The following is a 131,377-nucleotide window of genomic DNA, read 5'->3' on the forward strand; positions in this document are numbered from 1 at the left end:
GTCAAGACCAGCCAGGAGGGGCATGGGTCCAGTATACAAGTGGAGGCACTCACCGCTCCCATGGCCTTGTCCACTTCCTCAGGAGAGACAAGTTGAAACTTGATCCATGAAATGCACTCAAGACCTTCTCCCGGTACCTCGGCTGGTACCGTGCAATTGGAGTCCAGCTGTCTGAATTCGAGTGACTTTATCTGTTAAATACTGAACAAATTCCTCAGCTCTACCTTGTAAAGGGTCATCCGCATCCCTCCCTTTCAAGAGGGAGCGGGTTATTTTAAACAAGGTGGCTGGGCGCGATTCAGCGGATGCAATAAGGGCAGCAAAATGCGCACATTTCGCCACCCGTATTGCCACGAGATAGGCTCTGATAAAGGCTCTCATCAGTGCTCGGTCTGACTCAGATTTACTGGCCCTCCAGCGGCGCTCTAGGCGTCTCTTTTGGCGCTTCATCTCCCGGAGTTCCTCAGTGAACCAAGGGGCCCTCCTGGATCCGCTACCTCGGAGAGGTCGAAAGGCGCAATCCAGTTTAGAGCCCCCGCCACCGCTGTATTCCAGGCAGCGACTAAGGACTCCACCGGACTGTGGACGAGTGTGTCAGGTATTTCTCCAAGCACCATCTGAAATCCCATAGGCTCCATCAGGCGCCTGGGGCGGAACCACCTAATCGGTTCCACCTCCCTACAGTGGGGGAATAAGGAAGATGACATTAGTGAAGATAAGCAGGTCCTTTGCCTAGGAAACAGAGCCTGCATATAGCCCCCAGGGCCATCTTCCTTACCCTCTACATACCTCCTGGCCATAACATTAACATGAAAGCCTTTGAAGTGGCAGATTAACAGTATTTATCCTAATTTGCCATTTAAGCTTCAGTTCAAAATTTAGGAAGCTGGTTGGCCTTGGCTGGGATGAAAGGAAGACTTCAGAATTAGGGAGATGCCTGAATGCATGCAAAGGTTAACATGGCTTCTTCTCTGAACACAAGTCTTTGTATTTGCTTCAAGTTTCACATTTTTACTATGGGAGTTTTCACAAAATGCATATCACTTGATGAGGCTTTCTTGTGAAATTGCTTAGCTTTCTTTTACTAGACATCATTTTATGTGTTCCCACCATTTCAGCCTGCAGCTTTCTTTTCATAAAATAAATCCTGCGGGTGGGGAGGTGGATGTCTTGAGTGAGAGTCAAAAAAGTCAAAATGGCAGCCAATCATGAAATTGAAGCCATGCTCCTTTCTTATCTGCATTACCCTTTCTGGACACTCCAGAACTTTTTAGAAAAAAAAGCCACATGAATGAAAACAATGAATAAGTACCTAACTGCCTGCTCTGCATTTCAGATTCATTAACTTGATCGGACTTTGCGGCACTTCTGAATTGATAGTGGAGGTTAGAGCCGTCTCCTTAAAATTAGCGACACACACTTTTGAATAACTTTATATACAAGAACAGACAGATGTCCTACCAGTTAACATCACCATTGAGTTTAATAATTGCTAACGCTGCAACCTGGAAACACACTCATATTTACTCGGGAGCAAGTACTGCCCTGGAAAATATATATATATATATATTAACCGTTGTATCAATTATCTCATTATATATACGTTGTTTGTATATATATATATCCGTATAATAGACGCCTAGTGGCAAAACGCACAATTCGCGTTGCACAAGAAAAAAGAAAACCGCCAAATTCTTCATACGCTCAAAAGCGGGTTTAATCACAACTTCGCAATAGCCGGAGAGGGAACTGGCGCACGCGCGCCTCTGCACTCGTCTAAACAAATTGAACGACCCCGCCTCCGCCAAGACCCCGGCCAGCCAGCCAGCCAGCCAGCCAGCCAGCCGCGCCTCCCAAAGAGGGCGGAACCTGGAGAGCTTTTGCGCATGCGGATGAGGCCAGGCTTTTGAGCTGGCTCTTGTCCCGTCGCAGGCTGCGGCTTTCTTCAGAGGGGGAGGCGGGGTTAGGCCTCCGGAGCGGCTTTCTGTCTGTCTCTTTCTCTCTCGTGTCCGGGGCCTGAGCGGGAATTCATCGCCGAGGCTTCTTCTTTCGATTCCCGGGCTGCCCCATTTGGAAGAGGGCGCTGGTAAGTTACTCTTCTCCCCGCGCCTCCTTGTCCTTCCTCCGTCTTCAGGGTCCACCTTTCTACTTCCCTGAAAAAAAGTTGTGCCCGGCGGGCGAAGACCTCTCCTCCGGTGCCCATCGTGCTGGGCTGGGCTCGTCCCTTTCTGGTGGCGTGGCCGTATTCGGCGGAAGAAGGGGGGGGGCTCTTGCTTTCTCGCCCCCTTTTTCTAGACTGGCTCTGTCGATCTTTAGCGGGTCGCGCACCTGGCGGCTTCCTCCTCTGCTTTCTTTTGTCCGCACCTGCGGTCTTTTGTTTCCTTTCCGGGGAACTTTCTTTTTTCTTTTTTTTAGGGAGGAAAGCGTACCCGACTCCTTTTATTTGTGCCCAAGTTATGGTTGGCACGCGCAAGACTTTGATTTAAGGGGGGGGGGATTTAAATGATCCAGTGATGATTTATTAGGATTCTTACCGTACATGAACAATGGCTGAGTAGCAGCTGCAAATAGTTCAGGAAACTTTTTCGGATGTCAAATCAAGAAAAAAAAACACTTGTTAGTGCTTTTTGAATATCCCTTCAAAGACTTTTTTGGGGTCGAACTAAGGAGAAATTTCAACTGCATTCTAAGCAACTGCATACCATTTCTTTTAAAGAGCACTGAAGGTGGTCCCAGATTGGCTAATTATGCTGGTGTGAAAATAGGCATAGGAACTTCATTAAAACTGTTTTTTTAAACGTTTTTAAAGTACTGGCAGCTTTGCAACCAATTTTGCTGCCTTTGCTACCTTTGAGTTCCAGTAATTTGAGTCATCTTTTACGCTTTGTTTTAAAAGAAAGAATGAGGGAGCTGAACATTATTTAGTAACATAAATACTGCATTTCTTTCTGCCTTGTTTATAACTCGGGTTAAAAAAAAAAGAGGAAGTCTAGTGTGTGAAATTATTTTGTAACAATATGGTCTTCTAATGTGCTTCCAGTTTGGATTACTATCTGTTATTGTATTGCATTTCTGTGTGTTCAGTATGAATCTTCCCTTCAATTAAGCATAAAGAATGTAAAGAACCTAGCCTCAAAATCTGTTTATTTTTCTTCCCCTCTTCTAAAGTAATTATGGCAATGACGGGTCCAGCACCTTGTTCATCTATGAGTAACCATACTAAGGAGCGAGTTACAATGACAAAAGTGACATTAGAAAACTTCTACAGTAATCTGATTGCCCAGCATGAAGAAAGAGAAATGAGGTAAAATATTGTTAGATGAATATGGGATACTTTCTTAATTTCAAGATTAAAAATTTGAATGCCTCAAGTGCACTGATCTTTTATTAGGCTGAACAGTTTTTGTAACATTTCTTTAAAATGCCCAACAGTAAATATTTCTTGACTACCCTACTAGTCTGGCTTATGAAAATGAGTGGAAATTTTTCCTAAATTAAAAGCTGTTTCTCTTCCCCTAGTTTAATGTTTTCTTTCTTTTGATTTCAGGGTGTCCAGTATAAACATAACTTGTGTTGCGAAATATGCTTGGCTTGATTGAGCATGATAATCAAAACCAGCCTTTCTAAGTACATTTTTTGTCTTTCCTGCAAATCTCACCCTTTAAATCATATATTTTTATTTAAAAAAAACTTTTCTGCTATGGAAGGTCCTTAACCGCTTTCTGTATTTTTTTAGATAGCTGTCAGAAAATACTTTTTTGTAAATGCATTCCAGTACATACACATTTTATTTCATTTGCAGTATTTAATACATATCTCAATATTCAGTTTAGAAGTTATTGCATAAACTAAAGACCATAAAACATTTTTAAAGGGCACTAAGAACAGAAGAGAAGCACAATATTAAATATAGTAGTTGGGAAAGTGAGTATAAACAATGAAAAGCTCCTTGTAGTGTCAATATGATAGCAATCCCCAACCTTTTGAGCTCCAGGGACCAGTTCCATGGAAGGCAGTTTTTGACGTGGCCTTGCACATTGCTTGTATCTTGTGCATGCATGCATGGGACTTCACTTGTTTGCATGGCCTGTTTCCTGGTGGACCACAAACCCATGCCGGTCCATAGCCTGGAGATTGGGATCCCGTGCAGTATGATATTGGATGTGATGTTGTTCATCACTTCCTTTACTTCAAAGATGGGGAGCAAGGCCAATAAAGAATACTTCCTAATGAGGGGGAAATTCTTAAGGTACATGTGTGCCAGGAGTGGTTTCTGGCTGCTGCTACTTCCGGTTCACTCAGGGATATGTTGCATGCATTTTGCGCATACATGCACTTGATGCGCACTATGCACGCATACACTACTAAAAAAAAAGTGCGCAAAAGCCAAAAACAAGACGCCGAGAGAACTGGTTCAGTGGCATGGCAGGCCAAGTTACTACCTATTTGGCTGAACCGAACTAAACTGGTAGGAACACTCATGTGTGTTGAGCTACTTAAATTCGCTCTATAAATTATTAAAATTAAATTTTATTGGAGGAATAAAAGATTAAGTTTTCAGATTGTGGGGGAGTAGAAGAGAGTAATAGTAATTAAGATGCAATGGGTGAGCCTGTTGTCTTATCTCATAAATGGTAATTAAGACCAGGTGAAAAGAAACCAGGAAGAACTATTTTGGATTATTCAGAGCGACTCTGATTTAATTAATCCTCTTGAACTGAGGCTGGAAATTTACAAATTACATTGGATTCTAGAATTCATTTGTAAGTTTGATTAACATAATCAAGAAACGTGATAGAAAGTTAAGATTCTGTGTTTAAAAAATGTAGGTAGCATGCTGTTTATAAAGGAGTTGTAATAAAATGAGATGGCAGTAGAAATACCTATGAAATCACTGAGTGTATAAAATTGTTCTAAATTCCAGGATTTTCAGCTTGTTACTGAAATACTAGACAAAATTATTTTTGCAATGTAATACAAACATTTCCACATTTTGCTCAAATTTGCTGGACTCTGTTCTTTAAAATGACAAATTCTAAACTCTGTTTTTATTATCATGTACTCCCATGTTTCTATGCCCCTCGTGACATAATGCTAGTTTCATAGTTTAAATAACTAAACTGTATTATATTACACAATACATTAACTAAATGTAGTTTAAATAACTACATTTGCTACCTTTTTTATAGTCACTTAGCAGAGCTCAGATTCACATTGGACTAATGTGAATGCTTTTGAAAGACATATTTTACACAAATACAGAGTGTGCTAGATATAATGTACAAAGTAATTGGAATACTCTTAACTGGTTGTAGGTTATATTGCTTATTCCTATATTCTTTCTAGATTATTGCTAAGTATACATGAAGACAATGTTGTATGAACAATTGCATTATAACTCTATATGTCATGTTAGCTAGAAGTTTGGGGAAAGAAGTCCCACACAAAACAAATTTTGACATCTTAAAACAACTATAACTTTCCAAATACCATCTTAGCAGCTGAATACCATGTGTATAAGGTCAATGGAAAGAAAACCATTTCCAGTACATACACATTTTAGTATGCAATAAGCAGACACTTGCACCCTCAGCCCTATTCAGTCTTCACTAGTAGCAAAGGAAGCACAAAATAATTATTTTGCCATCATACTTATTTCTGATATACTTTCTCCATTATGTGTTTTCCATTTCTTCAATTTTATTGTGAGTAAATATTTAATTATTTACCCCACCTTGTTATCCTCAATTTTAAAAGAGGCTGACAAACATTAGTTATAAAGACAATGAGTTAAAGATGTGTATTTGATGTTGAGGTAGCTATATATTAAAAAAGACTTTTTGTTATAGAATGTAGAGATGATCGTGTTCTGTCAGCCCTTTGAAGTAATCTAGACAAGAAGCGCAAACCATACTATATTTATTGTAAGGTGTTACAATGACAGAATCTTGCATGTCTGAAAGCAGTTTACTTTTATTTTCCAGAAAACTAGAGAGATACTTCCCATGCCCCTTTCTTTTGTGGACTAAGATACCTTTTGCATGATCGTTATTTACACTGCAGCTCTTCCTCTTGTCTCCCAATGTTATTCTAATACTACATTACAGGTTCTGAATTCTGGTGTATTTTCACTTAGTTCTCCTCTTGGAGGTTAAAGTGATATTGTGGTTAAGATGTTGGAGTGGAGATCTTTATTCTATTCTATTCTATTCCACATTCAGCTGAAGCTCAGAGGATAACTTTGGGCTGGCCAGTTTCTCCTAATTCCACCTCTATGGTAGAGCTGTTGGGAAAAATTATTGTGTACATTGACTTGAAATCTTGAAAGGAAGATGGAATAGAGACCTAATAAATATGTTCCCATTATGGAAACACTAAAGTTTTATAGCTGTGTCTTAAGCCACAAAACATTTAAGTTGTTTTTGTAATAACTCTTGAGTGGGTACCTTCCTACCCCCCTCCCTCTGCTTCAGTTCAAATGGGTAGGTTGACTCTTTTAAAAAGCAAGTATACCTGTAAATGATACAAATAACTTAGCATTCATCTTGCATTGCTAATAGTCTTCAGTGAATGAAACCTTTAATTTAACAGTCTTTTCTACCTCTTTCCCTCTTTTTCTATTTTGAAGCCAGTAATGAATGAATTAGCTGTTGATCAGGCAGTCTAATATTAGGTTTTTATTGATGGACTAACTTTTGTACCTGAATGCAGTATTAAAAATTTAAGATGCTCTGTTCAGTCCATTAGTATATGGAAAGTAGATAAGCTATTTTGAATAGGAGACTAAAGTAACAGCCTAAATTGAAAAGGAGGGTAGTGCATAACTAAATAATGGAAACATTTAAGCCAACGGTTACACTTATCTTTCAGTTCAGTTATTATGGAATCAGTTTTATTTTGTATGTTATTCACCCAAATAAGTATATTAATAAGATGAATAAACCAGGGTAATGGATCTTTCATTACTTTTTACTAATAATTTGACTTTTCAAGAGTCACCGGGTTGAGTTGAGTGACTGTAAAAACTAATTAAATAAATGAAAAAATGGGGAAAAAAATATCTGTGCACACATACAGGTTGTGAAGGTAGAAAGCCTGCAATTTCTTTGGCAGTTTTCAGAAGTGATTTGTCATTGTCTTCTTGATTTTCTCTCTATGGCTGAGAGAAAAATGATTCACTTGGAGCTTAAAGTGAGGTACCAAGATGCTGTTTTGCCTAAGGCAGGACTAGAATGCCCAATCTCCTGATTTCTAGCTGAATGCCTTAACCGTTATATCAATTATCTCATTATATATTCGTTGTTTTTTAAACATTTTTCTCCCATTAATCCAATTTGTTGGGTCTTCATAATTCTAAAATCAATTTTACAGCTGATTATCAATCAGTCCAATCCTAATGGTAGATGCCAGAGTAATATCCATCCAATTAATTTTGACTGTGATACGATGCAGACAACAGTGGAGGCTATGCTGTTACACACTTTTTCCTTCCATTACATATCTGCTCTCATGGGGCACACTACAGTACATAGTATACATCTGATGCAAAAGGTAAAGTCTTTGGAAACCTATTTCCATGCTCTCATTTTTTCCCCTTAGATACACTGTAGGGAGTGGGCATTAATATGTGAAATAGTTTTCAGTATATACAAGTACAAAATGGTCTTTCTTTGCAAAGAAGATCCCAATGTTTCATGAATGCTGAGGTGTTCTTCGTCACCAGTAAAGAAGCAAGAAAAAGATTTTGGGATTCTGAAGAATAGCTTAATGAAACACAGTGTAGTGTTTTTTTGCTGTGAAGGACATAAAACTGTACAAAGACAATTAGAAGTTCGCGGCTTCTTTTTAATAAATTTTGGAATGGAAAATAACTCATTTCTGAGGGAGATGCTATATTTATATAAAGCTATTTAGTTCATTCATTCTAGTCAGAAATTGAAAATGATAATATCAGTTTTCCCTTTAACCACAGTTGTCTATTTACCCACCCTTTCCTTCCTTTTGCTACTTATTGCTGTAATGGAAGTATTTCCTTGTTAAGAAATTTCATTGGAGCACATAATGGAACAGAATACAAAGCTGTGTTTCTACTAAAGGCCTATTTCCACAGGAGAAGTAAATGTGAGGCTCCTCTACTGGTTTTACTAGGTTTAAAGGACCATGTTAGATCATATTAGTTTTGCATACTGAATAGGCTTTTGGAAGTATTGGTTTGAGTTGGCTGTTCCTTGTCTTTGCAGTTAAACATGATAGATGTAATTGTGATGGCCTCTGATCACTTAAAGAGGAGGGGGGAGTCAGTAATCTTTTCAGTTAAGAAGATCAGTTATGGGGGGAAAGATTTCTTAAAAAGTGGTGGACAATCGTCTTCTGCAGTATATAGTCATGCCATTTGTAAGTTGTGAATTAAAGACCTGTAAAAATTGTATGCAAGAAATAGCACTTAGACTTATATATCGCTTTACAATGCTTTATAGCCCTCTCTAAGCGGTTTTGCAGCAATATGCTTATTTTAATGGGTTTTTTAATACTTTGAATCTATACTGAGATCATTTTTATGATAAGGATAGAACTACCCTGCTTTTTATAGAAAGAAAGGTAATAATATAATACAGGTAGTCCTCAATTTACAACAGTTCATTTACTGACCGGTTGAAGTTACAACACTGAAAAAAGTGACCTATGATAGTTTTTCACACATGACCGTTGTAGCATCCCCATGGTCACGAGATTTACATTCGCATGCTTGACAACTTGACTCACTTTTATGATGGTTGCAGTGTCCTGGAGTCATGCCTTTTGAGACCTGACAAGCAAAATCAATGAGGAAACCAGATTCAATTAACAAGTGTGTTAATAATTTAACAGCTGCAGTGATTCTCTTAATAAATGTGGCAAGAAAAGTCATAAAATGGGACAAAACTCACTTAACAAATTTCTCACTTAACAACATAAAGTTTTGGACTCAATTGTGATTGTAAGTTGAGGACTGCCTGTATGAGAAGTTTGAATACTCTTTCAAATTATACTGCAATTTCTCTTTTGTTTTGTCATACTTACTTTTACTTTTAAAAATTGAGAATTAATGTGGAAGTATATGACATGTGCTTTTCACATTTACTCTGTAGTATGGTGAAATTATTTCGTGCATTGAGGATCAAATATTAGATGGGGTTTGATATGAAGCTTCTACATTTTTCCCTGTTACCTCAACTATTTGTTTTTTTAAATCACAAACCTATATTGATCAAAGTAGTACGATGTTTTATAATTGACTTATATTGGGTTGCATAATATCTAAAACTTGTTTTGCCTGTAATCACATCATTTTTCATACTTTGGTGTGCTATTCTTTAATAAATAAAAAGATAATAATTTAGTTATATATACCAAGCAGAATATTGACAAATTACATATTCTGAATTTAATTTTTTAATTTAATTCTGAAATTACATCAGTTTTAGTCCTAATGAAGGAATGTAGTGAAAGTACAAACTCTACAATAATACATTGTTTCTTGTTTCTTCAAATGACTTTGTTCAATATAGAAATTGTATGCATCTAGACAAAGATAGGGATTTCCTAATCCATGGTATTTTTAATTTTTTTTAGACAAAAGAAGCTGGAAAAAGTGATGGAAGAAGAAGGCTTAAAAGATGAAGAGGTATTATTGCATGTGCTAAAACTTGTTGGTGATTATGTACCAAAGCTATCACTGTGAATGACTATACTCTAATTGTTGTTGTTTCATCCTTTAAAAATATATTAGAAAAGACTAAGAAGATCAGCACATGCCCGAAAGGAGACAGAGTTTCTGCGGCTGAAAAGAACAAGGCTTGGACTAGAGGATTTTGAGTCTTTAAAAGTAATAGGCAGAGGAGCATTTGGGGAGGTACGATTTTGAGACTAATAATTTTAGAGGGACTAATGATTTGAAGTTTTAGCAAATGGCAGAGCCTGTTCTATGTGCTCTGGGCTTGGAAAATAATCAGGCTCATTCCTGGCTAGTACTTCATTGGGGTCTGTACCAGTTCTAAAACCTAAATTGAGAAGCTGAAAAAAATATCCTGAAAGAAGACAATGGCAATTTCTTGTCCAAAAAGCATGCTGATTTACATAAAAAGATACACAGCTTTCGGTACTCTGCTTTTAGTGCATGTGTTATGATTAGCAGTTCTTTGTATATGTCTGTAAAAAGATATCAATAATACAGTATGCCTTCTAAAACAACTGGCAAAAAATCAACTAGGCAGTTGATTTTTAACATTATTCTATTTTTACCAAATTATGTGGAGTTTCATGTTGATCTCCATAATAATCTACTAATTTCTGCATCCTAATATTATATTCTTTTTTTAAAAAAACTTGATTATTTTATTTTAATTAGAAGACAGTAATTGGCTAATTTGAAAATCAGCTAACATCAGTTAACTTCATTTTTTCAACTGTTTAAAAGTTTTAATTTATCAACTAGGGAAGCATATTGCTTGCACCTTAGATTGGATTCATACATCATAATATGTTTCTGTTTGGTATTAACTTAGACTAATGAATCCGTCAGTCATAGTGGTTTATAAACCATGTTTTATATCTTGTTATATTGCTTTATTAAATCATTTTAACCATTTGCTTTCTTAAACCTTTATGCCATGGTTTAGCATAACGAGTGAATGGAGCTGCCTTTTTGTTTCGTTTGAAGTTTCATCATGTTGTTGTAGTCCTGTTACAGATTATTCAGAATCTTTGGTTATCTCTTGGTAATCATGCCCCAATATTATTTTTTGGAGATGATTTTGAAGACGCCTCTGATTGCATCTGTCCTAGGGAGTGAACACATCTTTGCAATGTAACGCTGCCTTCTCATAACTGTTTTTTTTAAAGGAATTGTTTTAAAGTTACAATCATTTTGATAAATGATGTAAACAGCTTCAGGATTTTTACATTGCGAAGTGATACACAAATATTTAAAATAGTATCACCATCCATGTTGGCTAGTGTTCATTATTAGATAGCATTTTTACCGCAATGAAACAGAAGTAGGTAACCCAGTGTCCTAGATTATATTTTGGACATCAAGTCTTATAGGTCCTGGAAGTTTTGATTAGGACTTATGGGAGTGGCAGCTGAAAACATGTGGAGGGTACAAGATTTCCTCCTGTTGATATAGGTGTATATGCTGTTATAAAGAAAGAGGTCAATTTCTGTCACTATTAACCTTAGCAGAGAAAAACTGAAATATCTAAAATGTATTAACACAAAAACAACTGGTGTCTAACTTCTAGGTGCGGCTTGTTCAGAAGAAAGACACAGGGCATGTATATGCAATGAAAATCCTACGAAAAGCTGACATGCTAGAAAAAGAGCAGGTAAACGCAATTTCCAAAAGGTTTATGCCATCTAATTCTTGCTATTGAAGTTTGGGGGAGGAAACATGTTTTTTGATCAAGCCTTTAGACTGGTAATTGGATTTCTTGAATTACCACTTTCAAAATAACTGGAATTTCTGGAAGGTAAGTGATACTTTTCTTGAGGAAACAAAAACAGTCATTTTAGTCACTACATTGACTGAGTATGAATTCTGATATTTTTGGAACTTTACTCTAGCAAAAATGTATGCTTGTAGAGGAGCTCCTCTTGAATTTGTATCCTTTCCATCTTCATTTAGATACTGTTGAATTTTTAACATTCATTTTACAAAAACTATTTACATGGGAGTAAACTCTCATTGAACTTAACTGAACATTTGTAGAAATTGTTCTGAAAGTCATTTTAATTGTGAATAATGAATGAGGGATATATAAGGAACCAGAATTGAATGAATAGTTATTTTATACTAATAGCACTTACACTTACATACTGCTTTACATGCTTTATAGCCCCATCTAAGCTGCTTACAGTGTCAGTATATTGTCCCCAACAATCTGGGTCCTTATTTTACTGACTTCCGAAGGTTGGAAGGCTGAGTCAACCTTGATCAAACTGCTGGCAGTCAGCAGAAGCAGCCTGCAGTACTGCATTCTAAGTAACTACAAGGCAAATTGACCGATTAAGAACAATTTTGTTTATTTCTATGTGTTTATATGTTTCCAGCTAATCATTTCAGCTTTTGATTCTTTAAATAGATACGCCTTTAATGGAAACTACAGTGGGTCACAAATGCAGTAGCCAGGCTTCTGTTGGGTGTCCCTCACTGCACATAACATCAGACCTGGCTCTGCTCCACCAATCACCCATTGTGTTCCAAACCAAATTCAAAAGTGTCTAACATATAAATACCTTTCCTTTATTGTGGGCAGGTCCTAACTATAATGATTCATCATTCTTTAACCAGGAGCTCTGTTTATCTACTAAGGATCTGCTGAAGATGTTGAAGGAGACCCAGCTAGAAGGATATTCTGATCACTTTTAAAATGTAATTTGAAAACCTCCCCCCTTCTGAAAGGACTTACTAATGCAGATTTTCCAACTGCATGTTATTTAAAATATTCTTTGGCTACATCATTAGTATTAATTTTGCAATTTACAGACTACTCTTTGCACAGTGGAAATGCAAGTGATTAACAAAATAAATACTGAAGTAACAATGAAAAGAACATCTGCCAGAAATTATGATTCAAAAGTTAAAAAAAGACTAATGCTAAAGCAGTGGAGGATAGTGCGGCCCTGTATATATTTTTCTTAATAAGCCAGTCAGTATGGCCAACAGTAAATCATTGTTTTTGCTGTAACAGCAATATATGAAGGACCATATGCTTCCCATCTAGTCACCAAAGATTTTAATGTATATTGTACCGAAAAGTATCTGTATTAGACTATGGTTTGTTATTTTCATGATGGCTTATGTGTCCCAAATGGCAGTCATGCTACTGGGTATTCATAAAAATAATTCGTTTTAAAATTATGACAGGTAGAAATGCCTGAATGCCTTTTACAAATATCTGAAAATGGTACCTGTAACTAAACACATTCATTTATATATCCATCTCCAGGTTGGTCATATTCGAGCAGAACGAGACATTCTAGTGGAGGCAGATAGTTTGTGGGTTGTAAAAATGTTTTATAGCTTTCAAGATAAGCTAAACCTCTATCTTATCATGGAGTTTCTACCTGGAGGTAATTATTCATTGTTGTTTGTTTTTGAATTGTTTACTTTTAAGCTGTTTATTTGAAGCAGTTGGGGATATACATTCTGATTTCTGAATTTAGTTCTTGTTAATAGGTGAAAACTCTTTGGAAAAATGAAGTAGTATGTGAGAGTTTTGGCCTGTTGCTTGTGCTGGAATTCCTACTGAAGTAATGATTGTGCTCCATTTTGCATATTTGCTAGGGGAGGAGGGAAACGTAATCAAAGCCTGTCAGCTTATTGCGCAACATCTATCTTTTTAGAGTCTTAGCGAAACTTGCAGTTACTAGTTTTCTTAGCTACAAAATAATATGAAGCTTGTTTTAAAAAGAAATAGTAGGCGTGAAGGAATTAAGAGTATATTCAAAAGTTAATGTTGATATCACAGACAACTATAATTGTAATGGGATGGGTATCAGTAGTAGTGGTATTTTATATATCCTTACTGATAACTTACTTTAAAACAGCATTGATTAGGGTAAAACATCCTGAAATAATTCGTGGCAGGTTTTCAGAATGTGAAAATATTTTTTGCTTGTTTGGAATGATATCTGTTAAACTTCTAGTGGTAAAAAGAGCAGGAGACTGAGTTCAACTTCTGTCTTAGCCACAAAAACCAATGAAGTAACTTTGGACCAGTCATTCTCTCTCTCTCTCTTTCCCCCCACCTCCCCCCTATCTCAAGTTTTTTTTTTAATGTGGGACAAATAGGAAGAGGAAGGTATCTTGGATATATTTGCTACCTTGAGTTATTTGTAAAAATAATAAAGTCAGGATGCAAATAAATAAAAAGGAATAGATGAAATTGTTCTAGAGAAAAAAAAAGATTTGTAAAGAATACAGAGTACTTTTTATAGTATAAACTCAGTTAAATGAAGTGCTGATACTGTGTTTATAAAAGAGGTGAATTAACTTGCCTTCATTTTCCTTTGTGCATGCAGGTGATATGATGACATTATTAATGAAAAAAGATACCCTTACAGAAGAAGAGACTCAATTTTACATAGCAGAGACTGTGTTAGCTATAGATTCAATTCATCAGCTGGGATTTATTCATCGTGACATCAAGCCAGATAATCTTCTCTTGGACAGTAAAGTATGAGTGCTATTTTTTGGCTAGCTTTTCTTTAACATTTCCTATTAGAATGCTAGGTTTTATCATCTTTTAATTATTTAGATTCATTCTAAATAAAATTATCTAGAATAGAGCTAATATTCTAATACAGAATAAAACTATTCTAGGTTTGAAATCTATATACTACTAAAACTCTCATGTCTGTTTGGTTGTTTGTGTAACCTTCAGTTGAGCAAAATGGTGTGTCACAGAGCAACAATTTTTGAATCAATATATCTCAAATGGGTTAACTTAGAGAATGTGTCCAAAATCTGGGAGCCATCAGTCCAATAGGATTGAAATTTGGCAATGTAGCCACTGCTGTGGCACATAATCAACATTTCCAGCACTCCTTGCCAGCTTCCCATAGGGAAAGCCAATGGGGAAACTGGCAGGAAATTGGAAATCATTCCTACTCTGACTTTTTTTTTTTGCCTGCCCATGGTTATTCTGTTTCTCTGTTTAGGTAAAGAAATACCTCTCAAACGATGACAAACGATGACTCAGGGAATCATGTGGACACTGAGAGTCTGTTGTTAGTACCTGTGACTTAGCTCTTATTTGAAATATTGTAATTGGCACTTGAAATACTGTGCAGGGGGCACAATAAATAAGTAAGGAAAAGATGCAGTTCTGTTAGCTAGTATGCTTTCTTTGGCCTTCAAGAAAGAACATATTGAAATGGGGTTGCTTCTTCGGAGCTTTATGTATAGAAGTGGATTCATGACAATGAAATGATTTTGATTGAAAGCAAACTATGCTTTGAAATACTTTTTAAGCATTCTTCCGCAATATCTTAACTAAACACCTGCATTTAGAGAACATGTAACATGCATGTTTGCATTCTGTCATAATGGCCCAAGATGCAAGCCAGTTAAAGGGCATTCTGCAGCCTGGGCAATCCTGATCATTCTAATTTTTCTGAAAATGAAAATATATATGGTTTTTCTCAGGGAAGATTCCCAAACAATAATTGGCTGGCATCTAATAGAACTTTCTTTTTTATTTATTTTTTAAGTGTTCCATTTTTTGCATGGTATACTCTTCTGTGCACTGTAACAGAAAAACGATGGGTGCCTATCGTGGAATGACACAATGTGTCATTGTGTGAATCCTTGCATGATACTATTGATTTGATTAAGGATACCTTGGATGCTTACTTATATTACATTTTATTTTCTTAATGTATTTAAAGAATCCACCTGATTCTGCATATCTGATTATGTGATTAATATACAAAGAGTGTAGTATACAGAAGGTTTTTTTTAATGTAAAAGTTTATCAAAAAAGAACACCAAAAGTGTGATATTTGCTAAGTATTTAGTGTTTGAAGGCTATGCTGTTATTGATTTCTCCTATTTTTGCATTGTTTACTTTCAGGGCCATGTGAAGCTGTCAGACTTTGGTCTTTGCACAGGACTGAAGAAAGCACATAGAACAGAATTCTATAGGAATTTGAGCTATAATCTCCCTAGTGATTTCAGTAAGCCTTTTTATATCATTTAAACAAACTTGTAATCACCCAAATAATAAGTGCTCTCAAATATTCTTTTGTTCTTATCCACTCTGAGTCCACCTGGTGGTCTATATGTTTAGAAGAGTTTGTTTCCTTTGTGGGTGGCTCTCACATGCTTATTTAATTTTAAGTATTTTTATCTTGCTGTTTAGCAGAAAAGTAACTTATATAAAGTAAGTAACATACAAAATGTTTTCTGCTTTCAGGCAGGCTATGTTCAGGCACAATATACAAACATAAAAGAAAGATACTGACTAGAAAAGAAAAAACCATTACTTCATAACCAGTCACTTAATGATTGTTTAAACTTACAACCCATCCCTAAACTTCTTCTGTCTGATCCCCCCCCCCCCCCAGAATTGCATTTGCAATAAAAAAGATTCTGCTCATTTAAAAGTAATGCTTTGTCTGCCGCATAATAGTACTGGTCTCTGTATAAAAAAAAATAAACATGTGCTAGTGTGATTTAAATGTCTTTTATAAAACTTGCTTAGCTTTATCTTATGCCTAAGGATAACCCCATTAAGCTTAGATATTGAAATGCTTTTATCTTGGAATTGTATCTTCAGTTCAGCATGTAGATACCCTTTTAGCAGTAATTGATAAATAAAGCAGGTGAGATGCTGCCTTCCTATAATACTTTTGTGAAGTTTGGTAGCTTGTTCAGAATTTATGTACATGTTTTTGACTTCTTGGTGTTTCTAGCTTCAAAATACCTATAAAATATTTATATATTATATAAATATTTATTAATGCTATTCATTCATATACAGCAACTTTCCTCTAGTTTATTCTTCCATTTTTTGGGAAGAAGAGGGGAGAGAATGTGAGCCATTAGAATTCAGAGCAAATATATAAAAAGACGTTAACCATGTTATAAATATTTATTGTTTTCAGTGTATCAGTATATTAAAACAGTTCAATGTCATTTATCTTTGGTTATTTATCTTCAGCTTTTCAGAATATGAACTCCAAAAGAAAAGCAGAAACTTGGAAAAGAAACAGAAGACAATTGGTAGGTAATGTTCTCTGGATAATTATATTATATTGCTTCATTTGAAGGAATACTCTCTGCTGTTCAACCAAGAAGAAATTCCTTTAGTGGCTCACATAAGATTACAAACAGGACAGTCCTTGGAAATAAGTATGTGATTGTAAATATCACCAAAACAAACAAAAAGGGGATAAGGGAAGAGTGAAGAAAAACAAACTTGGATTCTAGTTCTTAAACCAAATGGAAATAGTTGAAAAGGGAAGTGGAAATGAATGGAACTGGGGGAGGAGACACCCTTTTCTGGTATAATTACTTCTTCTGCAATTATTTCTCTGTTCTGTTAGTGCAGGTTAGATAAAGCTCATATATTTATAGGAAGAGTACAGGTGGTAAGCATTGCTAATGTTTGTAGTAGACCTGATTCAGGAGTCTGAGAAAATCTTTAGCTGCTCGAGGTAAGGAGGGACTTTCATTTAATTTGTACTCTTCTTCTGTGGAGGAACCTTTTACATATGTAGATGATATAATGCCAGAAAGCAGTGTTGTGACTAGTCTAGAAGATCCTACAAACTCCTTGAGGACATTGGAAGTTGAAGTAAAATAACCTGCATTCTAATATTATCATATAAAAATGCTGATATTGATAGAGGACATGGGCCAGTCGCATATTAGATTTTCCTCCATTGGTAAATCATACTGTTCCTCACAAGTATTCAGGTCGAGCTTCAGATGTGATTTTTGAAAGATCTGACAGAAAATGCACAAGTGAAACTTTTTGTTAATTTTTCATGCTATAAAGCAAACACATCTTGTCTCAGGATTATGAAATCCTGGAGAAAGGAACAGCTACTTTAAGGTATTGCAGACAGATGCCAGATATATGTACTTGGGAAAAGCTTTGGGGGATAGAATGCAAACAACAGCACAATCTCAATATTTGTTGACATTACACTTGATATTAAGTATTGCAACTGTTAGCCAAACTGACTTAGCAAATAGAAATGCTATATTTGCATTAATAAATAATTCAGTCTGAAGTAAACTGCTCACCAGAAGTACATTTGTGTTAAATATTGACTTAGAAAGAAAATACCATCCCATCTCCAAGTTTCACATCCCAAGATTGTTTCAGGGAATTATTACAAAAGCAGTATGTCTTGCATAATGTTCTTCGGCTACTCCAATCCTTTATTTACAGATGGAATATTTCTAAAATCATTAAATAAATACTGTTTCATTTCAGGCTTTCTCCACCGTGGGAACGCCAGATTACATTGCTCCAGAGGTCTTCATGCAGACAGGGTACAATAAGCTTTGTGACTGGTGGTCCCTTGGAGTCATAATGTATGAGATGCTAATTGGTAAGGGATAACATAGTAGATCCAAATTAGAGCTATAATATGGTCACAGATCTTAATCTGCTCCTTGATTTCTAAACAGAATGCAACTTGAGGTGTAATGTTATCTTGATTTTTATTTGCAGTTGTAATGTTTAATTTTCAAATGAAATATATGGAGCTAGGAATTGGTAACCTATAGGCTTGCTTCAGTATAGGCTTGCTCACTGATCTAACATTTATAATGTTTTTCTTAGGTTACCCTCCTTTCTGTTCAGAGACGCCTCAAGAAACATACAAGAAAGTAATGAATTGGAAAGAGACTTTAATATTCCCCCCAGAAGTTCCTATTTCTGAGAGAGCCAAAGATCTCATTTTAAGGTACCTAGAACTATAATTGCTAACATTGAAGTCTTGGAGAGTGTTGAAACTGATATTTTGGTTTTCATTGCACAAACTTTAATATCCAGTCTTCAATTATTTGGGTTGTCATTTTCTGAAAGTATAAAATTGTGCTTTATAAACTATCCCAAGCTGGGCACTGATATTCAAGAGTATAAGTAGAGATGTTCAAGAAATGAAAAAATAGCTCCGTTTTGAGCTAGAAACAAGCCATATCATGTTCTAGACATTTTCCTGAACTGTTGGGTAAGCCATGATTTGGCAGAAATTGAATGCAAAATATTTAGGTTGATCCATATTTTCAGAAGAACAAAATCTAGATTGGAAAGCAAATGTGGCCTGCCAGCAGAGCTGGCAGCAGAGTCAGACAGTAAGATGTTGGGGAGGAACATGGGACAGTCCTGGGGGCTGAGGAAAGCTCAGACGAGGGCTTTGCATCAGAGGAAGAGTGGGAGCTAGAAAGCAGTGAGGCAGAGAAACAGCTGGAGCGTTTTCCCAGTGTGTGAATGTGCAGAGCTGCCAGAAGACAAGAACAACTAAAAAAATCTAAAGAAAGCAGGATCAACTTGGGAGTAAAGCCACACCTTGGAGGTGATTGACCCCTCCCATGGGAAACAAAAGAGGAGCGAATGGGGAGTGGGCTTTTGCAGAAAACAATTTGTTCCTTCGGTCATTACAAGAGAGGAAAGTTCTGTTTGTGATTATAAGAGACACTGTGCCAAGTGTTGCCTTGCCCTGTGTTTGGAAACTAGTTATCTGGCAGCTCACCAAGCAAGATAAGGTTCGTGTTGATAAATATTCCTCTGAAAGACTGTTTGCCAAGCCTTGCTGACTGTGAATGAAAGGAATTCATAGTCATGTAAATAAAAGAGGTTTTGCCGGGATCCAGGCTCTGCTTCATGCTTGTTAAGGAAGCCTAGCTCAGAACAGCAAATCTACCATGGTTGATGTGCATAGTCCTCTACCTTGCTTCCAACAGTAATCTGTTGGCCCACCTGCCTTCTTTCTAGCTTCACCATTTCTATCCCTTTCCTCAGCCAATGCTTTCAACCCCTCCTCCCCCCGCCCCAATCTGGTTCAGCTAGCACTTTTCCCTATACTTTGTATTGCATAGAAGCTGGGTGTATTCCAGAACATGCACTCCATTTCCTTCAAACAAGAGAAGTGGTCCATATTCCGCATAAACTGAAAATCCTATATTCAAGAGAGTTGCCTACAATTTGATGCTTTTTAAAATGGTACCTTGCCTTTTCTTTGTTTTTTTACTATGTTCTTTTGTGTTTAATTCTCTCTCTCCCCCCAATGCAATTAACCTATGCAATTAACATTTCATGAATAAATGCATGGAATGTATAGCTAACATGGCTACAATCATTATTGTATGTAATATTCAGTCCAGGAGGTGGCCTGATTCTGAATACTATTACTGAGGAACATGAATGGGTGAATGCTGTTTCACGTGTGTCTCCACTTGTGGGATTCCCTTAGGTATCTGACTGATTATTAAGGAAGGAAATAGAATACTAGTGCTCTTAATACCTTAGCATAGAATTGTGTTGGGCTTAGTCCACCTTCACCATCCAATGAGGGCTTAAACTGTTTCCTATTTTTTTGAAATGCCAATATTACAATGAGAAGATATGCATCCTGATCACATTGAATAAAGTGAGGAGGGGTTGTATTCCTGTATGTATTACTTTCTAGAAATTGAAAGTTTCGAATCTCCAATTGCAAAGGTTGGGGGGGGGGGACAGTGTTTTTCATACAAAAACAGTATTTAATTAGTATGTTGATTTCGTATTTTGATACATCATATCAAAAATGATATTTTCTCGGTATGTTCTCTAGCTCCCTGGAAAGCTGTAAGGTCCTGCACTTTTTCCCCCAATTTGTTTATAGCAGTAGCATTGTATCAGCACTAGTACTCTATTTTTTAGCTTATTCAGGCTTGCCTCAGAAACAGTTGTGCTGTCTTGGAATCAGGGGTGGATTCCAGCAGGCACTACTGTTGGTTCACTCGTGGGCGTGGGCGTTTCATGCAGTGCAATAAAAATTGTTCTGCCCATGTGCAGAAGCAAAAAGCAAGATGGTGGCGCCTATAGTGCTGCATGGAGAACCAGTTCAAGGCATGGCAGGCCTGGGTTGCTGCTGGTTCCAGTGACCCACACCGCCAAACCACTACTGGTTCGGCCGAATCAGTCCGAACCAGTAGGAACCCACCACTGCTTTGAATGAATATATGTATTTGTCCGCTGCAGATACTTTCTTTTCTAGTTAGTAGTTCATATTTAAATACTTCTGAATCCTCCATGGTGTCTTTGTCTCCAGATTTTGCTGTGAATGGGAACATCGAATCGGTGCTCCAGGTGTTGAAGAAATTAAAACAAATCCTTTTTTTGAAGGAGTTGACTGGGAGCATATCAGGTACAGTATGTTCTTCTCAGTTTTTGTTCAGTTTTTTAATTGAATCACACAATAGGGAAAGACTGCGACAACTATGAGCGTGGTCAAGATTGAGTTTCGAAAACACTCATGATGTATATTCGGTTTGCGGTAGAACAGAATATTTTCCCTTGCAAGACCATTTATTTAACCCTGATTCTCTTTCACAGGGAGAGACCTGCGGCAATTTCCATAGAAATCAAAAGTATTGATGACACATCAAACTTTGATGAATTTCCGGAATCTGATATCCTTAAATCTGCAGGTATATTATTAATCTTTTTGCTTTATTTTATTCTTAAGTGAGATGTTAGCTTTCACTGATTCTCTCAAGTAATAGCCTTTTCATAGAAAAAAATCACTGCAAATCCTTAGGCTTCTTCACTTAGGAGCAGGGTGGATCTGTAGTAGAGACTAGAGTCTCTGGGGTGTCATATCTACTCTTAAATTGTATGCAAAGTTTCTCCTCCAGAGACTGAGGATTCTGGGAACATTAGAATGTTCCATTTTTCTTCTGACAAAACAGTAGCTTCATAATACTATTTCCCATTACAGAAGATTTATTTCCAGGAAATGAGACGACCAGTTCTGAAATGTCCAGATTGACATTATCAGAAAGAAAATTAGAATATTGTAGTGAAGGGCTGTCAAACTCCTGGCCTGTGAGCCCATCGCGTCACGTGCTGCCCATGCCCGTTTAGCAAAGGGGGGGAGTCCTGATACCGCCTCCTGCCGATTACCTCCCTCCGACCAATTAGATCGCACAGATTGGGCCTCCTCCGAATTCCATCCGCCAGTCAATGTCGACTGGCGACTACGCGGAAGAGAGCCTTTTCAGTAGCAGCTCCGACCCTGTGGAATGACCTCCCCGTCGAGATTCGCACTCTCACCACCGTCCAGACCTTCCGCACAGCCCTTAAGATCTGGCTATCCCAGCAGGCCTGGGAATAAGTTCATAATTCGCCCTGCCTGAGTGTTGAGTGTTGAATGAAAGTTGTGTTTTACCGTTTATTTTTATTCACATATTGTTATGTTTTATATTGCACCCCCCTTTCCTATGAATGTAAGCCGCCCTGAGTCCCCTCAGGGAAAAGGGCGGCCTATAAATTCCAAATAAATGAAATGAAATGAAACGTCACGTGACACCGCCATGACGACTTGAGTTTGATACCTCTGTTATAGCGTTTCTTAGAATTGTATGTTTTGCATATCCCTGCTGTTAATTTTGCCTTAGCTGATGGCAATACTTAGCTGGCCTTGGCTGATCTCAGAAGCTAAGCAGAGATTATCTGTATTAATGCCTGGTTACAGTAGATGAATCCCAGAAATGGGAGCCAAAAAAGAAAAAGAAACTCTAAATTTAGAGGTGTTGACTGCAGTCCAGTTTTAATATTACAACTAAAAGAAGGCTAGCCAGGGCTGTAGAGTAAACATGATATAAAGCAGCTGGCATCTTTGTGATCTTAAAGTCTTTTTTCACTTCCTTTTTGATATTTTTTATACAAAATGCATTGTCATGAATCTCTTTTTCATACATGATTAAATGCTTGAATGTTTTTAAAAAAATAGTTCTCAGAGTTTAAACACTGATTTAATTTGTCTCCTCATTCTTTGACAGGGTTGATATCGTGCTCTTTGATGATCTTCCTTCCTTCCTTCTTTCTAGATTTTTAATTCTTTATTTATCTTCTGTATAATACATTCAAGCTGAATGACAATATTCTCCCATCTTGCAACTCTAATATTCACAATAAATTTCTGTTCTGTATTAAATGGTTTAATATTCTGAATTTTGTTTTTCAGCAGTGACCACAGGTAACCATCCAGAAACAGACTACAAGAACAAAGACTGGGTCTTTATCAATTATACCTACAAACGTTTTGAAGGCTTGACTGCTCGAGGGGCAATACCATCCTACATGAAATCAGGAAAATAACAGCTCTTTGCTAGATGGTTTACTTTTGTCTCGAAACTTTTTACCCCAGGGGCTGTGAAAGTTTGAAGAATGCAAAATGACATCTTATGCTGTGTTTACATTACAAGTGATGGAACGGGGAAAATTCCACAAATCGCACTTACAGATGCATTTGCAGATTTTAATAATTAAGCTTTGGTCTTTAGGTAATTTTTTTAAGACTGTTACTTCATCAACAAAGGAAAGAGCAGGCTTTTAATTACGAGTATGATGTGTTCTGTCTTACAAGTGCTGTCTGAAAATACAGCTCAGTTCTAAGGGCTAAGGCATTACAGAAGAAGCAGAGCAGTAATTACTATGGTGAGAGAGCTGATTCTCAGTAGTTATTCCATAGGATGGCAAAAAATTTCTTGCTAAATACTGTATAGGGCTATTCATGTTTTTTTGATAGCTTTTCAATCCAGTAATGGCTTCAAAACCTGCGGCACTTTACTGCTGGTACTAAAATTAGTCATCTGGAAGTATTATGCCTTTTAATATATTTCTGGTATGTATAACATTATGTATTCTATAAGCAATGTTATGAGCAATGATGGCAATTTCTATAAAACCTGTTTAAAAGAACATTTTTTTCTATTTGGTAAAAAAAAAAAGCAGATCACTAGTAATAACATTAATACTTTGTAGGCAATATTAAGAAAATGGGAAACAATATGTCATCCTTCCTTCCCTTCTTTCAGATCTTTTACATATCAAAGCCCATTCAGTTATAAAGAGGATGATTCTAAGATTTCGAGCTTCTATAGTTTTGTGATGCAAATTACATGAATTCATATTGTTTAATCAAAGTTTCTATTTGGTTGTAGTAGTTGCATACACTGGGCTCTTTGACACTGTTATGATATCCAGGCAAATCCCAACTCTACACAATGTACATTACTGATCTGTGCCTGTAATTTAATTTTTAAGTATGTAGGATGATTTATTCTCCGTCAAGGCACAATGATTATAAAGAAACATACACATAATGCATTTGGAAACAGAAAAAAGGAAAGAGGATTGACCTGAAAATTATGTCCCAGAATACTTTTAAGTACATTAATTTTTTTTATCAAATATTTGAATACAATTATGAAGCTTTAATATATTCTGGCTCTTTTCTTATAAATTAATAGACAAAGAGAACCTAAAGTATTCTGCTCAAATTCAGGAAGGATATGCAGTTCCAGGATTATCCAAAAGCCTTTGTTCTTTCTGAAAGATCTGAAGCAGCTTGCAATAATATCAGCCGTTTATATTGACCATAAATTGTTTCATTACTGTTCTTACCCACTGGACTTTTAGAAAAACAAACTTTTTTTTAACTGTAGCTATATACCTGCCATAGGGACATACATGTTCTCCCAGAGTGCACCATGTGCCTTTCTACTATATAAAGCAGTAGGTAATGTAAACTCTTTCTCCTCATCCTTATTTACAGTACCACACATTTTGCTCTCTATCCGAAAGCCTGCTACTCTAAGTAGCTTTCTAGATGGGAATCTACATAGAAATGTCAGTGAGGAAGAAGCAAATGAAATATTTGCATTTAACTTAAGAGAAGCCTAAAGGGAAGCAAGGTTTGCTTCTGCTTTTAAGTATCTTATGTGCCTAAGTTTTACAATTACCATGTTGGACGTGTCTCATCTGTAATGAGACTAGGGTTTTGCTTAACTTGCTAGATAATGATGGATTTGAAGTTAAATTCTGGTGCTTGCTAAATATTGAAAACATGTAGCATATATAACTGGTGCTTAATAAGCCTTAAATAAAAAAAAAGCTGTAGAAAACCCTCAGGGTAACCAGATAGCTTAAGAGATGAGTTGACCAGCCAACAACTTTTCAAAGGGAAGAACATTGTGTTGCATTCTGTCTGCATTACAGTAATGTGTTTCTTTTGCATTATGACAATATAGTACATAGTAGTTGTGCAGTGTGATAGATTATGAATGCAAGGATAGTATGCATGTGGGTAAATTGAATTTACAGTGCAAGGTTTAATTCTGCTTGTCTTTTGTAATTAGGAAATACCTTAGAGCGATTGTGGCTTTTTTGTTTTTAGTGAAGTTGAATAAAGAATATTGCTATAAGCAAAAGACTAACTTTGAATTCTGCAATCTGGACAGTGGCCAAGATCTTAGTAGGCTGTCCTGATATTATGTAGGGTGCTTGTGTGCCACACTCACAAACAAGGATAGTATATTAACAAGCTTACGAAAATTAAATTGTTTCATTCCTTTAAAAAAACAAACCACTGCCATTTCCCCTTGCATGGAAGCATTAACATTTAGATTCCAATGGCATGTTTGGGAACACTAAAGCAAGGGTTGTCACAAAATAGATTACATATTTGAATGCATAATGTTGGCACCTAATCCACAGTTTAGAGTGGTCCATATGAATTTGATTCCTTATTTCTTCTCATCTTGACCCCCAGCTCTGTTGGTATTGATCTCAAAGTGAATTAAAAATCCCAGTTAATTAAAATTTAAAAGTATTAAGTTCTAATTTGAAAGGAACCTCATTAAAGCTTAATTGCCATGACTGTCAATGTTATTGTGAACTCATAACCATAACCGGGCTGCACTGAAGCACATAATCCCCATAGGCTGCCACTTTCATATTGCTGGCTCTTGACATCTTGCACAAGCTCATAGTACTGTTTGAAAGTCACTTTTCTAGGATGACACTTCCTTGTTCTAAAGCAATTTTTAGATCTAATTGGTCAAGCAATTATACTAGTAAATGCAAGTTGCTATATTTTACTGAGCTGAATTATTAAATAATCACTGATGTATATTCCACATACCCCCAAAACTGCAAAAGTTTTGGATTTTGGCCTGCCTGGGGTATGGGAGAAAATAAAAATCCTGGCTTAAGGTAAATATAAGCAACACACTGCTGGTTGTGTATGATTCCTAGCAGGTTATACTACACTTAGGTACTGACTAGCCGCTGTGCCTGGGTTCTGCCTTATTTTGGTAGATGACAATTATTTTGTATCTGCATATGGCTGTTCCTAAATGCAATGTACAATTTAGTACACTTTGTATGTGATTTGTTGGTTTTATTTGGAGACCAATTCTATGTGGAACAACCTTTGCATTCTTAAATGTATAAAATTCATTTTCAATAAATGTAGTTTTGCTATTTCTTGTGGTGGTTTTCTGAATTTGAAGTTACTAAAGGTTGCTTCATTGTAACTTAGGATCAGTATGTGACTACATGTATTTGTTCAGCCCATTTTTCAAATGCATTTGATGCACAACTTTATTCCAGTTACTAAATTTATATACTTGCAAAAAATCAACAAGTAGTTTAGGAAAGGGAGACAGGAAGAAAAGAATACATAGCATCAGGATGTTGATTAAAGGAAAACTATAGTTGTCCATATACTGGTAAACCTTTTTTGTTACAATGAGAATGAGGGAATTTTTAGAGGGATACTGTGTAAACCATTTTGATTATAACCAAATCTGGCTCACATGTGATAAAAATTATACTGCAGCATTTAGACTTTGTAACATCAATGGTGGATATATTGTACCTTGTTTCTATGTGCACACCTAGGTGGAGCCTATTAAGTGAGTATAGATACAAATACATGCAATTTCACTGATGCTCCATGGTTGAGAAGGCATAAAAAGAAAAGTCACAGGAAAATAGATTAAAAAGTACTTTAATAAAGTCTATGAAGAAGTATATAAAATAACTTACAAAAAACACTGAAACAGCATGATCTTATAAATGCTAAGCATTGAATTAAATTATAAACTAAATCACAATAATAAAAAAATAAGGTGGTGATTACTCCTGAATTGAAATTTTCCATTTGCTCAAATGCAATGGGAGGGGAAAATAAACGCATCAATTAAGAAATATATTTTTAGAATAAATCTGTGTGAATAACTTTTGAACTGTACTGCCTCTAATGCTCACTCTACTGATCAGAGTGGTTCCACAAGAATGCTGCTGGCCTTTGCATACGAAATAGGTGATTATTCAATTCACTGGGATAAAATGAGCCTAAACTTCACAGACTTGAATTTGTCATTGTTTTAATTTAAAAATTACTTTTTATTTTATCTATTCAGTGAGTTAGATTCAGGTAAGGTCTGTACCCACTGAAACCATGATTTTCCTAACATTGTGATTTGGATCTGGATCAATGGCACAATCATTGCTTTTTATCTGCTACAGCAAATTTTTCTTGGTCCAAAAAAGCTATGGCCTCCAGATGTTGCTGAACCAGATGTTTCTGCACCCTTCACCATTATTCATACTTTCTGGGACAGTTGAACAGCCCATCAACATGTAAATAACACGGAGTACATAAGATATCTTAACCAAATTTGCATTACTCGCATTGGAAAATTGGGAAAAAATGTCAACCAATTTAGAAATTGCCAAATTTGTCTAGATGATTGGCCTCCAAGGAAATATTTAATCTGAGCTAATTGTACTCCATATTCAAACTTAGTTTGCAATGTGGCTTGCATAAGATTTTGCCCTCACTGATCCCAATATTGACTACGGCATCTACTTCTAGGTACCACAGTTTAAAAAAGATTTAGATAAACTGATTCAGAAAGGGAAATTAGAATTAGCAGCAGATTAGAAACCAAGTCTTATTACAAAAGAAGATTTAGGAATTAGGAATGCTTAGCTGTGGAAAAAAAAAAGAAAAGGGGGCAGGGAGGTATGACAATATTCTTGTACCTGAAGGAATACTGTACCTGAATGAAAAGGACAAGACTGGTTCTCCATCATTCCAGAGTGCAAGACGCTCTATAATCATTTCAAATTATAAGAAGGCAAATTATAATTGAACGGAAAGAAAAAAAAACCTTTTCCCCATAATATTAACTTTGGCATTCATTCATAGAAGTGGGGATCTCCTTACTGTTCTGACTAGAGGTGGTATTTAGCCGGTTTGGACTAGTTCGCCCAAACTGGTCGAACTGCCAAAACATCCTATGTAGCCTCATTTTCGACACCGTGCATGCGTGCACACAATGCGCGAGCAAAGTGCATGCTTAGAAGGCTGCATGCATACGTGGAAGGTGCACAGCGTGGGCCTGCATGCTCAGTTGTGAACCAGTGGTAAACATAAGTGAATTCCACGCTTGTTCTGACTATAAATGTAAAGTTTTATCATGGTTTGATTTGATACATGAAATCAATTTTAATCATTAAAAGGTTTTATTATTTATTGCCCAACCAGAATCCCAATGAAATGAGTTGTTAATGGGGGAAGGGGATCACAAAAACTCATCATTTTGGTGAATTGCAGAATACGAATCTGAGGAGCCATGCAATATATAATTTTCTACTGATCCTGCTGATTATGTTTCCCAATCGATTATTTTAAGGGCCAGCCTCAAGCAGCGTAATTGTCCCACAATGCTGAGACAGCTATTGTGTTTCCCCAAAAATAAGACAGGGTCTTATTTTCTTTTGACCCTAGAAATACGTGCTTGGCCTTATTTTCAGGGAAGTCTTATTATTTTTGAGGTGCAGTAGGCGTGGTCACCTCATGGCTGCTGCTGTGTTGCAATATTTCTGGGGAGGGATTATTTTCAGGGTGGGCTTATTTTAGCGCATGCACTCAAAAGCCTGACTGGGCTTATTATCCAGGGAGGTCTTATTTTCGGAAAAACAGGATAGGAAACTTACTCCTGCAATTGATATTAGCCAAAATGCTGAGAAGTGATGACAAAGCTGACATCCTTGCTAGTATCAAAGATCAATATCTTTAGCCAAGAGGACGGATTATATGGAACAACCACAAAGCATTTTCCAGACTCAAGACTCAAATGATAGCTGCTGTAGCGCAGGTTTTCCTGCAAGAGTCACTTCCTTAAAAATGCTGTGGAATACTTCCACAAGGAAGTTTTTTCCATTCAAGAAATGTTGCTTTGCAGCCTTTGCTTTGAGGGGAGGGAATGTTCAGCCATCTTCGTTCCTCCAGTGTTACTGCTTGAATGTTTGAGCCCAAGATTATGCATTGTTTTCTGCAAGTGGTACTTTCTTTTGTATCCCAGTAGCTTATTTCCAGTAAGTAAGCACAACTCAGGCATATATGTAAAGTAGGGCTGGTTCTTTCCTTGTAAATAATTTGAGTGGTTCACTGGGCACCCACAGATTCCAATTTCTCCCTGTTGGTGCTTACCTTGGTAAGTGCGTCTGATCTTCCTTTCTGAGCTGTTATGTCAATATTAGGAAACTGAACAGAAAGCGACAAAAGTGCATGCATCGTAGGTGTGATGTTTTGTCTATAAATATCTACTTCAGCCAGATAATGGAGGATGAAGGGTTACCAAACTCATTGCTATGATACTGATAATGACTGTAATACCACAATGGAATCCTTTATGATATGGTACCTTTTAAAACTGAGTCTGTGTAGATTAATGTTAATGAAGACTTTAAGACATTTTTTATGTTGCATTCCTTCCAATTCAATGGAATATCAAACAGCTCAATGTAGACTTTATCACTTGAGGCACAAACGACCAGAGTCAAACTATGCCACTTCTAATATTTCACACAAAGTCTTTCAAGAAAAAGCTCTAATGCTGGGAAAGCAGGAAGGAAAAGAGAAGAGGAGGGCAACCAGTAGCAAGATGGATGGGCAGTTGCCAGGGGCATTGGGAGTGCACTGTTGGGAGAGTTGAACAAAGAAATTTGGGACAGATCATCATGGAGAAAATCTAAGTGGTAGGAATAGAAAATGACTTGATGTCACATAATCAATCCTTTCAATTCAAGTGAGTTGAAAATAGGTTCCCATTCTTTTAGTTCCAATGCATTTATTTAGCTACAGGGATAAATGTTAGCTCAATCCTCAGGTTTCCAATCCTCCTAAGAGAATGCTTGGGACCCACAAGAAGCAAATTTGTTTTTAAAAAAAGTCCTCTGGGCTTGAAGAGACTATATTTGGAAACCATAGCAACCATGACAAGAAAATTCAGCTCTGAGTTGGGCATTAAGTCCCCACCCAAAAGCTCAGTGAAGTCCATTTGAGAGCCATTTGTGCTGCTTAATTAATCTGCCACTTCATTAGCATCCATTTGAGAGTGTGGTGCATTTAATCGATCAAGCTCGTCTACCTGGGGAGGGTGATGCATCATAACCTCTTGGTCTTCTGCTATGTCTTCACCTGCCATTACAAGGTTTGTTAGAGATTTGCTTCTAACACACTGGAAATCAACATGCCGACTTTTTCCTTCTTCCTTTTCCCAAGACATCTGGATGAATGGACGTTGAACATAGTTGTAGATAACTTCAGAGCGCCCTCCAGGCCTCTTTTTCACTTTCTCCTTACAAGTGGGATAACCTGAAACACAGTTAAAAGGTAAAAGTAAAGGTTCCCCTCTCACATATGTGCTAGTTGTTCCTGACTCTAGGGGGCAGTGCTCATCTCCATTCCTAAGCCGAAGAGTCAGCATTATCTGGAGATGTCTCCATGGTCATGTGGCCGGCATGACTAAATGCCGAATGTACACAGAATGTTGTTACCATCAAGGGTGGTCCCTATTTTTCTACTTGCATTTTTACGTGCTTTTGAACTGCCGAACTTTCTGATTGACAACCTCAGCGTCTTAGCCACTGAGCCACTGCATGCTCTGAAACACAGTTATTCAGGTATAACTATCGTCCCAAACTCCCCGCCCCCGGCCAACTCCAATCCCTATGTGTAAGCTTAATTATTTCTTCAAGTAATAAATATTCCTAAAAGGATAATATCCTAAAAAGGAGGCCATTTGGCCTGCGAGGATTGATCCCAAGACATCTTGAGGCAGAGACTAGACTGAAAAAGACTGACATAAAGAAGAGACTTTCTCAGCACTGAAAATACAAATGGAACTGACTCATGTGTTCAGTACACAAAACTGAACTATATGTCTAGCTTGGCCTTGAGTCAGGTTGCTGCTGCTAATTTCAGAAGGGAGGAGCAGACTTTAAATAACATCCACCCACCCCATCCTCATGGAAAACTTAAGAAATAGGCAAGGAATGTTAAGGGTTTGTCAGGAACTGACTGGGTGGATTATTCCAAAGACCTCAGCAAAATGTATCATTAAGCAATCAACAAAACTACATAGGGCTAACTAATAAAAACAGTAAATTGCTTTCCTTTTTTAACAGTTTGTATTACTTAGGAAACACTTTACATACCTTCAATGCCAATTCTTATGTTTTTGAGGCCACGTTCTTTCAAAACAGTTTTTGCAACATCCCGATTCTCAATGTACTTGAAGAATCTGTAGAGTTTAGAACTATACAGAACTTGGAGGTGAGAAAAAAAAGCCACATTAATTAATGAACATGAGTACAGCAGCTATTATTAAATTTGCTGAGACAAACAATAATTGGGCAACTTTTTTTTCATAAATTTTCAAAAATAGTTGAAAATACAGGTGATTTTCAAAGATCGTATACCAGGGATGGTGAACCTATGGCACACATGCCACAAGTGGCACGTGGAGCCATTTGTCAGGGCATGTGAGGCATGCACGCACTGGCCAGCTGAGTTCAGCCTTTTTTTTAAAGCCATTTTTCTCCCTCCCCAGGCTCCAAATGCTTTAAGGGAGCCTGGGGAGGGCGAAAACAGCCTTCCCCCCACTGGAGGCCCTCTGGAGGCTTCAGGAGCTTCCTTGAAGACTCCGGAGCGCAAAAAACCAGCCCTATGGGCAAACCGGAAGTTCGGGAAAGGACTTCCGATTTGCTCATAGGGTCGGTTTAAGCCCTCCAGAGACCTTCAGGAGGCTTTCCTGAAGGCTCTGGAGGATGCTCATAGGGTCGTTTTTAGTCCTCCGGAGCCTTCAGGGAAGCCTCTTGAAGGTCCCTGAAGGTTGCGGAGGGCCTCCAGGGAGGCGGGGGAGGCTTTTTTCGCCTTCCCCAGGCTCCTATAAAGCCTCTGAAGCCTGGGGAGGGTGAAAAAAAGCATGCAAATAATGGGGGGGGGAGTGCCTGTGATGCGCGCATATGCACTGGGGGTGTGTGCATTGCATTATGGGTGTAGCATGCCCACACACGACCCCACCGCTCCCCCCGCTTATGTCACGCGAGCCAAAAAAGGTTTGCCATTGCTGCCCTATACTAACAAGGAAGACTGGCAGCTTCATAATGTCAAAAGGCTTCCCTCTCAGATACAATTTCTATTTCTTTCCTTGCTCTTATTTCTGTAAAAGCAGAAATGTTTACTTCTTTCCCTTAAATTACGAAGTTCCTGCTTTTCTCAGAAAAGTCTTGCTGTGGTTCAGCAACCGCAATGTGATTTATTTTCCCTGGAGCAAATTCTTGCCTCAACCTCTTTCTGCTCTGCCAAGCAATACTGCCGCCTTGATGAAGCTTCTCTCTCATTCCCTTCCCATTTCGTTGATTTTGCATCTTGCTCATGAAGCTTGTAATAGCCTTTAGTTTGTGAATGTTTTACTTAGAATTTATCTTTTTTTTAAACCCCCCAAAGTAGTTTAAGTATCTTACTTGTCATCTTGTTTTTCAAGCTGCTAGTGTTCTACAGCAACTCTCATCCCTCACTCACGATCCATCATTCAATGGGTTAGTAACTTTCTTCCAAGGTCACATCTGGAAAGGCATCTGAACAGATGCCACCATTATGTCTTTGCCACCCTGCTGTTGGCTTTGCAATGCAATGTAGACACTGTCAGGGTTCCAAGTAACACCCCCCCCCCCAACTTTCAGATTCGGGTTAATGTCAGGGTTCCAAGGAACACCACCAACAAAAGAAGAGTCAGAGGCTTGAGTTTCCTCAAAGTTCCACTTTATTAGAGATGTCATATTGGCACATCTGGGAAAACCCGAATCTGAAAATCCCTGCCCAGCACCCACATGTCCATCACATGATCCAATCAGGCACCATCCAAAACTGCCTCCCAGTCACCTCATTGCAGCTGCACAGGCAAGGTGGCCTTGACTCTCTGAGAAAAGAATGTTATTTTGAATATATATCACCCATACTCTCAATAATCCCCCTTCCCATTTTCCCCACAATAGAAGATGTAGCAGGCCTGAAGGCCCAAATTTAAAAGATGGCTTCCAGGTCTGATAGACATGGCACCATATCCACTAAGAGCCTATGAAGTTTTTCAATGCATTGATTTATATATTCATATTTCTTCATTGCTCCACTCGGGTACGGCTTTTTATTATTTATTTGCATCCTGCCTTCATCCAATAGGCAGGAGGCACCTTCTTCCTCTTTTTTATCCGCAACAACAACCCTGTAACATGGGCTGGACTGAGAGAGAATGACTGGGCCAAAGACATCTAGTTGGCCTTCATGGTTAAGGCAGCACTTGAACTTACAATCTACTTTCTAGCCTGGTGCTTTGTTCGGTTGATTGGTTCATATGCCACGCATCTCCCTGTCTGATTGCAAGGCATTTTATACCCATATCACTTCCATAATCATATTTTACAAAGCATTTAAAATAGCAGTGCAGAAACTTCAGGAAGCACTGCATTTTCCCCATGGAAAAATACTGCTGTTAAAAGAAACATTGTAATATTCCTGTAAGCAAGAAAATTATCTATCACCCAAGCAATTAATAAACTAAAATTGTACATTTATTTCAAGGATTCTATTATGCAATTTATAATAGTTTATGGCAGTGATGGCTAACCTTTTTGGCACAGAGTGCCGAAAGCGTGTGCGTACACGCACACCCATAATGCAATGCGGGTACAACCCTGTGTGCGTACCCACCCCTGTGCATGCATATGCGCCCATGTGCGCCCTGTCCCCACACATGCGCACGTGACTCCCCCCGCACGTGCCCCCGCATGCGCATCCCACCCCCCATGAATACTTGTGCATCTTCTGGGTGTGCCCCAGCTCCCAAGCATGCGCAGCAGACTCAAAAACGCATGCCATAGGTTTGCCATCACTGGTATATGGCCTTAAACATACAATTTTACATTCAGCAGTGTAGTATGTCACAATCAATATGATTTTTATATTCTTAACTGTATATTGGGATGCCCAGATCCTTGGAAATTGATACTTGTACAAGACACCAACAGAGATTTTCTTTATAAAAGCGCAATATTATTTTTACTTTAAAAATTATTTTATGTAACATTTAAAAATATTTAAAACTTACTTTGTGAATATTCTTCCCCCATTGGAGGTGGATAGTCTTCATCCCAGTCCACTATGTCTTCATCCGTTAATACGACAATATGACATTCACGCTCTCCTTTTTTAGCACTACTAACCATTATTGGTAGGATTAACTCTTCCAAATAGCCATCAAACTGCTTATGAGCCCCATCATTGGACAGTTCATGCAATAATGCACCTAAGGAAATAAGATATATGGCTTTCCTGAATATGGCTGAATGTTATACATCTAACTCTATTAGTCGCATATCATATCATCTCAACAGCAAGATCTAGCACAAAACCTAAAAGCATATAAATGTATAGAGAATTGATGCATTTGTCCCTTATGTGAGTGTTCCTTACTTTAAATCTCTCCAAAAGGGACTGGGCCTTAACTTTCAAAATGCTAGCCAGTATGATCAATGGACCATGATGGCTATAAGACTCTAGAGCTGAAGATAGCATATCTGGAGAGCACTTGTGTGCGGAAGGCTGTTATAAATGCTGTTAAAGGTAAAGGTTTCCCTCGCACATACTGTATGTGCTAGTCGTTCCCAACTCTAGGGGATGGTGCTCATCTCTGTTTCAAAGCCAAAGAGCCAGCGCTGTCTGAAGATGTCTCCGTGGTCATGTGGCCGGCATGACTAAACGCCAAAGGCACTTGGAACACTGTTACCTTCCCACCAAAGGTGGTCTCTATTTTTCTACTTGCATTTTTACATGCTTTTGAACTGCCACGTTGGCAGAAGCTGGGACAAGTAACCGGAGCTCACCCCATTACGTGACACTAGGGATTCGAACTGCCGACCTTTCTGATCTACAAGCTCAGCGTCTTAGCCACTGAGCCACCGCGTCCCTTATAAATGCTGTTATACTTACTTAAATCTTGACACTTGATTGTGTTGAAATCAAAATTGATGCAAAGATAGTCACAAGTGTCTCTGAGATCAGGAATAGAAATTCCATCAGGACAGTGAATGATTCCAGTTTTGTAATAATCCTGAAAAGGGATAAAATATTATTATTAATACGTTTCTCCATCAAAAACATTCAAAATAGCATGCACAGGCAATCGATCATCTAATGATAGTTTAGGCATATGGTTATGCTTTACATACAGTTGGTACATAATGACAATTGTTTTCTATATTATTTTTAAAAGCTGACCATTAATAGGGTTATATTCTTCCTTCCTCCTTGAATAATGAATACAGAATAAATCATTTGACAAAAATATGAGATTATATATGTGTGTATGTCTGTGTGTGTGTGTGCACATATCATTTTCAACTTTGACTTTGTGTTTGCTAGGTGAGTTGAATTCTACTCCCAGAATTCCAAGTCTTTTCCTATGTGGATTTGGGATTCAAAGCCCAATATATCTTGGAGAGCAATCCATCTAATGTATTAGAAGCGGACAGATCCAGGTTCAGGTCTGCTCTTAACCACTGTAACTCACCGAGTGATTTTGGCTCGGTCACTCTACCTCAGCCTAACCTACCTAATAGGGTTGATTTTGTGGGAATAAAATGCACCAAGATTCCCTAAGCAACTGTGTGAGCTCTTAGAGGGAAGATAGATATAAATCTAACAAATAAAATGATATGGACTCCCTTAAATGGAGAAAAATGAAAGGGAAAATGAAGTCTAAACAGAATAAAATATACTTATCAGGAAAATCAGAATTCCCTTGAAGTTGAAAGCAAGAATAGGAACTTTACAAATAGGAGAAATAGCTCTGCTTCTGCATCCTCACCAGAACAATCCGAAAAACAGCAGAACTGATGCCTTCTGCAATTTCATATTCGCCCTTTTCATTTGGACGCGTAAAGTTATATTCTCGTCCTGGTCCAAACATTCTACAAAGCAGAAAGAAATTAAGGTAGGTAGATCAAATTAAGACCACTTAAGTAAAGAATAATTTCTATATTAGCAAGCTGTTATTGGGGACTATCATGAAAATTATCTAACTCTTACAAAGTTTTTATTTTTTTGAAGCCTAGAAATTGTGATTGAATTGCTAACACTGAATAGAAAAACTAGATCTAAGCACTTGATATAATTTTACATATACCATTCAGAAACCTGCTTAGTATGGCCATATCTCTATGATAGGAAAGCATGTCAAACAGCTTCTGGAATTCTTAACACCTCGGAGTCACTTACCTTCCCAACATTGTATCAGGATGGGCTATGAAAATTTGTGGGTTTACAACAAATCTTGCTCCATCTACAATAAGAGTGACTTTCTCTGGGGCTTGGAGTTGTGGACTATTGCTCATGTTGTTAGGACTGTTCCCAGACTGTTCTTGTGTACTGTAGTAGCCTGGATTTCGTTTACTCCCTCCTGGGAAGAAAATAATAATATTGACATATTCAAAGCCATTAGAACATAGAGAACTTGCTGGGTGAAAAGCAGATCTGAGCTGTTCTTCTAAAGACACCAGATATGAGCAGCATCTGAATAATTGGATCAATGATTAGATTTTAAAAGTTCACCTATAACTCAAAGTGATTGTTTTATTTGTATCTTATCTTTATTATTTTTATAAATAACAAGGCAGAATGAATACCCAATACACCTTCCTCCTTCTATTTCCCCACAATTACAACTTTGTGAGCTGGGTTAGGCTGAGAGAGAGCTAGAGAGCTGAAAGAGAGTTACCCAGCTGACTTTTATAGCTAAGACAAACTAAAACTCAATCTCTGGCTTTCTAGCCTGATGCCTTAATTACTAGACCAAACTGGTTAATGAGGTTAATTATATTTAATACATGTTTTTTCTTTTAACAACCCTGTTATCCCCTGCATCAGGGTGGAGTTGGAATGACTGAATGGAGATGAGCATTTACTGGCCAGATGCCCTTCCTTATGCCTATGTGAAGCTCACAGTAGATATATTCTCATTATGTCCAGAGACAGAAATATCTCCCACTACCTAGGACTGAAATCACAGCCTCCTGATTTCAGGCACAACTTCATCCATCAAACTATATTTAATACATTGATTATGGGTTAATACAGAAATGCCTCAATGTCATAAGAAAAAGCATCACTGGTTTAGAATACCTATAGGCAGATTCTTCAAGCTGAATTAATATAAAACAATGCAAAATGGTTCCACACTTTTTCTTATGATATAAAAAAGATGGAAGAGTCCAGATGGAGATTGTGAATGGCTCAATCTTTGGTACAGTTCATGTCCTAGGCAGGTTGATTACATAATAAATGTAGTGTTTAAGGATATGTAGTAGTTTGATCAGACAGAAGACTGATTCACACTCTGCATTCATGTGTCTATAATTATATGAATTTTCACACAGCTGGTATGAATGTATCTAGGGATAGAACTGCAATCTCTTTGTTTTCACACTTGGCTCATTTCATTTGATTACAATTTATCTATTTAGGTTTTACCCTATCCAGAAGAGACAAATATAACCTAATGGGTTATGCACACCACAGTGGTTTATTCACAGTATGGTAACAACTGGTTAAAAATTTTGTGGAAATGCGGCCATTAATAACTTGATCCCAAAGAGCTACGCAAGACCACGTTTTGTGGTACATTTTATTTTATTTTTTTAAAAAAACTGATTTTGTCCTTACCATGATTTCTGCACAAAGGAAACATGTTAATGCTGTGACTGCCCTGCTTCACACTGCCTTTGTCCTGATCATGGGTTGAAGAAGCTAAATTCTCAAGCTCTTGATTACTCAATTTCTCCATTCCACCGGCATGACTAATATTCAGCTGGAAAAGCAGTCCTACAGGAAAGGGGGAAAAAAAGGATTTACATCACCACAAAATCTCTCAGTCTATTCTTTCTTTGAGCAACATGCAGGTGCTTAAGGCCATAGGCATCCCTTGGAGGTCCTTCGGCATGCTTTGCTAATACAAAAGAGGTAGAAAATATATGAAGATGCAGTATAAACCCTGGAATTTCATATCACCCATAAAAACAAAGACAAGGTGCCAAAGTCTCTTTTAACTATCATATATGTGTGATATGTTCCTACTCACTTTCTGTGCCTTCATTCCACTATCCAAATTTTAACAATAGCTCATGGCTTCCAACAATAGATGGCAAAATCATCAACTAATAAAACCTGAACAGGAACTTAGACTGTGGTCTCAGCAGCATATTCTTATCTAAGCTTGACTCAATTTGGTGCTCATGAAATATGTTTAGCCTGCACAAGGTACAGCATATGTGGAAACTGGAAGGCAGCAAGCTGGGGAAGCCTCTCTAATCACTTCACCATGCGGACTATTTCATATGACTTTTTTCCTCTTAGAATCTCAATATTTTTCTTTCATACTTGGCCTTTACATTTACCAAAACATTTTACAAAGATCTAGCTCTCTGGAGACAACTCTAATGTTGTGCAAGGGGATAGAAAGAGAAGAAAAGGATGGCCAGCAATAAGGTGGACAGTCTGTGTTACATTGATACTAAGTGCATCATTGGAAGATCTGAAAGATCTTCATAGAAAAAATCTATCCATGTGGTTGCTAGGAGTCAGCAGTGACTTTGTGGCATCTAATCAATCAAACAAGCAGGTACCTATGAACATTGATATCATACAAGATCTTGTTCTACATACAAACATGAATGGGAGAAGAACATCAATGCTCATCATATGTTCAGGTAGTGAAAATATCTATTCTACTAGATGTGTTCTTATTGGAAAGTTTACCAGCAGATTCTCAACAGTTTACACACAGCAAACTAAACAAGAGACATGGACACTAGTATTCAGATTTGCACACCATCCAAAAGAAAGTGACTTTTGTGAAGCAGCCTCATTAATCTTATGTCCCTGGCTGTTTGAAGAAATAGCACATGGGAATAATAAATATCTAAATTAAATAAATGCAAATCAATTCCCTTTTTTGTGATGAATTTATTTATTTATTTATTTATTAGACTTATATACCGCTTCATAGGGCTTTCAGCCCTCTCTAAGCGGTTTACAGATTTTTGGTAAATTGAGCCAGCAAATTGCCCCCACAGTCTGGGTCCTCATTTCACCCACCTCGGAAGGATGGAAGGCTGAGTCAACCTTGAGCCAGTGAGATTTGAACCGCTGAACTGCAGATAACAGTCAGCTGAAGTGGCCTGCAGTACTGCACCCTAACCACTGTACCACCTCGGCTCTTTTCTGTTACATATACTGCTCAAAAAAATAAAGGGAACACAACAATAAGACATCCTAGATCTGAATGAATGAAATATTCTTATTAAATACTTTGTTCATTACATAGTTGAATGTGCTGACAACAAAATCATACAAAAATTATGACTGGAAATCCAATTTAGCAACCCATGGAGGTCTGGATTTGGAGTTACACTCAAAATTAAAGTGGAAAAAAACACTACAGGCTGACCCAACTTTGATGTAATGTCCTTAAAACAAGTCAAAATGAGGCTCAGTAGTGTGTGTGGCCTCCACGTGCCTGTATGACCTCCCTACAACGCCTGGGCATGCTCCTGATGAGGTGGCGGATGGTCTCCTGAGGGATCTCCTCCTACACCTGGACTAAAGCATCCCCCAACTCCTGGACAGTCTGTGGTGCAATGTGGCATTGGTGGATGGAGCGAGTCATGATGTCCCAGATGTGCTCAATTGGATTCAGGTCTGGGGAACAGGCAGGTCAGTCCATAGCATCAATGCCTTCATCTTGCAGGAACTGCTGACACACTCCAGCCACATGAGGTCTAGCATTGTCTTGCATTAGGAGGAAGCCAAGGCCAACTGCACAAGCATATAGTCTCACAAACGGTCTGCAGATCTCATCTCGGTACCTAATGGCAGTCAGGCTACCTCTGGCGAGCACATGGAGGGCTGTGCGGCCCCCTAAGGAAATGCCACCCCACACCATTACTGACCCACTGCCAAACCGGTCATGCTGGAGGATGTTGCAGGCAGCAGAACATTCTCCACGGCATCTCCAGACCCTATCACATCTGTCACATGTGCTCAGTGTGAATCTTTCATCTGTGGAGCACAGGGTGCCAGTGGCGAATTTGCCAATCTTGGTGTTCTCTGGCAAATGCCAAACGTCCTGCACGGTGTTGGGCTGTAAGCACAACCCCCACTGTGGACATCAGGCCCTCATACCACCCTCATGGAGTCTGTTTCTGACCGTTTGAGCAGCCACATGCACATTTGTGGCCTGCTGGAGGTCATTTTGCAGGGCTCTGGCAGTGCTCCTCTTGTCCCTCCTTGCACAAAGGCAGAAGTAGTGGTCCTGACGCTGGGTTGTTGCCCTCCTACGGCCTCCTCCATGTCTCCTGATGTACTGGCCTGTCTCCTGGTAGCGCCTCCATGCTCTGGACACTACGCTGACAGACACAGCAAACCTTCTTGCCACAGCTCGCATTGATGTGCCATCCTGGATAAGCTGCACTACCTGAGCCACTTGTGTGGGTTGTAGACTCCGTCTCATGCTACCACTAGAGTGAAAGCACCGCCAGCATTCAAAAGTGACCAAACCATCAGCCAGAAAGCATAGTAACTGAGTAGTCGTCTGTGGTCACCACCTGCAGAACCACTCTTTTATTGGGGATGTCTTGCTAAGTGCCTATGCTTTCCACCTGTTGTCTATTCCATGTGCACAACAACATGTGAAATTGATTGTCAATCAGTGTTGCTACCTAAGTGGACAGTTTGATTTCACAGAAGTGTGATTGACTTGGAGTTACATTGTGTTGTTTAAGTGTTCCCTTTATTTTTTTGAGCAGTGTATAATGCTGCCTATACCTTCTTAGCCCAAGTTCTTGGCTCTAAGAAATCAAAATGGCAAACAGTGTCTTTTGGGGAGATAGGTGGCTTGAATTAGTTTTGACTCTTAACAAGAGGATTTCAGAAATGACTTGCCATTGCCAACTTCTTAGGGCTGAGAGTGGATGACTGACCCAAGGTCACACAACTGGCTTTGTACTTAAAGCAGGACTATAACTCACAATCAACCAGTTTCTAGCCTGGTGCCTTAATCATCACACTAAACTGACTCTTTTAACTAGAACACCAAATAACATTTAAGTTTCTAAGTTAGCAGGTAAAAAATGTACAATGCTGTTAAACAATATTTAAGATCAATACCGTAAATCTAATGAAATATCTATTTGTTTTTCTAATCCTCCAGTTAACCATTTTTATTAGCAACCTAAAACTGTCCTATTGACATACTCACATTTAAAAGTAAATCCAGTTCTGTAAATAGTATCACGAGACAGTGGCTGACATATGAATGTGTTTAATTTCTCTTCTCAACACAGCACATTTCACTGCATGACTCAGAAACAACATGCAACTTACATAGATTTTGGTCCAGGGATTTGCCTTTCTGGCTCTTCATCTTCCTACTTAAAATCATCATCAAATTACAGTATGGCTTAACTAGCTACAGAAATTGAGAATCAATCAGACCCTAATATTGCTTGATGAAGTTCCAACAAACCCAAAATTTTCATTTTTTTGCAACTTGACTTAAGGAAGATATGTTCTTAATGTATTTTTGAATTCTACATTCAGTCCTTTGTATTATACTATATACCCCTGATGGAGAACCTATGGCACACGTACCAAAGATGGCACACAGAGCCCTCTCTGTGGGCACAGGTGACGTTGCCAGCGGCTCGTCTGGGTTCCATTGCAGGCATGCACACCAGCCAGCTGCTCTCTTCCAGGTTCCGGTCTGCGTATGCATGCCGGCCAACTGGTCTTCGTGCCGGAGCTCCAGAACCCGGAAGAGAGCAGCTGGCCAGTGCACATGCGCACAGCGGCCAGCTGCTCTTCCGGGTTCTGTCATGCACATATATGCCGGACAGCTGTTCTCTTCGGGTTCTGGTGCCCACATGCCCGCGCACACACACACACTCCAGTTTCGGCACTCGGTGCCTAAAAGGTTAACCATCCCTGCTATATACAATAGTGCCGGATTTCATGCTAATGCCAAGCCTTGATCAATTATGGTTTATTGAACCACAATTGCTGTGTTTGAACAACAAGCTGAACCAAAATCACATCAAAGCATGTGGCAACTTAGTTTGAACAATGTGTACAGGAAAATGGTTGCTAGGTCTGTGCGTGCTTCCAAAAATGATATGAAGGAAATGCTTTGGAACATGCAGAGGCCTGAAAAAAAAATGCAGGCATTTCAAGATATCTACTATTAAAATTAATGCAACGGCATTTGGGAGTGGGAGCAGGGAGGCTGCTGCACAGAACTTGGGAAAAAAATCATTCTGCTTTATTTCTAAAGTATATACAGTTCTAAGTTCTATCATAAAAACTGAATGGGATTTGCTTGCCCTCTCACGATATATTTTCTCCCAATATGGAAATATTAAAGGCAGACTCGTGTTTCATTATATATTACATTTCTATCAGGGTATGTTTCTAACCATTACAGAATTGGTTCCAGAGCTCAGTGCTTCTGTTTTGAGTAGTTTTCAGACTGACAAGGATTCAGGAGACAATTTTTTAAAAAAGAATCACCTTCCAGCTTTCCAGACAGAGACTGGCAAGAAAAAAACAACACTAAGTCTGGCATTGTTTTTGCTTCTCTTATTGGGAGAATAAGAGGGTATTATTAGAGAAAATTGGAGAGGGTAATAAATTGATGATGAACCTACATATCCTTAGATATAAGCACTGCTATTGGGACCTATCACTGGTAAAGACAGCTGGCAAGAGGCCACTTACCAGGGAGGACCTTGAAGGTTGGTGGAGATATTCTGGTAATTGACTTTCTAAATAGCCTAAGTAGCACTCGCAATAGCACTTATTTATTGACTCATAGTTCTTTACAGCCCTCTCTAGGTAGTTTACAGAGTCAGCCTATTGCCCCCAACAATTTGGATCCTCATTTTACCAACCCCGGAAAGATGGAAGGCTGAGTCAACCTTCAGCCAACCATCGAAGTCCTGACAGTGGGCAGAGTTAGCCTGCAATACTGCATTCTAACCACTGTGCCACCACAGACACTTCCCACCATAGCAAGTATCTGCAGAAAAACAACCAAAGATGAAATGGAGAAGAAAAAAGCAAAGACCACCAAAAAAATACATTTCTTATGTGTTAAAGATGGTCAATATATACCAGTGATGGCTAATCTTTTTCTAAAGGTGTGCCAAAATTGTGCGTGCGCACGCTGTTGCATGTACATGCATGCCCCCCCACCTGTGCATGTCTGCATGATACCCCCCTGTGCAGGCGTGCACGTGCCCCCGTGGGAGGGGGTTGCCCTCCCTAAGCTCTGATGGCTTTCCTGAAACCTGGGCAGGGCGAAAAATGGCCCAATGGCCCAACCAAAAGTTTGGGAACGAACTTCCGGTTTGTCCATTGGGGCATTTTTCATCCTGCCCAGGCTTTAGGAAAGCCTCCGGAGCCTGGGGAAGGTGAAAAACGGCCTAACTGGAGGCTTTCCTGAAGCCTGGGGAGGGTGAAAATGGCCTCCCCCAGGCCTCTGGAAGGCCAAAAATAAGCTGGGGGCTGAGGGCTGCCGTGCCGGCAAATATAACTGTCCCCCCCGAAAGAGACTTGCCACTATACATCCTTTAGAATTGGGTCTTCTTTGTGCTGCGCTTCCCTTGTGAAACTGCATCTGCCACCCACTCTAGGACCAGGGCAGTGGTGGGTTTCAATTTTTTTTAGAACCTCTTCTGTAGGTGTGGCCTGCTTTGTGGGAGTGGCTTGCTGGCCATGTGACTGAGTGGGAGTGGCTTCAGTCTTGTGACTGGGTGGGCGTGGCCAACTTGTTAAATGTGGTGAAACTCACTTAATAACACTCTTGCTTAGCAACCAAAATGTTGGCTCAGAAACTCTGGCATTTGAAGCACGTAAGTCTTAAAGCTGTCAAGTTACAAAACCCTTGCACCCCTAACCCTTTAGAAAAAAAAAACCTAAGGGTGTTCAAACTTGACAGCTTTAAGACTTTAAGGTTTAGATAGGACTCTTAGAGGCAGGCAGGGCTATTGGTGAACTAGCCAATCAGTGAGCAGCAGGCGGCGCAAGCGTGGTGCGGACGGGTGTGGGGGAGGGAGCTGGAACCCGTTCTAAACAGCACAGTAGATTTGTGGAACCTCTTCTATAGAAGAGGTTAGAACTGGCAGGAACCTACCCCTGGACTAGGGAGGCTCCAATCTTTTTCAACCCAAGAAAGCCATTTACACCTGGTTCTTCCAAGGAGGTCCCTCTAGAACATGGGTGTCGAACTCGTCACCGTCACGTAATGTATCATGACATTTTTCCATTTGCGAAGGAGTAGGCATCGCCTGCATGTGACGCATCCGGCCCATGGGCCGACAGTTTGACACCACTGCGCCTAGAGACCGGGATTGTTTATATTAGAAAAAAGTTTTCTTGGTGCACTAAGATTTCTTTATAATGATTTTATTAAACATTACAACTAAAAAGATAAAAACTAACACAAATTAAAAGAAACCCTGCAAGAATAAAAAGAAAGAAATAGAAATGCAAACTTCACCTAAATATAGAAAGAAAAGTAAGCAATTCAGACCACTGTATAATGGATGGATAATGACTGATCTTTTAGCCTTCTAGCATTACTCATTCTGTAACCACAGAAGCCCAGAAGATGATTCCTTTTGTTCTCCTGGTATTTTCCATACTGTTGATATATAATTAAAAAGAAGAGCGCTACCAAACTAGCAACTCTTCCAGAACAAGATTAATACTTAAACAGCAACAGATATGGACAGGTGAATTAAAAAAAAAAAAACATCTGGAGAAAACTTTTTTTGCTTCAAGCAACTTGTAGCATGGCGAACATATTTCCAGACATGTAATGCTTTTTTCATATTTATTTGGAAGACAAGGTTTGAGGAACAGTCATTTTTCACCAAGGAAGTTTTAATTGTCAGAAAGCAGAAATTATTAACTTCCTCTTTTTCAGAAGACTAGATGGAAATTTTTGAGCATTGAAAATAACTTGGAAAGCGTGAATGTTTCCCCTTCTGCCACATTAATGTATTAGGAGAGGTGTAGCATGCAGCTCCCACTTGATCCTCAAAGATTTACCTATAGGGAATCCATATCACAAAACAGCAAGAAAATGCTTTTATTTGCGAAATGGGAGTGGACTATTAAGTGAATATCTTAAATCTATTTATTGGGATAAATGATCAATTGTTGCAATTTTTAATGTAAATATCACTGCAAGTGGCAATGTTCTCAGCCAAACTAGCATGTGAAATCCAAGTTTGAGGTGGCAGCTGTAAGGGCTTCAAAATCCTCTGTAGTATAGTACTAGAAAATCCTTTACAGACATTATTTATAAATGTAATAACAGCAATTTAGAATTCATTTTTAGAATATGCAAAATCATATGCTAAAAAAGTCTAAAGAGTCATGGAAAAAGAAATGGGAATGTATAGTACATGAATATCAATAGAAGACTATCTTGGCATTTATTTATTATTCATGATTTACATAGACACGGGGGATTTAAAACTACAACTAATGCAACACAAAATATCACTGTATTTAATATGCACTCCCCGGTGTGTCTTTTCCTGGAAGAAACTAATGGGTCCAACTGATGATTAGAGATGTGGTACTCTAGATGCTGATTCATATGTTACAATGACGTGTGATACTGCATTTTCTTTTGGACAGAAAATATTTTACTTAGCAGTGAGACTACATCAGCTCCAAATTCACCAAGAGTGATGTTGGGTCTGCTCTGTTCAAATGTGTAATTAATGACTTGGATGACACGGGGGAGGTAAGATTGTTTTAGGAAAAAGTGTAACATTCTTGAGCTCATCAATACAGAAGACACTGAGGAGAGGATAGGCAATTACGACAGCTTTATGACCTGTGGACTTCAACTCCCAGAATTCCGTAGCCAGTCCTGTTGAGACAGGAATTCTGGGAGTTGAAGTCCTCAGGTTGTAAAGTTGCCTTACCTAGTTGTCCAACCTTGTATTAAGGATTAAATATGTTACCTGTTAACCAGGATCTGAGGCATAGTTCTGCTCAGGTGGCAGAAAGCAGAGTAATGTGCCAAGCATGACATTTTTAATGTTTCCTTTCAATTTTGTTGAATTGAAACTGATTTAGCGTTTTGCTTCTCTGATTTATTTCTCAGATTTCACAGCACCAAGCAATTTGGGAATATGGTACACTTAGTTTATCACAACACAGTAGATTTCGCTACTATTCCTTAGTCCAGTGTTTTTCAACCACTGTGCCGTGGCACACTAGTGTGCCGTGACATAGTGTAAGGTGTGCCGTGGGAAATTACTTTATATATAGTCAATATAGGCACAGAGTTAATTTTTTTTAACATTTTCTAATGGTGGTGTGCCTCGTGATTTTTTTCATGAAAAAAGTGTGCCTTTGCACAAAAAAGGTTGAAAAACACTGCCTTAGTCTGTATTGATAATTAAAAAACAACGGATTACTTTTTATTTTTAAAATGCTTGCTATCTTTTTTGTTTTGCCAGATTAGCTTATGTTCACATAACAGAAAAGACACATATTTTAAAATATCCCCACATAATTTTCATTAATGTAAATTAATTGTTAAAATAGTGTTTGAAAACCTCCGTCTTAAATTATATTTGTTCACTGCTAGAAAAAAAAACAACCTAATATCCAAAGCAGTTTATCTGAATATCGGTTGAATAACACCACCAAATTGATAGATTATTCGCCCTAGAAAAACGAATGAACCCCTTGAATCCGAATATAGTATTTTTCCCCTGCATCTCGGAATTACGTGAGAGTAAATCTCTATGGAGACAACCATGAAAAAAAGAACAATACCAGTAAAGCTGCAATGTACGATATCATTAACCTTGGGAAGGGCTTTCTTTCTTCATGGAGGAGCATCGCCCTGGAAGAAGGAATGCCATTGCTGAGTCCAGACTCTGCCCAACTCCGAGAATCTTTTAAGGAGGGATCGCAAGAAAAACGAACTCAAGATCCTTGCTCGCTTGGAGCTTCTCCTTGAAGCCCCCCGCCCCCTGCAGACCCCTCCCCTTTGCAAGAAATATTGCAAGATAATCCCTCCAACCGAGAACCATGGTCATCCCCCCCCCCCACTATAATTTATTTATTTTTCTTTTTGATGGCCGCTTTCAATCGTCCTGGGGAAATTTCTACCTTGTGATGTTTAGCCTTTCCGCCGATACTTTTTCCATGCCTCAAATACGTAATGCGATCGAGCTTTAAAGAGCAGAAATCTCAAAACGATTTCACACTTTCCGTTTCTTTCAGGCCGCAATTAAATATATGCATGGGGAAGTTTGGTCTGATCGACATTGATTTCTATTCTAGACTATACAGAAAAATGCAGAAAGGCCATTATTTGCATGATCTACTTACCGACATTCACTGAAGGATCCCAGTTAATGAATCAGCGCTGCAGCCTGGAAATCTACTTTTAACAACAATGTCGATAAATCCAAGCGGCGGAAGAGACGATATATCCCCACCCCTTCTAAATCTAAACGATTATTCATGAGCATTCCTTCAAATTAAGAGTCCCTGCCCAGTAAAAGAAGAGAGGATATGTTCATACTGTACGGCAAGCACTTTTGCTCTGGGAATACTGCCCTGCAAAGGATGTGAGTTCAAACTGCATGTCTTAAAAATCGCAATAACCACTGTTGTAGTTATTAATTTTTATTGTTATTTATTAAATTAGTGCATTTTATGCCCCCTATTTCCCTTACAATGAGGATCTTTTTTCTAATTATTCAATATGTTCAATATATTTTAATAATTTATTATTTAATAAATATCTTATTAAATATATTTAACAATTATAAAATATTTTATTCCCTAATCATACATTGCTCTATTAATCCATTATTGCCCCTCTCTAACTGAGGGGTTCCCAATGTTTCTCAGTCTTGACAAGTTTAAGATCAGTGGACTTCAATTCCCAGAATTCCCAAGCTAATATGACATTTTCAGGGAGTAGATTCACTAATGAAGTTACCACTTCTAATTCTGATTCTGGTGTGCCTCTGCAAACCACATACACAGTGAAATAGGTATTTGGAGAACTACAGTAAGAGTCCTTCACTCCTCTGCTTGCAACAGAATGCCTTATGGCAACAGAATACCTTATGAACTGAACCCAGAAGGATATTTCTTCCAACAGTAGCTTCTCTAAAATCTATGTACGGTTGATGAACTTCAATGAGTCTCTGGGACATACTTCTTTTCACATTTCAGCTGTTCTAATATATTCCACGTCAGTTAATACTATCTTAATATCCACATTATAAAAGTTTAATAATTTAATGAAAAATAAGATTTCATTAAAATGTATTTATATGATACCAAACACATATCATAAAATAAACTAAGTGATTTGTTTGGTTTTATGTTAAGGCACTCCACCTATAATGGTCTGTAAACTGAAATTTGTTGAATATGGTGTGAATCCAACTATTTGTGGATTATTAATAAACCATGCTTAAGTCACGGTCTAGCACAATGTGGCTATCTACTAAGGAAGGAAATCTGAAAGTGCTAATTGATTGACTTGTCTTTTTATCTAGCATATTTCTAAGATGATAAAAGCAAAACCTAAGAACAAAAACAACAAAAAATAGCAACAACATTAAAGCATAGAACATGCAATAATAGTTGGAAGTGACCTTTATGAGGTCTTCTAATCCACTCACTGCTCAAGCAGGAGATCCAATATCATTTCAGGCAAATGGTTGTCCAGTTTCTATTGGAAAGCCTCCAGTGATTGCGCATCCACAACTTCTGAAGGCAAGCTATTCCATTGGTTGATTGCTCTCACCATTAGGAAATTTCTCCTTAATTCTAGGTTGCTTCTCTCCTTGGTTAGTTTCCATCCACTGTTTCTTGTCTTGGCTTTTGGTGCTTTGGAAAACAGTTTAACCCCCCCTGATTTGTAGGAGCCTCTTAAATATTGGAACATTGCTCTCATGTCATCCCTAGTTCTTCTTTTCACTAGACTAGACATGCCCAATTCCTGTAACAGTTCTTCGTACGTTTTAGCCTCCAGCCCCCTGATCATTCTTGTTGCTCTTCTCTGTACTCTTTCTAGACTCTCAATGTCTTTTTTATATTTGGTGACTAGAACTGGATGCCATAGTCCAAGTGTGGTCTTACTAAGGCTTGTAAAGTGGCAGTAGAATTTCACATGATCTTGATTCTGTCTGTCCCTCTGTTAATGCAGCCTAGCTATTACCATAAACACATTAAAGAGCCTTAGAGAAGACTATGTAGTGTTTTCAGTTCACAGTTTCATCCCAGCTTGTGTTGTGGTCCGCCGGCAGCCTTCGGAGCTTGCAACAGAGTCAGACAGTGAGGAGGTTGGGGAGGAATATAGGTAAGGTGACCAGATTTTCAGATTGGTAAAGAGGGACACCTTTGACCCGGGGGGGGAGGGGCTTGATTAAAAATTTTATACGGAGCAACAAAAATTTTCATACAATGCAAAAATAGTATTGTAATATTTTTTATTTCAACATAACTACAATTTACAAATATAAATTGCCAAACATCAAAATTTTGATCACATGACCATGAGGATGCTGCAATGGTCGCTAAGTGTGAAAATGGTCACTAAGTGTGAAAAATGGTCATCAGTCACTTTTTTCAATGCCATTGTAACTTTGGTCACTATACCACCTTTCTTGCCACAGTTCTTAAGTGAATAACTGCAACTGATAAGTTAGTAGCATAAGTGAATTTGGTTTCCCCATTTGACTTTGTCAAAAGGTGATTATATGACCCCAGGACACTGAAATCATCATAAATACGAATCTGTTGCCAAACTTCAAAATTTTGATCGCGTGACCATGAGGATGCTGCAATGGTCGCTGTGTGAAAATGGTCGCTAAGTGTGAAAATGGTCATCAGTCACTTTTTTCAATGCCATTGTAACTTTGGTCACTATATCACCTTTCTTGCCACAGTTTTAAGTGAATAACTGCAGCTGGTATTTTGTATAGAATCTTTTTTTAAATAGTCTAAGACAATTTAAAAAAAGAATCCACACAGAATAAATTGAAGTAAAACATTTCAAAGTATTGTGCATAGAATTTATTTTGGATAGAATCTTTTTTTAAATAGTCTAAGACAATTTAAAAAAAGAATCCACACAGAATAAAAATATTTTAAAAAATCCTATGCACGATAAATAAAATATTATTTTAAAATACATTAAAAAAATAAAAGAAAAAAACCCAGTTCACTTACCAGCAGGCACAAGTGAGCATTCCAAGTCAATCCAGAATGATGTAGATGTTTATACAAAGAACTGAGCAACTTAAAATGGTGAAATTAGTCAGGGAAATATTTTTCAAAGAAACTTTGCCACCATTTTGGAGCAGACCTCCAACCTCCGTGCCCCTCCCCTCCGGAAAATCCAGGAAGTAATAGTCGCTTCCCTCTCTAGCCAAGTGTTTCCTGCAGCTCTATGGTACTTGGTCATTTTTTCTTATAAAAGTGAGTAAAAGGGGCACGGGAGGGGTCCGTTTTGTTGCTTTAACGTTTTAATATCTTCAATGAAAGTACTGAGACAGAGAGAGGAATTAGACAGGGTATCTTTTGTCTTGCCCTGGTTTCTTAAGCAAATCCACTGGGCTTTCAACATGAAGCCAGAAAATCGGGACTTTTTAAAAACGCAGCGGGAAATGGGACAAATTGTTATAAAGCGTGACTATCCCACTGAAATCGGGACGTCTGGTCACCTTAAACATAGGTCAATCCTGGAGTTTGGGAAAGGCTCAGACGAGGGCTCTGCATCAGAGGCAGAGAGGAGGCCGGGGGCCATCTGGGAGTTATGTACTGCCACTGGAGCCTCCAGAGTCACACATCAGCAAGGCAGAGGAACAGGGGGAGTCTGTTCCCAGTGTGCGCATGCGCAGAGCTGCCAGAAGGCAAGAGCAGTTAAGACAAAAGGGGTGACTCAGGAATAAGGCTTGGAGATGATTGGTCCCTCCCATAAGACATAAAGGAGAAGCAAAGGCATGTGAGCCTTTGCAGGAGGCAACTTTGTTCATTCAGATCAGTTTAAAGTGAACAGAAAGTGAAAGAAAATAAAAAAGAGACCAGGAAAAGGACATATACATCATTGTACCATGCCTGCCATCTTATAAATGTTGACATACTGTATCCCTATGATCATCATGGAATATTTTTCTCTCCCCCCCACTTGACATTTTTGGGGTTGGTGGGTACATTTTAAATTTATTTTATTTTTTATTTTAGTTATTGAATTTATATGCTGCCCTTCTCACTGTCAAGGGACCCTTATTGAGAAAACGTCTTAAATGTTGGACACATTATTTCCTTTCATCAGATTGTTTTTTTCTTTCCATGGTTCAGAATAGTTTCCTATTTACCATCTTTATTCTGCTACTGTTATGCACATAAAAAAATTAAAGCTGGAATAAGTAAGGCTGTTCCCTTTTGAGATCCTTCATGCTAACATCCACGGCATTATTTTCAGTGGTGCTGGAAAATCCTGTTCCTCTTGATAAATATAGATACTGTACATAGATAATGTAAATTGTTGCCTGTTGTTTGTTGTTGTTGCCGTCTATTTTTCTTGCTTTTTATCCTGGTTTTGCCAGTTAACTCTGTTTGACATTTGCTGGTGTTTAATAAATAAAGATCAGGCTAGATATTTTGCTAGCCAAACTGAGTGGCTTCTGTGCTTGCTCTGATCTGGGTAGAGAGAATGACTGAGAATATGCTGTATACAAAGTAAACTGGAAATTCCCCTCAGTAATTTCCAGCAATAAGTGTGAGCACACCAAACTAGTGAAATTACTTCCTGCTATCCATTCTTCCTCACAAGGTCTTCTCTACTAGCTCAATCTACTTTTATTTTCCAAAGAAAGCCTGGGTTTTAATCACCTACAATATTTATCTTCTGTTTCTGAGAATTATAGTGTGTTTAATAGATTTAGTTTTGTCCTAGCCTCACCTATTTAAAAAGTGAAACGGACTTGGCACACCCCCTCAGGGAGAAAAAGTTGTGCAGGCCTGCCTGCCCTAGACTGAAGAAGACTCTGATCTGGTTGGCTATCATGGAGTTTTGTTTACATAACTTCCAGGGAGAAGTAAAACACAATTCCCCCCACCTCCACTTATAACACTTCTCAGGAATACCGTGATGCACGATTGGTATACAAATTATTTAAATTGATGGTTTCGCCTGTATGACTCTGAACGTAAAGTGGCCGTGCACCGGTTTGTTCAGAGGCACCAGTTGATATTGCAAATGTTCCTTGTTATTAAATACAACAAATATTAGCACGCCGGCTTGGTTTAACTCCGCAATCATAAGCCAACGTTTGGGGCCGGGAGGGAAGGGGAAGCGATTAGCTGTCCCGCAAGAGCGGGGCCCTTTCGTCCCGCAAGGTTTCGCTTGGGCTCTCCTGCCTCGGAGCAGTGAGTGGCGCTAGTTTTGAGGGTGCGAAATCCCAACCCCGCCCTATCGAGCAGGCACACGAGGTCAACCCAACCCCGTCTGGACTGAATTCACGGAGGGAAAAGGCGTCGTCAGAGTGGAGCGCCGGTCTTTGGAAGCGCCGCCAGTCCCGCGGGCAGTTCGCCAAGAGGCGGAATAAGCCAGCACTGGGGCGACACACAGAGAGAGATACTCAGAGGTTGCTCCGAGCGCGGACGGTGGCTGTGTGGCGGGCCAAGCTCCAGCACCTTTCGGAGCCGCCTTTCGTTTTCATTTTCCGGAAGGACAGCGAGCACTGCCTGGGCTGAAAGAAGAAGGCTGGTGGGGAATTGGATTGGCTTCTGGGCGCATCCGGACGATCACCGGCCCCGCGGTTCCCTCCCCTCCCCTCCACTCTCCTTGTAATGCAGGTAAGGAGTTGGGGAGAGGAGTAGGCGCTCTGAGCCCTCGATCTTCCTTGCTCTCCCTGCCCTGTCCCAGCGCCCTCGATTTCCTTCTTTCACGTCCTCTCGCCCACTGCTCATCCATGCCTGCCGAGGTCTGACCCACCGAGGCGGCGTTTTCGCCAGGCGGCTTCCCTGATCACCACATCCCTCTCCTTCATACGGTCTGGAAACACGGGTTGCATAAATTGAGGCGTTTGGAGGAGGGCAGCGTCTCTGAGTACTTCCCTCGCTTCGGAAAGCGTTGGGGTTCTCTGGACTGAATCCACGGAAAGCTTTTCTCTGGTGGTTCAAAAGCAAATCGTTTCAAAATGGACAAAGTCCGGAATTCCCCAGATTTTTCACAAGAAAAGGGAGACGTTAAGCAACCAGCTACGACACTGAGCTTGTCGATCGGCAGTTGGGATCCCTAGCACAGGTTTCCTGCGTGAGAAGGGGGTTGGACTAGATGAGCTCTATGGTCTCTTCCAACTCTTTTACTGTTTGTTGGTCAAAATTAATTCGGGTGTGAGTGAATGAAGCTCTTTCAAATGGGAAAATAGGGGATCGCTTATTCTAAGGCTCGATTCATGCAAGCAATGCTTAAAAGCTTTTCTTTTTTAATCTGGGCTGTATCCTTCCCTTTATCTTTAAACTCTGGGGTAGAAAGTGGAAGGGAGCTATTTTAAGCCTGGAGTCTTGTGCTGCAGTGTGATTCCCATCCAGCATTGCTTCAGGGCATGTTTATTTATTCACTTATTCATTTAACCAATCAATTTCTATAGCTGCCCATCTCAAATAAGTATTCAAGACTTTTAGAAAGGCAGATAGAGTCATGGTCATCCTCAGCTCTGAAAGAAGAGTGATCCAGAGCAGGGGTCTCGAACCTTGGCAACTTTAAGCATGGAGGACTTCAACTCCCCAAAGTTGCCAAGGTTGGAGACCTCTGATTCAGAGGACAGGAGCTATGCCAGAAGGCAAGTCTCTTAGGAATGCTGCAAGCCAGTATTCCTTAACCCATGGGACTCATAGCATGCCATTGTTGGGAAATATGGGTACTGTACTTTAAAACAAGCAATAGTGCCTGATTGGGAAAATTTACTTCCGATAAGGGCGACCTTATTCCCTCCCTGAATTTCCCATTCTTTTCCCATTTAGCCCTCTGCTTTAGACCAGCGTTTTTCAGATTTGGCAACTTTAAGATATGTGGACTTCAACTCCCAGAATTCTGTGGCCAGCAAATGGAGTTGAACCTCTGCACATCGTAAAGTTGCCATGTCTGAAAAACGCTGATCTAGAAGACCATGTGTGTTTTGCATTCCTGTATGAGAAGCTGTAGAAGCCTTATTTTTTGTAAGTTAAAATACATTTCTCCACAATCAGAGAAGGAGGACACCATCTATGGGAACACTTGTTTAAATCATGCATTATTGTTGTGTACACAGACATGGAATGGTACTTTTTCTTTTCAAATAAAGATCTTTGGAAATCATTTACTTATTTACAGGCAGGTTGCATGGATTAATATACTGCTTGGCAGGACGGAGCAATTTTCAGTCAAATTAAAAGTGGGTGCATCTATAAATATAGATATATAAAATATCAAACCAGTAAAAGTGACACCTATTATGCTATACCATTATAATTAAAGTACAGTACTAAAAATATTTTTTAAAAACAAGCTACCAGAACAAAACTGAAATGAAAAGGATGTAGGCATCTTTCACTTTCGTTTTCTTTATCGCCTGGTGTTTAAGAATGAATCTGAAACTTTTTTTGAAGTCAATCTGAATAAGATATGCATGCAATGGTAAAAGAATTGCAGCTGCAAAATCAACAATGGTTTTTGTGATATGATGAAGAATAAACATAATTTGTTTATTATGGAATATACATTCAGGAATTAAGAGTTTGCTTCATCAAATATTTGGTGAACTCTACTCTTAAGCACGGTACCTAAACTTAGGTATTTATTAATTTGTGAATTTTAACAATCTACAGCTGCTTTATTTTCAGATTTCAGGAGTGTCTGCAGAGTGTGGGCAAATAAATTAAGATGGTGTTTTAATGGTGAGATGTGACACAAAAATCAGTGGCGCTTTCATCTCACCATCATAGCCATCTTGCCTTCCCCTCCCTCCCCATGCCCTGCACATGCCTCTGCTAGGTAGGTGTGTGTTTGTGTTTGTTTAACTTCCCAGACTCACTTCATATGCTTAATCTCAGCTCCTAATTTCTACACACACACACAGAGAGAGAGAGAGAGAGAGAGAGAGAGAGAATCTCAATTTACAGCAATGTATAATATATATCATGGGCTTTGTTTAAAAAGATACACATAAACAGTTTAATGTAGACAGGGGTGTCAAACTCGATTTCATTGAAGGCCGCATCAGGTTGTGTTTGACCTTATTGGGCCAGGGTGGGCGTGGCCAGCTCAAAATCACTCGGGAGTGTTGTGAGCACCTGTGGTGGCCTGAGCGTCTGTTTTCGGCTGCGATTGTGTCCTGCAACCCTCTGCCAGTGAAAATGGAGCTCGGGAACCAATTTCACCAGCCAATTTGTCCAGCAGATCTCTCTCCCTCCCTCTCTCTCTTTCGCACCCTTGCCTTCTCCCCTCCCCTTCTCTTTCTCTTTTCTTGCTTGCTATTGTAGTCACCCCAATTGCATATCCCTCCTTGATAAACACAGTTTCACTAAACCACAATCTTCAAAAATGGCTATAGTGATGTCTAACGACTTTTTCTTAATTACTTAATGCTTCTCGCCTTTTATAGGTCTGCAGCTTTTATCTCATCTTTTCTCTATGTATTTGATCCATTTTATCCACATAGCAATTCTGAGATATAGTTTAGCTTTGGAGACAATTGTTGATCCAAGTTTTCCCACAAAGACTAGGGACAATATTTCACCTGGGTCTCTCTCCTGCCTATTCAGCAGACTTTCTGCTGAAGCATATTGGTTTTAGTTACATTATAAACATTTTACTTCATAGATTCTTACTTATCCAGCTTCTAGGCAGTGCAGAGTAACAGAAGAGGCATTGGGGAAATACATCTGAGTTCCTATACAGTTTCAGTGTCTTTCTCCTCCCTTAAGGTTGAAGTGACAGCTGGCTCTTTTACTCCTGTGGCTACATCATCTTTGCCCTTACCATTGCACTCCACTTTGAAGACGTCAGTAAAGTCGCTCTATGATGGACAAATCTGCACATTGCCAGGCCGACTAAGTGAGTAGAAGAGGTCTTATTTAAGGCAGCTTTTCAAAGGTGGTTCCTTAAAGCTTTGGATATATATATTTGTTTTCGTAGATTTTCATGGGTGTAAGTATGCTGGTCTTGTTGTATTCGGGTCTTTTCCTGTGTAAGATTGAGATTTCAATCTACACCTACGAAAACAAACATACATATATACTTATACATATACATACATACATACATACATACATACATACATACATACATACATATTCTTATTGTCTGTATTAAATGAGTTTATTTTTATTTTGATTACACTTAAATTAAACCTAATTTAAATTTTAGCTTGGTGCTCCTACTTTTTGGCGTGCACTCCACTATACCGTTTGTGGTTAAGCAATCTTGGCTTAGAAAGTGTTAGCTGCACCTAATGTAAGGACAACACTGTACAGATTAGTTGTCTTCTGCAACTCCAGTATTCCCCAGCTGTAGTCATAGTCCAGCACATCTTGAGTTGCAGTGTATCAGATCAGGCAAAAAATTGCCTGCAGTTGTTAGGATTCTAGCCTGATACATCTTGTAGACATCTGGTTGAGGAAACAAGGAGTAGATAATCAGTTAGTTGGACCTCGTGGTTCCACCACAAAACCGCGGACGACAAAATCGCGGTCGACGAAAGCGCGTATGTGACGTCATCACAGCGCGACGAAAAAGATCGAAAAATGTAAAAATAAAGTGAAAACCTTACCCTAACCCCCCCAAACCTAACCCTTAACCTAACCCTAAACCTAACCCTTAACCTAATGAAAAACCTAACGCTAACCCTTAACCTAACGCTAAACGTAACGCTAACGCTCTAAACCTAACCCTAACCCTTAACCTAACCCTAACCCTTAACCCTTACCTTTATGTGAATCGGCTTGCTGTAATTTAATTTTTATTTCAATTTTTCGATCTTTTTCGTCACGTTGTGATGACGTCACATACGCGATTGCGTCGACCGCGCTTTTGTGCAACGCGGTTTTGACGGGTCACGGGACCTCATGTAAGATTGCTTCCTATGACAGAGAATATTCTTTTTTTTAAAAAAAATCTCCTTTTGAAAAGTTATTGACCTATCTTTAAAAACTGTGGAGAGTGTTATTTGTTGGAGTGAATGAGTTCTAATAATAATTGCTGAGATGCCCTTTATTTGTTTTTTTGAGACATTTTATGCTTCTTCCAAAAGAAGGGCAAAAAACTGACTGGGTAGATTTGTTAATTTACATGTAATCTGGTTTGATTTCAGGAATCCAACCCTTTCTATGGAGCAAAGATGATGTGATTCATTGGCTAAGATGGGCTGAAAAAGAATATTCACTCAGGAAATCTGATGATAGTAACTTTGAAATGAATGGAAAAGCCCTTTGTATTCTCACCAAGGAAGATTTCAAATTTCGGGCTCCTAATTCAGGTTAGAGGTGTTGCCTCCTTGGTCAAGGCTTTGTGTGTTTGCATTCTTATCTCGGAATTATCCCATGTAGCAAGTATAAATGAGAAATAATTCAAAGACTATGAGATGCATGAAGTCTCTAATGTCCTTTGAAATAGATTTGCCTTCCAAATTGTGTTTTATTATTGACAATAACGTATTGGTTGAACCAAAGCCCATGGATCCAGCAGCTTTACAATGTGATAGATGTCTGATAGAAAGAACCAGGTAGTGGCTGTTTGATCATGCTTATATTAATACATGTTTTTCAAATTGTATTTCCTTGGGGCAGGAGGTAAACTAATTCAAATTGAATGTGCTGAATGCATTGCAAGTTTTAACATAAAATTTCAGATTCCCACAAACGTGTGCAATAAAACTATATTTCTGGTTTGCAAACATTAGAAATTCCCCAAGTTGAAATAGTTGAAATAGTCCTTTTGAAATAAACAGCAAATGGAGGGGGTCAAGGTACTCAAAAATTGCATCATTTTTGTCACCAGTTTGTATTGATACAAATGGAGAGAAATTGGCATTTGTGTTTATTTTCTCATAGGAGATGTATTATATGAATTACTCCAATACATAAAGACCCAGAGAAGAGCTCTTGTGTGTAGCCCTCTCTTTAATATTTCCTTTTGGGATATAGACCATAACCTGACCCAGAGCACTGCAGAAGGTGAGTGCTGTGGAACAGTGGTTATATGCATCATGCTAGATAATCTTTGGCTCACATTTTGGGCCAGTATCTACAGTATACAGGAGGATACACAGGCAAAAATCCATACTGATCCTCCAGAGCAGGGGTCTCCAACCTTGACAATTTTAAGACTTGTGGACTTCAACTCCCAGAGTTCCTCAGCCAGAAAAGCTGTTAGTGTGAAGTCCACAAGTCTTAAAGTTGCCAAGGTTGGAGACCCCTGCTCCAGAGGGTTCCATATAAAGTTTTCAGCACCTCATTTCCTAAATTAGGAATTACCTCTTCCTGAGATATTGCAGTGTTAATGCTCGAGCTTATTGGTTACCATACTGACAGAACAAGTTTAATTAATAATGTGCCATAAAGTCTGTGGCGACCCTTAGTGACCACATAGATTGTCTCCAGGAGGTTCTGTCCCCAAACTGGCCCTTAGTGTCACTGATCACTGATGAAATTCAGTCAGTCCAACTTGCTTCTGGTCATTTCTTCATTTATTTTCTTCTATCTTTTCCAACATTATAAATTTCACAAGGGAACGGATACTTTGCATAATGTACTCAAAATATTATCTGAACCTGGTTGTGCCTCAGGTGGAACTCTGGATTGATGCATTCATTGAGCCATTTGCTTGTATTCTTTATCTAAGTTATTCTCAGGAGTCTTCTCCAACACCACTAGAGCACCTTATGGGAGGTTAACTATAGTTCTGTAAGCAAAGCATTCCTTCACATAACTTTCTAATTTAAAGATATGACTCAAAAGAAAAACAATGGTTGGGGAGTTAAGATGAAAGTCAACTGTGATTTTTATAGCAAAGCCCCAGGAAGTGGCTCCTGCTATACTGTATGTCTTTTCCCTTGATACATCAGTTAGGATGGCATTAGCTTAAGCAAACCAGTATTCTGACTCAGTCAGTTGAAACTATCTGTCTCTCTGCTGCCTGTCTGCCTACAGTAAAGTTTAGGTAAATAAATAATGAATTTGTATGGATCACTATCATAAACATTTACAAAATATTCAAGAATTGGTCTTGGCACAAATAATCTGAGACAGAGTTTTCTTCATATAAAAGAAATATATGACCAAACAGACTTCAAAGATGACCATGTTCATAGCAAAACAACCACAGCTAATGTATCTAACTGCAGTACCTTCTGTTACATCAATTCCAATCCAATTCTAATCCAATTCCAGTGGATTAGGTGTAGACCTACCTTTCCCAACCTGATATTTTTCAGATTGCTACACTGTATTTAGTGAGCTCCAGATTGAAGAGGGCTGGCTTAGAAAATGTCAAAAGCTGTTTTGTATCTGGTCTCCTCTCACAGGTACCAAGTGCAACTTAGAAGATTTCCCAGATAAGGTCCCTGCATTGCCTTTGGAATATCCAACAATCTTCACTAGTCATGCAAGTTACTCTGACTCATCTCAGTCTTCTGCCAAGACACTCTGTACTCCTGGGACACCTCTTGTTTATAGCAACCCAGAGATCAGCCATTGTGGAAACATTTGCTCTTTTCCTGTAAAATCTGCTGCTCCGGTCAGTGGGAAAATATCAGGTAAGGGTAAGGTTACCAAGATGGTATTGTTTTGCTATTCAGTTGACAGGATTGCTTACCTGTTCTTGTACATCAAGGGCATTTGCTCCCCTCCCCTCATTGGTTAACAGCACAGATTTGGAAGCCTGGGAATCCAACTTTATTCACTACTCAGCTATGGTCACTTGCAAATGCATCCTACAGCTGTCTTTAACAGTGGTGCAGTGTAGCAGGGACTAACCCTTGTTATTCTGTCTTGAACAACATTTCTCTCAATGTCACTAATTCCCAGACTGTAGGTTACTTTTGGATTACATCTACCGGCTCCTCTCTGATAGCCAGTATGAATCATTTATCAAGTGGGAAGACAAAGAAACCAAGATCTTTCGGGTTGTAAATCCCAATGGCCTTGCTGGACTCTGGGGTAATCAAAAGGTACTAAATAAGGCAATCCTTCTAAATTCCATAAATAGAGATAAATTTCTGTTCAGATGCACTGATTAGGACTAGCACTCTCAGCCTACCTGGAGGGCACCAATTTGTATATCTTCTATAGTCCCACATGTTCTTTGGAGATAACAATGTTATATTCCCAAGGTGTGGGTAAATGTGCCTCTTCATTTGCCATAACCTTGGTCAGACTTCCTAGACTTCCTAAAAGTGGAGCTGGGGGTAGGGCTATCCTGATCTCATAATGAACTGTTATAATGACAGATTAAATGGGAGCACAGGAGACGATTTGATATAGTCTGGGACAAAGGGAGTACTTGCATGTATTTATTATACAGGATGTCTGCCTTGACTTTCCTATAAGAATTCAAGGCAGCATGCACCGGCATTCCTCATTCAATCGTCAGAACAATTTGGCATAATAAGTTGGGCCAAAATATTACGACTGGCCAGAGTCAGCTAGCGATTGAATGGGGATTTAAATCTGGGTTTCCTAGGTCTTAGTTTGCTGTCTTATCATTGCACCAGTGCTTCCCTTTTACATTCTTTTAATTCTAAATTAATTCATAAAGCTAGTACTTTAACTATATGTAAAACAAGGTATTTATGTTTGGATACACAATTCCCATCCTATCTCCACTGAAAGAGGTTATGCATGCAGGTTTCCTGACAACTCTTTTCTAATTCAAATTAGTAATTAGGCAAGAGAAAGCAAACTCATGTTGTAATCACAATTTTAAACAATTTTCAGAACCGAAGAAATATGACATATGAGAAGATGTCAAGAGCATTGAGGCATTATTATAAACTCAACATCATCAAAAAGGAAACTGGACAGAAATTATTATTCAGGTGAGGTCAGGATGTATCCCTGAGCCTTCCCTGAACATTTCGTCTCCCACAGTCCTTGTTCAGTAGGTGCTTTCTGCAACTTAAGAGAAACAGAGTAAAAATTATTCTCTTAAATGGTTTCTTTAAATGATTGAGATGTGTAAACGGCCAGGTTTCCTGTATGAATGACCCTATTGATACCAGAAATGAGAAGATGATACAAATCTTTTATTATGTAGATTAAGCTTTTGAAACCTATTCAGAATTGAAAACAGTGGCAAAAAAGTAAAAAGAAAGGATAACTCTGGGAAGCTTTAACTCAACAGGAATCTTTCAGGAACAGCCACATGTCCAAAATACAGCGCAACAAAAACACAGCACAAAAATCAGCCCATAAATTAAATCTTAGAAAGGATTCTAAACTGTATCTAGTTCCACATTTCAAAGGATGGCTATTTTCTTTCAATCTCCAACCTTTCTCTGGGTTGAGTTGCCAGTCTGAAGAGATGCTTCTTCTCTGGGAATGTAAAGCAAAAGAACAAAAACACAAAAAAAGGGGGAGGGAACAGGATTTCCCCATTTATTTCTAAAGTTGTTCTGATGGGGAGAACCTTCCTGCTCCTGCTTGGTTGCTCAGAGTTCATCTTTTTCAGGCCTTGCTGATTTTTGCCCAAAGGGTTGAATCAAAGGATTAACAATATCTGTTATCTTGATAGGAAAGATGGGATATGTTTTTATGTTGATATTTTTCCTGGTTGCCATGAGCCGCCTAGGAATACCGGGCAAGATGGGTGGCTAAATAAAATTCATAATTAAATAATCTTGACAGGTTTATATATATATATTCTAATTTTTATGTATTTGGGGGAGGGATGTTTTTCCTCCTTCATTACAACTTTATCCTTTGAATCTTGGAAATTCTGGTCCATAATCCCTTGTCAACAAAATGAATTACAATTGCATTTTAATATGACAAATTTGTTTTGAAGTTCTATGCAAATAGAACTAGAAGCACATTTTTTATTTTAAAGTATCTTTTCATATAAGAAATCAGGGATATTAGCATATCCAATACAACATTGTTTGCCTTCCTGCATAAACATAAATATTTTAATAGATACGATCAATCCCTTTTCGTTCCTAGATTATGTGTTGTTGTGTATATCTCTGTGTGTATTACTGAAAGGAGCCGGGAGGGATAGAATGGATACTGGATTACCAGGGAAAAAAAGTTGATTTTTTTTAATGCTTAATTCCAGATTCCTAAAAGTTCCTGGAGAAATAAAACAATACACAGCCAGTAAATTGGAGTAGCTGAACAATGAAGAGCAGAAAGGAGAGGACTCAATTTTTTTTAACCAGAAATCTCACTGTAGACATTTGCCAATTTTGCCATGTCATAGTGGCATCAAGAGCTTGTATTAATCAGCAGGAAAATATTTGATGTCTATATGAAGACAAAAAACAAAAAAGGCCTTGAGGAATTGTGCATCCTGTAAATGAAATGCAAAGAACTAATCCATTGGACTTCTGCTGTCAAATGTAATAGAAGCAATTGTGCAAAACAACGTTTAAAAACTGAATCAGCAAATCAATTCTTGTTCCTGTCAGTCATGTTGCTATAGAATTACTTAGGTGTTCTCAAAGATGCTCTCCTACCCATATAAAAATACTTCATGGGAAATTAAACAGTTTTTCATCTGGAAAAAAACAACAAAAAGGCTAATATATTTGCAATGATCATTGTTACAGAATGCTTTGAGAATAACAGAGTTGGAAGGGACTTGGGAAGTCTTCCAGTTCCAACTCCCTGCTCTAGCATGAAACCTAGAGCATTTTGGACAAATGCGTGTCTAATCTCTTCTTAAAAACCTCCACTCATGGAGCACCCACAATTTCTGGAGCAAGCCAGTGATTAATTAGTCTAACTGACAGGGAAATTCTCCTTAATGCTAAGTTGGATCTCTCTTAGTTAAGCTTTTATCCATTACTTCTTGCCTTGCCCTCAGGTGCTTTGCAAAATAGGTTGGCCCCCTCTTCTCTGTGACAACTCCTCAAATATTGGAAGACCGCTATCATTCCACCCATAGTTCTACTCTTCATTAGACCAGATATTCCAAATTATCACAACCATTCATTGTATGCTTTAAGTTTCAGTTCCCTAATGATCTTTGTTGCTCTTTGCACTCTTTCTAGCATCTTTTTGTGCAGTGGCTACCAAAACTAGAGGCAGCATTCCAAGTATGGTCTTACAGCAGGGGTAGTCAACCTTTTTATACCTACCGCCCACTTTTGTATCTCTGATAGTAGTAAAATTTTCTAACCGCCCACCGCTTCCACAGTAATGGTGATTTATAAAGTAGGGAAGTAACTTTACTTTATAAAATTTATAAAGCAGTTACAGCAAACCCTTACCGCCCACCATGAAAGCTGGAATGCCCACTAGTGGGCGGTAGAGACCAGGTTGACTACCACTGTCTTACAGTATAAAGTGGTACTAATACCTCATGTGATTTTGGTACTATCCCTCTGTTGATGCAATGCAATAAAGCATTGGCTTTATTGCAACTGTAGCACACTTCTGGCTCATTCTTAAGTGATTGACTCTTAGATCCGTCTTACTTGGAGCACAACAGGTGAGAGGATGCTACAGAATACAAGATCTCTTACTCTGTAGTGGGTTTCCTCAGAAGAAAAGGCTGTGGGAGTGATTTATGGGAGCACATTGTGACCTTTGTTGCCAGCTTCCCCATTGAATTTGCCTATGAGAAGCTGGTAAGAAATGTTGCAAATGGCAATCTCATGACTATGACTTGTTGCCAAGTTTTAAAAATGGAAATAATTTTATTCTTAGAATTAATACAACCTGAAATTTACAAACCTAAGTATTAATTGCTTCCTGTAAGTTTTGCTTGATTCTTCCAGCAACCATTGCTGGCATTTCATTGCTGTTAGCACCACTACTAGTAAAGGGAAGGAAAGCCTGCAACAAAAAAACTCCTTGATTTGTAAAGTAATAAATATGATTTGGGACGGTGTTACCTTTTTTCCCAGGCAGTCCACTCTAGGTCACTGGGAGAAAGAAGGTAAATGAATCAACCACCTATAACAAATAATCTTTTGGTGCTGCTTTCACAGGTAAAAGTTTGCCGTTTCTTACAGATAATGTAAGCTTGATAATCTCATCAAATCGCTGAGTGCTTTTAGAGATCAAAATCAAAGTAATTAATTATATTTAATAAAGTTTTTATCTTGTACTATGAAGTTTCTATTGTTTATGTTTTATAAGAGATAAAAGGGATCTGTAGTAAAATATTTTTATTTATATCCTATGCTGCTGGATTGTTGCTGCAGTCACTAGATCTTCATTTTCTTAATTCCTTGACAATTTTGCAGCCAGTCTTGCAATCCCTCACTCTTCCCCACCTAGCAGCAGCCATTTACTTGCCTGCTGGGAAGGAAGAAGGAACTCCCATGAACCCTTCCTGGTCATGCCACCTCCCACACCTTCCCACGACCTGTGCCCCCCTCCACTTGCCTTCCCTAACCCATGCAACACCTGTTGCATACCCCATGTATCTTCCATGATCCATGAGGCTCATTTTGGGGACCCCAGTGTGCGCCTTCTCAATCCAGACCCCCAAATGCCTTCCCTTGCTCTATAGCACCTTCCCCTTGCCCTGCATACCTTCCCCAACCCTTCCCCTGTGCATGTTCCCTGACCCATGCAGCACCTCTTAGGCATCTCCATTCTGATCCATGCTACTCCCTTGTGCTTTCCCTCACCCTGTAGCACCCCATGCACCCATCCCCAACACACTCTCCGATCCCTGTGATGATTCTTGGCCACTTGCATGCATTTCACAACCTGTGCTGTCCCCATGCACTGTCTCTGACTTGCACAGCACCTCTTGCTCACTCCCAAGAATGTTTCTCAACCATTTCCCCCACAGACCATTGCCAAATGATAAGGTACCTCTCTCACACACAGATCTTCATGCACCTATCTTGACCTACTTTTCCTCCATGTAGCTAACATGACCCTCAGAGCACCTAACATGCCCCCCCCCCAACACCCTTCCTGACCTATGCTACTCACCTATCTGCTCTTCCTAACCTGCATGCCATCTCTGGCAAATTTCCTTCATATCCTTCCCAACACATCCCCATGCAGCAACACCTCTAGCACCCCTCACTTCCTTCCCCACCTCGCAGGACCTGGTGAATAAACTGGTACATTTACTGAAGGTTTTTTTACCCTCAAATGTCCTGCTGTTGTGCAGGACATTTAAGTGGCATTATTAGCATCTGGGGAGGCAAGGGGGCAAATGACATATATATCATGACATCAGCCTGCACATGATGAAATTTAGGTATAAACACATAATAAACACAAAGCTTTTGCTGTGACTCGGCATAACAGATGTAGCGCCCTTACTGACCCTAATGGGGACACTAAAGAGACAGGTCAAGGTAGTTGTGATAATGACGACTCAAATAAGCAGGGGATCATGGTCCAAAATGAAGAACTTACTTCGGAAAGGCAAAATGGGGAACTAGGTATCACACATCAGTTGCCAAGAAGAGCAAGGTATGCAAAAAGAGAAGTCACCTTCTGATTGGTGATTCAATCATAAAGGATGTAAATTTAGGAAAGGATATAGAGGCTTCAAAAGAGGTCAGGTATCTGCCAGGTGCTACTGCCGGCAGAGACAAGAGGCGTATTCTTAAGAGAGCAGAACTATTTAACTCATGTTTTGCATCTGTCTTTACACAAAGGGGTAAAATAGTCCAACCTATCAAAAACAGCACCACAAAAATCAGATTAGGAATACAAGTGGAAATAGGGAAGAAAATGGTAAGTGAGCACCTGTCTACCCTAGACAAGTTCAAATCAACAGGACTGGATGGATTACACCCCAGGGTTCTGAAGGAACTGGCAGACAAGATCTCAGAACCACTGAACTATAACATTCAGAGATCCTGGAGCACCAGGGAACTACCAGAGGACTGGAAAAGAGCTGATATGGTTCCCATCTTCAAAAAAGGGAAAAAACAGATCCAGAAAACTACAGTCCTATCAGCCTGACCTCAATACCAGGAAAGATTCTGGAAAAGATAATCAAGCAACGAATTAGCGAACACCTAGAAGCAAACAAAGTAATAGCCAAAAGCCAACATGGGTTTGTCAAAAACAGATCATGCCAGACTAATCTTATTGCATTCTTTGATAATGTGACAAAATTAGTGGATCAGAGGAATGCCGTTGATATAGTTTACTTGGACTTCAGTAAGGCATTTGATAAGGTAGACCATAACCTACTACTAGATAAAAGTAGAAGAATCTGGGTTGGACAGCATCACCACCAGATGGATTTGTAACTGGTTGACCAACCACACTTAACGTGTAGTCCTCAATGGAACTGCATCTTCTTGGAGGGAAGTATGCAGTAGAGTACCCCAAGGCTCTGTTTTGGGCCCAGTACTCTTCAACATCTTCATCAATGATTTGGATAAGGGAATAAATGGGGAACTCATCAAATTTGCAGATGACACCAAGCTGGCAGGAATAGCCAACACTCCAGAAGATAGGCTAAAGATACAGAAGGATCTTGACAAACTTAAACATTGGGCACTATCTAATAAAATGAAATTCAATGGTAAAAAGAGTTAAGGTTCTACATTTAGGCAACAAAAACTAAATGCACAGGTACAGTATAGGTGGTACCTTGCTCAACAGTAGTAACTGTGAAAGTCATCTTGGAGTCCTAGTGGACAACCATTTAAATATGAGCCAGCAGTGTGCAGCAGCTGCCAAAAAAGCCAGCACAGTTCTGGGCTACATAAATAGAGGAATCAAGATCATGTAAAGTGTTAATACCACTGTATTACCACGGTTCCTTTAAGAATCTTTGGCCTGCCAACCACTTTATAATGCCTTGGTAAGGCCACATTTGATATACTGCATTCAGTTTTGGTCACCGTGATGTAGAAAAGATGTGGAGACTCTAGAAAGAGTGCAGAGAAGAGCAACAAAGATGATTAGGGAACTGAAGACTAAAACATATGAAGAATCGTTGCAGGAACTGGGTGTCTAGTTTAATAGAAAGAAGGACTAGGGGAGACATGATAGCAGTGTTCCAATATCTCAGGGGTTGCCACAAAGAAGAGGGAGTCAAACTATTCTCCAAGGCACCAGAGGGTAGAACAAGAAGCAATGGGTGGAAACTAATCAAGGAGGGAAGCAACTTAGAACTGAGGAGAAATTTCCTGACAGAACAATTAATCAGTGGAACAGCTTGCCTCCAGAAGTTGTGAATGCCCCAACACCGGAAGTCTTTAAGATGTTGGATAGCCATTTGTCTGAAACAGTATAGGATTTCCTGCCTATGCAGGGGGTTGGACTAGAAGACCTCTAAGGTCCCTTCTAACTCTGCTATTGTATTGTATGTATGTGTCAGATGTCATAAGTACATAAGCATCATTTGCATCATAACATGTGCATTATCACCATAGCTGTGGTTGTGCAGTGGTTACAATGCAGTGCTGCAGGCTATTTCTGCTGACTACTGGCTACCAGCAGTTCGAATCTCACCAGCTCCAGGCAAACTCAGCCTTCCATCCTTCCAAGGTTGGTAAAATGAGGACCCAGATTGTGGAGGCAATATGCTGACTCTTAAACCGAGAGGGTTGTAAAGCACTGTGAAACGGTATATGTCTAAGTGTTATTGCTATTATGACATTGCTATAACTTGTTAGACACACTAAGTGCCAAGCTGAATTATGTGCAAGCCCTTCACTTCAAAACCAAATATTTTAAAATTCTAAAATCCAACGGTTAACATTTTTCTTAAAAATGTTATGTAGTATTAAAAATAATTATCTTGATTTTTGAGATACATCAGACTAGGTTGCAAGTTTATAAAATCCTTATAGTATTTTTCAAGCAGTTCGAGATGCAAGTAAAGACAAATTCCATTATAATGGGCTGCTGATAGTAGCAGAAACTAACAGATGAGCTACAGCAGGGGTGTCAAACTCGTTGCGTCATCTCGTGCTGTATCACAATTTTCCCTCCCCGTTGCTAAACTGGGCATGGGCATGGGCAGCCTGTGACACATCTGGCCTGTGGGCCCCGAGTTTGACAGCCCTGAACTACAGTATTGACAATTCCCCCTAAAATACAAGTTTTGATGTACTTGTATTTTAAAAAGAGCAGCTATTATTCTCTCAGAGTAGATGTTACAGATCAACGTGACAGACGTCCAGACAACCTGGCCAATTTGTTACTTAATATCTGCTTAATTATCTAATAACTATGTAATGCATTTCTGGAATACTGTACAGTACCAAATGTCCTGCCATTTTTCTATGTTAAAAGGTTCCATACACTAGTAAACACTCAAGATGTTGAGATCTTGATTGTAATTGTGATTAAGATTAGGAAATGTCCAAAGAATAATGATTCCAGATTAATTTATGCAAATTTCCATGAATTAAATTCAAAACGGGGGGGAAATTGTAAGATATCTTTAAAGCCAAAGTAAATTGTAGTTTAAATTCTAGTATAAGAAAGTTTATGGATCAAAGGATTGAATCAGCAGAGTTCTAGTAAAATGCAAGACAGTTGTTTAATCAGGTAAGAAGGAGTTAACTACTGGACACTTAATGTAATTATGCAGTGAAAACGCATAGCTTTTATAACTTGCTGCTAAGAAAATGTTTCTACAACCTCAAACTTTTAAAGGATATTTCTAGCTGTTCAGAACTGCTGAGTATCCTTGTAATTCCAGATAAACTGTGAATGCAATGAAAGTATACAAGTATAATAAATACAAATACAAATACAAAGTAATCAATAACATATTTTATAAACATTTTATTGGTTTAATAGTGTACACAGTACTTACAGTTGTATCTATTAAAGACAAAATACACTTCAAAATGCAGAATAAAAAATTATAAACTTTTGAACTATATACAAACTTTGCATTACAATTTCACAAATATCAATGCCCCAGCTCCATTCACAACCAGAAAGAAAAAAAAAGTTTTTTACATGCAAAATTTTGGAAAAAGCATTACTTGGAGGTTATCTATTCCCTCCCTAAGTATCAAGCCGCTTTATATGGGCTCAACATTCCAGTGCTTTCTAATTCAAAAGAAGAATTCATACCTTCCTTAAACCCACTATATCTTTATCCTTAAGCCTACTTCCAATTAAGCATGTCATGGTCTCTCTTTTCACTTCTAATTAAGAGTTTGCATTTGGTATTACTTTACTTTTAATTTTTGCTTGAGAACAAAACATTTTGCATCATCTTGTAGTTTGAGATTCCCAAGATTAAAAAATAGTTTGAAATATATTTGTCTTACACACATGAAATCTAAGCCATTGGAATAATAGATTCAATCAGGTAATTTACACCATTACCAAAAAAAACCCTAACTATAGAAATTTTCTAAAGTCTAAAATTAAATAGGTTTCTGTTTCATCTACATACAGATATCACAAAGACCATTTTTATTTCTATTTTTAATAAATGTAAAGGTTGCAATGGCTAGATAGTTTTAAGTTGCAAATGTATTGTTATGTTTTAAATTTACATAAGAATTAGGGGAACCTTGATCCTCTGAATACCCCAATATGCAGTATTAAACTGACATCTGAAAATAGGAATTTATGGGAAGAAAAATCCCTAACCCAAACAATACAGTATCTTCCCCTCACTCAGCATTATTTCAAAATGCATCAGTGCTTTTAATATTTACAGCAATCTTCCAAACCTGATGTTCTACAGATACTTTGGGATCAATCCCAAGAATTCCCAGAAAGCATAGCCTTTGGGAATTGTCAATGGGAATTATAGGAGCAATGGACCTAACACATCCAGAATAATATAAAAGATGTAGGAAGGCCAATATACAGCAATAGTAGAAAATAAAACCCATTCCCCACCCACAAAGCATTCATTGTTCCTTCACTAATACCATCACTTAAATACCAACTAGATATTTGTTATTTAAAACAATGGAGAGAAATGCTACATGCTGAAGCAGCCAGCTGAAAAACAAGACAATAACAAAATACCCATTATACTGAAAATATAAAGATCAGAAAGACTGAAGGAAACACATTTATAAATACACAAGCTACAATGCACACTTAAACAGGACTTTACAGATACCAAATGAAACAAATCCCTTTGCTGCCAAGAGCTTAAGTTAGAGCACTGAACTGCATGTGACCAGCAACAGCTTAAAATTTGGTCCACACCCAACTTCAAGTTGCAATTTGTTAAAACTAATTCCAAAGTTTTACCAGCTTATTAAATATCCGTTATTTGATATTTTTTTGTAACAATAATTTGCATTTACACACTCTCTCTCTTCATCCCTTTTGAACTTGCTTCTATTTCAAGTAAAAAAGGAATTTTGTAAAGGCAGATTTCTCCAAGCTACAACAAAATTTATGTTTTGGGCCAATGTCTACTTTTTCCAGTAAAGAACAACTTCTTCCAAAATCACAAAAATGTATCGGTCAATTACTAGAACGCTTTTTGTATGCAGCTCACTGCTGTTTTTCATAACAGACCAACTCCAGTATTCCTCCATTCTCAGATTTGCTGAGCAACTGAAGGGCTGAACAGAAGCCTATGAACATACAAAAACAGGCCTCTCAGCAGTTACCAGAATAAGTAATGGAAGCGATATGTGCCAGTATGAATCTCAGATTTGATGTCAAAATCTGAATGATAAAGTGAGATTGCAAAAAACAATCATGGTTTTGCAGTTTTATGTAAGAATAAAACATAAAACTTGGTCATTCAGGACCAAGAGAAAGAAAAAGCTCTTCACAAGAGGAAATAATAGATTTTGAATTGTTAGATTTACAAAGTACATTATATATAAAATTTGAAAGGAGAGTTTATATTTGGTTACATGAATGATATGGTCCTTACATATTGTATGATGGTTCACAGTTCAGTATTGCATCTCATCCTTTGATCACAGAAAATCAATGGGCCCAGGCAAAGGACTAGTTTGCATAACTGGAGATATTCACAACCTGCATGACCAGGTTCTAAGGGAGCAAGTTAATGAACTTTAACTGTCAAAAGCACAATTCACCAAAACACTTTCCTAGCCATAAAATCAGATACCCCCACTCCCAATGGCCATTCCCTGAGATGAGATTAATTTTGTTCTAGATAGATATATAATAGACAGTATTTCATGGTCAACCTTCGGCATTTTGTCAAGATTTTATGAGAGATTATGCTTCAACAATAGAAAGTTATGCTGCTAGAAAGTAATAAAAATCCTAATAAAAAGCGGCATCTGTGAGAGACTAAAAAAAAATCACATTGAGAAACAAAACATGTCAGCTCTGGCTGTTTCAAACATTAGTATTTCTGTGTGATTCAAACCCCTTAATTTCCAAATGGTATAGCTGTCCTATAACAAGTCAGTTATTGCTATTGTTATCAAGCTGGGCCATTGTCCTGCCAAAAATGTTAAAGGCCTCCTGAGCCAGACTTTCAGTCCCCGGTCTGAGAAAGGTGAATGGACACTCCATTAGTACCTCAGTTGATTGAATCCACTGTATTTAGGAGCTAAACAAATGACTCACTGCGAGTGTATTATTTGTTCTGATAAAGAACAAGGTTGTAGCAAATTTTCCCCTTCAGAAGTTGATTTGATAGAAAGGAGAGGGAACAATTGCAGAGACACAAGATGTTTGTCCAGATGTTTTGTTATTTAGTTGGTTGTTAAGATACTCTAATCATCTGTGTCATAGCTTCTTCACTTCCCTGGCCAGAATCCTGTATATATATATAAAAAAAGTTTTTGTAATCTCTATTATCTATATCATAGTCTCTAAACATAAACACATTATTAAAAGGCAGACATGTTGCTATAGTACAAATCAGGAGTAACTGCAACTTGCTTCAAGGAGATTATCTGGAGAAGGATTTATTATAGTTTCTACTTGGAATGTGGTACTCATACTAATATAGCTAGATCTTAGCTTACTAGATAGTATATACCATATTTTTCAGAGTAGGAGACACTGCCCCACACAAAAAAGTGTGTGGAAATGTCTGTGCGCCTTATACAGTGAATACAGCGGTGGGGAGGGGGTTGGTGTGGTGCCGATCAGCTATTCTAGGCAGATCACCACAAACAAGTGGTGGCGAATGGGCTGTGGCAAACGGGCCGCAATGGCGAACAGGCATTATACCTGTCCCTTATGTTTTAAGACCATCCAACCTCTCAAAGTTCAGAAAGTGTTTATGATTCCTAATGTAAATTTTACAATATGTAAATAAAAATAAATAAGCAGAATTACTGTGAATAACAGAATGTTTAAACTGTTCTAAAAAGCAAAGCAGATCATTCCCACAATTAAGTAAGATTTCTGTCAAAACCAATTGCTAAATAAATACCAGTGGAACTGTTTTAGAAACTATCTATACTATAATGTACTAACAATATAAACTTCATTTTATTTAACAATTTAAACATATATAAGAAAACACGCTCCCACACACTCACGCTACCTGGATAATGACTGTTTTCTGAGATATATTACTTAAGTGTTCCATAGTTTTTTTAATAACTGAGCTAGATGAAAATGTCAAAGTGATAAAGTTTGCATGCTTTGTAAAGTGAGAAAAAAACCTAACAAGAATACAGAATTTATTTCTGGTTAATGCTAAAGTTGTAATCTGGAAGCACCTATCCAAACTTATACTAACTTAAGTTAGTAAATAAATTTCATTTACCTGCATATTAGGGCTATCTTTTTCTTTTGGAGAAAAGAAGCGTCCCCCTTCTCCTCGTTTCCTTGCCATTGCATGCCGATGTCGGGATTCATGAAGATATTTCTGTATATACAATTACAAAATTGTAGAGATGAAAGCATATCTTGTGTAATGCTAGAATACATATACATATACACATACATACATATGCAGGTTTTGGTGTATTCGGGTCTTTTCCCGTGTAAGATTGAGAGTATGTTGGCGACATTTCGACGAGGTCCCACTCATCTTCAGGCTGGTGTCTTTGGCCTTGTGTCTGGCGAGCATGAGGCCGAAGACACCAGCCTGAAGATGACAAGTGGGACCTCGTCGAAACATTGCCAACATACTCTCAATCATACATGGGAAAAGACTCGAATACACCAAAACCTGCATACCTGTACCCGTGAAAATCTAGGAAAATATATATATTCACACATACACATATACATACATATACATATATCCATCCATCCATCCATCCATCCATCCATCCATCCATCCATTTTCATTAAGTAAAGATCAGGAACAGAAAAGGTTGAAATAATGCTAAGGCTAAAAATGAAGAGAAAAATCCTCAGTATCATCTAGTCTGAAAGAAGAAATTCCCTCCAAATCTAATGTTGAGGCCTCACAGATCTAAACAACATGAATTGTAATTAACTTATTCCAGTAACTTTAAGTAGCATTTTTTACAACTAGGCAGGATTTATGTCAAGAGGTAAAAACAAAAGCCCATTTGGTCTTTGCATCTACTATCCAACATTGCCTTTTCAGTAAGGAAACCTCAGATGCTTCATAAAGGAAAACACTATGTTTAGGGATCAAATGTACATTTGATCAAATGAAGAACCATCAAAATATATCAACATTTCTATTTTTTGATCAAACAACTGAATTCTGCTTTAAAATAAAAGTGACTTGTTACAGATTTCTTATGGCTACTGCTTTTTCCCTCCCAGCTCTCACAATAATAAAAGAAGGAATATCTGAGAACTGCCATCTTTCTAACAAATGTGCACTAATTCCCCACACAAATCATCGAACAGGAAAGTTGGGGCCTAAAGACTTATATTGGCTGCCTGTAGAAGTAGATACTCGCGAGATCTTGGGCCTGGAATCTAGCTGGAGTAAGTGCTAAATATTACTTCAACCAAGAATAAGACAATATTTGGAGTGACCTGCAAGTTAACCTGGAGTGCATCAAAGTGAAAAAGGAAATGTGGGCATGTCTGTAGACCTTCTTCACTTCTTTCAATATTTGACTACTGAGGTATTTTATCTAATTCTAACCCCTGGGCATCCCTTGGAGAAAGAATAAAAATGAGGACTGCTCAAAGATCTGAGAAAAAGAATGAATTATGATCTTTTGGGGTTATTTGTTTGGCTAGAAAGGTTAGAGGAGAAACAAAAAAGAATGGAAGGAATACAAAACATATGGAAACTGTTACATGGCTAATAATTTTGAGCTTTATTCTTTTAATATTCAGAACCTATCTCTCTTTGTTCATGGAGTCAGATTGTATTATGTAACTATCCCTTGTATAATAACCAAGCCTCCACATTACCTCATATAATTAAAGTTGCAAAGACTGCTTCCTTCTTTTTCCAGGATAACTGATTCATTTCTACATCTAGCTCATTTATTGCACTGTCAGGTCTGTATTTCTTAACAAGAGATAACCAAAATTTATACCACTATCCTAAACAAATTTGTATCACTGTCTAAACAAGGCATTAGTATTAATGTGTTGAACTCCTGGTGAAAGTGCATTGGATTCCACATGTAAAATTATATGATCTTCTCTCATCCTTCTATGATCAGCTCAGAACTTTTTCTGTAATTTTCAACTAACATTTATTTTAACTCATTAAAGTCTATGCAATTTCTACGAATAAAAAAACATAGGCAATCTACTAGTGATTTGTCAAGAAAGCCTTTGAAAACCAATAATCTATTTCTATTCATTAAACAAAAAGGCATCTGTTTATACTGTAAATATGGTATCCTTTTGAGTTCAATATGGTTCATTATACAATGATTAGGAAAAGACTTCTACAGATTGTATGTTACTGAGCGATCGTAATGATATATAGCTATTTATCTTCTGTGTCTCATGATTTGTAATAGCAGCTGATAATCTTACCCGCCTCTCTTTAGGTATTTTTCCTTCTGCTTCTAATTTGGCTCTTGCTTGCCTTCTCTTCAAAATCCGGTGATACTGTTTTGCATTTACGTACAGAGGCTCTTCCTCCAACATCTCAGCCCCAGGCAAAGGTATTCTTTGGATAGCTGGCACAGATCCAGCACCTGGCACCATCTACATCAAAGCAGAGAAATGCACTGATTAAACTGTTTTTCACCAAGAAGCATAGAAAGACAAAGTAGGAGTGGGAAATGAACACAACCAACTCCTAGAATTCAACTCACTTCCTGAAAAAAATATTCTCAAACCTCTGCAGCAAATCTCATAGAAATTAACATAAAAGCACCTGCAGTTTGAATATCTCAATTACCTCAACTATATTCCAAATATGCAAAATTAAAGCAAATCTCTTTAAAAATAAAAAAGTGAATGGATATCAAGTTAAAAAGAAATGATCTAGTTTATAAATCAAGCTGGCAACCTTTTTGGTGTTGTGGCTCATGAATGTTTCTGAGAAGGGGCTTTGCAATCATTCAAAAATACTTATTCACATATATCACACATACTAATAAAAAATCCCATCATTGGGGTGGACAGAAATTTCATTATTCTATATACTCATGGATAATTTGCGAATTTTGGGTGCCAAATGGACCTAAAATTGACTGGCTTATCCATGGATGGATTTACATCAATACATACACTGCTACTTTTCTAAAGTATTACATTTCTCATATATACTCACATATAAATTCATCCACTGATAAGCCAAGCTTCAAATTTTGAACCAAAATATCATCAAAAATGGGCAATCCACAGATATCACCTACCCACATTTTTCATGATATTTTGGTTAAAAGTTTTAAGTTCAGCTTATCAATGGATGAGCTAATATAGTATTTTCCTGTTCAATGATGGTACTATACATCTTGTTTGATTCTCCTGCTGCCAAGATTTGGGAAAATTAGTGGTTGTAAGCAACTGTGTTGGGACAAAAGCCATGAGAAAAAATAGGCAATGTTCCTGGGGGGTACAAAGTTTCCTCATTTGTGGTATACAATAATACACAGTAATAGAAGGGGGGGTATAGAATGCAATACATACCATGACCATTCCACCAGAGTTAACCACATTTCCAGCAACAGGGAGAGTCACTGTTACCGTCCCTTGTCCACTGCTAGTTGTATTGGTGTTGGCTCCAGTCTGAACAATCTGTGCTCCAGCCAAACTGGCTGCTGGGATGGTGATCATGCCTGTAACAGGGACTGTAACTTTAAACAGAACAGAACGCATAAAAAAATAAGGAACAAATTTAATCTCACTTCAAATGTTATTCCCTCATTCTGAGTCATGCTTATGGATGTTTTTTAAATATTATTTTTTACTGAGATCTAAAATGACCTATCCACATGCGAGTTAAGCGTATATTTCTAAACAAAGCTAAACCAGCGTGAAATTCAAGATTTCTGCTAAATACCTTATTGTTAAGGCAATAAATATTAAAATATAAGAGATAACTTACTTTTCACTTCTTGCTAACTGAACTGTATCATTTCCATAAAGGTATAATAATGTCCACTAAGCTTTATATAGGCTTAAATAAACTCATGGAACAGAATGCTACAAACAGGAAGTGCTATAGGGCTTTCCAGTTCTATGGGAATGCGTTTCTGAATATTAGCTATTGGGAACAGGGATGTTTGTTATCTTACACATAAGTCAGCAGAAAATCCATACTATATGTTAGCTTCTAGTAGAATTAAGATCACATAGTATTTTAGATTAGGCTCTTTGAGGTGAAATGCAGATGCAGCATCTATTGACGTCTGTTAAAACAGAAACATCTTTATCTTGAACAGATGCTGCTGACAAATGCATATATACATACTCCTAAGAAAGTAATATGGTAAAACATGGAACTGAAGAAAGAGAACAATATAGCTCTAAGGTGATCAGAAAATAATATGTAAATCAGATGTCAGTATGAAAACTGGTGCGTTGGGGAAGGGAGCACTCTCTAGTACTCTCCTCTAGCAGGAGACAGGAAAACTACCAGAAGAGCAGACACAGCTCTTGTTAAAGGGCACATTATAGAGTCTGACAAGGACTATATACAACTTATTAACTAGCCACTCATGTTCCAGAAATTTAAAAAAATGCACGTAATTCTGAAACAGTTAATATTTCTTAGAAAATGGTTTAGCACATAGAATTCCTACCTTGTTGAAGAATTGTTCCATCAGCATTAACTGGTTGATAGACAATTGTCTGACCTTCTGCTGTCTGTGCTACCTGTTGTCCTTGGACTGCAATCTGTGGCTGGGTCTGCAGAAGCAAGCATCACACAAAATCAAAATAGTGAGTAATATAAAACTATTATACCTTGGAATTTCCCATGGTTTCACATAAAACACAATGCCAAAAATCAGTTTTCCTGCATGTTACATTGACCTTCTTTCCTTTAGTTGACCCGTCTCCAACTTCTTCCCCCTTATAATATGCTACCTGTGTTTGGCCAGCTGTTACTGCTGTCTGTGGCTGCTGGATGATGATTTGCTGTGTCTGTCCCTGCTGGCCCTGAACTTGTACCGCTTGTCCACCTTGAATCTGAATCTGACTAGGCTGGACCAATTGAATCTGTGGACATATAAAATAGAGTAAGATGGTGTTAACTACTATTCCTAATCATGGCTTTAATTGATTATTCTGAGATGAATTGTTAACCAAACAAAAGCTAGGGGGAAATTATGCACATTAAATAACAAAAGCAATTTTGAAGAGTGAGTTTGCTCCACCACCATACATATTTTCTACAGGAAGGGTATTAAAAAATAAGGATAGGAAGTAAACTCCTTTGCAACTCCTAGGAAACATTCTTGTTTTTGAAATAATCTTTTTTATTTTCTATTTTTTCATTTTCATACATTCACATATATACTGTGCATAGCCAACGCCATACATTAAACAATAATCGCAGCAATTCCTCTTGTCAACAATACCCCCCCAAAAAGAAACCCAATATACCTCTTCCACTCTCCATACACCTCTTTCTTCCACCCCCCTCCAACTTTCTATCTTCCCTCCATCAACCCCCTCTACCCTACTTCCCCTCCCCCTCTACCACTCCTCTCTCCCGATCCACTCCCTCCCTTCCTTCTCACCTTCCCTCCCATCCTCTCTCCCATCCCTCTCTACCCATCTTTCTTCTATCCCACTCCTCCTCCCCTTGGTGTATTAGGAAACATTCTTCAATTCAAAGGAATATGAAATATTAAGCAAGAAGTGTGTAAACATATAGTATTAGCTCTTCTTCATCAATTATGGGAGTATTCTTGCACAATGTTCAATATGACCCCAATTAATAACATTACACTGAATTTGTAATGAAGATTACAGAGAATTTCATCATTCTGAAGCAGTGCATTATTATTTTTATAAGGTTTTTCCTTTAAAGAGGAAGGCTAGGCAACTAACACAAGTGACATAACCAAGTATTCCAGCAACATCTGGAGAATCGCAGATCCACCATCAGAACTAATTATTTTGGGAAGCACCAATTGGATTAAGTTGAGAGGCCCTATAGATACTGTTTTATTTACAACTGTAATGTAGTCTGGAATGTCTCTCATAAGTAATTACAGTCATATGTTGAAGCACCCACTTGACCAACCAAATTTTATGATTGGTCACGTGGTTGTAAGCATGTAAGCAGTTGTAAGCATGGCTGAGGAACACTGCAACTGGCTATAAAAGTGTGCTAAGTTCCCAAGGGCCTGAAATGCAATCATGAGTATGCTGTCATCAGAACTCTGGAACTGAGTCATCAGTATTTTTGAGGGGATTGTGAAAACTTTTAAGGATTGGTAAAAAACTGGTTGTTAAGCAAGGCCTACCTATATTACAATAAAAATGGTAAATGTTTCTTCCTCTGAAATGGATTTTCTTCTTGTTTTGACACACAAACATTATTTTGTTTCATAGAGTAAAAAGTAAGACATTTCTTGACAGAAATGTAATACTTAAAAAAAAAAAAGAATTAAACTAATTTACTGACATAATGTACATTTACCAGCAAAAAGAACATAGACGAGTTCCTGTGCATTCAGACATTGAATCTTAAAATTCCAGTTGAGGGGGAAAGCAACAAGTCATGGTTACTTCAGTTTGAGCTTCCTTGTATTTTCCTAGGCAGAGGAATATTTTTTGGTATTTTCCTAGACAGAGCTGGTTTATCTAGAAATATATTCATTTAAACCCACTCAAACTAATTAATTTGACCCTTCATATTAGTACAGAACCTTTTCCAAATTGCTGAATCAATCTGAAGCTAGCAATTTGTTTATTTAGTCTTTAAATTGATTTTGGAAAATCAATTTGATTGAAAACTGATTTAATAGAATCACTGCATTGCTTAACACTAATTTGTACATCATTTGGGCACGCTGACCTGCTGAAGTCCTTGTGATCCTGAAACCGGAACTTGCATAATAGTTTGACCCTGGCTTCCAGGAACAGCCTGTACCATAATTGGTTGACCAGTTGATGTGATTAGCTGGCCTCCACTCACTTGTACCATCAGTGGCTGACCCTGGACCTAATGAATGGGAAAAGAAGAGAACAACAATGAAACACAAGCTCAGATAAGCAATTAGCTTCAGGCACCAAAATTTTCCTATGTAGAAGTTCTGCAGAAAATAATCATCATCATAATATACCATTAAAAGCAATATCTGCCTATTCCAGGTTGCTGAAAAGGCCTGGATAGTTGAATAAAAATGTCAAATCAAGTCTAAATATCTGATGATTGTGTGACCAAACATAATAATATAAAAATATGAAGGAATAATAGGAAATACAAATATATAAAAATACAAAGGAATGACATTATTAAGAAATGAAAGAACAAAATGTAAAATGTGACTGGAATTAAAGATAAATAAATTTGCACAGATTTGAGCAATTTGAAGAATTTGAGGCAAGGAAACTTGAAAAATAAGAAAATCAAAGCAAATCAGGAGAACTGCAGAGACTACAGAGCTGAAACAAAGAATCATGCCACTAAAGAGAAAGTCGAGCAACATGACAATGGAATAATTCAGTTCCAATATAACTTGCAGTTTGGATCAAATCAGCATTAATTCTACAAAACTCTTGAAAGTAGGAAAGGACTGACCACAAATAATGAAAAAGCGACTCAAACACTTGGGACAAGTTTGTGGGACAACAATAGGAATCACAATAGGAATGCACATGGGCCAAGCAAGTTGAGCTCCATGGGTTCTGACTAAAGTCATTGACAAGCCCACTCTTGACAGTTTTGGAACCATCAGATAATGAAAAATGGCTAACAACTGGAAGGCCATTTCTAATTGAGAAAGAGAAGGAAAAGGGAAATGACCCTGAAAATTGCAGAGTGCAGACCCATAAATAGCTAGTCCTGAACATACAATAATTTTGATCATTTGAAGTTACAATGGCACTGACTTATGACCATCGCAGGGTCATGTGATTGCCATTTGTGATCTTCCCAGCAGGCTTCTGATAAGCAAAATCAATGGAGAAACTCAGATTTGTTTAATGACACTGTGATTCAGCTAACAACTGCAATAATTCACGTAACAACCAAGGCTAAAAAGACTGCATATTTGAGCACAACTCACTTAACTGTTTTGAATGCACAGGATGCAAACAGACCATCTGTTTGCAACATCTCAAAGGAGCCACATGTTTTTCTAAGACTGAATCCAAAGAACTGCATACTATAGTATATCATGTTCTATTAATGAGGCACCAAGAAGTAGCAGTATCTTTTAAAGACAGGTTGCTAAATTTAATGAAACTGAAATATTTTTATGAATACAGGTAGCACTTGACTTGCAGCCATTTGTTTAGTGACTGTTCAGTTACAATGGCACTGAAAAGACTGACTTATGATTGTTTTTCACACTTACAACCATAGCAGCATCACCATCGTCATGTGTTCAAAATTTGGATGCTTGGCGACTGGCATGTATTTATGACAGTTGCAGTATTCCAGGATCCTGTGATCACCTTTTACGACCTTCTGACAAGCAAAGTCACTGGGGAAGCCAGATTCATTTAACCATATTATTAATTTAACAATGGCAGTGATTCACTTAACTACTGAGGTAGGAAAGGTTGTAAAATGGGGCAAAACTCACTTAAAATCTGTCTTGCTTAACAACAGAAATCTTAAGTCAAGGTCCACCTGTATGTGCACTTGTAACTAACTCAAGACATATTTGGGACTTGAAATGGAAGTCCAAGAACAATATAAAATATGAATGTCTTCTGAAGGCTTTCTATGTGACTTAGGCCAGGCTAAACCGGGGTCTTGAAGCCGTGAATCGGGGTCTTGAAGCCGTTAGGGACTGGATGAGGGCTAACAAGCTTGTACTCAACCCGGAGAAGACCGAGTGGCTGTTGTGTTTCCCTCCCAATAATTCGGCTAGTATTCCATCACTCAGGCTGGGGGGTCAAATTCTACACCCCTCAGACAGGGTTTGCAACTTGGGAGTCCTCCTGGACCCACAGCTGACCTTCGACCATCATCTGACGGCTGTGACCAGGGGGGCATTTGCCCAGGTTCGCCTGGTGCGCCAGTTGCGACCCTACCTGAACCGGGAGGCTCTCACAACAGTCACTCGGGCCCTTGTGACCTCTAGGCTGGAATATGCAATGTGCTCTACATGGGGCTGCCCTTGAAGAGCATCCGGCGACTTCAGCTAGTCCAGAATGCGGCCGCGCGAGTGATTGTGGGTGCACCTCGGTTCGCCCACATAACACCTATCCTCCGTGAGCTGCGCTGGCTACCTGTTGATCTCCGGGTGCGCTTCAAGGTGCTACTTACCACCCATAAAGCCCTTCATGGTAGTGGATCTGCGTACTTGAGAGACCGCCTCCTGCCAATTACCTCCCTGCGACCTATTAGGTCGCATAGATTAGGCCTCCTCCGAGTTCCATCTGCCAGTCAGTGTCGACTGGCAACCACACGGAGGAGAGCCTTTTCAGTAGTAGCTCCGACCCTTTGGAACGATCTCCCCGTGGAGATTCGTACCCTCACCACCGTCCAGACCTTCCGCACAGCCCTCAAGTCCTGGCTATCCTGTCAGGCCTGGGGATAAAGATCGTAATCTGTCCCCACCCGAATGATGAATGAATGTTGTGTACTATTTTTACTCATGTATTGTTTCATGTTTACTGTTTTGTACCCCCTTCCCTATATTTTGTAAGCCGCCCTGAGTCCCCTCAGGGAAAAGGGCGGCCTATAAATAATAATAAAACTAAAACTAAACTAAACTAAATAAAAACTCTTTCAAAACACTGGATTTTAATTTTCATAATTACCAAATTATGGATTTGAAATTGAACACATATGGATAATTCTAGGCTGGAAAAGGCTAACAAAATAAGAAATAGAAGAGCTAAAAAGGAATATAGTGTAAAATTCAGGGTGGGTCAATACGATGCAAATAAACTTTTATTAACTTTATTTTATTGTTTCTTAAATAAAATACTGAATATTTTGAAAAGTGTAGTAAAACAAACAAACAAAAAACCAGAAAAAAAATCTAAACCAGAAAAAAGATACCTTTGATGACATCAAAGATGGATGTTAATGTGCTTTATAACACTAATCCTTAAAAGAGTAGAGGAAACAGAAAGTAATAGTAGTCTTGTCTTATTTAACAGATGATAAGAGTCTTTACATGCCATTTACCATTTCACAAGAACACAAATCAGGATTTAAAATCTTTCTTCTCTGGTATTTTAATATTTTAAGCTAACACATATTATTGATTTTTGTCGTAAACATAATCCATTGACTACATATCTCAAACAAAAATTCTTTTTTTTGCAAATCTCACTAGTAAAAGGGAAAACAACCCCTAAAATATATAATTTAAGTGTTCTTTATTAAAAAGACTTTTTGAAGAGTGGCAAACCCACAGTCCTCCCCCCATCCAGCATATCATTCATATTTTTAAAATCTGTAGTAATATAAGTTTCAGATAAGTCAGTTTGCAACATGCATTTTAACTGGATCCATTTCAACATTTTAAAAGTTAATTTGACTGTTATCTGCTACGGTTAGAATGAACTATTACCCATACATATACATATAGTTCATACATTGAATCTTTTGATTCAAAGCCAGCATGAGAATTGGTTGAGAAGCTTATTCCATCCTATTTAGGGACATGAGATGTTACTTGTAATTAAAACTGCCATTATTTTTCTGTTTCCATTTCGAGCCCCAGTGCAAACACAGCATTGAACATGCAGTGATAGTGTGATTCATGCAGCGCTCACACAAAAACAACAGATAGATCACCACTACCTGGAGGGTTTGAACTTGCTGGCCTGAGGCAGATGCCACCTGAGCCTCAGTCTGCAACTGGACAGCAGTCACACCACCCTGCTGCTGGGAACAGGAACAGGAAGAGCTTGAAACTTGGCAGAAGGAAATGCTCAAGACAAGATTAAAAAAAAAACTGCCAGAAGAGACAACCGGCTCTACAAGGAGGAATGAGCAAGTCCAACTCTAATGTGGTAGCCTACCAGTGTTTAATCTGCATATTACTTTGTGGTCAAAAAGAAGCAAATTACTCCCTTTCTCAGTGCAAAGTTTGGAAGTTCTAAATAAGGACAGAAAAGAAACAGATGGCTGACTTGTGGCTTCTGAAAGGAAGAAATCTGAACACTTATATTGTATTGTGCCTAAATCAGTGTTAGCCTTGCACTGTAATCTCTCTCAGAAAAAAAGCATTGAAATTTAAGAAACATAGACAAGATAACAAAAAACCCCACTAACAACCTCAGTATAAGCATAACCTAATTTATATTAATCCAAGAGATCTCTAACTTTATACGTAGTACTATAGTTAAGTATTAAATTATCTTATGCAGACATCACATACAAACAAATTGTTACATTAGTGTTAGAGCTGGCCAAGAAACAGACATATCATTTACTTTTCACAATTCTGTTTTAATGTATAGATTAAATGTGCCCTTGTAGGTCTATGCAAACCATATGGAAGTACAATTCATTTTGGCAGAAATTCTGGCAGAAGTACCCTCTGTGCACATACATGGGCAAAAACACTGGGGAGGGGCATGATTGCTTTTACACTCAAAGAAGTGATGCTTCTTTTGGAGCAAAAAGGGTAACCCAATATTTTGCACAGTTCTAACAATGAGTATGGAAGTACATATTCTTCTGGGCACTTAAAACTGTTACGAACCAACATACTGAAATATGAATTACAAATAACTGTCATACCTGTTGCTGTATTTGTCCAGCCTGCACAACTATCTGTTCTGTTGAGCTACTGCTGTTTGTAGTGTACTGCTCCATAGTTTTCTGTATCAATTCTTTATCCAATTTTCAATCAGAAACCTAAAAGAAAACATAGAACATTGTCAATGTGTATTTAGTGCAAGTGGAAACCCTAAAATAACGAAGTGGGTCCACCTGCAACATAATAAAATAGTATAGGTATTACTGCATTTATTACTCAATTTATACCTTGGTTATCCTCTTAGGAATTCAAGAATGCACAGGGTTTTTACTCATTTTAAGTAAAAACCTCTTGGATAGGAATTCATAATTGTCAACAACAAACATCTGATAGTTCAATTTTGTACTCAACGGTTCTAAGTATATTGACCTGCCTTTCCCAACCATCATAGGTGAAGATATGATGGCTATAAATTAGGTGATTATCTGCAGGGAATTAGGATTGGCGAAGACTGAAGTAGTGGAAGTACCTCCAACAGATCCAAGCATGATGTAGATTGAAACTAGCAGGAGTGGGACTACAATGGTTCAGGTAACCAACATTCAAATATTTACATCTTCTGATTAATTTTGCAGGACATTGCCAGTGTTAACTTAGTCAAGAAATTCAAATTGTTTTTCATCAAATGTATTTGTACAAGACACAGTTGAAATCAGAATGAGTCTGACTTCCTTCTAAATTCAGTTGTGAGGCCAACGATGAGACAAGCAGGCTATATGATTGTGATATTTTGTATTAATGAGTGGAACAATTTCCCTCCAGAAATTATGGGTGCTGCAACATTGAGGTTTTTTATGAAAAGATTGGACAGCCATTTGTCTGAAATGGCATAGGGTTTCTGCTTGACCACAGGGTTGGATTAGAAGACTTTCAAGATCCTTTCCAACTGTTATTCTGTTACTACTAAATTCTACCCTTTTTGTTTTCAGCAGAAAAATGATGCACATTTATCAAACCTCAGAGATAGCCAATCGAAAACTATTGTACTTTAGCCTTACATTTGGAATATTACCTTCCTTTCTCTATTTTAAGTACATTTTAAGTATAGTTGCATATAAACAGTAGTTAATTTAATTAGCTTTTTTAAAAAAGAAGCTAGTAATACAATCCATTCCCTTTCTGCAAATTCTAGACTGGGACACAAAGCATGGCCTCTGTAAGCTTTTATATTCAATGGTATAATATATAAACAAACACAGAACATAATGAAACCACAAAACCCAAACAAATCTATTATTCCCTAACATTGAATTTAAGAAATCTTATATAGTATCCCCTCTTTGTCATCTGGAATTATGTTAAAAGCCACTAAATCATTTTGTACAGGAAGTACATAAAAAGATTTCACACGCAAAAAATAGATTAAATCGCCATAAGGTTATTCTAACAGGAGAGAAAAAAACATGCCTTAACTCCACCGTTTATTGAAATGCTCTTCTTTCGGGCTATCGGTCAGCCTATGCAATGTACATTTGTAGAAGGATATGCGAGCAGCTTATAACGGGCATAAGCAGCAGTGGCTTTCATCTGAGGCAGATTATTTTAGTATAATTGTAACCCGATATGTAAGGAAAACCCCTTTGTTTTGTTTCATGGGAAAAAGCAGCTATGAAGAGGCCTTCTCGGCTATAATATCGGTCTCGATCGAAGGCGTATATTTTAGAAGCAAATATTTGGCAGAGCGGCTGACGGAGAAACTCAGCGCTCTGAGCTCCGCGGTGTTCGGTTACAGTCCGTGCCCTGAAAGGCGTGGGAGCAAAACTGACCTCCAGGGCCAGAGGCCGCCAAACACAGGATGGCGAGCCCCTTACAAAGGCCACTGAAAGCCGCCCCGTGAAGCCACCGGAGGAAACGCCCCACGGGCTTTCTCTCGTTCCCTTCCTCCAGCGAAGGCCACACAAAGGCATCTCCGAAGGTCCTCCGGCCGTCCCGCGGGGACCGGGCCGAGCAAGACCGGACTAGCTAACCCTATTCGCCCCAAACAGTGACATCCCGGTTCCCACGTCAGCCACCCATTCCACTTCGATGGAGGTTCCGGGCGCCAACGGGCCACAGCCACTCGCTGCCCCAGCGCTCGCCCAGCCCTAGCCCGCGCGCGGCCTTCTGACTGGCCACTCGGCCCCGCCAATCCCGGCTCTTGGGCCGGCGCTCGGGGGCTCCATATTGGCTGCTCGAACTCACCGTGCCTTGCTCCCCCGGTTCGGGTCCCGCTCTGATTGGCTCCGCCACCGGTCCCCGAAACCCAATCAGCGCCTCCACTCAGCCGCCGCGCAAAATGGCGCCCAACCCCCGAAGCCCAACAAAGAGAAGACGAGGGTGCCCTCGCGCAGGCGCGGTAGAAAAGTTCCTCCCGCGGATGCTTGCGCTGGTTTAAAATTGCACGCATGCGTTGGCTTCTTTCGAACTGACGGGTGCGTTTGGACCGTTTCAGTTCCCTTTCAACTCCTCCATTCTCGAGATGGCTTTTCTACGCATGTGCGGGACAATTTTTTTTCCAGAAGCTTTTTTTTCAATGACACTTCAGCTATCCCCTTTTTTCTACAACGCATGCTCTCGGCCGATGCCATAGAGTCCTCCTCCTAGGGAGGCCCACGCGAAGGCTGACATTTTGCGTGTTTTGTTTAAGGGGCTCCCAAAGACGGTTGCCATAACAGAACATAGAACTTAGTGGGAGGTGAAATTGGTTGCTGCCGTTGTATATGTAGGCTGGTGGCCGGTGTGGTTCTTTTTTTTCCTTTCTCTTTCTTTCGCCATTGCTGGCTTATAGAGTTCGTGGGCGGGCTAAGGAAAAAGACGTCATGCTTTCGAGGCGCCTCGAGGGGCAGCCGCCCGCCCTTTGAGTTCTTTGGTTCGCGGTTGCCTCTGTTTTTGTGGCCCTGTGTAGGACTTTTCACATGAGAAGGCTAAGAATGTCCTAAAAGTCTCGGAAATATTTTTTGGGGGGTGGGGGTGGGGAGGTTATCGCTATGCAAGTAGTGCCCTAATTAGTACTTGATAGTTTGGATTTATAGCAATTCTATATATTACATATATTAATATATATAATATATGTCATTTCTCTTTGCTTTTCCTGCCATGAATATGAAAATCATTATTTTCTAGTCCTGTAGCTGAAAAAAAAACCTGTGACCCACCCAGTTATGGCTAGTACCCGGATTTCTGGAAATGAAGAAAGGGTTTGTAGTGGACTTTTAAAAAATAAATTTATTGCAATTCATTTTTAAATTCTAAAAATCGTTTTATTTGTCAACAAAAAATAGCTGGTCTCTTTAAAAAAAACCATCTGGCTACGGAGGATTGATTTTGGGCTTTGGTTTGTGCAGGAAAAAATAATAATCCTAAATCATATTTGTAAAACTTGGAATTCTTTTGTCCATAGGATTCACTTCATCTTAATGTGCTCGCAATATATTTCTGCCAAATAGGTTATAATACAATCAATTTTCAGAACTACTTTCTATATGTTATCCATCCTTTAATTCTGCAATTCTAAATCAATGTTGTTGGTAGTTCTGCCTTTTTCTCACCCAGCCACCTCTTTCTTAGAAAGGCTGATCACTCAAGTGTAAAAACGTAGTAAAAAAAAATACTTGCAGCTGAAGGAGAAGTACCCAGATATAATGGCTGACTCCTTGTTTTCTTCCCTTTTAATAGATTCATAAAAAGTTGATCCCATATCATTTGGCAATTTCCCAAGGTAGTATGTCTGTGGAGATTCTCAGTCATCCAGGTCATGGTTGTCCCAAAGGTGCTATTTTTTGCCTCTTGAAAAAAAGCACCTTTGGGATGCCAAAGCAGTAGTTAGAAAGCTATGAAGTGTAATATGAATCAGTAGCTCTTCCTATTCTGCTAAAAATTTCAAAGTTACTCTATACCAATAAAGTTTATAAATGAGAACAAGCATTATAGTAATGTATTTGGAATTTGAAGAATAATTTTGTGATTGATGCACTTAGAATGGCTAATATACTAAATTTTCCTTTTAACAAAATGGCTACATTCATCTAAGGACAAAAACTCTCCCAAATAATTTCCCCTTTGCAGGTTGCAAAGAGGAAATAATTATACAAGGTGAAATCAAGGTGAAGCTCGCTTGCGTTTTTACCTTCTGCAGTGTTATTGATTATATTATAAAACAAACCATTAAACTAACCCAATTTAAATCATGTATATTTACTTGAAAGTAATTGGAACTTGCATATAGTTCATTGGACCTATTGAAATTTTGGTATGACAATTTTATAGTATTGATACAGAAAATGAAGGTTTAAGAATTGTTAATTGTTAATCACAGGTAATATGCCTTTAATCCAGTACCACAGGTCATTAAGACAGAAATTGTCCTAAACGTCTGCAGTAAGACATGTACCTTTGGAAAGAATAGACATTTTCTACCATCCTTATGTTTAGAGCATAAATGATTTGTTGATTATTAGCATGGAATACTTAAGTTGATTTTACATTACAGTATAAGAATTCCAGAATAGATTGCAGCATGACTCTACATAAGAAGTTTCCCAATATTTCAAAATCTATTTTTATATAGCATGAAGCCTTAGATCTCAGTAGCATGAGATAAAATAATTACCTCCTTAAAGATTTATAATTATGATTTTCCTGATATGTTTTCATAGATGTAAGCTTTCTTAGTGGAAACACACCAGATTCTGCTATTTAGAAAAGTATAGTAAAAAAATTCAGTGGCACTCTATAAAGTAATGGTGGCATAATTCTCCATTTTATAAATTCCCCAAGTGCAATTCAGAGTCCACAAATACTCAGCAACTGTAGAAATTTGTTTCTAAAATAAGCTAACCAGTTGTGCCTGTTTTAACTATAGTTGACAGTAGTCAGTGTAATGATTCCACTGAAGCCTTTAAGAAAATGATTGCTTAATTCAGTGGAAGTTCCTTTTGAAGAGAATTATGATCATGATTTGGAACAAAAATTTAAAATTTTAGCTTTCCTAATACAAATTTAAAAATAAGGCAGTTGAAGAAATTAAAAGAAAACAAGTCAGTAATCCAAAATGTATAGAGTTGTCAACGGATGATCAGCCAGATAAGTCGACATTAAAATAAAGCCAGTGGAACAGCTTGTCTTTGGAAGTTGTAGGAGTTCATTCCTTGACACTTTCAAGAAGAGATTGGGCTGCCATTAATCAGAAATGGTGTAGGGTCCTCCCCCCTGTGGGGGGTTGGACTAGATGACCTATAAGGTCCCTTCCAATTCTGTTAATCTGTAAACCAATTTGGTATTGTATCACTACCTGATACTAGTAACACTACCTGATACTGTGGTTTCTTCCCCAACCCCCCCCAAACCTTAACCTTAGACTGTCTGCTGTTAACCTCACCCCATTCCTAAGAGGTCTTTAAGGGGCATGCATAAGCGCACCAGAGTGCCTATCGTCCGTGTCCTAATATTCCCTTGTATTCGTATTCATTTCATGTTTCATGTCTATATATCTGTTATCTAATGCATACCTGACAAAATAAATAAATAAAATAAGTATCAAATCTCCACAAAGGGGAGGATCCTGAATCTAGATGTTAGACTTTAGAAGAGTCTCTCCTGTTTCTTTGCACAATGTACAGCTGCAAAAGGAGAAAAGGGACATTAATATTTATGTGGATATATACCAGGAAAAGCGATCCTTTGGATATTAGAGAAAACAACATTGAACTTATTATTGTACGAAATCAAGAAAATGAAGGTAGCAGTGGCAAGTGAGTGTAGTACTGTTGCCCAGAAAACTAAATGAAATCACCAGGAGTTAAGCTCAATTTATGGATGCTGGCAGCATATGTTACTGAAGGTGTAATACATATTTTTCCTGGAAATACATTCTATTTCATTATTTTATTTTGGGCATATCTCAAAAGAAGTCATATTTTATATGGTCAGAAATTTAGTAAATACATATTAAAATATCTTATGTGTAGCAGTCAGCAGCTTAACTGTGATATTATCTTTATATATTGTCTTAAATTTTGCAGTTCTGGAATTTTATCTCATATATTGAGTCTTCTCTTTCATTTTTACCCAGATTAAATATGTGCAGGGAGATCTTTTTACTTGTCCAGAAACAGATTCCTTGGCTCACTGTATTAGTGAGGATTGTCATATGAGTGCTGGCATAGCTGCTATTTTTAAGAAGAAGTTTGGTGGTGTTCAGGAACTTTTGAGCCAACGTAAGTAAAGGGCCAAGGTAGACCACTTTATAGAACCACAGAATCTACTACTATACAGTAAAAGTGAGTGTTATGCAAATAGATTTCTTCAGATGGCAGTTTTTTTTTCTGTTCTGCTCCACTAATACTTTTATAATGTGCTCCAGATGGGGTTTTTTGAGTGGGGAAACTGCTGGACTAACTTTTGAGGGCATTTAGTAGTCAAGGACAATGCCCCCTTCTTATTTCATTGTTTCCATTAGAAACTATTTAAAATAAGTATAAACATAGTTAACAATAACAAAAATAATACAATTATTAAATAATATTCAGGATACATCAGTTAAGCTTGCCCCAGAAGAGGTTTAACTTGCTGTAGCTATATGACTCTTTCAAATAGAGTTATTAATCGTTGTCATATCGTATGCCCCTGCCTTGGGAGACAGGCAGCCCGAAGTTCATTTAAAAAAAAAAAAGTTTAAAGTTTAATAACTTTTATATGCCGCCCAATCCCGTAGGACTCCGGGCAGCTAACAATACAAATAAATCAAAAGGAAGAGAAGGAAAGAAAAGATAGATTTAAAAACACACCATGCAGTCCATTCCAAGTGAGGCTGGACCATATTTTGGGGTCAACAGCCCCAGGCCTGCCAGAACAGCCAGGTTTTAGTGGCTTTACGGAAGGCCGAGAGAGTGGGAAGGGTCCGGATCTCTGCGGGGAGATCATTCCACAGGGCCGGGGCAGCTACAGAAAAAGACCTCCCCCGAGTAGTCGCCAACCGGCATTGCCCGGTCGACGGTACCTGAAGGAGGCCCAATCTGTGAGTTCTTATAGGTCGTTGGGAGGTATGTGGCAGGAGGCGGTCCCGTAGGTATCCAGGTCCTAAGCCATGTAGGGCTTTAAAAAGTATCTAAACAAGGCCTGTGTTAGCAACAACAACAACAGATGAATAGAAACACTTAGGTGATTGAAGAGCTTACTTTGTGTGTTAGGTATATGTCTGGGACTTAGGAGACTATTGATGGGGCAGGAATTGTATCAGTATATTATAGTTTTTAAATGTGTCCCATATGTAGACTATTAATACATTTGTTACCAGTTTATTCAGTTGTACTATAGTATAGTATAATTGTACTGTAGTATAATGTGAAATTGTAACTTGGAAATGTTAGAAATATGACAGTGATGTTACCTCAACATTTTAGAACAAATCTTATATAAGCACTAATTTTTACCTACACTTGATTAAGTATAGTTCATCTGTATCTCATTGAATCCTATGCTGTAAATGTTTCACATATAGTCAATTTATATATTTTTAGTTTCTTTCTAAAAATACATAAGAATAGGGGATGACCATAGTGGTTTCTTACGTATTTGTTACGATAGTTTTGAAAAATAATAAACATTTTTAGTACTATGGAGATTAACTGATTTTTCAAAAAAAAAAAATCTAACAGACAAGAAGACTGGAGATGTGGCTATTCTGAAGAGAGAAACTAGATACATATATTACTTGGTATGTCATTCGGCACATTATTGATATTTATTCTACAGATAAATATACAATTTATGCATCAAAAATTATGATTGGCAAAAGTTAAACATCCTCTCCATTGAAAAATATTGCTGAAAATTTTAATAGTTTCTCTGAAGGAATTGCTATACAAATGCAATGTTTGTGGCATGAGAGATGAGCCGTGGTGGCACAGTGGTTAGAATGCACTATTGCAGGTTAATTTTGATGATTGCCTGCAGTTCAATTCTCACCGGCTCAAGGTTGACTCTGCCTTCCATCCTTCTGAGGTCAATAAAATGAGGACTCAGATTGTTGGGGGTAATATGCTGACTGTAAATTGTCTAGAGGGGGCTATAAAGCATTATGAAGCAGTATATAAATCTAACTGCTATTGCTATTACTATCTAATAAGTTTTCAATTGACATCAGATAATCACGGTTTTCCCAACTATTATTTTAAAATTCTGTCAGGAGATGGAATTCAGTGTCAGTATGATTGTATAACACAAAATAATTTATTTCTCTATTTTTTAAAATGACCTTGCTATTTCACCACAAAATGTCAATATTTGTCCAGGATTCTTGACAAATGATTCCTATCTCAGGAATCAAATTTAAAGAGTGTGTAATCCATATTTTTATCATTTTAAACCTCAGAGAACAAATATTTTCATAAGTCTACATATGGCAATTTATTTTTTACATATTTAAAGTTATAATGATGTAATTAGATCACTGGTTTCCAGTTTGCAGGCACATATTTTTTCAGGATTAGAACCTAAGTCTCAAATTAAAAATAAATTAAAGCATGCCTTTTTTATTTTGTTTTCCAGATTGATTATGTAAGATAGTATATTCTTATGATCTCTCTTTCATTGGCTTAAATAAAGGCTTCCAAAATTTCCCCTTAATATTAACCACTTAATATTCCCTTAATATTAACCACTATATCAGGGTCCCCAAACCCCGGTCCATGGACTGGAACTGGGCCACGGCATGCCAGAAACCAGGTTGCGCAAACAAGTAAACCCCATCTGCAGGATGCAGGCAACATGTGAAATCACGCCCTCTGTGGTCTGTGGAAAAAATCTCTCCATGGAACCAGTCCCTTGTGCCCAAAAGGTTGGGGCTGATGCAATACATAATAAATGAAAACTTGAGGATCATTATATGACTCTTTACCAATGTAGTCTACAGAATTCCATTACAGTAATTAATTTATTAATTTCATAAACATTAATTTTAAAGATTTAAAATCTAATACATGGCCTAAATATATTAGTTATCTGCAATCCTTTGTATGTTTATCCAGAAGCAAAGTGTGTTGGATTTGTTCCTGGGTTAAGGCTGCAATTTGAAACATGTTTATCAATCCCACTGAATTGACTGAGCTTTCTAAGTAGATATATAGCATGCAACATAAAAGGAATCAAATCTAAAATGTGTCTAATCTACATTTTACCACTTTTTAGATCTCAAAGAACAAATATTTTCATAAACCTACATATGACAATTTACGGAAGAGTTTAGAAGCTATGAAAATCCATTGTCTGAAAAATGCAGTAACTCACATTTCTATGCCAAAGTAAGCTCATGTTTATACTATAAAGTTACTATACTATATTTACACATTAACAAATTTTCAGTAATTGAAAATCTACTTTTTTATTTAATTCAAATATTTTGTCTTTGTAAAGGCTCTAAAGCCTTTAAGTTCAAAAGAACTGGAAGAGCTGCTGACTTTTAGATTAAGCACATTCAGAATATATTTTTGTATATTTAAAGCAAAAGACCTGTTTTCATTAAATTTGAAGGTGTTATTAAATGGGAGATACTATACTACTTTTTAAGGATATGTATGTATGTACTATGTATGTATATATGTGTGTATGTGTGTGTGTATATCCTTAAAAGTATTATCTTCCATTTAATAACACCTTCAAATTTAAATTTAAAATTGTTGAACTGAAAACATACTCAGAGCATCACATAGCTTGAAAAATGTGACCTAAAATGAAGCTGCTTCATGGTCAAAATTATGGATGAGTTTCTAAAAAAATCTAGATTTTAGTTTAGTGATATATCTAATAAGCTAGTGAATGATTTTTAGTTTCTTAGAATGTTACACACACACACACTCATTTTTGTGAGCCACAAGCCTTTTTTTCTACGTGTGGGCTAATAATAATAATGGGATGTTTCTTTTAGGTAAATCAATAAGTGTGACAATTGAGATATTTGGTATGTGTTTACTATTGTATCATATTTGCACCTAATATGTTGGTTTGAACTAATCCTTTTTTGGCACTGCATATATGCTTCCTATAAATCATGGTGAAATAAATGTTTCAAAGAAAGTACCCCCAAAAGACACTTTGTATACTCTATATTTCAGGATTGGTTGCGGACTTGATCGCCTGGACTGGAAGAAAGTTTCAACAATGCTTGAAGAAGTATTTGAAGATACAAATATTCATATTACAGTTTATACTCTTTAATTCCTAGTATAATTGTCTTTCTCTTTGTTGTTATATCCTTGTATCTTAGCTGGCATAGGCTGATAGAATTATCTTCATTCCAGTATCCACAATTCTTTAAGTCATCTTCTGCTCTATTCAATTTTTTTTTTAAAAGTCAAAATGTACATTCTAGTGTTCAGATACTTTGTGTAACTATTGCCTATTTAGCAATTGGAAGATGATATTTTAAGAAAAACACTGATAACTGAATTTTTTTGATCTAGATTGGCAATCATGTGGAAGAGATTAGAATAAAGTGGAAAGTTATGTTAAAAAAATCAGATGTTCACATATATAAATAAAAGAGCTTTTCCAAATACGAGATTTAAGTATTTATGCTTTTGAAATACTTCAGTATATCAGTTACACATGTAAAATTATTCCTGTACACCCAGGCCATTGTTGAAATGTATAGGGGTGCTATTTAAACATTCCATGAAAAAGTTCATACACATCATAGAATGTTGGATCAGATTTGCTTAGGTGGTTTCTCTAACAGAGTACATATTGCTAAAGTAGCAAATGAGTGCTAGATAAAATAATTTAGTGTGAATATGAGGACAATTTTTGACTATTTCCACGCAAAATTTATAATAAAAATGTTTTAAATACATTTTATAAGCATTTGATCCAGCATTCATTAGGAAATAACTTCTCATTGATTAACAGAGACCAAACTTTTTAATAATATATATGCTAATCAGTTCACAAGTGCAAAAATATATCTACCTCCCTCAACCAATATTTTATGAATGGCCACTGTCAATAAAATAATTAGTAATCTCTTTCCCTATTATATTTCCCTTTGATTTCTCCTACTATTCATTGCATATTTAAAAAATGTTAAAAATGCACAATTGTTAAATTTATTTTTTGAAGTTTCTTTGAATGGGACTTTTCTAAACTTATAAGTGATAGAACTGTTCTTTGTTGTTCTATGTAAACAACAGCACTGCAGGTTTATGTATTTAAAAAAATCAAATCCCTACATGCACCATAATAAATGTATTTTTAGTCTATCATAGCAGTGCGTCAGCTAGAGATTTCTGGTGTTTCCTGTTTCAAAGCAGCCCTGGAAAACTGAGTTGAGAGTCCCAAATGTTAAGAGTATATCATGCTTGTTGCTCCATGGGTTGGCACATTTTTTTCCCCTGGAGAGACAGAAAAAGAGACACAAAGTGGTTTTGTCAGCAATATGGTGTTTTATTTCTTGCAAAATAGGATAACTAATATAAACATTCCTTATTTTGCAGGGGGTTTGATTTCTTCACTGTTCTAAAATCATAAAATCCATTTGGCACCCTTTATATAGCTAGAAACACTTTCATAATAGCTTCTTCAAATCCCTGTTGATAATTTTATAGAGGTTGAGATTTTTGCCATATGTAGGATATGAGATAGGCAGCAAATAAATTTTCTAAACAAACTAATTTAATGGTACACTTTTAAGATTCCAGGTTAATTTTATTGTAATTAGGGTATGTGTTTGTTTTAATTGATTAAAATACTCTAAAATATTATTTATGTTCTTTTATATACTCTAATTCAAATTGATGTGATTTGCAGCATGGAATTTGTACTGCCGAAAATGCAGTACCACTTGAAAAATGCTTCACTATAATAGATTGTGATATTTCTGTAGCAGATGGATTAGGGAGAAAGACCTAGTTTAGTGTTAGGGCACGGGTGTCAAGCTTGCTGCGTCACATTGCCCTCACGTGACGTTTTGCAACGTTTTTTGCCTTCGTGGAGCTGGGGTGGGCGTGGCCTGTGATGCATCTGGCCCATGGCTACCAGTTTTTTCACCCTTGTGTTAGAGCATTCCTTTGCATCCAGATATGTTGTGTTTCAATTCCACTAAAGTATCACTCCCTGAAATGTTAGCAGCTGCAACTGTTGAATTAGATCAGTGTTTTTCAAAATTGGCAGCTTTACAATGGGTGCCTGTTAAGGCCACACTTTAAAGGTGTCAAGTTTGAAAAAAACTGAATTACAATAGATAGATCATACGTTTGGCTTCTTGTTAGACTGATTCCTATATTCATTTGCCATTTCCACCAATCAGTTTTTCTAACTGACGTAATATAGATACATGGAGCTATTGCCATATGGAAGTGAGAATGAAAATAGAATGGATTCCTTGGGATCAAGACTCTAGAAGCACTATGAAAAAACAAACGGATCTGTGAGTCCAGGTTGGAACAGAGACAATCTTGTAAAGAGGAAATAAAGAGATTGGGTTGTCTTTAAAAAAGAGGGGCAACTCTGTATTTTGCGTGTCTTTCACCAAAGAAGTAGGATCACCACTTTTCCATGGTTGACTGAAAACCAGGAAAGAAATACTGCAGCCATGTAGAATCTGTGTTAAAGATTGGGGAATTACAATACATAGCTAGAGATTAGTGAAACACGCAGATTAGAATTCTAATCTAGAGGTCAATTTGAGCTATGGAATGTTTTCGTGCATAATCCAGTCTGAGAGAATGCTGCTGTAGCTGAAAGCAACTTTGGAAATCACTTGTCAATTTCTTTTTTACTTTTGTGCCTTTTCAGCTCTAGTGTTCTTATGTTTGATATACAAGACTTGAATTCTTGATACTTATTCTGGGGTCAGAGTTTAGTTAAATGTTTCCCCTTGATTAATCTACTGCCAGGACATTTATTTCCCCTTGCTGTCTCTTGAATAAATAATAGACTGGTTCTTCAATGTGCCAGCAGTTGATAAAACAGAATTCACTATGCCTCTGCAGTGAAATACAGAGATATGTGCTCTAATCTGCCCAAAGCTGCTACGTTAAAAACCAAAATTAAGTTTATGATGGTCTGAAAAAGTACCCTAAACAGGGAAATTTCAAAATCACACTTAACACTAACCTCAGTGCAAAAGTTCACCAAGCTTTTCATCATAAAATTGGAAGTTCTCTTGAATGTCTTCCCAGGGTGTAAATGCCTTCTTTGCTTCTTCTTCCTCCTCCTGCTCTACAAAGTTTTGCCAGACATACTCAAAATCTTGAGGTTTCATGATCCTCAATTTACAACCAGCTGTTTTCATTTTCTTCAAGGCAGCTTGTATGTCAGGTTCCTCCCACATGAATAGACGACCTACTGCAATGGAGAGGTGTAGGTTCTTATTCTTCTGAAGTGCTTTAACTATCCGATCAGCACAGCCTACACAGGGGCTACAACTGGCGTACCAGGTGACACTGTAGCGCAAGCCAGACTCACACTTGGGCAAGATGGTATTGAAGAAGGCATCTTCTGCGTGGGCTGCTGCATGTTCATCTTCCAGGTAGCCCCTTAAGATTTTAGACTCCTTGCCCTGAATCTCTATGATGTAGCATAGGAAGGTCTTGTTTCTTCCTGAACTGTATTCAACATTCTTGAACTGGAAATTGAAAAAGCAGGCTGGAAGCCGTTCCCTGGAGAGAGGAGTGAAAGTATCAAGTGTGGATACAGAGGTTATAATGTAACTGCTTATATGGTTTCGATTTTATTAAGATAATTTTATGATAACACTATTGTTCCCCAAAGTATACAAGTGGGAAGTAACTTGACAATAGCTATTTCCCACTTACAGTTTATGTAGAAGAAACCTCACCAATAAGTATTCTAGAAGTATGGAATAGGAATTGCTAGGAATTTGCTTTGAATTGGAAAAAATAAAAAGAGATGAATCACACAATATTACAACTATTACCAGCTTTTTGTTGTTTTTTAGAGAAATCCCCTCCCTCCTCCATAGTGCTGTCTAAATGTATTGGGCAACATTTTTCATCTAGATAAAAAATTATAGAATTTCAATTCAGTAGTTTAATTTATTAGGATTTAAACTGAAAAGTTGTGCAAAGAGTAGGCTGTGTGCTATGTACTGTTTTTGTATTCTATTGGAGATATATATCCAATTAAAAGCATAATTTACATTTTGTTCATTTTCTTATTTTCTTTTAGAATGGTTACTGGAGAAGTATGTAATTATTCTACATTTTTGTTATCTAAAGCCAGTAGCCAATAAGCACTTTACTCACATTTTCTTTTCTTTTCTACCAGTTTTCACCTCATAATAGATTTGTTTTAACTCATACACATTACTCAGTCAATATTATTTTATATAAAAGAATAAAATCAATAAAGCACAAATAGTTCTTATTTTACTGGAAATGGGTGATTTAATTATTGAGTCCTTGAAAATAAACCTTCAAAAATCTTTAGCATTCTTCTTTAATTGCAATGTACTTTAAATGACTTTTATACCAGAAGCCTTGTGGAAAATAAATGTAAATCACATGTCTTTCTTTATTATTCTTTTAAAGATTCCCAAGCACATTTTCAGTCAGTGTGTGAATGTGTGAGAATACTACAGAATATTTTCAATGGTAAATTGCTAGGAAAGTCCTGTCTTTTTTCCCAGTGCCCCAAGTGACAACATTAACAATACTAAGTAGCCTAGCTGTTGCAGTGTGGTTCCACCACAAAACCGCAGAGGACAAAATCGCGCTCGACGAAAGCGCGCATTTGACGTCATCACAGCGTGACGAAAACATCGCGCTATGATTGAAAAATGTAAAAATAAAGCGAAAACCTTACCCTAACCCCCCCCCAAACCTAACCCTAAACCTAACCCTAAACCTAAGCCTTAACCTAAGCCTAAATCTAACCCTAAACCTAACCGTTAACGTAACGCTAAACCTAACGCTAACCCTTAACCTAATGCTAAACATAACCCTAACGCTCTAAACCTAACCCTAACCCTTAACCTAACCCTAAACCTAAACCTAACCCTTACCTTTATGTGAATCAGCTTGCTTTAATTTTAATTTTATTTCAATTTTTAATTTTTTTCGTCGCGCTGTGATGACGTCACATGCGCGCTTTCGTCGAGCGCGATTTTGTCCTCCGCGGTTTTGACGGGTCACGTTGCAGTGTAAGATGATGGTGTAGAAACAGTATGATTGTGCTTCCAAAACATTTACATGTCTTTTTCTGCAGGTCTAGCAATGGCAATGGATAAGATATTCGTTTGGCTTTTTCATTGCAGAGACTCTCCAATGCCCCCTTCACTTCTACTCCAGTCCAATCCAATTAAAAGATTAAGGAGGAAAGCAAAGCAATCTTCATAACACAACACATGTATTCTTAAACTTTGGATGCATGCACGTCTCCCTTATAATGATCATTGCCAGGAAATTCAGCTGTCAGCACCTCTTCAATTATCCTGATTTGTTAGGCAGTAGATCTATACTGTTGCTAAGTATAAGATACACAGATTTTAAATTAACCTCTCTCTTCTGTATAATACTGATGTACAATTTATATATGCTGTTGGAAAGTTAAAGTTAGAAAACCTTAAGTCTTTATTTTGAAAAAATGTTCATCCCTTTTATTATTTCCCCTCTGGGTTCCAACTAGCAAACTTTTATACTACACATTTTTGATAGCATGCTCACTATTAATGAATACTGAAGTAGTTTCCTCATTTTTATTGATCCTAGGAATTACAGGTAGCTCTTAACTTTTATAACAGTTTATTTAGTGACCGTTCAAGTTACAACAGCACTGAAAAATGACTTGACCCTTTTTCATACTTAAGACTATTGCAGCATCCTGTTGGTCATGTGATCAAAATTTGGATGTTTGGGAATTGACACATTTATGACCGTTGCCATGTCCAGGAATCATGTGATCACCTTTTGCAACTTTCTGACAAGCAAAGTCAATGGAGAAGCCAGATTCATTTAACAACTGTGTTATTAAATTAATAATTGGTGATTCACTTAACAACTGTGGCAAGAAAAGTCATAAAATGGGGCAAAATTCACTTAACAAATGTCTCAGCAACAGAAATTTTGAACTCAATTGTGATCATAAGCAGAGGACTACCTGTAGATACATATGTTATTAGACAAATGTTTTCAGTCATTTCAATATGATTATATGAAGGGTGCGTCCTGAAAATAATTGAGTCTTCCATTCCATAAAACTCTTATTTTTTTAAAAAAGAAAGGATAGATTTTGTTTTGGCGAAATAAAATTTCAATAAAGTAAATGGCCAGGTTACTCTATTTTTTGACAGACAAAACAGCAAATCTTGTGATATTTTTAAGATTAAAAAAATAATTACCTCATGAGATTTTCGGAACTACAGTACAATGTAGTTTCATTTCCATATTGAAATAAAATAAAGAAGCCCAAAATGTGATGGTGACTATGCATAAGAGAGTTATTAGGCATCACATTAGCATCTTTGTATTAGTGAATGGATTGATCTTTATTTAATCTGTATTAAAGAATTTTGAACCTCTTGCTTCTAAATTAGTTCTTTTATGAAAAGTTATATTTTTAACATTCTTCTTCCTGAGGAGAGCCATCTACCCAGTGATCAGTGATAGGATGCTATTCCTGCTAAGTTGCTTACATCTTAAAACTGGTTATAAAGGAAACTGGTTTTTAAAAAGCATTATGGATTTCAGGTTTTGGCAACTATGTTGACCAGGGGTATGTCTGGGTACCATAGCAATTTTCATTATCCTTGATTGGTGGACTTTCCTGCTTCTTACCCATCTCATTCATGCTGGAAATCAAGCACCAATTACTTTCTTTTTAGTGGATATCTTTGGAAATGTGTTGTGGACTGAGCATTTGGGCTAGAAGGGCAAAATGCTAGAACTGTTGCCAGTTTCACCTGGTTAAAGTGTGATGAGGACAGGTTGAGGATGACATCATATTTACCTAGCAGTGGAGATAACATAATCATGAACTGGTTCTAACTGCTTAATTTTAGCTGCAGAACAATGTAGTATAAATGAATGCTCCATATATCTCAAGAAATGTACATGGCTACCGTAGGATAAATTATTGTGCTGAAAAATGGAGCAAGGAATAATCTTCATTGTAAAAACTGATCAGGCCATAGGACACACAATCCCAGAGATACATTGGTTTGGGGCAGAGTTAAAAGAAACTTTGGCAAGAAAGCAAACTTGTAATCTAGTGATTGTAGCTGAAATGTTTCAGCTGCCAGGGATAATTAGGCAGCACTATTATTCTTAAGGTTTTTAATTCCTCATTAGCTAAATGTCTTTTTCATCAGGCTAATATGTAAATAATTGAAAGTATAACTTAATTTTGTGGCCACGAGGGTGATGTAAATCGTATGATAATACTATTTTATGGATGAAACATTTAAATTAAACCTGACGAAAATTGGCATCTTATTGAAGATGTAAAGAAATTTAACAACATTACAAAAGTAGGCTACTAATGTTCCTTTTATTTTAAATAAGACTCAATCTATTAAATGAAAGTAATTTGACACAGACTCCTTAACTAAAATGTTAGGTCTGGGATAAAATTCCAATATATAATAATTCTAATCTAATCCATGATGACATTGTTGCGATGATGACATGAGGCTGATGGTGAGAAAGACCTCACCATGTGTACCTTTAGCTTCTTGGAGATAACATGAAATATAAATATCAATAAATTAAACATTATGCTTTCCTTAATCCCTAAGGTACATATTTTCTAATTTGCTTTTCTAGCCATCTAAACAGAACTGCCAGAATTACAGACTCTGCCTTCCATGAACTTATTTAATTTGGGGCCTGTCACTCTCAGTCCAACTCACCTCACAAATTGGTTAGAATATTATTATATTATATTAATTATATATTATATTATATTATATTATATTATATTATATTATATTATATTATATTATATTATATTATATTATATTATATTATATTATATTATATTATATTATATTATATTATATTATATTATATTATATTATATTATATTATATTATATTATATTATATTATATTATATTATATTATATTATATTATATTATATTATTATATTATATTATATTATATTAATTATATTATATTAATTATATTATATTATATTATATTATATTATATTATATTATTATATTAATTATATTATATTATATTATATTATATTATATTATATTATATTATATTATATTATATTATATTATATTATATTATATTATATTATATTATATTATATTATATTATATTATATTATATTATATTATAGAATAGAATAGAATAGAATAGAATAGAATAGAATAGAAAACAGGGTTGGAAGGGATCTTGGAGGGTTTCTAGTTCAACCCCCTGCTTAGGCAGGAAATCCTACACCACTTCAGACAAATGATTATCTAATCTCTTAAAAACTTCCAGTGTTGGAGCAGTCACAACTTCTGGAGGCAAGTTGTTCCACTGATTAATTGTTCTGTCAGGAAATTTCTTCTTAGTTCTAAGTTGCTTCTCTCCATGATTAGTTTCCACCCATTGCTTCTTGTTTCTACCTTCAGGTGCTTTGGCTCCCTCTTCTTTATAGAGGGAGGAGTAAATAAATAAATGATCCTCCATAGAATCCTACCCCTAAATTTAAGTCACATCTGCTTTCAGGTGACGGGCCGCACTTGGATTTGAATGACATGATGGGGAGTCATACACCAAAAAGACTTATTGAGGTCAAACCAGAGATTAAATATGATTTATTCCACTCAGAGATAAGTTTAAAATTATATATTTAAGTAATGTTATATATTTTAATAAATATTAATAAGTATCCTTCAGTCATACATTTGATAATTTTTGTTATGATTGAAATTACAGTGTGACAACTTTTGACAGTCTCTGGGTGCCATTGCCTGGGGAGGGAGGGAGGGAGGGAGGGAGAGAGAGAGAGAGAGAGAGAGAGGGAGAGGGAGAAGGAGAGAGAGAGACTTGGTCTTTCATTCAGTACTTCTTTCCTTTGCATTAGAAACTATTACTTTAGGCAGCAGTTCCTGTAGGACAGAATACCCCCAAAGGGTTAGAAGAGGGAGCTTTGAGGGCTGTGTACCTGTCCTAGTCTTGTTAATCTTGTACTTTGGTTCAGCTACCGGAAAATCAAATAGCTTTGATTCAACTGACCAGATGCAATGCCCAAAGGCATTTTTGAACCATGAATTGGGATTATTTTATAAGGACTCTAGTGCAGGGGTGTCCAACCTTGGCAACTTTGAGACTTGTGGACTTCAACCATGGCAGGTTGGAGAATTCTGGGGGATGAAATCCATAAATCGTAAAGTTGCCAAGGTTGGATACCCCTGCTTTAGTTTATAATCCTACTTAGTTCAGTGGGATTTATTACCTAAAATATAGAGCATTTGCTTACATTCTTATTGTAGTTTCAAATAATACAATATAATTTCTTTCTTTTCTTTCATCTTTTTCTTCTCTCTTTGCATGGGCTATGTATGAGGTACGCATGAGATGAATGAATGTCCCACTTTTATGACCATATTGTTGTAAATTTTGTGTTTTTTTAATTTTTACGTGGGGACTGTTTGGGGGAGTGTTTGAGTATGTGTGATTCGGAGGACCTGCCGGGAGTTGCGGGGGCCATGGGGGTGGTTGAGGGGACCAGAGACACGGGAGAGGGTCGGGGTATTGCGGTCGTAACAGGGAGGGGCAGATACGGCGGGGACTTTAGGGCAGGCCATTACCGGGGAAGGAGGGTTCGCTACATTGCAGAGATCCCTCCTTCCGGCCCTAGGAGTCCCACTCCAAGACCAGATGGCGTAAGTAGTCAGGACCCTGGTCTCAGGCTGTTGTCGCTAAATGCCAGGTCTGTTGTTCATAAAGCTCCTCTCGTCCGGGACTTAATTTTAGACGAGAGGGCAGACCTGGCATGTATTACTGAAACCTGGCTGGGCCCAGAGGGAGGAGTCCCCCTTGTAGAGCTGTGCCCAGAAGGATTTCAGGTGCTGCATCAGCCGAGAGCCCAGGGAAGGGGTGGGGGTGTGGCCGCTGTCATCCGGGAGTCGTTAGTTCCTCGTAGGGTCCCTGCTCCGGAGATTGTCGGGTGTGAGTCTTTGCTGTTAAAGTTGGACCTCAAGGGTCAAGTGGGTCTGCTGCTAACGTACCTGCCTCCCAACAGCGTTGCAGCAGCCCTCCCCTCGCTCCTCGAGTCGGTAGCCGAGCTGGCAATTGAGTTCCCTAGGTTGATGGTCCTGGGGGACTTTAATTTGCCGTCGCTCGGTGAAAACTCTGATGGGGCGCAGGAGTTCATGGCTTCCATGACAGCCATGGGCTTGACCCAAGTAATTCGAGGCCCAACCCATTCAGCGGGACACATGCTTGACCTTGTATTTCTCTCGGAGCAGTGGATTTGTGATCTTGGTCTGAGGGGGAGCGACATCATACCCCTGTCGTGGTCAAACCACTGCCTACTGAGGCTCGACTTCCGGAGGCCAAACCCCCACTGTAGGGAGGAGGAACCGACCAGGTGGTTCCGCCCCAGGCGCCTTATGGAGCCGTCAAGGTTCCAGACAGAGCTTGGGGTTATTCCTGACACTCTCGCCCACAGTCCGGTGGAGACTCTGGCTGCTGCGTGGCACTCGGCAGCGTCGGAGGCCCTCGACCGGATTGCGCCACTGCGGCTCCTCCGAGGCAGCGGATCCCGGAGACCCCCTTGGTTCACCGAGGAACTCCGGGAGATGAAGCGCCGGAGGAGATGCCTAGAGCACCGTTGGAGGTCCGATAAGTCCGAATCGAACCGAGCAATGGTAACCACCTGCACCAGGGAATACACCAGGGCACTTAGGGCAGCAAAAAGATCCCACATAGCCACCCTGGTTGCATCCGCTGAGTCCCGTCCAGCCGCCCTGTTTAGGATAACCCGCTCCCTATTGAACAAAAGGGAGGCGGGGGAACCCTTGCAGGGCAGAGCTGAAGAGTATGCCCAATTCTTAGCGGACAAAATTGCTCGGTTTCGGTCGGACTTGGACTCCACCCCCGCAGTTCCAGCCGAGACACAGGGGGACCAAGTAGAACAGCTCTGGGTTGAGTTTCAGGACGTTACCCCCGGGGATGTGGACAAGGCCATGAGAGCTGTAAGTACCTCCACCTGTGTTCTGGATCCGTGTCCCTCATGGCTGGTCACGAACTGCAGTGAGGTGACACGAGGCTGGATCCAGGCGGTTGTGACCGCCTCCCTTCGGGAGGGGAACTTCCCCGCCGCACTGAAAGCGGCGGTGGTGAGACCCCTCCTGAAGAAACCATCCTTGGATCCAGCTGTTCTTAATAGCTATCGCCCAGTCTCCAACCTTCCCTTCTTGGGGAAGGTTGTTGAGAAGGTGGTGGCCTTCCAGCTCCAACGGTCCTTGGAGGAAGCAGACTACCTAGACCCCTTCCAGTCAGGCTTCAGACCCGGTTACAGCACAGAAACCGCTTTGGTCGCATTGATTGATGATCTCTGGAGAGCCAGAGATGAAGGACATTCCTCCATCCTGGTCCTCCTTGACCTCTCAGCGGCTTTCGATACCATCGACCATGGTATCCTTCTGCGACGACTGCGGGAGGTGGGAGTGGGAGGCACCGTGCTACGGTGGTTCTCCTCCTACCTCTCGGACAGGTCGCAGTCGGTGTTAGTGGGGGGGCAGAGATCGGCCCCTAGGCCCCTAAATTATGGGGTGCCTCAGGGTTCGGTCTTATCCCCCCTACTATTCAACATCTACATGAAACCGCTGGGAGAGATCATCCGCAGGCACGGGATTAGATACCATCAATATGCGGACGATACTCAATTGTATCTGTCCGCCCCGTGCCAACTCAATGAAGCGGTAGATGTGATGAGCCGGGGTCTTGAGGCCGTTATGGACTGGATGAGGGTTAACAAGCTTGTGCTCAACCCAGAAAAGACCGAGTGGCTGTTGTGTTTTCCTCCCAAAGATTTGATTAATATTCCATCACTCAGGCTGGGGGGTCAAATTTTACTCCCCTCAGAGAGGGTTCGCAACTTGGGAGTCCTCCTGGATCCACAGCTGTCATTTGACCACCACCTAACGGCTGTGACCAGGGGGGCATTCGCCCAGGTTCGCCTGGTGCGCCAGTTGCGACCCTACCTGAATCGGGAGGCTCTCACAACAGTCACTCGGGCCCTTGTGCTCTCTAGGCTGGAATACTGCAATGTGCTCTACATGGGGCTGCCCTTGAAGAGCATCCGGCGACTTCAGCTAGTTCAGAACGCGGCCGCGCGAGTGATTGCGGGTGCACCTCGATTCACCCGCATAACACCTATCCTCCGCGAGCTGCGCTGGCTGCCTGTCGATCTCCGGATGCGCTTCAAGGTGCTATTAATCACCCATAAAGACCTACATGGCAGTGGATCTGGATACTTGAGAGACCGCCTTCTGCCAATTACATCCCTGCGACCAATAAGATCCCATAGACTAGGCCTCCTCCGTATTCCATCGGCCAGCCAGTGTCGGCTGGCAACTACAAGGAGGAGGGCCTTCTCAGCAGTAGCCCCGACCCTTTGGAACGAGCTCCCCGTGGAGATTCGTACCCTCTCCACCGTCCAAGCCTTCCGCATAGCCTTGAAGAACTGGCTCGCTCGTCAGGCCTGGGGATAAGGATAGTTACCCCTCCCGAATGATGAATGTATGTTGCCTACCATTTTATTATATGTTTCTATCTTGATGTTTGTATTCCCCTTTCCCGTTTTATGTGAGCCGCCCTGAGTCCCCTCAGGGAAAAGGGCGGCCTACAAATTCTAATAAAACTCTAAAACTCTAAACTCTAAACAACACTCCCAGCAGCAACACTGACATTTATAAATTGGCCCAAATTGCCTTGTTGCTATTTTTGCCATTAGACAAAGGAATGACTAAAATTTAGCCATTGCTCCACCCTGGCATGGCTTAATGGGCTAGGCTGGAAAAATTAATGCCTATCATAAGAACTGAACCTTAGAGAGTTTTCATCTAGCATTTGCCCATAGATTTGGATAATAGCAAAGTATAGTCTCGGGATTTCAGTGCAAGCTTCACTTATTAACACTTACTTTTCATAGGTCACATGTATTATTAAAAAAACAAATGGCACAGACAATAATCCCAGCTGACAATGACTTGACAATACATACTGTATCTAGATTCATCACTGGAATTTATGGTAATTCTGTTTTTTTTAAATGTACAAAATGAAAGCCAAACTGCCCCAGCTGAGGTTCCAACATGCCATCTAGGAGATTGTAAGATTTGAAATCCAACAAATTTGTGTGGTATTTAGTTGATAAAAGTGATAAACCAGTTAGTTGATTTTTGATTAAACATGTGCCATCAAGTCAGATTTGAGTCTTAACAACTACTCAAGTTGAGTTTGTCCAGGAAATATAATTACAGTAGTTGGAAAAAGCACCAAGATAATGCTACATGCTTGATTCTGAAATCATATCAGTATTTAATTCAATTATAATTTTAATCCAATTATATTTAATAACCTATACTAAACCTTAATAAATTTTATTTTTTTCTTTGATTTCCCCCTACCCCTCTATAAATGATTGCAGAAAAGAATTCCTGATATAGAATGATCACTCAGGCTAGGTTTTTTTTTTTTTAATGTATTTATCTTATCTCAACCCTTTCAGAGTTATCCAATGAACCTACCACTCACTGCTGCAATTAGGCCTTTCTGTTTATCTGATTTTAAATACCTCAAAATAAACAAGCAGTTCTTATTTTTTCCACGGAATGAATTCAGCCTTATGTTTTTCCAGTTCTACCTTTTCCCTTTACCTATCAGTGCTTTTTAACAGTTTTTGATGTGGAAAAATGCATGTTTTTAAGCAGTCTCACGGGTTTTGCAAAGCAATACTGTACTGCTAAGTCATAGATAAGATTTATTTTCTTTCTTTTTTTCATTTGCAAAGAGAGAATAATCATTTCAGTACCACACATGATCATACTAAAATAAGTGGCTTTGCTCCAGATATTATATCCAGCCTGCCTGGATATAATTTAAGTCTCTCCCCATTTTATTGCAGGACTCAGATACAATCTGATTTCATTATTAACAGCAAAATCCTCACACGTGAGACTGCCATTTCTTTTTAAAGAAACCTGCAAATATGTTTGCTTATGCCGGTTCCTAAGCAAGGAGTTCCTCCTGTCAACTTGGCGATGAAATAGGGCTCTTACCCTGTGACAATTTCAAAGGGTGGCAATTCCTCCAGTTCCTTTGGCTTTTCCCCCTCTGCGGATTCCTCTGCATTTTCTGCATTTTCAGCCTTTTCACCATTCTGGGCTACTGGAGGTTGTTCCTGCTTCTCAGCCATCCTGTTCTACTGTAGTGGGTGCCCAAAGACCACAGCAGTGGTCAAGAACTGGGCACAAGCTTCAGAAGCAGAAATGGAGCAGGGAGGGAGACAGAGAGCAGTTCTGGCAGTTCTCAGGAGCTATATATGGAATGGGAGCAGTGGCAGAGATGGGAATAGGCTAGGATGACTCCCAGCACTCTCAGATATCACCTCCTTCACTTTTAACTCTGGCCTGAGACATTCTTTTGCTCCCCGTTTATTTTAAATATGAAGTGATGAGTGGAGCGTGGGTGGATTAGGTAATGGAGGGATGCAAAAGTAACCTATTTATCCATAGCCATGACAGAAATCTGACACGGTGCAGAAGAGCTGGCCGCTCTCCTATGCTCTTGGACTTACTGAGATGCCTTCTCCCTGCCCTTGAGGGACTACCTTCCAGAGGTGCCAAAAAGAGGCAGGTAGCTTTGTTAAAAAGAATGCTCCTGATATTATTAGGTGGAACTGAAATAAAATGTCAGAGGGTTGGGTTTTTTGTTTTTTGTTCAAACCTGAATTTTGTTCCTGACCTGAAAGTGACAGCTTTAAAATGCCTTACTTTCTATGCAGATGTATTGAAAAGCACAGACTGAAAATATTTCAGGTGAAAGTATTGCACTATTATCTGAACCTAATTGATTTCAGTTTTCCTCACCTCCTTAGGCAGCTGACAGAAATCCTGTTGGACCCAGTTTGACTTTCATTGAAGATTTAAGAATGCTATTATAAAAGCCTTCTAATGCTCAGCTGGCTTTTTTCTTTGTGGCTTAGTCAATCTGGCAGTGTGAATATTGTGCTCAGCTGGAATTCCAAGTTAAGGGACCAGCACCAACTGCTATTATCTTGAGGCAAGATATTAAAATAAGAAAAAGAATGTGCAAATGAATGTGCAAATGTGAAAAATCTAACTAGATGAGGTATGAAATTGATTCCATTTGAGATATGGGATGGGATGTGCCATGGACTCTGCAGATGGTTTGTAAGAAGTAAAAACTTAGTTCCTTCTTTAAATTGTAGTTGGTGCTGGAGCAAGGAAATGAAAGTGCACTTGCTTATTCATTATTCATATTCATATTCACTCAGCCACATTATTTTGCAGATAATTGTATTACTGAGGCATGCAATGTAGAAGCTAAAGTATGGCAGATAATTTTGTACTTTGAACTTTTACAACATTTTAAAAAAATATTAAATAATATATAATATTACTGTATCAAAACTGCTTAGATGGTTGACATACTGTTATACATTGATACATCCCATGATTCTCAATTATTTCTGATAAATACTTATAGAAAGGCATCTATAGAAATGCAATCTGAAAAAAATAAGCACACAACAAAGCACTCAACAAGCATATTTGTAAAATGTATACATTTGCAAATATATATTAGCCACATTGACAATTAGAATCTGTAATTTATAAAAATAATATGTGATGTGAATTTAAAAATAGTGACTTTTTTTGCACTTCGGCTTATGAAATATGAGGCACTTTTTTTGCTAGTTCTTTTACCCTCTGCAGCTCTTTCAGAATTGAATATTTGAAAACAATATCCAGAATGGTTGTGAATATAGCACAAATGGCTACGTTAGAGAGAACAGTGAAATACCCTGTCTTGTAAAATTAAAAGTAGACTTTTAAAAACAAAACTAATTCTCAAAATAACACGCTACGCCTTTGTAAGTGCATTTCAGCCTACCTAACTCAACTTTTTCTTATCTAAATGAAATGTTTTTTTTTATTCCGTTGTTTAATGCAGTACTTACAAAATGATTGCCAATATTCAACCTTCAGAATTATTTAGCACTAATGAACAGGGAGTAACAGGACTTGATTATTGGGATGGGTACAACAGCCATGGTGCATTTGATAAACTACATTACTGGTGTGGGTTTTGTTATAAAAATTGGCTAAATAAGAACAACTGCTAGATATATACCAGTAGATAGCAACCATATATCTATATTGGTATGTAACCCATTCAAGGTCCATATTGGACCATAACTCCAAACCAGGTAGCTGGGATCATGATAGTGGTTGCACCGTATATTTAAAGGGCACCCTTTGATTTTATCTTATTAGGGAACTGTTTTTTGTTTATTTTTTTAAAATAGTATGAAATACTTTTGGCGCAAAGTTTTATTGTTTTTCCTCCCTCGGTGTTAACATGTTTAAATCCCAGTATCCCAAACCTATGACTGTCACATTTGACATTTTACAGAGGAATTATAGGGATGGGAATCCTGAGCTGCTGAGTGATACTCTTCCCCTCCCCTTCTTGTGTCTCTCTGGCCCGCTTTATTTTTGGAAACTCTTGACTGCTGGATTAACCAGGGTCCCATCATTCTTACTGCTTTAACTTTCACTGCAGCCAGCCAAGCCTTGCAGTTCAATCTTCAGCTTTAATCTTATCTCTGGAATGTAGATCTGGGTTAGAAGTTTTCTCTCCTCAGCTGCTGCTGAACTCCTTCTAGGGCAGAACTCCGCATTTGTATGGACAGACCCCCCAAGGGCTCTGCGTAGACCAGCCACAGATGTTATGTAGCAATGCTTTGCTTTATAGATCAAATGGTTTATTTGATTCTATACATATACAAAGCTATGTTTATTTGCAGACATAAAAGGGTGCATATGTAAACATACCCCCACACCCAATCTATTAGAAATAGAAAGAAAGCCTTACAAAACAAAAGAATGTTGACTAAGAACCTAAATTACTTTACTGAAATAGAAACAGTCCATGTTACAGATTTATGTTTAGTCTCTTTTTGTCCCTAGTGGCAGGTGATTCATCTTATGCCTGATAAGGCATAAGATGGGCATTGCCCATTGTGAAGAAAGTATGTTTTCTTCACCAAACCAGAATGGGGAAAGTATAACAAGAAGAACAGTGGTGGGATTCAATTTTTTTATTACCTGTTCTATAGGCGTGGCTTGGTGGGCATGGCAGGGCAGGCGTGGCTTGGTGGGTGTGGCAGAGGAAGGATACTATAAAATCCCCATGCCCACCCGAATCCAGGAGAAGGTTACTGCAAAATCACCATTCCCTCCCGGTCAGCTGCCACTCAGGAGGCAGAGAATAGATGGGGGTGGGGCCAGTCAAAGATGGTATTTACCATTTCTCCGAACTACTCAAAATTTCTGCTAACAGTTCTCCAGAACTGGTCAGAACCTGCTGAATACCATCTCTGAAGAAGAACTCTGAATTTTTCTAGTCCAGTTATAATTAAGAAAGTCTCCTGATTGAAGATGTGGGAAAGTGTCACATGTCATTTTTAGCCACAGTTTGATCCAATGTGAGGCAAAGAGCCAAGGTGGCGCAGTGGTTAAATGCAGCACTGCAGGCTACTGCTAGATCAGCAGTTCAGCGGTTCAAATCTCACCGGCTCAGGGTTGACTCAGCCTTCCATCCTTCCGAGGTGGGTAAAATGAGGACCCAGATTGTTGGGGGCAATATGCTGACTCTCTGTAAACCGCTTAGAGAGGGCTGAAAGCCCTATGAAGCGGTATATAAGTCTACTGCTATTGCTATAATAACTGCCTATGAAAACCTTAGGGAAATAGGTGTTCTCAGTAGGTTCTACAAGACATTTGTTAAAGTAGTGTGATCCTTATGCAAAACTATCTTCTGTAAACTGGCATTCTCCAGATGTGATGGACTTCAATTCCCATAATCTCTTACAAGTCATTGGCGATGCTAGATAGGGGTTATGAGAGCTGAAGTCTAGATGTCTAGAGCTAGAGGCCATAGAAACAGTTGATAAAAGTTTTTTTTTCCTAACACATACATATGGGACAGTATACTTAGATGTTCCATTTTCTGAATATGCAATAACATCCTCATTGGATGACTTATCAGCTTTGTATAATAATTGGGAAATCTATTTTATGTTAAGGTTGCTCTGTTATATAAGTAGAGTTTAAAAAGAATAGTTGCAATGATTTTCTATAACATACCTTTGACATTCTCATTTTTTAATTTCATTGTTTTTATAAATGCAATTTGACATGAGTCACTTTTTCTATGACAGTTCAAATGTCATCCTGACACACGTCTAATAAGGTTATGTCCAATATTATTCAGTACTTCTATATTGCCCTGCCAAAATTGTCCTGCAATCTGTCAAGTTTATTAAAAACAATGCAGGGATTCTAACACTTTTTAAAAATATATTAAATCAGTAACAATCTTAATTACTACCACTTATGAGGCTGGTCAATCACAATTTGTTATCTAGTCTTAATTGCGCTCACTGTGATTAAAGCTAGCTTTCAGCTCATTGTCTTATAAATATTGTGCAGCAGACAAAATTGCCTCAGCTCTATCCATTGACAGCTCTCCCTAAAACTATGTTTGTGTTTAGGATCTTTTGTTGATCAATTGTTTAAGGGATGCTTTGTTGGATTGCATACCTATATTACCATAACTTTGCTGGAAATCCAACAAACTATCTAGGTTGCTTTCTAATTATAAAGAACTCTGAAGAGCAACAGTCTCATTGGTACAGGATCAGAAAATATTTAGCTGGCCAAAGGCAAAAGTGAAATAAGACACTGTATCGTGCAGAGATGAGGTGTGCTCTTTAGAATAAAAGAGACAGCTGGTTATCAAAATAAAATGTATCCCTGGATATGTTGTCTGGCAATAATTCCAAAGCTTCACTGTCCCTTCCTGTGTAACTATTGCAAAGCAATAAACAATGAATTAGTAAATAGTAAAGGGGGGGGGGTGACCTTTGTTTTTCTAGCTTTGTAGGCCATAGCATCTCTCTATCCCACTCCTAATTCTTGGGAATTTTTCCAGGAATGTCAGTGATAGATTGATAACATTTCATAGCTGTCTCTACATTTGCTCCCTATTGTAGAACCATGCTCAGCCTGGAGTATCAGTAGCAGGGAGAAAAAAAATCCAAGGAGAGTAATGCTCATGTCATATGATAGCATTGTGTTTCTTCCCTACTGGAATTTTTCCCTACTGATCAGCATCCTAAATAAGATTTTCAGAATGCAAGTACATCTGTAGATGATGACAGGAGTTAATTCAGTGGAGTCTATTGTAATAGATATGCTTGAATAATCTAATAGCTAGGTATATTTTGTACATGGGCATAAACTTAGACAACCATTTACTTTATGATCAATCAAAGAGTTCTGGGACATAAGTCTTCACTAGGAAATTCTATGGGACATGATAATGGGAAGTAGTAATTTACCATTCATTATACTTCCTATTCCTGCTTGCTTTGAGATTTCCAGAGCTAAAGTCTCAGAAGGTACACGCTATTGCATAGAACAAAAAAATTGATAAATATTATAACTACATGATTTTTTAAAAGTTGTTTAAAACATTTCACTTGTATCTCTATACATGTAACGATGTATTCGAGTTTTCCATTCTATACATGAAGTAGGTATGAAATTGGCTATGCTTCCAAAAATGCTTTTGTTCTAGCCATCCTCACTTTCTTCTAGTTCTACGCAAACTTTCTTTTCTTTCTATCTTGTAGCATAATAGTTTTGCAAACAAAAGATTTTAAATTTTATTCCTGGAATATCCAAGCCATGTTGGAAAAAGCTCCTGCTTGACATTTTAGTAAGAAAGTGCCTCTGTTTAGACCAGTGTTTTTCAACCTTGGCCACTTTAGGATATGTGGACTTCAACTCCCAGAATTCCCCATGGAGTTGAAGTTCACTCATTTTAAAGTGGTCAAGGTTGAAAAACACTGCCCTAAGTCTTTGCAAAAGATACCAAAAAACAATGTTTTATCATGAGGAATAATTGTGTTTTCTTCAAGTCACTAGATGGCGCTATATGTTTTTAAATCATAAGCTCATGAAGCAGTACAGATACAAAGATGGTGCACTGAAGGATTATCATACAACCTATCTGCAACTCCTTAAAGCAGCCATTTATTTTCCTGGGACAATGTGGGGGCTGCTATCTGCAGCTGCAGGCCATTATGGGAAAAGATATTCCTGGTTTCAGGAAGAACAAACTGGTGTTAGATGCACTTGCCACAACCTTCCTTCTGATTCAAAAGCCATGCACACATGCCCTGCAATCCAAAGACATCCACAATACTGTATAGCAACCCTAAAAACAGTAAAGCAACACAACCAAAACAGCACACTACAAACAATAAAGAGAGAAAACGAAGGTGGGAAGAATGAAATCAGGAGAACAACTTTTTTAAAAGCTTCCAAAATATCAACAAGGAATGGGCTAGTCTGATCTCAACCAAGAGTTTGTTCCACAAACCAGTACTGGCCCTGGGGAAACAATGCCTGTTTTAGATTCCTGGAACTTTAAAAATGTGAGTTTTTAAGTTTCTCTGAGCTAATTACTGTCTGGTCATGATTGGAATAATTGGTTCTGCAGTTAGCCAGGTGCCAAGCTATAAAAGGGATTTTACAAGTTAACATCGGCTCCTTAAATTGTATCCAGTAACCAATGTAAGGTTTGTTATATGCTCCCAGTAACAGATGCCAAAAAACATGTTGATGTAGTTTTAGTCAGCTATCCCATGCTCCGTGCAATGGTGAAAAATAGCTAAGTTAGAAAACAACATTAAACAAAAAACCTCAAGGTAATGCCTCCATTAGAACAAGGCACAACCTTTAGCTAGCTTTTGAGTTATTCAACTCTTTGCCAGGCTGGCATGAAATAAAATATGAGAAAGTGGGGGAGGAGAGGAGAGCATGGTATTGAAACCCCTAAATTCGCAGTTTATAATGGAAATGCAAGAACAACTGTGTTCATGTAGGCTTATGCTGCAATCTTATGTTACCTTGGAATAAAGCTCATGGAATTTAGAGGGATTATTTTAAATAAGCTTAAAGATTCCCTTGGATGCTGAAAAGATTTCAGGGTATATCAAGGGCTTCTGGAACAAAGAAGGGATAATAAATCTTCTCTTGCCTTTTCAAAATACAAAATCTACAGACTTTGACTCCAGCACTGAACTGAACTTCTGTATTGGAAATCTCTCTCTCTCTCTCTCTCTGCCCCCCACTTTCCTTATCTTGAGCTTGTATTCTGATTGGTTGTCAGACTCTCATGGGGCCATACAATACAATACAATAGCAGAGTTGGAAGGGACCTTGGAGGTCTTCTAGTCCAACCCCCTGCCTGCAGTAGCAAAAAGGTTATTTTACTGAAAATTACTCCTGCTCCAGTCCAAACATTTGAATCTTTGCATGCATTTTATGAGATGAAAACCCAACTACAGCTTTGTGGCGTATGGCACCACCCATTTACTGCTTTGGCAAAATCACAGCTGTCTGAGCAACTGACTCCACTTTGGCTCTGCAATCTCTTTCAGAACTCAGGGCCAAGTTGTGCTATCCTTTGCACGTGTCCCATTTTTTCCCCTTCTGGAATTGTTCCCCTTCTGCTTTGCCAAGATAATTGAGATGGAAACATGTGGAAATCAGGGTGCTGGTATTCGGAAGAACAGAATTGCTCAGGATATTGTATCTGTGCTAGAACCTTTTCACCTTTGTGATAACCTAGGACTGAGGGAGTGGAGTGGGGAATGTAGAACAACTTGCCAGCTTTTCTTATGTTTGTCATCACTATCATGATTTGCAACAATTGCTAAATTACAGCCTGGAGACACAATAATCCGGCCCTAAGGTTTGCTCTTCTAGGAAGGATATGTCTCCTTTTCCTAGTTTTCTCCCCCCCCCTTAAATACTAGATCACGTGCAGTGATTGCAATTAGATGTTTGTTTAGATGGAGCCACTGAATCTGACACTTACTTTAAAGAGGGTGATCCTTTTCTTGGAATTTCAGACTTGTAAAACTACTTTTAACCCTTCAGAGGTACAGGATGGGCATCTAGGCATTGCATATCCCAAATTACCTTTCCTTTTTCGACTCTTGATCAATGCATAAAGTCACAGAAAGTGTATTCAGCAGTCTGGCACATGGATAAATCCACCCACACCAGGTGAGGTGACAATATTAAAAAAACCTTTATAGTTCCCAATTCAGTGTATTTATTAATTAATCCAGCAGAGAAAAGTCTGAACTGATCAATTAAAATAAAATATATTTTATAAAAGGGAATTAAATATACCATGGTTTTCAACCAGTATGAACCAATCTTGGATTACCTTTACCCAATACCCAGTGATATCCGAAGACTTCTGGCTTTTATACTTCTTAAAGGCAAAGAAATTTTATCCTACATGAAATGGTTTTTCTTTAAAAAAAAAAAAAACCTTCCAAGAAGAGGAAGCAAAATACTGCTTAATGTCTTGGATGATTTGATTTGGTGTCTTCCAGGTGTTTGCTACCATGTCAAGCATAAGGCTGAGTCACAGAAATTCAGTCTGGAGTGTGGATTAAGATTTTGGTCTGGGCATGTCTGAGCACAGAATATACATAGTTCAACAAGTGGGCAGGGGAACCTTGATGGGTCATATCCTTTGCCCCCGTTCAATCTGCAGAAATCAATCTTTATTCTCAACGTAATTCAGTCCAAAGATTGTTTTTATTTTTATGAGCTTGTTGTTCTTTAGTGTGTCACCTTTGAGTTGAGCTCATATCTTAATGAGTTAGTTCCTTTTCATAATATAAATGAGGATTGCTATACAGTAGCTTCTGGATTTTTTTTTCCTTCCAAGTCAGGATTACATCACTGGACTTCCCAGCTAGTCCTTCATCAAAGTAGTAGCCAAGATAGATCCTGCTTAACTTTGCAGAACCAGCTAAATTGTACTTTATGTAGGTAAACAACTTGAACATTCAGTTGGATAAATGAAGTCCACTTGCTTGCACTTAGATATTGAAAATGGATAAATTTCAGCATTTGAATGTATTTTTCTGTCAGCCTTCTTGGGTTTATCTATACCTCACTACTTGTTTGGAGATAGGATGTTGCTACTATAGGATGTTTTGCAGTGGGTAGGCAGCTGAAGGGATCAAGGGGACATCATTTGAAAAAAAATATTGTTTTTAGCTATAGCTAATAGGCATACACTCACTCTGGTTCAAAGTTTTGTGCAAAGGTAATATTCTGGTCAAATCAGGAGGTCAAAAACACATGCAAGAAATAATTCTCTGATTCAGTTGGAAATTATACTTTTATGTCAGACTCTGGCAAACATGTCTAGGTTTGAAGAAAAATAGGGTGCCTTTGAGAATTCTTCCAATGGCACTCTGTGTGTACAGTAAACCTAATTGCTAGAGGAAAAAATGATATTTAAAAAGAAGCAAGTGTGACTTTTCCATACAAGACTGTGAATACATCAAATCTTCCCATTTACACGGTGTGTCTTGGTGTAACAATTGCATAGGGCATTTGTCTAAGGAAAATAATGTTATCAGAACCATCATTTCTTCCTAGGCTATTTCCTTGGTTAAACTGAGTATTAAACTTCTCAATGATTCCTCTGCTCTTTCCTGGTACATTTAAACAACAACAAAAATTAGATTTGTTTTTCCTCTGAAAAAGTTTCCACATTCCAGAGCAGACTGAAAGCCTAGCAGATGTCTAGCTAAAGATTTATAATAGAGGCATCAATATTAGTTTAGTTTAGTTTAGTTTATTGATCTTATATGCCGCCCACTCCCGAAGGACTCCGGGCGGCTTACAATAAACAAGGGAAGGGGATGAATAAACAAGACAACACCTTAAAATACGCAACATTCACAGTTACCGTGGGGATGGATATTTCACAAGCCCCCCCCCGGCCTGCTGGAGCAGCCAGAACTTCTTGGCTTTGTGGAAGGCCAGGAGGGTAGTAAGGGTCCGGATCTCCACGGGGAGGTCGTTCCAAAGGGCTGGAGCTGCAACAGAGAAGGCTCTCCCCCAGGGAGTCGCCAGCCGACATTGCCTGGCAGATGGAATCTGGAGGAGACCTAACCTGTGAGATCTAATCGGTCTTTGGGAGGTAATCGGCAGGAGACGGTCTCTCAGGTACCCAGGTCCGATATTAGCTATACATTAAAAAAGATTCTTACTGGCTTCAGTTTATGAGCTCCAAATATCAGAGTCTGCTTCGTTTAGGAAAAATGGAACTCCTTGGCGAAACAACTGCTCAGTTGCTAAAGCTGTCCAAGTTGTTCTACACCAAATACGAAGAATTGATGCAGAAAAGAAAGTCAGAACTTTGTGGCTAATATCCTTTTTAAGCCCAACTTCCAAAATAAGCTTCATTCTAGTTAAATGTAACTTAGAGCAATGATGTTACAGTATGGTACTGCTGAAATTTTATCTGTAGATATTTCAAACAGACAGAATACAAAACAGTAGAAGAAATTTAAGGATTTGGTTGCTTTAGTACCTTGCTGCTCATTTCTTCATATTACTAGGATTTGCTTTATATCCCAAAGCTTATTACTCTTTGTCTTGAACAATCATTGAATGATTTAGTAAACATTTTAAACCACCCAAGGCACCTGCAATAAACAGTATCTATCATTCTGAGATTTACAATAACTAACTCTTCCAAGATATAGATAACTGGAGATGATATCCTTATTAAATGAAGATATTAGTTGCATACAGAATCTACCTCTGGGGCAGTAAAACAATGGCAACTTCTCTGAATCTGATCATGTATATATGTTTTGTTAAACGTAAGTCCTGCTGCATATTCTGTTTTAGAAAAATTGTTTTAGAGGAAGCCAAAAAATGAACAGACCATTTCATCCCATACTTTCTTACAATATAGTCCAAGCAATGAGAATACTTTATGGGATGAACACCATATTTTCTTTAGTCTTTCACACCAGATTCTGAGGTGGAAATGTTGCATTGACAGGATCCATGAACAAGCTGATTCCCAACCATGGACTTGCTAGCAAGATATACACATATGCACATTTAAGTGAATCTTCAAGCTTGCTTCCTTTTTCCTTCAAAGGTAAGAGTTATCCTTTTTTATTTTTGAAGCAGATTATTGAACTGAGGCATTGTTATATGATGATCCTAAGTGGTTTAGTTATGTGCTTTTATAAAGAAACCTGCTTCCATTTGCCTATTCCTGATGTTTGTTGCTTGGACAGCTGAATCTAGGAAGGTGGCATTGGATTGGAAACATAAGCTAAGCTGATCCCTATAGTTATTAAGATCCTGGCCATTTGAAAAATAATTTGGAAAAAGTGCTCTAGACTTTTAGGGACATTTGTTAGTTGACTTCTAGGATCACCTGTTGCTTATTTCTACTGACAGTGGCTCAGCAGTGGCTAAGTAACCGTATATAGTATTTCTTTTAAATATTCTGCCCGTATTCCTGTTTATAGCAGTATCAGCCCTGAATATGCATTTCAAACAGGTCTGTGCTCTAACAAACCTAGATACATAAACATCTGAGCAATTGGATGTGCAGTTTAATTACTGATGTTCTTTCCTCATAGCCTTCATTAACCAAATGCACTTGGGAACACCTCTTCACCAAAGTTAGTACAAGCCATTTGAATATACAATAACATCACAGATGTAGGTTAAATGCAAAAAGCTAGATATCAATTTCCATTAGGGATTTGCCAGCAATGTAAGGAGCATTAAAACGTCTTCACTTTGTCTATAGATGGTTATTTCATTTTTTATGGCCTTAAAGCAGAGCTGATGTGTCCAGATGGAATTTAGCACTATTGCGATTGCAAAGAATTAGTGTGATGTTTTATGATGCTCAAACAGCACTGAATAAAATTATTTGGTGGAAGTCATTTGTTTTAAGGAGCAGATGCTCAACTCATGAGATTATCCAGAATTTTCTGGAAGTGCTATTAACTAACTGCTTTTAGCTGTCTCTTCAAATAGGAAAACATATGAATTAAGTGAAGAACTGGAATTGTGATACTATGCGCCTGATGCGAGAGGCTTTCAGCAAACATTTTCTTCAAAAATTTATTTACTTATTAGGTCTGTATGCTGCCTTTGTAACTCACAAATCCCACTGGCTGGCAGCAATAACAAAAGAAAATACAAATGCAAAGAAATAAAATGTCCAGAGTAAAAAAATATAAAATCGAGCAATGAATTAGACACAGATGGCAACATCTCATTAATCTCCCATGCTCTGCAGAAGAGCTCAGTTTTAGTTACCTAATCTAGTTCTGGATAAGGTTACTCTGAAATATAGGGGGATTACCAAAAAGCAGCCCCTTACACTTCACAAAAATGGGGCACCACGAACAATTTTTTTGAGGAGGAACCTCAGAAGAATCAACTCATCTTGGAAAGGATATCCTGCATGTGCCAAAACATCCAGCCATAAATGGCTTTAGGGATTGTGCAGGTAAATTATTTGGATTGCTTGGATTGTGCAGGTAAATTATTGGCTGCCAGTGCAGTGCTCACAATACAGATATGCTTCCAGCAATAAGCGTTCATTGAGAGAACTGCTGCATTCTGCACACCTTCTGGATGATCTTCAAAGGCAGCCCCAGAGAGAGCATCTAAACTTCAGGGATAAAAGGTAGCTTATGGATGGATGTGTGGAGAGATGGAAGTGGAATGGTTCGCAAGGACAGAAATGTATGGAGAGGCAATAGCAAATGGGTACTGGTACTGACTCAGTTGAATTTGCTTTAGGTTTTCTCTTTATTTCCTGCCTTTATTTTCTTTTGTTCATGATTTTTTAATCACTTTTCTGCATTTTTTATAATGTTGCTTTCCCCAAAAGAGCATAGATAAGGTGATGGAGATATATGTACCATATTTTTCGGAGTATAAGAGGCACCCTTTTCCTCCAAAAAGAGGGAGAAAATCTGTGTGCCTCTTATACATTGAATACAGCATTTTTGGCCTCCCAAAATCCCAACCCCTTTACAAACATGGACGTGCAGAGGGTTTGGGAGGCCTGCAAAGTGCAAAAACCTTTTTTTTTAAATTACCTTTTCAAAATCTTGGTGTGTCTTACACTCCGAAAAATACGGTACATACATAAGATATATTAGTGGGTAAAGAGCCGAGGTGGCGCAGTGGTTAAATGCAGCACTGCAGGCTACTTCAGCTGACTGCAGTTCTGCAGTTCGGCTGTTCAAATCTCACCGGCTCAGGGTTGACTCAGCCTTCCATCCTTCCGAGGTGGGTAAAATGAGGACCCGGATTGTTGTTGGGGGCAATATGCTGACTCTGTAAACCGCTTAGAGAGGGCTGAAAGCCCTATGAAGCGGTATATAAGTCTAACTGCTATTGCTAACTGCTATAGTCTAGCCAGTCAGTAACAAGATGTTTTCATGGTGCAGACTGAGGCATTCTTTGCCTTCCCAGCTACCATCTAACTGCTAAAAGGAAGATTTAAAAAAAAAATCTCTTTGGCCCTTCTGCTAATGGATTCTACTAAAAAGTGGCTTCACCAATCAGCACTGCCATATTATCAGTATTTTCCTTGGAGTTTTGATAGTGATATATATATATATATATATATATATATATATGTATGTATGTATGTATGTATGTATGTATGTATGTATGTATGTATGTATGTATGTATGTATGTATGTATGTATGTTGTATTTGTGCTGATAAAACCCTTACTGGGATTAGAACCTGTGGTATGGCTAGCTGACGAGGGTATGGCTAGCTGATGAGCTAGCTAAATAGCTTGAAATAGATCTATACTAGTCTCCCTTTATTTATTTATCAGCACAAATACAACAAAAATGTAACAAAGGCAACAGTAAAAATATTGGGTTTCTGTCTGGATGGTCTCTTATGACGAGCCGATGGACAGAGAATGGAAGCAGTGAACTTCCTCCCATATTTGGGCATACCAGAGGTTGTGACTTTAAATATATACCTTCCTCCCTGGCTCAGCTGATAAGGAGAAGAACCCTGTGGCTTAATGGTTAACACATCTGCCTAAGATGCAATACAGCACAGGTTCTAATCCCAGTAGGGGTATGGCTAGCTGATGAGAGCTAAATAGCTATATATATATACTCTTCTTGTATTTAATTTAGGAATCCCTATTTAAAAAGTGATCAATTCCACCATAAGCCGTGCAGGGTGGAGTCTGAGGCCTTTCCGATTGTTGATTCTCTTCTCTATGGCCATTCTTCCTTTTGCTAGCTCTCACCCAATTTCCTTTCTATTACCCAGGACAGATAACTGTGTTGCTTATGAAGCCGAAAACCAGGAGCAAAGATGGTTCTGGACTGAAATATCCCTACTCCAATGTTGGCTTCATTGACAAGACCGTGTGTGCAAACTTTTCATTTATTGTATCATCCCCTTGACAATGTGGAAAGGCAATGTTCACATTAGGAGGCTCAGCAGGGTAGACAGCTGCACTTTTTATGAGGGCCGTTTGTCTTTCATTACAATTTAACCTTTCTCCAAACAAAGGGGGAAAGAGCCTGTGGTAGCAGGTGCGGCTGGAAGCATTCTTTCTGAGTCCCTTTCTATAGGCCACTGGCCAATCTCCCAACAGGCAGGGCATTAAGAATAGATGATGATCTCATAATTCAAGGACTAGGTATAAACTAAGAGTGCTAGAAGAACTACATTGCTCCATTCATCCTCGAGGTTAGTAGATTGCAAGGTAGAACCAAAGGGCTTCTTGCTAAGAGTTGTATGATGGGAACCTTATTCAGCAAAAGGAGTATTTTAGGGCACAAACACCCCTTTAGTAACAATACTCTTGTTCAATATTGCTGTGTCAGTAGAAAGTGTATATATTGACTGTCCTCTTTCATTTAGTTATGTGAACTATTTTCACCCATCTTTAGTGGTTCTCCCATGTCAAGTCTATACATTTTTATGGGAGGCTTAAACTTGGGCACCTCTTTTGTCCCATTAACAAAGGATTGCTGCCCTCTTTCCTTATAACTGGGATATCCAACATGGTGCTTGGCAACAGACAGCCTCTATTCTATCTGATTTCCCCCAACCTATAATTTTAAAATGGAGGTTAACCAAACATCATTTTCCAACTTGAGTTTTATTTTTTAAGAAATGTTTTAAAGAAGCCTCTGAATTCCATGTGTGTCTAGAGGCATTTTACAATAAATTCTGGAAGGGGTTAGGCAGTGAGGCTTAAAACAAGCACTTTGATACAACTAATTTGCTCCACATTTTGTTGAATTACAGTAAAATGCTTGTTTCAAGCCCCTTAGGACTATGTACACTGCCTGCCACCTTTGAAGCACTGGAGCAACATTAAGGTTGCATTAAGGTTTCACCAGCATTAAGGTTTCAGTGTGGAGAAACTTGCGTTTTGACTGAAGGAGACACTTCAAATTGGATTTTTGTAGGAATTGACACTGAAGTGTCTTCTTGATGTGGAGCTGTGCAGCTTTCCATGGCCAGAGCAGGTAGGCAGAGGGCAAAGCATTAAAAGTATACAAAATTATCTGGAATAAACATTCTGTGGCCAATCACTTACAATTGTATGAGCTCTGAAGAAAACATGTTTTAAAATGTGTTTGTTTTCAAAATTATTCTAGAGATAATCATTCCCTTGGTCAATTCGTTGGTGAACTTACTGGCAAAAAGTGTCCATCCTACAGCACCACCACCTCAGTGAGGAAGAAACTTTTATAGAAGGGAACAAGAGGCTTGTTTTTAGTTCCATTTCTCTCTCTCTCTAGGACACACAATTTTGAGTTTTGTTTATTGGAATACAATCTATGCAAAATGTTTCAAGGAAAAAGTACATTCCAAGGAGTTGGTTTTATTCCAAATTGAGAATTTTTTTTTCTCATTGCAATATCCGTAAAACGTATTTGCTTTCTGAAAATTAGTGTTTTGTCATGCTTGGTAGCATGCAGTAGGTTCTCAAAATTCCAAATTCTATTTTCTAATTCAAAGTATTTTGAGACTTCCATTTTAAAAGTGTGTATAAAGTTTCCTTTCCTGCCTGAAAATAGGAGGTATATTTTACGTATTTGGAAAAATGTTTCCAAATGTTTAACCCTGTGCAGAGCAGAAGCCCAAAACTCGGGGGAGGGGGGGAATGAAGGTCCTCAGATCCAAAAGGGGGCTCTCTGTAGTAAATAGCTGCAATGTCACTGAGACTATGTGTGACTATGGATGTTCAGATTGCAAAATCCCCAAGAGTTCTTTGAACAGCTGCAGACACAGAGCTAAATAGCTTCCATAGGAATTACTATAATAAGCCAACAGTCGAAACCAGTGACTTTTAAATTTTCAAGTATTTAACACTCTTTTTTATTGTTGTTTTATATGTTCAAACAGATTGCAAACCAAGATAATAAAATATTATAACAAATACATTGATAGTTTTTCAGCAACAGAGTTGGGCAATGGGTGGAGCTGTGGGAAGTCCAGTTTCCATTGCTCTCAGTATGGCAAAGAGTGATGGAAATTGGAGTCAAACATTCATTTGGAGAGCCAAATATTGCCTTCTTCATACTATGAAAAATTGGGTATAACATAATTTGGATTTTTTGGGGGGAAGGATCCTGTGCATAATAGATAAATGATACAACAGTGTTATCTTATAATAATATATACACTTGCTTGAAACCAAGCTAATTTTTGTTGGCATGTAATGAATGCTCACCATAAGATGATGACAACCACCATTTTTTGAAAAGTGCACAATTGTGCAATTCTTTACATATCTGATAAATAAACCTATTGGAATTCATCAGGCCAATTAATCTTCAGCAAGAGTGGACAGCAGAGGTGCTCAATTAGCCACCTCCGTCCCACTTTGGATAATGCTTCCAGACCCCTTCCAAATGTCCTTGTGAACTGTAATTTTCAATGTGGAAGCAAATAATACAAATAATTGCTATATTTAATTAGGTTTAATAACAGCTATGCAAAACATTTTTGCTTTGATCCATCCTAAGCTTGTATGTAGATGAAATATCCCACCCTGAGACTGAACACTCAGCCAGCTGCTGTGGGTGCTGACAAGAGATCTTTTTGTGAAAGGGCTGCACTTTGTACTCAAAATTGAAACAATAAAGAAAACTGCTTGAGGATTATTTTTTTTTAAATTGAATGAAATTGAAATGAACTGAAATACAGCTTTGTCCCCTTGCCTTGCTTTTTGAAATATGGGTCACTGGCGTGGCATTTAAAGGCCAGGAATGGCCCTCAACTCCAAAAGGGATGCCCCCCTCCAGACTGTATCAGATTGCAATCTAAGTCCTCCTTTCAGTTTTCCATTTCAAACATTATGGCTATATAAGTTAACTGACTTTTTCCTTCATTAACTTCTGGTCATTTCCAATTCCCTTTAATTGTCTATGCTCATCAGACTGTTAACATGGAATATACAATCTTAAACTTTAGAAACAGAAAAACAGGAAGAAAAGGACATTGCACATTCAAGCTGCTACAACCAATCCTGGCTATAGCATTATCAATACCTTTTATGGCATACACCAGTGATGGCGAACCTATGACACGCGTGTCAGTGCTGACACGCGTAGCCATTTGGGGTGACACGCACAGGATTTCATGCGATTCATCCTCGGCTCCTGCACGGCCGCCAAGGATGAAAGAATCTGTGCTGGAGGAACGGGGGGGCGGGACGTGTGATCTCCCCCGCCCACACTCACTTACTGTATCGCCGCCGCCCCTTTCTGAGCGCAGGGGCTGCTGGTAAGGCGTGCGTGCCGTGCGCACACACGTCATCAGCGCGGCGAGGGAGGACCCACAGGAGAGGAGCGCGGGAACAGTGCGCGCCTCTCTCCAGTCAGGCCGGCACAGAGAGTCTACTCCTGGTTAGTTAAAGAATTCGCCCTCCCCCTCACTTATCTCAGTTCACGGCAGGGCTGTGGAATCTGCTGCTTCCAGCTCCACGTCCTCATCAACATGCCGCTCCGGCCCGCCCCCGCTATGAACATTCATATTCTTCGTCCTCGCGTCACTAGGAATATTCATAGCAGGGGCGGGCTGGAGCGGCATGTTGATGAGGACGTGGAGCTGGAAGCAGCCGACTCCACAGCCCTGGTTCACGGCACCCCAAACAAGTTCAATAATATCAAGGGCAACATATGAAATCGACTGATGAACAAAGAAGTTACTAAGCAGGTATGTTAAATAATTTGTTTTTGGTTTATTAAATACAATTATATATTGCAATTATACATTTTTGTAGTTTAAACTATAAATTGCGCAAAATTATGTTTTTGTTGAAGTGACACACAACACGAGTTATGCTCGATTTTTTGCCGATTTTTGACACACCACGCCAAAAAGGTTGCCCATCACTGGCATACACACTCCAGTGTGATGACTGTAGGTCATAGGTACCTTTCAGAGAGCCTGCACTTTTCAATGATTTTCTTAAAAACAAGAGCACATTCAAATATAATTTAGAGTTCTCTGCTCAAAGAATAGAGAAGCATATGAATAAACACGTTTTATTTTAATGTATGTGTATAATATATATTTTACAGACCCTGCTGTATAGCATTTATTTCCAACCAACAATGTGCTAGGCACTTCACAATTTGAGGATTTTAAAAAAAAGTACATAAAAGATTCAGCTTTCTGGTAAAAACCCAATACATTTCCTTGTGGATATGGCATACAATGAAATACTTGTACATTTATGGTATATGATGAAGTACATTTTTGTACCTCCAGAAATAATAGCAGCCCCCCCAGAGGTTCATTTCCTTTTTCTTCTATGATAGAGGTAGAATGGAACCCACCTGTGGTTCTTTTTTCCGTAAGACATGATTGATTTGATTATTTTCTTCATCCAACAACAGAAAAGTTTTTTCTCCTTGATATATTGAGGTCAGATGAAGCACCTCTACCAGCTGCCATCCTGTATTTAAATGTATTTTCAAACCTCAACCCAATGCAAGTAGAAAGGATAGTTAAGATCTTAACAACATCCTTCAAAAACTGAATTTATTCCAAAGCCTGTCTTTCTACACTTGGGTTTGACTGTACCTAGCTACAGTACGTGATTTGAAAACTTCCAGAGGTATTTTGTGAGTGGAAAGCTCTTGCTTTCTCTGGAAATTCAAATTTCTAAATAAAATAATGGGAAAAAAGGTGATTCTGGCTGCTTAGCAGAAAGGCTAGTACCTATTAAACAGTTTCCCAGCCAGCGTGGGAATTTGGGGGATTGAAGTTGGCAAGTTTATTTGTTTAATTCCCTTTAATTCCCTTTAAACTCCTTTAGAAAGTGGGTTTTAAAACAGGGTATGATGCAATAAGTAGCCTTTTAAATTAGAGATGAAGCAACGTCATTCATTATTATATTTTCTTAAAATATAACTTAAAAACAGTATTTAGTATTTAACTTAAAAAACAAAACAACGTATTTCTTCATTGACTGGACAGTTCTTATTTAGTAAACCATTGTTTTTAACCTTCATGTATGTAAATTCAAAGTTGCCACAAATATCATCAGGAATGTATACAATGCTTTAGTGAGGCACATGTTTCATGGTTCAGATGGAGAATTTAAATCAAATGGTGCTATCTAGTTCTCAAAAAGCAGTTAATGCCAAGTCCTTTATGTACTGAGGCAAATACATCTTAAATCAACAGGGTGACAAAGATCAGGCTCTGTGTTACAGGTTTATGGGTTAAGATACTATGCTCAGATTTGCTTCACATTTTACACATAAAACTCACATTTTAAACCAAAGATGAAAAATTTGTTATCAGACATTGTTGTTCTCCCTCTCTCCCCCCCATACAATACTGTAGTAACAGGTAAGATGACTTTGATTTTTAAACTGGGTTGGGAGTCCTGTCATACTTTCAGATCTTCATGGGGAAACTCAGTATGATTAGCAATGGCAGGGAACTTTCTCTTAAAAAGGACTTTCTACCACTTCTGTGGTTTTTCCTGGCGGGTCAGGCAGAGTGGAATGTGGTGTAAGGCAGCCCTTCAGTTCAAACTGGGTAGCAGAACCAATGTTAGAGCATCTTGTGTGCCTTGCAACCTGCAGCGCGATTTTTGGCAGGGTCCTGGGATTCCATGAGTTATACCTATAATGAAATGTTTAAAAGGCCACATGCTGTCTTTTCTTGGGGGATACCTGACAAAGCGAGGTCCCAAGCATCCACACCTAGTAAAGGCCAGATAAAGCACCCTGCTAGAAAGTAAGAGGCAATTGGACCATCACAGGATATTTATTAAACTTCTTCTGGCATATTTACCTATGAGCACAGTAGAAATGAGACCCGCATTTTCTCCAACTTGCAGGGAAGGACAACAGGTCATGCAGCAAGGCAAATTACGTTCTTTTAAGCCTATCTGCAGCTAGGCATTTATTCTATACAACTATTTGCCTGCACTAGTCAACTGAAGCGTCTGGAAAATGTCCTTGGAAGTCACGTCCAGCTTTGCTTTGTAAATCTCACTGGGCATCCTCTTTTTGTCATTTATGCATTTGAGGGCTCACTTTCTCATTCATATAAAGCATTAGCCCAAAACGTTTTGTCACCTGAGGCAGAAGAGCAAAATTTCCTGCTGCTTTTCTTTCTTGCAAAGTTAAGGATTATCATTCCAAAACTATCAAATTATTTTGACACCCAAGGGAGAAAAATCCATAACTTCCAGTCTCTCCTGTTGTAAAAACAATAATCAGTTCCAGGGCCTCCAGGAGGCACCTAAGGTAGCCTCAATGCTGCCTATAAACAAAGTTAGCCTAAAGCAAGAGAGAACTGTGTGGGAATGATGATGGCCTTCACATAAAGCTGCCAAAGGCAGCAGAATAATAGCAGCAGAGAGAGGAAAACTTTGCTGCTTGGTATAATAGGAGGACCAGAAACCTAGAGCTCAACAAACTCTAGAGCCAATAATAGAGGAAAAAGCACAGCCTATTACAGTGCCTGTAAGCCTATATAAGGAGTTAAGGTTAACTGCACCTGGCTAAAAGATGCTCCTATTCTGACTATGGTCAGTTTCGGTGATAGGGGCCTTGCTTTCCCTTGGACTCAAACCTGAGGGTTCTGAGGTAGATTCACCCACTAAGTGAAGGAGAACCTGTTAGGCAAACTTGAGATAAGACCTCAAAAGTAGTTACTGAGAAAAAAACACCCAATTCATTTGCAGCACTGAGGAAGCAAAATTAACTGCAATAGATGCTTCCAGTACTTTGCAAATCCCAATGTTGATCCTAATATTAAAAAAGATGATTTTTTTCAATGCCCTTCCAAGTTTCTGCTCTGGACTGCTACACATCAGTAGCTGCTTTAGCACTGGTTTTGTGGACTACAGGTAAACTACTCACTGCTCTGTCAGTGACACTAACTGTATTCTATTTGCTCTGGCTGTAATTATGACCATCATACAACTCTTACTTACCAGAAACATCTGCCTGAACCCCTAACTATAAGTCATTTTATCTTAAGTTACTATGCTGAACCATTCAAACAGGAAGGTCTTTAGAAAGGGTTCTTTTACAAAGAATTTCTGGAAATAAGGTTTATTCTAAAGATTATGTTCCAGAATTGAAAGCATTGCTAGCAAGTTCCAAGGGGGGAAATTTGTTCAATTAGTATAGGAACTTATCAGGCTCACAAGCAGGGGTTAAATGCTACTGTTTCCCACGAACTGGTATTTCTGACAATCAGCTGTGACATGTGGTTTATATTAGCTAGAAAGCAAGATTCCCTGCTTTCTAGCTAATCTAAATAGCGTGGCACAGCGGATTCCCCTCCCCCCCGCTGTTTGGTTACCTTTGCAGGTGTGCTCGGTAGCAGCTCTGCCCACCTGCCTGAATGTTATCACATCCGTTTTTGACGCTCTGTACATCCACGCACTCACATTGCTACCGAACCGGTAAGCAAAGGTAAGTTGATTTCACCCCTGCTCACAACTATGAATCTACATATTGAAATCTGCAGAATTTGCAATGCAAAAATAATAATATAATTGTATATACGTATATCTCGATGTGCACACAAAAATGTCTATATTAGGGTAAAATATAAATAGTTTTTTAAGGAAAGCTCAAGAAGAAAAGTGCATTAAAATGAGTATATTAGATGACTCTTCTGCCACAAGAGGTTCAAACATTGGCCAAATCCTCAAACACTGATTCAGGTAAAAGGAAATAGATATATTTATCTATCCTTTGTCATGACAATTCATTTAAGACTATGATCAAGTTCAGATTGATACTATCTTTAAACTGAAAACTGCTAATGTTTTTCAGTATTAAAAATAAATTGATATATGCATTCAGAAAATCTCAGGAGTATCTTTTTTTTAAAAAAATCAGAAATATAAACAATATTCATACTATATTCAAGTCATCTGCTTAAGAATTTTTGGTAACTGTATGGCAGGAAAAACTACTCAAGTTTTACTGTTGAGTTATGGCTTTATAAAGTGTGCAAAGAGAACAGAGGTTATCAAAAATATCAGTTTTTCCTGACATAGTAGTAGTTTTATCTTAAATGTCAAAATGAGATTCAGCATTACCAAAAAAACCCAAACAAAGTAAGCATTTGTGAGAGTATTGGATAAAAATAATAACAGAATTGGCTTTGGATTTAAAAAAAAAAAACAAAATAAAAAAACCACAAGATGAAAAAACCAATTATTTTGAACATATAGTCAGCTTTGCATATTTGTCTGCTTTTGTTACAAAGAATTCTGTATTCCCATTGAGATATTTCATGAAACATGCAAGGAGGAAATTAGTTAAGCATGATCCAATTAATGTTAAACACATATATTCCACCAATTTCAGATGGAAAATTAAAAAAAATATTCAAC

General features: G+C 38.3%; 6 protein-coding genes across 16 annotated transcripts; 3 read left to right on the forward strand and 3 right to left on the reverse strand.

Moving 5' to 3' along the window:
* The first annotated feature begins 1,921 nt into the window (after nucleotides 1-1,921).
* STK38 (serine/threonine kinase 38) lies at nucleotides 1,922-26,033 on the forward strand. The gene is made up of 14 exons (XM_014056582.2): nucleotides 1,922-2,086; nucleotides 3,169-3,304; nucleotides 9,613-9,664; nucleotides 9,770-9,892; nucleotides 11,283-11,366; nucleotides 12,990-13,113; nucleotides 14,065-14,219; nucleotides 15,618-15,720; nucleotides 16,707-16,768; nucleotides 17,991-18,108; nucleotides 18,342-18,465; nucleotides 20,815-20,910; nucleotides 21,099-21,193; nucleotides 22,732-26,033. Exons 2-14 carry the CDS (start codon nucleotides 3,174-3,176, stop codon nucleotides 22,863-22,865), a joined length of 1,401 nt encoding a protein of 466 aa, XP_013912057.1. The 5' UTR covers nucleotides 1,922-2,086; nucleotides 3,169-3,173; the 3' UTR covers nucleotides 22,866-26,033.
* Nucleotides 26,034-26,546: 513 nt separating this feature from the next.
* KCTD20 (potassium channel tetramerization domain containing 20) lies at nucleotides 26,547-47,507 on the reverse strand. Of its 3 annotated transcripts, XM_014056581.2 has the most exons (9): nucleotides 47,383-47,487; nucleotides 46,822-46,891; nucleotides 37,627-37,785; nucleotides 36,184-36,364; nucleotides 35,774-35,876; nucleotides 34,897-35,017; nucleotides 34,016-34,213; nucleotides 31,065-31,175; nucleotides 26,547-30,222 (listed from the first exon to the last, which is right to left on the reverse strand). In XM_014056581.2, the coding sequence occupies exons 3-9, from the start codon at nucleotides 37,745-37,747 to the stop codon at nucleotides 29,930-29,932; spliced, it is 1,128 nt and encodes a 375-aa protein (XP_013912056.2). In that variant the 5' UTR covers nucleotides 37,748-37,785; nucleotides 46,822-46,891; nucleotides 47,383-47,487; the 3' UTR covers nucleotides 26,547-29,929. The 3 variants fall into 3 exon arrangements, with proteins under 3 accessions (XP_013912056.2, XP_013912055.2, XP_087576042.1); XM_014056580.2 differs by lacking the exon at nucleotides 46,822-46,891 and having other exon boundaries at nucleotides 47,383-47,507; XM_087719916.1 differs by lacking the exons at nucleotides 46,822-46,891; nucleotides 47,383-47,487 and adding an exon at nucleotides 47,161-47,183.
* Nucleotides 47,508-52,539: 5,032 nt separating this feature from the next.
* Nucleotides 52,540-64,340, forward strand: ETV7 (ETS variant transcription factor 7). Its single transcript, XM_014056577.2, has 8 exons — nucleotides 52,540-52,878; nucleotides 55,990-56,119; nucleotides 57,375-57,539; nucleotides 58,114-58,236; nucleotides 59,586-59,816; nucleotides 60,088-60,230; nucleotides 60,997-61,097; nucleotides 62,336-64,340. Exons 1-8 carry the CDS (start codon nucleotides 52,873-52,875, stop codon nucleotides 62,388-62,390), a joined length of 954 nt encoding a protein of 317 aa, XP_013912052.1. The 5' UTR covers nucleotides 52,540-52,872; the 3' UTR covers nucleotides 62,391-64,340.
* A 4,588-nt stretch (nucleotides 64,341-68,928) lies between these two features.
* NFYA (nuclear transcription factor Y subunit alpha) lies at nucleotides 68,929-86,665 on the reverse strand. Of its 6 annotated transcripts, none has more exons than XM_087719918.1 (10): nucleotides 86,538-86,665; nucleotides 84,338-84,454; nucleotides 83,390-83,473; nucleotides 79,478-79,624; nucleotides 77,536-77,667; nucleotides 77,250-77,355; nucleotides 76,135-76,301; nucleotides 75,031-75,204; nucleotides 72,866-72,967; nucleotides 68,929-71,902 (listed from the first exon to the last, which is right to left on the reverse strand). In XM_087719918.1, the coding sequence occupies exons 2-10, from the start codon at nucleotides 84,410-84,412 to the stop codon at nucleotides 71,849-71,851; spliced, it is 1,041 nt and encodes a 346-aa protein (XP_087576044.1). In that variant the 5' UTR covers nucleotides 84,413-84,454; nucleotides 86,538-86,665; the 3' UTR covers nucleotides 68,929-71,848. The 6 variants fall into 6 exon arrangements, with proteins under 6 accessions (XP_087576044.1, XP_087576045.1, XP_087576046.1 ...); XM_087719919.1 differs by having other exon boundaries at nucleotides 83,393-83,476; XM_087719920.1 differs by having other exon boundaries at nucleotides 76,135-76,283; nucleotides 83,390-83,476.
* Nucleotides 86,666-86,879: 214 nt separating this feature from the next.
* On the forward strand, nucleotides 86,880-94,885 carry OARD1 (O-acyl-ADP-ribose deacylase 1). 4 transcript variants are annotated; one of them, XM_087719923.1, is made up of 6 exons: nucleotides 86,880-87,030; nucleotides 87,459-87,532; nucleotides 90,406-90,550; nucleotides 91,991-92,049; nucleotides 93,522-93,634; nucleotides 94,445-94,885. In XM_087719923.1, the coding sequence occupies exons 2-6, from the start codon at nucleotides 87,497-87,499 to the stop codon at nucleotides 94,545-94,547; spliced, it is 456 nt and encodes a 151-aa protein (XP_087576049.1). In that variant the 5' UTR covers nucleotides 86,880-87,030; nucleotides 87,459-87,496; the 3' UTR covers nucleotides 94,548-94,885. The 4 variants fall into 4 exon arrangements, with proteins under 4 accessions (XP_087576049.1, XP_087576052.1, XP_087576050.1 ...); XM_087719924.1 differs by having other exon boundaries at nucleotides 86,890-87,072; XM_087719925.1 differs by having other exon boundaries at nucleotides 86,890-87,057.
* Nucleotides 94,886-108,808, reverse strand: APOBEC2 (apolipoprotein B mRNA editing enzyme catalytic subunit 2). Its single transcript, XM_014056562.2, has 3 exons — nucleotides 108,580-108,808; nucleotides 97,443-97,987; nucleotides 94,886-95,719 (listed from the first exon to the last, which is right to left on the reverse strand). The coding sequence occupies exons 1-2, from the start codon at nucleotides 108,714-108,716 to the stop codon at nucleotides 97,444-97,446; spliced, it is 681 nt and encodes a 226-aa protein (XP_013912037.1). The 5' UTR covers nucleotides 108,717-108,808; the 3' UTR covers nucleotides 94,886-95,719; nucleotide 97,443.
* Nucleotides 108,809-131,377: the final 22,569 nt, after the last annotated feature.

Source organism: Thamnophis sirtalis, unplaced genomic scaffold, assembly GCF_051295495.1.
Source record: "Thamnophis sirtalis isolate CommonGarterSnake01/CBP01778 unplaced genomic scaffold, rThaSir2_p1.2 scaffold_7, whole genome shotgun sequence".
Taxonomy (NCBI): Eukaryota; Metazoa; Chordata; class Lepidosauria; order Squamata; family Natricidae; genus Thamnophis; species Thamnophis sirtalis.

Bases quoted from the DNA above. Each gene is read 5' to 3' on its own strand.
- STK38 (XM_014056582.2), top strand. From the start codon at position 3,174: ATGGCAATGACGGGTCCAGCACCTTGTTCATCTATGAGTAACCATACT. The intron at 13,114-14,064 runs GTAATTATTCAT...TTGTGCATGCAG, and splicing joins CATGGAGTTTCTACCTGGAG to GTGATATGATGACATTATTA. The intron at 21,194-22,731 runs GTATATTATTAA...TTTGTTTTTCAG, and splicing joins TGATATCCTTAAATCTGCAG to CAGTGACCACAGGTAACCAT.
- KCTD20 (XM_014056580.2), bottom strand. From the start codon at position 37,747: ATGGAGAAATTGAGTAATCAAGAGCTTGAGAATTTAGCTTCTTCAACC. The intron at 36,365-37,626 runs GTAAGGACAAAA...TTTTCTTCCCAG, and splicing joins TCCTTTGTGCAGAAATCATG to GAGGGAGTAAACGAAATCCA. The intron at 34,214-34,896 runs GTAAGTATAACA...TTATTTCCTTAG, and splicing joins AATCAAGTGTCAAGATTTAA to GTGCATTATTGCATGAACTG.
- ETV7 (XM_014056577.2), top strand. The intron at 57,540-58,113 runs GTTAGAGGTGTT...ATTTTCTCATAG, and splicing joins ATTTCGGGCTCCTAATTCAG to GAGATGTATTATATGAATTA. The intron at 60,231-60,996 runs GTACTAAATAAG...AACAATTTTCAG, and splicing joins GACTCTGGGGTAATCAAAAG to AACCGAAGAAATATGACATA.
- NFYA (XM_087719917.1), bottom strand. From the start codon at position 84,412: ATGGAGCAGTACACTACAAACAGCAGTAGCTCAACAGAACAGATAGTT. The intron at 75,205-76,134 runs GTATGTATTGCA...GCTTTGATGTAG, and splicing joins ACTCTGGTGGAATGGTCATG to ATGGTGCCAGGTGCTGGATC. The intron at 71,903-72,865 runs GTAAATGAAATT...ATATATATACAG, and splicing joins AAGATAGCCCTAATATGCAG to GATTCTGGCCAGGGAAGTGA.
- OARD1 (XM_087719923.1), top strand. From the start codon at position 87,497: ATGGCTAGTACCCGGATTTCTGGAAATGAAGAAAGG. The intron at 90,551-91,990 runs GTAAGTAAAGGG...AAAATCTAACAG, and splicing joins TCAGGAACTTTTGAGCCAAC to ACAAGAAGACTGGAGATGTG. The intron at 93,635-94,444 runs GTAAGCTCATGT...TCTATATTTCAG, and splicing joins ACTCACATTTCTATGCCAAA to GATTGGTTGCGGACTTGATC.
- APOBEC2 (XM_014056562.2), bottom strand. From the start codon at position 108,716: ATGGCTGAGAAGCAGGAACAACCTCCAGTAGCCCAGAATGGTGAAAAG. The intron at 97,988-108,579 runs GTAAGAGCCCTA...TCCTCTCTCCAG, and splicing joins CCCTTTGAAATTGTCACAGG to GGAACGGCTTCCAGCCTGCT.